Below are 144,179 nucleotides of genomic sequence, written 5' to 3' on the forward strand. Positions count from 1 at the left end.
GAAACCAGTTTACTTACTGTTTACCAGTTTATTATAGAAGGATATGATAAAGGATACAGATGAACAGCCAGAGGGAAGAGATACGTAGGGCAAGATATGTGGCAAGGGGCACTTCCCTGCCCTCTCTGAGTATACCACTCTCCCAGCACCTCCACGTGTTCACCAACCCGGAAGCTCTCTGAACCCTGTACTTTTGGGATTTTTACAGAGGCTTCATAATGTAAGCATGATCAATCATTCACTCCATTTCCAGTCCCTCTCCCTTCTCTAGGGAGTGGGGGGTGGGGCTGAAAATTCCAAGTTTCTAATCATGGCTTGGTGTTTCTGGTCACCAGCCCCCATCCAGGAGCCCACCAAGAGTCACCTCGTTAGAACAAAAGACATTGCTGTCATCCAGGAAATTCCAAAGCATTTAGGAACTCTGGGTCAGGAACAGGGGTCAAAGACCAAATATTAGAACAAAAGATATTCCTAGTGCTCTCATCACTTGGGAAATTACAAGGATTTCGGGAGCTCTGTGCCAGGAACCAGAGGCAGAGACCTATATATATATTCTCTATTATTTCACATGTACTTCAACATATTTCTCTGTACTCAATTTCCTGCAAATTGGCAGCTGGATGCAGAGGCCAGATCTGGTTAAGATTTGATCTCTTTAGCAAGACTACAGGTGGTGACATGTCTTCTCATCAGGGGGCACATGATGTCCGATTTGTCATTCTTTTTGTGATGTTAGCAGCTGAGATGCTCAATGCCTAGATCCATTCATTGGTGGCTGCAAAATGGTGATATTCAAATTCTAAAAATTCTCTTTCATTTATTAATTGTAATGCTTTTATAGAGATGTTTTCACTCATCTATTATTTGGTTACCAATGCTACAGTTCCTATGGGAAAGGCAGGATAAATGTTTTATTCTTTTTCCTTTATTTACCAGTTTTCAAGAAAATGGTTTCCTTCCCTATCATCCTCCAAAGATTACTACTTTATTAAAGATCACTGGCAATTTATTAATTTAAACCTATTAGAGGGGTTTCAATCAAATTGCAATTATTATCTTCTTGAAGCTCAAATTGTCTCATCTGTGGCTGGTGGGAGACTCCTGAAGCTGGCTCTCAGATCCTTTGGCCATGACCCTAGGAGACCTTAACAGCTTGCTCACCATCTGTTATGATGACAAGATTCCAGGGTCATCTTGTTTATTTCCAGTGCCGGGCCCAGAATCAGCCATTTCTCCAAGAAATGCTAGTTTATATTCGTGGGAAGTGGTATTTTAAGGCCATAATCTGGATGTCAAGGTTGCTCAATACTATTGGATTGATCATTGTTCTAGGCCTCTTTAGCAGACAGAGCTAGAAAGTACACTCACACACACATTATTTTTAAATAAACCATCTTATGAGATCATACTGATATTTCCAATTCAAATTCAGGAATATAGGTTGGTGGTTATTCACTTTTTTTTTTAAAGATTGGCTTGGAGTTAATATCTGTTGCCAATATTCCTCTTTTTCTTTTTTTTCTTCTCCCCAAAGCCCCCCAGTACATAGTTGTATATTCTGGTTGTAGGTCCTTCTAGTTGAGCTATATGAGACACTGCCTTAGCATGGTTTGATGAGCAGTGCTAGGGCTGCGCCCAGGATCTGAACCGGTGAAACCCTGGGCCGCTGAAGCGGAGCACATGAACTTAACTACTCAGCCGTGGGGCTGGCCCCCAGGTTGGTGGTTTTTTAATTAACCTCTTCTATATTGTAGTGTTACTGCACCAGGTTCGTTTTTGCCTGCCGCCCAGAAAGCCAAACACCAAGACAACGAGATTGCAGCAGAGAGAGAGTTTAATCACAAGGCAGCCATGTGAGGAAGCAAGAGCATGAGTCTCAAACCCGCTTCTCTGAAAATAGGGACCCAGGGACATTTATGGGGTAGGGAGCAAAGTGGTCTGAAATGTGGAGATGTGTTTGGAGCTGAGGAGAGATGGGGTAATTGATGATCTGTGCAAGCATAGTCAGACTCCATACCTCTTCACAGGATGCACGCTCACAAAATGGCAGTGTTAGCATGACCTGAGGGTGGAGTTTTTAGTCTCTTGACATCAAAAGGTCACCGATCACACATCCCGCAGGCCCAGTTGATGAGTTGGTGGTCTCAACCAGCCTGGAGTGGATAAAGGGGTTCTAATTCCTGAAGAACAGCTCAAACACCCATTACCATGGTGATCCAGGCTCCAGGGAGATGTTATCTATAGGAATCTAGAGGGAGTCAGATAGCATAGTGCCTAAACAGCACAGTTAATAATGGGTGGGTAAACAGCTGAAAGCTATAACCAGTAATTGCAAAAAGGAAAAAAAAACTTTAGTTCCTAGCTACTTAATCATCAATGGCTAACTGTTTGCCGGTTTCGGTAGCTGTATTTCCTTTCTTCCACACTAAAAATACAGATTCTCAAAAATAACAGGGGATGATGGAATTAAAATATCTCATAATTTTTCATTTACTTTATCCCACTGTGTTAGGGGTTCCCAAGACCACCTCACATTCAGTCACTTGCTAAAAGGACTCACAGGATTGAGTTGTACTCACAGCTAAGGTTTGCTACAGTGAAAGGATACATGATAGACTCAGCAAGGGAAAAAGACACGGAGTCTGAAGGATGCCATGCACAGGCTTCCTTATGCTGTCTCCCTTCCACAATTGGTCACTCGAGCTCATTGTTCTCTAGCAACAAAAATGCAGCAACACATGTGTGATGTTTCTGCTCAGTGAAACCATTAGAGACTCAGTGATCAAGGTTTTTATTGGGGGCTGGTCACTAGGCACTCTCTGCCTAACACATACCAAAATTCTAGACTCAGAAGGAAAAGCAGATGATCAGCATAAACCACACTGCTTGCACGAACAGTATGGGCACGGTGAGCCATCCTTATCAATTAAGGAATAGTGAGAACACCCTCCAGATGAAGTTCCCTGCCAAGGGCCAACCTTGCAAGAAGGCCTTTCAAAGGACAGCAGTCTCAGGCCTACTCGACAACCTCCTTCTAGATAGTCCACCCCTTGGCCCCTGGCCAAAGCAACAGTACAGCAAAATTATCAGTAGGGCTCCATGCAGCCAAGTGAGGCCATCCTGCAATATTGACCTCGGTTATACCCTCCAGGGGTCCTAGATTTCACCACTTAAAACAAATCTCATTAACCACAAAGATCTACCTTAGAAAGCCAGGTGGTGGGGCCAGCTCCGTGGCCAAGTGGTTAAGTTTGCACACTCTGCTTCCACGGCCCAGGGTTTTGCCGGTTTGGATCCTGGGTGCTGACCTAGCACCGCTCATCCAGCCATGCTATGGTGACATCCCACAGAGCAGAACCAGAAGGACCTACAACTAAAATATACAACTGTGCACGGGAGGGGCTTTGGGGAGAAGAAGGGAAAAAAGAAAGAAAGCCAGGTGGGTTCCTCCTTAAACTTCTGATCGGAAAGTGGAAGCTGACCTGAGAGCCTTCCAGACCGAGGCTGTGTGGGGATAGTCAGGGTGCACACATAGGAAGTGCAATCCCAGAGGGCATACGTGGCACCCTCTGGAAACAGAGTGTACAACTGTCAGGGCACCCGAGCAGGACAGACATGAGTCAGCCGGTATGGGTTAACAGGGCCCCCAGGGTGGCCTCCCTCCCGGGAGCCTCCCACCCAGTCCAATCCAAATAATTGACTTTAATCTTTGGTTTCAGAGACTGAGTGAAGGCAGCCGGTTTCCACGAGGTTTGCTTGCCCATGCCATGGTCATCCCTCTCATGAGTGTGGGCGGATCCGGAGGCACTCTGCGTGGGAAGTGAGGGGGTGGCGCCAGCCCTGCCGCCTAGTCAGAGCCGGTGCAATCTAGGCCCAGCAGTCGGTTTGAATTCAAGGTGCTCACAGCAGCTTGGAAACGAAGCACCACAGGGCATTTTTCTTCAGGACCAGCGGAAAGCTTCCAGGAACAGTTTAGAAAAACAAAGAGCGTTAATGCTCTCTTTACACACGCGCGCGCGCGCGCGCGCGCACACACACACACACACACCCCGCCGCCCGCCCCTCCCCGGGTTTTTCTTTGTTTCTCCGTGGTTACAACATCAGTGTGTCTCATTCAGTGATCATAACCTTACATTTCCCAATCATTTTACTTTCCTCCAGACCTTTTGTCTGGAAGGGTTGTGTGCAAGAAGGAAACATTTTCCCAGGAAAATATTTTTATACAATTTAACCAGAAAGACGCATCATGTTCAGGAATTGGTCAGGAAGAGTCCTGAACTTTCACATTTTTTCAAAATGAGTTTACATAACCTCCCACTCCTTTCGGCCTGATCACTTTCCCCGTGAGCAGCATAGGAAAAAAATCACTCCCTTTGCCGGGGGCTGCATTTAGTAATTAAGTGCCTTGCTAAGGTGTGGGTAGCAGGAGAAAGGTGAGGGGAGTAGAGTCAAGCTATCAGTTCATTGGCACGAACGGCAGGTAATCTGGAAAGTCGATCGAACACAGGAAGTCAACGGCAGTGAGCCGTCTCCTGAAGGGGGTCGGGAGTCGGATCTGTGGGGGGTAGGTGGAGGGGGTCACACTTCCTCTGATCTCCTCCCCAAGCTTGCAGCTTCCAACAGTCATCACAAGTTGGCCACACAGCCTCTGTATCAAAACTAGAGAGCCGATCAGCAGCTCAATTTCAGAGAATAAGCCCTTTCCTGTTGGCGTTTGTATGAGATTCAAACAGCATATTCCGTCAGCATCCGTGATATTTTCGTAGTTTATAGCCCCGCAGAGGCTGTCTTAAATAGGCAACCTTTCGAGAACGTGAGTTCTGTTCTGGGAGACGTGCTTTCAGTTGGGCACAGCTCACAGCAACGCTGAAACAGCTTGCGGAAGACGGCCTCGGGTTTCAGCTGAGAGTCAGGCCCGGGCCATCGAGATCTGTGAACCCAGGATTTTTTTTTTATAGGGTTTTTTTTTTTTTTTTAAAGATTGGCACCTGGGCTAACAACTGTTGCCAATCTTCCTTTTTTTTTTTTTTTAAGGATTGGCACCTAACAACTGTTGCCAATGTTTTTTTTTCCTGCTTTATCTCCCCAAACCCCCCCTGTACACAGTTGTATATCCTAGTTGCATATCCTTCCAGTTGTGGGATGTGGGACGCCGCCTCAACGTGGCCTAACCAGCGGTGCCATGTCCGCGCCCAGGATCTGAACCCTGGGCCGCCACAGTGGAGCACGTGAACTTAACTACTTGGCGACGGAGCCGGCCCCTGAACCCAGGATTTTTTTTAAAAGCCAGTGGCTTTTCTTCAGTAGCAGCAAAGCCGAGACAAGGAAGGGCCAGACAGCTCTGTTCCCAGTCCAAGTGACAATCAAGGCTTCCCTAAAAGCTCTTTTTATCTTGTTGATTTTAGAGTCCAGACAGACTCACTTAAAAAAAAATATGTATATGGGGCTCCAGGGCCAGGCATTCCATTTCAACAAGAGCACATTAGCAAAGGAAAAGCTGGGTTTCAAACCTCCAAAAGTGCATTTCTATCTGGAGATTGCCTCTCTTTTCGTGTTGTCTCCCTTTTTCCAGAGGCTCCAAGAGGCAAAAGTCATTTGTTATAGAGCCTTATTCTGTTCCCGCTACTCAAAAAGTTGAAATTGCATTCCGCCCACAGGCAGCAAAAAGCACGGAGCTAGGATCCGGGAGCGCTTTTTTTTCCTTTGCAGCTTTCCCTGTCAGGATGGTCCGTCTAGCACTGATGAAATGAAGCATCTGACGTTTTACATCAATCTTTACCATATGCCCAGATGCGATAGCCATAAAATACAAAGCTTTTTAAAAGATTCCCCTCTTTTTTCCTCAGATCCCTAGCTGTAAAATCAGCATTTACAGGGTTAACATCACTGCTGCCTGGAGATCCAGGTTGCAAAGTATGGAGGAGCTGCCTGGAGGCAGCTGCTAAGCTGAAAAAAGCTAGAGTGGCTTTTTGTTGGTGGTGTGGGTTTTTTTTTTTTAACCCATTTTCCCCCTCTGGTTTATCTAAAGCCGTGATCTAGCCCTGGGAACCAATTTAGCTGTTTTCCTTCCACTTGGAGGAGAGAGCAATGCAAAGTTAACTTTTTTGGTCCACCCAACACCCACCTTCAGGAATTTGAGGACCCTTTCCCCTCCTACCTGGAGGAGAGCGCAACTAGAAACTAATTTTTATTGTCTTTAGCTCATACAAGCTCATTTTAGGGGGATACATGGGCCCTTTCTCCTCCCACTTGGAGGAAATAACAAAAACCAAAGCCGTTGTCCGAGCCGCTCTTTCCCTCCCTTTAGAGTGGCCAAGAGCAGCCTGGGCTGCTTATGGTTGGACATAGCTTTTTCAAATTCCCGAGGGAGCTGTTGACTCTCACAAAAGATGGCAGTTCAGTTGCTATTTAGTACTGTAGGAAACTCCATAACCGCCCAGACACCAGGATTTTGTCATATATCAGTGAGTCAGCATGGTTCTGTCGAGTCATTTGCTGCAAGGACCCGTAGGACTCAGAATATAGTTGTATCCACAGCTAAGCTTTATAACAGCAAATAGATATGTAGTAGAATGAGCAGGGGAAAAACACACAGGAGGCTGCCAGGCACCAGCTTCCTTATGCTGTCTCCCTCCCATGAGCAGTCGCACGCACACAGATTCCTGTTCCCCCAGCAACAAAAAATGCAGCAATACATGTTTCTGCCCAGAGAAGCCCATTAGAGACTCAGTGCCCAAGGTTTTTTGGGGACTTAGTCAGTAGGCACCCTCTGCCAAGTCTGTACCAATATTCCAGACTCCCAGAAGGAAAGCAGATGTTTGACATAAACCACATTGTTTGCACAAACAGCCTAAGCACAGAGAGCCACGCTTATCAGTTAGGGAATGGTGGGAACATTCCTGAAATCCAAGTTCCCAGACTCCAGCCAAGGGCCAACCTTGTGAGTAGGCCTTTCGAAGGAGAGCAGTCTCCGGCCTGCTGTGTTGACTCCTTTCTGGGCACCTACATTTTCAGCCCCAGTGGAACAATACTAATACTATCAGCACTGACCTAATTACCGCAAAAAGTTTAAAAACGTGAAGAGATTCTCCTCATTCTCTCCCCATTTTTTTCATGGTTGTACTATATCTACATTACCTGAGCTATTACATGCTATCCATTTTAGCTGTTATTTACTCTTAGTTCTTAAAGTGACCACCATCAATCCTTATATCAATGACTCTCCAGTCCTTTTGGTTTTCCGAAGCTTCTTCTTTAATAGATTCCTTAAGAAGGACTTAAGAGGGAAATAGTCCTTGCATTCTTTTTTAAATTTTTTTTAATTCTTCTTTCTTCTCCCCCAAATCCCCCAGTACTTAGTTGTGTATTCTAGTTGTGGGTCCTTCCAGTTGTGGCATGTGGGATGCCACCTCAGCATGGCCTGAGGCTATGTCTGCGCCCAGGATCCGAACCAGCAAAACCCCGGGCTGCTGCAGCACAGCACGCGAACTCAATCACTCAGCCATGGGGCCAGCCCCAGTCCTTGCATTCTTGCATATTGATAACAGTGTGTCCACGTCCTTTATAGTTGAAAGATGGTTTTTCTTAGTATAAATTTCTTGGCTCACATATTCTTGCCTTGTGTATTTTAAATGTTACTCCACTTTATTCTGGCATAAAGGGTTGCTATCAAAGTCTAATGATGATCTAATTTTCTTACCCTTGTAAATCACTTGCTCTTTTTTTCTAGATGCTCAAAATATTTTTTTCTTTACCTTTAAAGTCCAGTAATTTGTGAGAATATGACTCAGTGGTGGTCATTCTGGGTGCATATTCTCAGGTACATGGTATACTCTTTCAAATACCTTTTCTATCCCTCCTACCCACTACTCCCCGAGACACCAACTACATGTATATTAAGCAGCTTGAACTTATCCCACAGCTGATACTCTATTCACTTTTCAGCCTTTTTTCTTTCCACATTTCAGTTTAGATAGTTTCTATCACTATGTCTTCAGGTTCACTAATCTTTTCTTCTGCAATGTCTAATCTGCTATTAATCCCATCTGTGCATTTTTCATTTCAGGTATTATGGTTTTCATCTCTAGAAGTTCTATTTGGGCCTTTTTTTATCTTCCATGTCTCTACTTAATATGCTTAACCAAAGGCTTGGACATTTGGAGCAGAGTTATAATGGCTATTTTCATGTTCTTCACTATTGATTCATAATCTGTGTCACTTCCAGGTCAATTTGAATGGATTTATTTTTCTCCAAATTATGTGTCATGTTTTCCTGGTTCATTGCATGCCTGGTTATTTTTTCCTGGATGATACACATTGTAAACTTCACCTTGCTTGGGGCTGGATATTTTTGTATTCTGATAAATATTGTTAAGCTTTATTCTGGGACACAGTTGATTCATCTGGGAACAGTTTGATTCTTTCAGGTCTTGTCTTCAAGCTTTATTAGGCAGGGCCAGAGCAGCATTTAGTCTAGGGCTAATTTTGCCCCCACCACTGGCCTTCTAAATACTCTACTTGACTCCCTGTAAATTATAAGGTTTTCCTCTCTATTTGGTGAGATCAGGAACTATTCCCAGCCCTATGTGAACGCCAAGGATTATTCCCTCCAATTCTTTCTGGTGGTTCTTTTACCGGCCTTGGGTAGTTTCCTCACATGCATGAGCTGCGGAGTAGTCATTCAAAGACTCAAGCAGGGCACTTCGCAGATCTCTGGAGCTCCTTCCGTCTCTGTACAGCCCTCTCCTCTCCAGTGCCCTGCCCTGTGAACTCTAGCTGCCTTGGTCTCCTTGGACTCCCAGGTCCATCTCCTTAACTCAGGGAGAGAACTGGACTTTGCCTGGATTCCTCCTCTCAGCGCTATGATTGGAAACTCCATCCGAGCTGAGGCATTTGTAGGGCTCACTTCCTCTGTTTCCCCTTTCTCGAGGATCACTGTTGTTCATTGCCTGATGTCCAAGGTCTTGAAGACCATTGTTTCATATATCTCATCATTATTTTAGTTGTTTCATGTGGGAGGGTAAATCTGGTCCCTGCTACTTCATCTTGACCAGAAACAGAAGGAAGTCTGGTGTGCTCTCTCAGTATGTAGTTTTAAGCTTTTTATTATTCCAGGAAGTTTTCTGGAATTATAGTTTTTAGTATTTGTTTTGTTCCCTTGGTCTGGTTTTCATTTTCAGGGACTCCTATGGCGTATGAACTGGATCTTCTTTTCTAACTTTGGTATTTGTCATTTGTTCTCAAATCTTTTTATTTCTTTTTTTTTTTAAGAAATATGTTCCTCTTTTTCGCCTTCTATTTCTCTTAAGCCATCATGTGTTATGTTTATTTGCTTTGTTTCCTTGTAGTTTAATCTTCTATTTTGAAATGATTTTTTCTTTCATTTCCAACTATTTCCTGAGATCTATCAAGTCATTTCTGAATTTTTCTAGTTCTTATTTATGTTATTCTTTCATTGTCTTGCATCATTTTCTTAATGTCTTTTAGCTTATTTGAAGTAGCTAGCTATAGCTTTGATCTGTTCTGTGAGCATGTATTTCTGGCATGTTTTCATTGTCTCTAAGGATGATGTTCTACTCCTTATTCTTTTATTCTTATAGCAACATTGCATGGGACTTGCCCTCTGTACATTTTTGTTGCTCTTCTTTATATGAAATCAGTCGTCCCTAACTTTTGGAAGGAGGTGGGGTTCAGGATATCTTCTCAAATGTCAGAGCTCCCTCTTCTGTTGTTTTTGCATAGTGCTAAAAATTATGGCAACTTGCTTCTGAGATTTTTTTGCCTCTATTCCCCCACTTTTATCTGAATATTCTCTTTCTTTACTGAGATAAACTGAATAAAAGAAATAAAAGAAATAAAAATAGGCTCCCTAAAAGAAATCCATGTTCTAGTCCCTGAAACCTGTGAATGTTACCATATGGCAATAAAAGGACTTTGCAGGTGTGATTAAGGATTTTGAGATGAGATGATTATGCTGGATTATCCAGGTGGGCCCTAACTGCAATGACAAGTGTCTTTATAAGAGGGAAACAAAGGGAGATCACACAAATAGAGGAAAAGAAGGCAGTGTGACTATGGAGGCAGGGATTGGAGCGATGTGGCCACAAGCCAAGAAGTGCCAGCAGCCAATAGAAGCTGGAAAAGGCAGGGAATGGATTCTCCCTTAAAGCTTCCAGAGAGAGCATGGCCCTGCCACCTCCTTGATCTTGGCCCAGTGATTCTGATGTTGGACTTCTGGCCTCCAGAACTGTGAGAGAATAAATATCTGTCATTTTAAGCCACCAAGTTTATGGGAATTTGTTACATCAGCAATAGGAAACTAATACAGAGTTTGGTACTGGAAGTGGGGTGTTGCTGTAACCAATATCTAAAATTGAGGAAGTGGCTTTGGAATAAGGTAATTGGATAACAGGTAGAGACTGGAAGAGTGTTGAGAATCATGACAGAAAAAGCCTAGATTGCCTAAAACAGCCTGTTGGTAGACACATAGATGCTGAAGATCCTGCTGGTGAGGGCTCAGAAGAAGTTAGGAACATAGTAGAAAAACCCTATTTTGTCTTAGAGAATACGTATATCATCATAAACAGAAGGTTGGTATAAATATGAACATTAAAGGTGATGCTTATGAGGGCTCAGAAGGAAATGTGGAACACGTTATTAGAAACTGGAGGAAAAGCAATTCTTGTTATATCTTGACAGGAAACTCATCTTATTATGTCCTACAGTTATGTGGAAAGTAGAATTTATAAACAATGAACTGGATATTTAGCTGAGGAGATTACAAAACAAAATGTTGAAAGTGAAACCTGGTTTTCTACTTGCTGCTTATAGTGAAACGTGAGAGGAAAGAGATAAACTGAGGGAAGAACTTCTAAAGAAAAATGAACCAGGACTTGATTTGGGAAATTCTCAGGCTGTCCAGATTGCAAAAAGTGCTAAAATTAGGAGATTCACTGTTAGGTAAGAGTGCTCTGGAAAGAAGACCAAGGGTGTGGCCAGATAATCTTTCGCAAGTACTGAAGAGATTAGGCATGTGATTCATGGATCCCCTCAACCTTCACAGCAGAAACCAGGAATAGGGGCCAGCCCCGTGGCCCAGTGGTTAAGTTTGCGCACTCTGCTGTGGCGGCCCAGGGTTCGGATCCTGGGCGTGGACATGGCACTGCTAGTCAGGCCACGTTGAGGCAGTGTCCCATATGCCACAACTAGAAGGACCTGCAACTAAGATATACAACTATGTACCGGGGGGATTTGGGAAGATAAAGCAGGAAAAAAAAAAAAAAGATTGGCTACAGTTGTTAGCTCAGGTGCCAATCTTTAAAAAAAAAAAAAAGAAACCAGGAATAGAAATCAGATTAATGAGGCAATATCTGTGGAGGATCCTCTTTTCTAATGATGTGAATTCCCGTGACATACACAGGAGGCCTGCAAGGTTTCTGAGAATGCTATACCAGCACAAATACTGACAGGTTGGACTGAAATGGACAGAAATGGTGAAATGAAGGAAGGCTATCAGATTCCTATAATTCTGTAGGCAGGAAACTGGGTTATAAAATTACTTGGCTTCAAACATTTGTTACCCTTCAAGAAAAAACAAGAATGACTCTAAGAGCGGAGTTTTGGGCCCACAGGGTGGATCCTCAAGCTACAAGGGATTATTATTCCCAGGTCGTGAAGCCTAATGTAATTTGCCCTGCTGGATTTCAAAATGGCTCAGTAACGATGACTTCTTTTTCTCTTCCATTTTCTCTTTTGGAATGGGAATGTATATAAATGTTATCCTATGCCTGTCCCTCCATTGTATTTTGGAACAGATAACTTGTTTTCTTGTTTCAAAAATCCACAGATAGAGAGGAGTCTTGCCCCAGGATGGCATACTCAGAGTCTCACTCATATCTGATTTACATGATGAAATCTGGGACTTCTGAGCTGATGATACTTAGATGAAATTTTGCACTTGAGTGGCTACTGTAATGTGTTGACACTTTTGAGGGTGTTAGGATAGGGTGGATGTATTTTGTGTGTTGGAGGGATGTCATTGTTTGGGGGCCAGAGGGTGGATTGTGGTAGGTTGTATAAAGTCTTCCCAAAAGATGCCCATGTGTTAACTCCTGGAACCTGTCAATGTTATCGTATTTGGCAAAAAAAGAACTTTGTAAATGTGATTAAGTTAAGGATCTTGAGACAGGGAAATTATCTTAGATTTTCCAGATGGGCCATAAATGCAATTACTGGTGTTTTTATCAGAAAGAGGCAGAGAGAGATGACATGACAGAAGAGAAGACAATGTCACCACAGAGGCAGAGATCGAAATGATGCAGCCACAAGCCTAGGAATGCCGGCAGCCTCTGGATGGAGTAGGGCCCTACTGATACCTTCATTTTGACCCAATGATACTGATTTCAAACTTCTTGCCTCCATAACTGTGGAAGACTAAATTTCTATTGTTTTAAGCCATCAAATTTGGGGTAATTTGTTACAGCAGCCCTAGGAAATGAACACATTTACTTTCTATTGTCCTAACCTGCTCAATCTTTATTTCAACCCCAGCAGATAGTCCTCAGTGTAAATCCCTGTCCTAGAAGAGAGCCCTAGTGGATTAGTGTATAGTAAAAGATTAACTCAGCAGGTTGTCCAAACCTTACACATTCCAAAGAAAGGTTTGGCCCTTGCCCAGCTCATGGGAGACAACTTCTAAGCCCTTGGATTATCCAGCCTGTCAAGAATATCTTTGTTTACCTGAGTCCATGAGCCAAGCCAGATAGTTTATGCTAAAACTGTGATTTATGGTGGGGGCCTTGGGCCATCAGCTTGAACTTCAGAGGGACTGGGTAATTAAGATCAGCCATGCCTATATGACTGACCCCAAGTAAAAACTCTGGACACGAAGGCTCTGGTGAGCTTCCCTGGTTGGCAATACTTCATGCATGTTACCCCACATTGTGAGAATTAAGCACTGGCCAGATGATTCCATTGGGAAAAAAGAACTGGAAACTTGCTCCTAGTCTCTCCCGGACTCTGCTCTATATGCTCTTTTCTATTGCTGATTTAAATCTCTATTCTTTTGTTGTAATAAACTGTAACCATGAGTATAACAGCTTTGCTAAGTTCTGTGAGTTCTTCTAGTGAATCATGGAATCTGAGGGTAGTCTTGGGGACCCCAAAGTATAGTCAGTCTTAAGAGTTCATAGGAATTAGGCTGCTCCAGCCCCTTCAGATCTTACAGCAGACCCCTTACGCTCATTTGTTACCGGATGGAGCAAAATGCCTCTCAGTTTTAGCTGCTGAATTCAAGTTGGCTTGCCATCCCTGTTGACTGTTCTGGCATCCTCCTGTTCTCAGGTTGGTCGAATACCCCTTACCTCCCGCTGCTTCCTCCTACACAGATAACTATACCATGCAGTTATTGAGGCTATTGGTGACTCGTCCTCACTCACATGTATTTTGAGATTCATGGATATTTCAGCTATCTATGGCTGTGTAAATTAACCACATCAAAACCTAGTGGCTTAAAATAGTACCCATTTCATTGCTCATGATTCTATGGGTCAGGAACTTGGGCAGGGCTCAGTGGGGATGGTTTGTTTCTTCTCCATATGATACCTGAAGCAGTTGGAATGGGATTGGAGGATCCAAGATGATTCCATCACATGAGTGGGACCGGGTGCTAGTTGTCAGCTGGGGCCTCATTTCTCATGCACATAGCCTGTTTTTTAAATGATGTCTCATCCTCCAGGGCCTCTGTCTTCAGAAGCACAGCATGGACTTTTTTACAGGGTGTCCAGCTTCCCCTCTCACTAAAGCAGAAGTTCAAGGCCTCTTAAGGCCTGGGTTCATAAGTCCAAGAATGCCATTTCTACCACATTTTATTGGTGAACCGGAACATAAAGCCAGCCCAGACACAAAGAGTGAAATGAAAAAATACACTCCACATCTTGATGGGAGGAGTGGCAAGCACATACAAGGACAGAAATATTTTTGGCAGCCATATTTGCAGAAAATCTACTATATTGGGGATTCTGTGTCCTCTAGTTTCACTGTGAATGTTGTCCATGGGTTTGGATTTTGCTATCTGGTTATTCTGTTTGTATGTTGGCATGAAGAGAGATTAAAAAACTGCTCTGCTGCTACCACGTTCCCAGCATCTCTTCTGATTTTTAAAAAATTATCTCAGAGGGCCGGCCCTGTGGCTGAGTGGTTAAGTTTGCACGCTCCGCTTCGGTGGCCCAGGGTTTCACCAGTTCAAATCCTGGATGCAGACATGGCGCCGCTCATCAAGCCACGCTGAGGCGGCATCTCACATGCCACAACTAGAGGGACCCACAACTAAAAAATACACAACTATGTACTGGGGGGCTTTGGGAGAAAAAGGAAAAAAATAAAATCTTTAGAAGAAAAGATTATCTCAGAAATGTTGAGTGAGGATAGAATGAAGAAGTAAAAACATTCTAAATGGTTCATTCTTCTGAGAAGTTAAGAAGTTAAGAGTCTGTGCGTGTGTGTGTTTAATTGACCAATAGAGAAAATTGAATCATGTTTAAAAGTAATGGAAGGATAATCACCCGCAGAATTGATAAGCGGCATCCGACTTCCAAATTAGTAAGAGAGGGAGGAGACTGAACAGAAGCTTGACAGAGACAGCAAACGTAAGGAAATTGAAAAGGAGTAAATAACAACAAAATGGAAAACGGAATACAGTCTGATGGAAGAAACAAAATCAGGCATATCACTAATAAATGGAATTGATTGGGTTCTCCTATAAAAGATTGTGACAGAGGGTTAAAAAACAAAAGTTATGTGTTGTTTACTAAAAGCACATTTGAAATAAAGAGGCAAAACTAAACGCTGTGTAAGGATACATCAGGTAAATGCAAGCAGAATGAAAGCAGGTCTAATGATATAATTATCAAGCTAAAATCCAAGGCCAAAAGCATTCAACAGATAAAAAAGAGACATCATGTAATAATAAAGCATATATCAGATGAAGACATAATAGGCATACATCTTTACACAAATAACACCAGCAAACATTCATAGAAATGTAATAAAACCTTAAAAGTATAATTCACAGGGTCTGGCCCCGTGGCCGAGTGGTTGGGTTTGTGCGCTCTGCTGCAGGTGGCCCAGTGTTTCGTTGGTTCGAATCCTGGGCGTGGACATGGCACTGCTCATCAAACCACGCTGAGGCAGCGTCCCACATGCCACAACTAGAAGGACCCACAACGAAGAATATACGACTATGTACCTGGGGGCTTTGGGGAGAAAAAGGAAAAAAAAAATAAAATCTTAAAAAAAAAAAAAAGTATAATTCATAGTGGGAGATTATATCTCTTTCAGGAAATGTATCAAATTAACAAAAATAATTAAAGGTAAAAAAAGATACAAAAATTATCAATAAGTTACATTTAACAGACATAAAAAGAACACTGTATCTTACAAGTAGACTACACCATCTCTACTCCTATGTCCTTGCAACATTAAGAAACATTCAACTGTCTAACTTAGTCTCAGAGAAATGATTGATACGTTTTTAAAATAGGGCTTTGGGGCCGGCCCCGTGGCCGAGTGGTTAAGTTCACGCGCTCTGCTGCAGCGGCCCAGGGTTTCGCTGGTTTGGATCCTGGGTGCGGACATGGCACTGCTCATCAAGCCATGCTGAGGCGGCGTCCCACATGCCACAACTAGAAGGACCCATCACTAAAAATACACAACTATGTACCGGGGGGCTTTGGGGAGAAAAAGGAAAAATAAAATCTTTAAAAAAAAAAAGATCCAATAAAAATAGAAATAAATTAAAATATTACCAAAATATCTTAACCAGTTGGAAATTGAGACACTTTCCTAAATAAATCAGGACTAAAGGGGTCTATGTTATATAAACACTACCGGTCTTTAGAGAAAGATGGAAATTTCTCAATTTATTTTGTAAAAGGATAATAACCTTAAAACCATAACTGAAATATATATCTCAAAAAAGAAGATAACTAGAAACAATCTTTCATGAATATGGATGAAAATTTCTAAATAAAATATCAGCATATCAAATCCAGATGTGTCTCAAGAAAAAAATACACCATAAGCATTAAGATGGTTCCAGGAGTGCTAGCATGGTTTAATATTTATAAGTCGATCAACATAATTCATTACACCAATACTTTAGGGAAGCTACACAATGCCATTAATTAATATTTTTAAAGTATATGGTACAATTCAGTAGTTGGTATATTAATTACAAAAACTCAAAATAGCAGTAGAAGGAAACTGCTTAAAATTGACAAAATCATTTTCTAAAAGTTGCCAGAAAACTTTATACTAAACGATAAAATGTTTAAAATAATTTCCATTAAAATTGGCGACAAAATAGGGATGCTGTCTACCACATTTATTACTCAACATTATTTTGAAGGCTCTATCTCAGTGTTGCCCAATACGACTTTCTGCAATAATGGAAATGTTTTACATTTAGCACTGTCCAATACCGCAGCCACTAGACATATGTGGCTACTGAGCACTTGAGATGTAGCTAGGCGACTGAGAAACTGAATTTTAAATTTGACTTAGTTTAAAGAAATTTAAATTTAAATAGCCACATAAGCTTAATGGCTACCGTGTTAGACAGCTAATACAACGGAAAAAGAAGAAACAATCACAGAAAATATCAGATAAAAGAGAGAATATTATCTATGTCTGATTTGATTGTACAACTAGAAAACCTAAGAGACTATGCTAAGAAGCTACCAGAATTGGTAGGTAGTTTTGATAAAGAGCTGGATACAAGATAAAATTATAAAAATAGGTACTTTCTTCCTATACCGGCAGTAAGCAGATGGGATTAGCAAAAATAAGTCTTAACAACAACAAAAAACATCATAAATATCTAAGAATAAATTTAACGAAAAAAAATGATGCGGATACTGTGCCCCATATATAAGGAGAAGACTATAAAATATTATTTCAGTATTTAATACAAGACAATCAAACAGACACACACCAAATCCCCAGGGACAAAGGCTTATTATAACAAAAAGCACAAACTCTCCCCAATCTATTCTATTAACATGACACAGTTCCAATCAGAATCACGATAGTTTTGTTTCGTTGGGGGTATCTTGGCAGGGGTAGTAGCATTCATTTTGAAACTTGATAAAATGATTTTAAACTTCAAAGAGTTCCTAGAAAAATAAATTTGCAAGAACAAAAATCCTTTGAAATCAGATTACTGAGACGCAATAGAGTTCAGATCAAGCGAAAGGTATTTGTGACCTTCTATGAGAGGAGTGGTATTTAATCCAGTGGATACCCGGCAGTGTGTTCCACAAACAGTGAAGGTTAAGAAATTCGCTTACTCTTTTGGCTTCTGGAAAATGGCTTACTGCAAAAACCCCCCTTCCGTTCATGACGTAGATAGGACTCACAGATGCCCTCCTTGTTTGCCTGTGACACAGACCCTCCAAGTTCCCACTCTTTGCCTCATAAACTCTGATTAATCAGGACAAAATTCTTGTTGGCCAAACTTTAGTCAGGCTTCTCTCTTTCCTACAGGCTCCTGGACTCTGCTTGCCCCCAAGCCTGAGCAAGCACAAAAAAATGTGGACCGTGCCTCCCTTCTCAGCTTGTCCTGGGAATTGGCTGACCGCAGTGGACACTTTCTTGTCAGACCCCACTGGTCATTCCCCTACTTGTGCAGCCTCTTCTCCACAGAGTCTCCTTATCTCCACTCGCCTCCTCCTTGCCCTATTTATAAAAGCAAAAGTCTTTTTCTGTGTGGTTGAGATGCGTGCAGATTTCTGAAACGGGAGCTTTCTCCCTATTGCAATGTCTTTCTTTCTAATCAGTCTCTCCCTGTCTACGTCCGGATTTGTTTTTATTTGACATAGCAAAAACAAAGCTTGACCCTGACCTCATACCATACACCAGATCAAACTCAACTAGATTAAAGGTTGACATAGAAAAAATTAAAACAATAAAAATGAAATAAATGTTAAGACTATCTTTTTAGGACTACCTGGAATGGGGAAGGGAGACTATGCAAGACAGGAAATACAAAAGCCAGAAAAGAAAGCTTAGGCATTTCTTTTTTACTTTTCTTTCTTTCTTTCTTTCTTTTTTTTTTTTGAGGAAGATTAGCCCTGAGCTAACATCTGCTGCCAACCCTCCTCTTTTTTCTGAGGAAGACTGGCCCTGAGCTAACATCCGTGCCTATCTTCCTCCACTTTATATGTGGGACGCCTACCATAGCATGGTGTGCCAAGCGGTGCCATGTCCGAACCCGGGATCCGAACCAGCGAACCCCGGGCCGCAGAGAAGCACATGTGAATTTGACCGCTGTGCCACTGGGCCAGCCCCTGCTTAGGCATTTCTGATGAGGGAATACATTTTTCTAATTACAGCTCAAAGGACACCGATAAAATGCAAAGAACAAAAAAAGTTGGGGGGAAAATACTGCAATGCAACTAACAAAAGGGTTAATATCCCTAATGTACAAAGAGCTTCTACAAATTGATAAGAGAAAGACAAATCACTCCAAAGAAAATTGGACAAACGATGCGAAGATTTGCAGAAGAGAAAATCTAAATGGTCAACCAGCAGAAAAAGATTCTCAGTTGCACAAGGAGTCAGGAAAATGCAAATTAAAGCAATTAAATACTACTGGCCCTCAGATTGGCACAAATTAAAGACAACATCAACCAACATCCAGCACTAGAGGCTTGTTTGTCTTAAGGAACTCATATTTTGCTGGTGGGAGTAGGAAATGTTACAACCATTTGGGGGAAGTGATTTGACTATATCTATTTAACAACAAAATATCCTTACCTGCATTTGATAATAAAATTTCAAAATATGGGAAGCAAAAATCGACTGGTGCCATGAAAACCTGATTTATTAACAATACAGTGGGAGACTCTCTTCTCTCAGTAACTTATTGGGCAAACAGAAGAACATCATCAGGGAGAATATATACATTGTAAACAGCCCAACTAACAAGTTTGAACCAATAAACACACATGCTAAACCCAACAACTGGAAAATACACAGTCTTTTCAATCAAGAAATGAAGCATTTTTGAAAACTGCATCTGCACTTGAGCCGTTAGGCAAGTGTCAACAAATTTCAAAGACTCAGCATCATTCAGACAACGTTCTCAGACCACAATGCACTTAGGTTAGAAATCAGTAACATCAGGGGCCAGCCCGGTGGCGCAGCGGTTAAGTTCGCACGTTCCGCTTCTTGGTTGCCTGGGGTTTGCCGGTTTGGATCCCGGCTGTGGACATGGCACTGCTTGGCACACCATGCTGTGGTAGGCGTCCCACATATAAAATAGAGGAAGACGGGCACGATGTTAGCTCAGGGCCAGGCTTCCTCAGCAAAAAGAGGAGGACTGGCAGATGTTAGCTCAGGGCTAATCTTCCTCAAAAAAAAAAAAAAATCACTAACATCAGATTAATTTTGTGTTTGGGGGAATGATAAATGGTGTCAGGAACTGTAAAATTTTCTATACTCCCTCTAAATTCCTTCTTTGAGTCATTAATTCTGAGAACAGGATGAGAGAGACTGAGAGGGGCCAAAGCGCAGACAGCTCCTTTGGGCAGCATTTCAACACCTGCGGGCCCAAGCTGCCCAAGCGTGCAGGTGGCGCTCGCCGCTTTTGTTTCCTCCCCCTATAAAACTCCCGGTGCTCCAGACACTGCCCTGGGCTGTTCTCCCCGACGCAGCAGCCCGGATAACGTACCTATCCCCTTGCCCTTTGAGTCTCAGAATTTTTGCAAGTTCGACAATGGACTTCTAAATAATTCTGAGTCAAAAGGGGAAAAAAGTTACAAATTAGCACTTGAAACTGACCACTAGTGAAAAGAAAACAAATCACAACTTGGATCTTTAGAAGAGAACTTTAGTCTTCATGCTTCTATAAGGAAACCAGGAAGGGTGATTACTCGATTTTTAAAAAATTGGATGCAATGCCCCACCACTGATGTCACAGACCCCCCAATTACTCCGTCCACAGATACTTGGTCCCTGGCGCGAAATCACCCCAGCTCCCCGCGCCCAGAAAGGTTAAACTCTCGCTGCGGGCGACTTCCGCTTCCTGGCCTAAATCTGACACGTACTATTCCCCCCGTGGCAACTACCCAGGGTCGGTGACAGCCGAGGAGCCGGGCGATGCCCTCAGCCGACGGGGGGACAGAGGCGCCGGCAGGTGGGCACGCAGCGGCGCCCCAGGCTCCGCCGACGCGAGCCGCCCGCCGCGACCGGGGGACGTCGGGCATCCCCGGGAAGTGGAGCCGGGGCGGGGGCCGGGGCGGGGGCGGGCCAATTTCTGGGCCCGCTGCTTGGAGGAGCCCTTCTAGCTAAGATGCGACGGAGGGGGGATCGTGCGACCAGTGCCGAGCCCCGGCTCCCTGGGGACACGGCCTGAGGGCGGGGCCCCCCAGCGCCGAGCTGGGGAAGCGCCCAGCCCGCGCCTGGGCTGTAGCGGGGAGAGGCGGCGGAGGCGGCAGAAGTTCGGGTGCCACAGTCTGGCCCGATCGGCTACTGGGAAGTCCCACAGGGGAACATCGGCCAGGGGATCGCCAGCTCTGCGGCAGAAATGACCACCTTTCCAAGATGGCGACTCCCGTAGAGACACTCCCAAGGGGACAGCCATGTTAGTTGCTTGACTAAGTCACTAAAGAAAATTTGAAAGCCCGCCTCTCCTCCGACACACACACACACGCTCGCACTAACACACCGTAAGTGCACCCTGTGTAATTGTGGGCGGACGGCCGCTTCCACGCTGACACCGGGCATGTGCAGGATGAAGTCCAGAAACGGAGGAGTCCCTCAGAGGCAGTTTCCAGACTTAGGGCTCCAGGACTGAATTTAACAAAAGCGGCGATTTAGGACCAGTGAAGCATTGACATAGTTATGAGGGTGTTAGGATATGGATTTCGTACTCAATGAGGGTACTCTGTAGGGTGAGTGATGGGGTTTCTCTGGGGTCACTTAGGAGGATGTGCGTAGGGTGAGCGCCAAGGCTTTGTGGCTGAGTGATGGGGTGGATGGGGAAAGTGCTAGGAAGATAGGGAGACGAGTGAGTATGGGAGGTCTGTAGGGTAAGTAGTGCAGAGCCTGTGAGGTGAGGGATGGGGGAACTGTGGGGTGCGCATTGCGGGGATCTTATGGGGTCAGTGATGAGAATCCTCGGAGGTCACTAATGGGGTGTTTGGGGTAAGTGATTGGATCTGTGGCCCAAGTGATGGGGGTCTGTAAGATGAATGATGGGGGTTCTGTGGGGTGAGTCACAGGAGCTTGGTGGGGTAAGTGTTGGGGGTCTGTAAGATGAACGATGGAGGTTCGGCAGGGTGAGTGATGAGGCTCTTTGGGGACAGTAAGGGGAGTCTGTGGAGTGAATGGTGGAGAGGCTGCTGGGTGAGTACTGGAGAGTCGATGAGTTAGTGAGGGATGACCACCGTGGGCGCGAGTGTTGCAGAGTCTATGAGGTGCATGATGGGATTGATTGGATGGATGGGCAAGGTGTCTGTAGTGTGAGTGATGGGTTCTTTGGAGTGAGTGATGCATTTGTTAGGACTAGTGATGGAGGGGCCTTTGGAATCAAATAAGCTGCTTCCTGGTGCCAGTGATAGGCAATCTTTAGCTCTGAGACGGAGTTGTTTCAAAAACCTCCTTTTGACTCCGTTGGTCCTCTCGTATCTTTGTTTTCTGTGTCGTTAATTTCTACCCTTGATTTCATTTTACTTCTTTTCTTTAGGGTTTTTCTTTTATGCTTCTTTTTTTCTTGAGGAAGATTGGCCCTTGGCTAATATCTGTGCCAATCTTCCTCTCTTTTATGTGGGATGCTGCCACAGCATGGCTTGACAAGCAGTGCTAGGTCCTCACCCGGGGTCTGAAGCTCCAAACCCAGGCACTGAAGTGGAGTGCTTGAACTTAACCACTAGGCAACCAGCCTGGGCCCCTTTTATTCTTATTTTTTAATTCCTAAATTGAATGCTTATCTCATTTAATATTCAATCATTTTCTTCTATAATATAAGCATTAAGTTTGTGAATTTTTCTCTAAGAACACTTTAGTTGCATGTCACAAGTTTTGATATTTGGTGTTTTCACTAGAGTTTACTTCTAATGTTTTCTAATTTCTCTTGTGGTTTATCTCTGATCCTTTAGTTATTTAGATGTGAGATTTCAGTTTCCCAAAAAGTTGAAATTTTTGTTACTGATTTCTAAATTACAGTCAGAGCCTGTGATCTGAGTGATTATTAGGTGCAGGAATGGATGCTCCTTAAAGTGGATGGTATGTATTCAACTTTAAGTTAAATTATTTTCCAAAACTTTTGTAAAATTGGAACTCCCACCAGCAACATATAAAAACACTCATTCCAAGATCCTCTCCCACACTGAATGTTGCTGCTTTTTAAATTTTCCCCATTCTGAGGGCCAAACACAACGGTATCTAGTTTACTTTGATGTACATTTTCCTGACAACTAGTGGTTGAACATCTTCTCATATTTATTGGCCACTGAAATGTATTTTCTAGAATTTTCATATCCTTTGCTCTTTTTTTCCTCTAGCTGGTTTGTCTCTCACTAATTTGTGAATATTAACCTTCTGTCATTTATTGTACTTTTTTCCTTTATCTCTCTTTATATCTTGATTTTTGAAAGGTGTCTTCACATGTAATTAAGAAAAAAATCATCTGATTAGATATAGCTGTCTTTTTCCTTTACAGGTTCTGCGTATCTTGTCTTGCCTAGTGAGTTCTCTCTGCTTTGTGCTTAAACAAATATATGCCTTAAATTTAATATTTTTATTGTTTGAATTTTTAAAGTTAAATTTTAATCCAACTGAAATTTATTTGGGTGTGTGGTGTGAGATGAGACCAAAATTTGTATTTTCCATTTGGATAGAAAAATTGCCAGCACCAATCATTAAATGAATACCTTTTACTACCTCAGTTAAATGCCATTTTTGTCACATAAATTCCCAAATGTATACTGTTCCATTTCTGAATTCAAATTCTCATGTGAATTCTAGTTGCTTGTTATAGTCTCTTAGTTTTCCTAGATCTAATATCATATCACATCCAGTTAGCAGTGGTACTCTCTCTGCCTTTCAAATACTTATTCTGATTACCTCATCTTCTCCCATTGCATTAGCTAGAGCTTTCGGAACAATGTTGACTGATATTTGATAGAGGGTATCCCTATCTTGTTGACAGCTTGAAAGTGAAAAGTGATCATTCATTCATTCAACAAACATTTATTGAGTACCATCCTCTTGCCAAATATTGGGTTTGAAATCCTGCACAGCCATTTACCAGCTACATGATCTTTTTTTTCTAACAACTTTATTGATATAATTTGCCTACCATAAACTTCACCCATTTAAAGCTTACAATTCAGTGGGTTTTGGTATATTCATAGAGTTGTACAATCACTACCACAATCTAATTTTAGAATATTTCATCACCCCAGAATGAAATGTGGTGCTCATTTCTCATTCCCACCACATACCCCCAGCTGCAGGCAACCACTCATTTTCTTTCTGTCTGTATAGATTTGCCTATCCTAGACGTCATATAAATGGAATCATACAATATGCGGTCTTTTGTGACTGGCTTCTTTCACTTAGCGTAATGTTTTCAAGATTCATCCACACTATACCACGTATCAGCATTTCATTCTGTTTTATTACTGAATAATACTCCCTTGTATGGATATATCACATTTTGTTTATCCATTCATCAGTTGATGGACATTTGGGCTGTTTCCACTTTTGGGCTGTGGTGAATAATGCTGCTGTGAACATTTGTATACGTTTTGTGTGGACATATGTTTTCATTTCTCTTGGGAGTGGAATTGCTGGATCATATGCTACCTCTGTGTTTAGCATTTTGAAGAACTGCCAAACTGTTTTTCAAAGTGGCTGCACCATTTTGCATCCCACCAGCAGTGTAAGAAAGTTGCAATTTGTCACATCCTCACCAACACTTGTTATTGTCTTTTTGATGCTAGCCATCCTACTTCGTGCGAAGTGGTATCTCATTGTAGCTTTGATTTCTGTTTCCCTAATGACTGCTGATGTTGAGCATCTTTTCATGTGCCATGGACTGAATGTTTACGGCCCCTCAAAATTCTTACATTGAAACCCTAATCCCCAATGTGACGGTATTAGAAGCTGAAGCCTTTGGAAGGTGATCAGGTCATGAGGGTGGAGCCCTCAGGAATGGGATTAGAATCCTTAGAAAAGAGACCCCAGAGAACCCTCTGCCCCCTTTTGCTGTGTGAGGACACAGCAAGAAGATGGCCATCAGTGAACCAGGAAGTGGGTTCTCACCAGACACCAAATCAGCTGGCACTTTGATCCTGGACCTCCCAGCCTCCAGAACTGTGAGAAATAAATGTTTGCTGTTTAAGCCACCCAGTCTATTACAGTTCATTATGGCAGCCAGAATGCACTAAGACAGTGTGCTTATTGCCCATTTGTATATCTTCTTTGGAGAAACATCTATTCAAATCCTTTGCCTTTTTTTTTTTTTTGGAGGAAGATTAGCCCTGAGCTAACATCTGCCACCAATCCTCTTTTTGCTGAGGAAGACTGGTGCTGAGCTAACATCTGAGCCCATCTTCCTCTATTTTCTTTATATGTGGGACACCTGCCACAGCATGGCTTGACAAGCAGTGCGTAGGTCCACACCTGTGATCCAAACCAGCAAATCCCAGGCTGCCGAAGCAGATCGTGCAAACTTAACCACTGCGCAACTGGGCTGGCCCCCCTTTACCTATTTTTTGATTGGGTTATTTGTCTTTGTATTATTGAGTGCTAAGCGTTCTTTATATATTCTGGATACAAGTCGCTTGTCAGATGTGTGATTTGCATATGTTTTCTCCCATTTTGTGGATGTGTTTTCACTTTCTTGGTGGTGACCTTGTCGCACAAAAGTTTTTAATTTTGATGAAGTCCATTTTATCTATGTTTTTCTTTTGTTGCTTATGCCTTTAATGTCATACATTTTTCTTTCTCTATTGAATTATATTGGAACTCTTATCTAAAATCAGTTGACCATAAATATACAGGTTTATTTCTGAACTCTCAATTCTATTTCATTCATCTATATGTGTACCCTTATGCCAGTACCACACTGTGTTGATTTGTGTAGCTTTCGTAGCAAGTTTTGAAATAGGAAAAGGTGTGTCCTCCAACTATGTTCTTATTCAGTGTTTTGGCTATTCTGGGTCCCTTGCATTTCCATATAAGTTTTAGGATCAGCTTGTTACCCTCTGCAGAAATGCCAGCTGAGATTTTGATAGGGATCGTGTTGGACCTGTACGTCATTTGGGGGAATATTGCCATTTTAATATTGAGTCTTCTGATCCAGGCATTTTTTTAACATAATGTTTTCTGGTGAGTTTCTGGTAGTCATTGTAATGTTTCAGTAGTTTTTTTATGTTCCCATGTTAATTTGTATTTTTATTAGGAATGACTCCTGAATTGTGTCAGATGCCTTTTGATGTTATTAGCCTTATGGGGTTATTCTCTTTAATTGGTTGTCGTAATGAATTGTATACACGGACCCATCTTTGCCTCCCTGGGATAATTCTATTTGGTCAAGGGAAATTTTCTTATGAGACACTGTTGCATTTGACTTAGTAATATTTTATTTTAAATTTTTGCCACAATAAGAAAACTGCTCATAGTTTTGTTTTTGTGCTATATTTAATGTGTTGGTATTAAGGTTATGCCAGTTTTTATTTTATTTATTTTTATTTATTTATTTTTTTATTGAGTTATTGATAGGTTACAATCTTGTGAAATCTCAGTTGTACATTAATGTTTGTCAGTCGTGTTGTAGGTGCACCACTTCACCCTTTGTGCCCACCCCCCACCCCACCTTTCCCCTGGTATCCACTAAACTGTTCTCTTAGTCCACATTTTTAAATTCCTCATATGAGTGGAGTCATACACAGATTATCCTTCTCTAGCTGGCTTATTTCACTTAACATCATTCCCTCAAGGTCCATGCATGTTATTGCAAATGGAATGATTTTGTTCTGTTTTGCAGCTGAGTAGTATTCCATTGTATATATATACCACATCTTCTTTATCCATTCGTCTGTTGATGGGCACTTAGGTTGCTTCCACATCTTGGCTATTGTAAATAATGCTGCAATGAACATTGTGGTGCATGGGACTTTTGGGATTGCTGACTTCAAGCTCTTTGGATAGATACCCAGTAGTGGGATGGCTGGATCGTATGGTAGTTCTATTTTTAATTTTTTGAGGAATCTCCATACTGTTTTCCATAGTGGCTGCACCAGTTTGCATTTCCACCAGCAGTGTATGAGGGCTCCTTTTTCTCCACAACCTCTCCAACATTTGTTACTATTAGTTTTAGATATTTTTGTCATTCTAATGGGTGTAAGGTGATATCTTAGTGTAGTTTTGATTTGCATTTCCCTGATGATCAGCGATGATGAGCATCTTTTCATGTGCCTATTGGCCATCTGTATATCTTCTTTGGTGAAATGTCTGTTCATGTCTCCAGCCCATTTTTTGATTGGGTTGTTTGATTTTTTGTTGTTGAGTTGTGAGAGTTCTTTATATATTATGGATATTAAGCCTTTGTCAGATACATGACTTGCAAATATTTTTTCCCAGTTAGTGGGTTGTTTTTTTGTTTCAATCCTGTTTTCATTTGCCTTGAAGAAGCTCTTTAGTCTGATGAAGTCCCATTTGTTTATTCTTTCTATTGTTTCCCTTCTCTGAGAAGGCATGGTGTCCGAAGAGATCCTTTTAATACTGATGTCAAAGAGTGTACTGCCTACGTTTTCTTCAAGAAGCCTTATGGTTTCAGGTCTCACCTTTAGGTCTTTGATCCATTTTGAGTTTATTTTGGTGAATGGTGAAAAAGAATGGCCAATTTTCATTCTTTTACATGTGGCTTTCCAGTTTTCCCAGCACCATTTGTTGAAAAGACTTTCTTTTCTCCATTGTATGCCCTCAGCTCCTTTGTCAAAGATAAGCTGTCCATAGATGTGTGGTTTTATTTCTGGGCTTTCAATTCTGTTCCATTGATCTGTGCACCTGTTTTTGTACCAGTACCATGCTGTTTTGATTACTGTAGCTTTGTAGTATGTTTTGAAGTCAGGGATTGTGATGCCTCCCGTTTTGTTCTTTTTTCTCAGGATTGCTTTAGAAATTTGGGGTCTTTTGTTGCCCCATATGAATTTTAGGATTCTTTGTTCTAATTCTGTAAAGAACGTCATTGGGATTCTGATTGGGATGGCGTTGAATCTGTAGATTGCTTTAGGTAGAAGGGACATTTTAACTATGTTTATTCTTCCAATCCATGTACATGGAATGTCTTTCCATCTCCTTATGTCGTCATCCATTTCTCTCAGAAAGGCCTTGTAATTGTCATTATATAGGTCCTTCACTTCCTTAGTTAAATTTACCCCAAGGTATTTTATTCTTTTTGTTGTGATTGTGAATGGTATTGTGTTCTTGAGTTCTTTTTCTGTTAGTTCGTTATTGGAGTATAGAAATGCTACTGATTTATGCAAATTGATTTTGTACCCTGCAACTTTGCTGTAGTTGTTGATTACTTCTAAGAGTTTTCCAATGGATTCTTTGGGGTTTTCTATATATAAGATCATGTCGTCTGCAAACAGCGAGAGTTTCACTTCTTCCCTCCCTATTTGGATTCTTTTTATTCCTTTTTCTTGCCTGATTGCTCTGGCCAGGATCTCCAGTACTATGTTAAATAAGAGTGGTGATAGAGGGCATCCTTATCTTGTTCCTGTTTTCAGCGGGATGGCGTTCAGTTTTTGCCCATTGAGTATGATGTTGGCTATGGGTTTGTCATATTTGGCCTTTATTATGTTGAGGTAGTTTCCTTCTATGCCCATTTTGTTCAGAGTTTTTATCATAAATGGCTGTTGGATCTCGTCAAATGCCTTCTCTGCATCTATTGAGATGATCATGTGGTTTTTATTCCTCAGTTTGTTGATGCGGTCTATCACATTGATTGATTTGCGGATGTTGAACCATCCCTGTGTCCCTGGTATGAATCCCACCTGATCATGATGCATGATCCTTTTGATGAATTGCTGAATTCTGGTTGCCAAAATTTTGTTTAGAATTTTTGCATCTATGTTCATCAGTGATATTGGCCTGTAGTTCTCTTTTTTTGTGTGGTGTCCTTGTCAGGTTTTGGTATCAGCGTGATGTTGGCCTCATAGAATGTGTTAGGAAGTGTTCCATCTTCCCTAATTTTTTGGAATAGCTTGAAAAGGATAGGTATTAAATCCTCTCTGAAAGTTTGGTAGAATTCCCCAGGAAAGCCATCTGGTCCTGGGGTTTTATTCTTTGGGATGTTTTTGATTGCTGTTTCAATCTCTTTCCTTGTGATGGGTCTGTTCAAATTGTCTGCCTCTTCTTGAGTGAGCTTTGGGAGATTGTAGGAGTCCAAGAATTTATCCATTTCCTCTAGGTTATCCATTCCGTTGGCATATAGTTTTTCGTAGTATTCTCTTATAATCCGTTGTATTTCTGCAGAGTCTGTTGTTATTTCTCCTCTTTCATTTCTGATTTTGTTTATTTGAGCTTTCTCCCTTTTTTTCTTTGTAAGTCTGGCTAATGGTTTCTCAGTTTTATTTATCTTCTCAAAAAACCAGCTCTTTGTTTCATTGATCCTTTCTACTGCCTTTTTCGTTTCAATAGTATTTATTTCTGATCTGATTTTTATTATTTCTCTCCTTCTGCTGACTTTGGGCTTTATTTGTTCTTTTTTCTCTAGTTCAGTTAGGTGTAGTTTAAGATTGCTGATTTGGGATTTTTCTTGTTTGTTAAGATGTGCCTGTATTGCGATGAATTTTCCTCTTAATACAGCTTTTGCTGTATCCCATATGAGTTGGTATGGCATGCTATCATTTTCATTTGTTTCCAGGTATTTTTTTATTTCTTCTTTAATTTCTTCAATGATCCATTGCTTGTTCAGTAGTGTGTTGTTTAGTCTCCACATCTTTGTGCCTTTCTCAGCTTTTTTCTTGTAATTAATTTCTAGCCTTATAGCATTATGATCGGAGAAGATGCTTGTTATTATTTCAATTTTTTAAAATTTGTAGAGGCTTGCCTTGTTTCCTAACATATGGTCTATCCTTGAGAATGTTCCATGTGCACTTGAGAAGAATGTGTATTCAGCTGTTTTAGGGTGAAGTGATCTACATATGTCTATTAAGTCCAATTGTTTTAGTTTTTCATTTAGCTCCACTATTTCCTTGTTGATTTTCTGTCTGGATGATCTGTCCATTGATGTGAGTGGGGTGTTGAGGTCCCCTACTATTATTGTGTTGTTTTTAACATCTTCCTTTAGGTCTGTTAATAGTTGCTTTATGAATCTTGGTGCTCCTGTGTTGGGTGCATAGATATTTATAAGCGTTATTTCTTCTTGATGAAGTGTCCCTTTGATCATTATATATTGTCCCTCTGTGTCTCTCTTTACCTGTCTTATTTTGAAATCCACTTTGTCTGATACGAGAATTGAAACACCTGCCTTTTTTTGCTTGCTATTAGCTTGAAGTATTGTCCTCCACCCCTTCACTCTGAGCCTGTGTTTGTCCTTGGGGCTGAAGTGTGTTTCCTGGAAGCAACAAATTGTTGGATCTTGTTCTTTAATCCATTTTGCCACTCTGTGTCTTTTTATTGGAGAGTTCAATCCATTTACATTGAGAGTGATTATTGATGCATGTGGACTTAATGCTGTCAATCTGTCGCTCATTATCTTGTTTTCCTGCATTTCTTTTCCTGTGTGCTTTAGCCTACCCTTTTAAGACTGCAATTTCTTATGCTGGGTTTCTTAGATTTTTCCTTATTTATGATTTGTGACTCTGTTCTGTATTTTATTTTAGTGTCTACCCTGAAGTTTGTATTTAGAATCTCGTGTATAATATAGTCTATTCTCTGGTGGTCTCTTACTTACTTGGCCAATACTGATTTAGACCCTTTGCTCTTCCTCTCCTAAATAATTATTTTCATTTCTTATTCCAACTCGTGTTATGAATTTGTAGTTAGAGTGATAAGATCGTCCTTGCTTTGGTGGTTTCCTTACCTTTATCCTAATGCTATAGTTGAATATTCGCTATCCTGTTCTGGTTCTATCCATCGGTCTCCCTAGTCTGTGGATTGTGACCCCTTTCTCCCTTTTTTCTTTTTTCAGGTATGAGAGCCTTGTTGAGGATTTCTTGTAGTGGAGGGCTTTTAGTTACAAATTCCCTTAACTTTTGTTTGTCTGGAAAAGATTTAATTTCTCCCTCATATCTGAAGGAAATTCTTGCGGGATAGAGTATTCTTGGCTGAAGATTTTTATCTTTTAAAGCTTTGAATATGTCACTCCATTCTCTCCTAGCTTGTAAGGTTTCTGTAGCGAAATCCGCTGAAAGTCTGATAGGAGCTCCTTTGTAGGTTATGCTCTTCTTTTTTCTTACTTCCCTGAGTATTCTTTCTTTATCTTTCCTTCTTACCAATTGTACTACTATGTGCCTTGCAGTAGGTCTTTTTACATTGACAAATCTAGGAGATCTGAAAGCTTCCTCTTCACACATTTCTCCATCAATCCCCAGATTTGGGAAGTTCTCTTCAATAATTTCGTTAAGCACACTTTCTGCTCCATTTTCCTTTTCCACGTTCTCAGGAATTCCTATGATCCTTAAGTTCTTACTCCTCATTGAATCCACTATCTCTCAGAGATTTTCCTCGTTTTTTTTAATTCTTAGTTCTCTTTCTTCCTCTGTCTGGAGCCACTCAGCCTGTCTATCTTCAATTATGTTAATTTGCTCTTCTATGGTGTCTACACAGGCATTCAGGGAATCTGTATTCTGTTTTATCTGGTCCATTGTGTTTTTCATCTCTAGTAATTCTGTTTGAATCTTTTTTATAATTTCAATCTCTTTTGTGAAGTAACTCCAGAACTCATTGGCTTGTTTCTCTATCTTTCTCTCTACCTCATTGAGTTTTTTGATTATAGGTGCTTAGTTTACCTAATTCCAAGTCCTCACGACTTAATTCTGTGTTTTTATTGTTTTCCTTCTGGTCTGGGGCTTTTATGAATTGCTGGAGGTAGAGGAGCGGTTTTTTCACATGGTGGTAGAATTTGGTTGCAGTTACAGCCTGCCACCACTAGATGGGGGTCGAGAACCGCATGTTATGAGCTCTCCGCCTTCGGGCAAGATGGCGGCGCCCAGTGGCTTTGCCGGGAGGGAGGGGCTTCTATTCTCGTACGCCGATCTGGACTCAGATCAGTTTTGTTCTCTGGTCTCCCCAGGACCTGGGTTTATGGGGTCCCCGTGCAGGGAAGCTTTCCCCCATCAGCAGGTTTCCACTGAACCAGCAGCAGGAGTCCTGGATGATCCCCCGGTCACGCGGCCCCTCCCCTGCTCCTTCCCGGACACGCGCAGCAGGGATCGCAGACTCTAGGGGAGGGAGCGACGTTCTCTCCTACCCATTCCAACGCCTCTGAGGCCTCAGCAAGATTTATGATCTCCGCCTTCTTGCTATTGTAGGTCTCTAACATGTTGGCATTAGATTTATTCGTTTTTCCACTCCTTTGGAGGGGAGAGAGTCCGGGGTCAGCTCACCCCACCATTTTGCTCCCTTCTTTTTTTTTCTTAGATTTTATTTTTTTCCTTTTTCTCCCCAAAGCCCCCCAGTACATAGTTGTATATTCTTAGTTGTGGGTCCTTCTAGTTGTGGCATGTGGGATGCTTCCTCAGCGTGGCTCGATGAGCCATGTCCGCGCCCAGGTTTTGAACCAACGAACCACTGGGTCGCCTGCAGCAGAGCTTGTGAACTTAACCACTCGGCCACGGGGCCGGCCTCTAGAGAGTATTTCTTAATTGCAAACTGGTTTGGGTAGTTTGATTATCTTTTTATTATGTATTTCTTTTTTTTGGTTGAGATATAGTTGTCATATAGCATTGTGTAAGTTTAGGGTGTACAACGTGTTGATTTGATACGTTTATATACTGCAGTATGATGACCACCATAGCATTAGCTGCCACCTCTATCATGTCACATCATTATCATTGCTTTTTTGTGGTGAGAACACTTAAGATCTAGTCCCTTAGCAATTTTGAATCTCTATTTCTGATTTTACAGGATTGTAGTCAGTATGGCCTGCCAAAACTAATTTTTAAGAAATATCCATATATTTTCTTTGAATCCAAGTTACACAATTAAAAGAATTTTTAACTGTGCCATGAGTCTAAGAGAAGAGTATGTTCACTGGACACAATAAAGTTAGATAGCTTAAATCTAGCTTATTGATGATATTTTTCAAATCCTCCTTACTTGTCTTTTTGGTCTACTTGACCCGTTATATTATAGAAGAGGTAAAATAAAATCTCCCACCATAATCATAACTTTTAAAAACTTTTTATTTTGCAATAATTATAGATTCATAGGAAGTTGCAAACATGGTACAGAGAGGTCCCATGCACCCTTCACCCAGTTCCCCCAATAGTTACATTTTATAAAATCGTAATGTGATATAAAAATTTGACGTTGGTACAATGCATGTGTATAATTCTTTGTCATTTTGTCGTGTGTGCAGATTTGCATAATGACTACCACAATCAAGATACAGAAATATTACCCCTTTGCAGTCTTTACACGCACCATCATTCCTAACCTCTGGTAACCAGTAATCTATTTTTCACCTCCATAATTTTGTCATTTCGAGAATGTTATATGAATGCAACCACACAGTATGTGACCTTTTGAAATTGTTTTTTTCACTCAGCATAATGTCCTTGAAAACTATGCAGATAGTTGCAAGTCACACTAGTTCGTTTCTTTTTCTCGCTGAGTAGTATTCCATATTATAGATGTAGTATAGTTTGTTGAACTGTTCGCATACTGAGGGACATTTGGGTTGTCTCTGGTTTGGGGCTATTACAAATAGAGCTGCTATGAACAATCCTCTACAGGTTTCTTGTACATATACCATTTCATTTCTCTGGAATGAATGCCCGGAAGTGAAATTGCTGAGTCATCTAGGGATTTGTTTCATTTTTAAAGAAACTGCCAAACTCTTTTCCAGAGTGGCTGTGCCACTTTACATTCCCACTGGCAACATACGAGAAATCCAGTTTCTGTGCATCTTCTCTAGATTTTGATATTGTCACCATTTTTTTTTAAATTTTAGCTGTTCTAATAGGTGTATAGTGATTATGTCATCATTGTCTGAATTTGCATTTCCCTAATGGCTAGTGACATTGAACATTTTTTTGATTTTTTAAATTGAAATATATATTGAGATAATTATAGAGTCACATTTGGTTGTAAAAAATAATACAAAGTGACCCCTGTGCACTTTGCCCAGTTTCCTCCAATGGTAACATTTTACAAAATTAAAGTATAACATGCTAACCAGAATTTTGACCTTGATACAATTCATTCATCTTATTCAGATTTCCTGTGTAAGTTTTATACAATTGTATCACCTGTGTAGCTCTGTGTATCCACCAACATAGTCAAAATACTGAGCAATTCCAACATCACAAGGATCCCTGGTATTGCCCTTTTATAACCACACCCATTTCCTTCCTGCCCCTACTAACCCTTGGAAACCACTAATCTGTCCTCCGTTTCTAAAGTTTTGCATTTCAAAAATGTTATATAGGGGTCAGCCCAAAGGCCTAGTGGTTAAATTTGGCGTGCTCTGCTTTGGTGGCCCAGGTTTGTTCCCGAGGGTGGACCCTACACCACTCCTTGTCGGCCATGCTGAGGCAGCTACCCACATACAAAATAGAGGAAGATTGGCACAGATGGTAGCTCAGGGTGAATCTTCCTGGCAGTGTAGGAGAGATCCAGTTTTTCTGCACCCTCACCAACATTTTGTGTTGTCGCTATTTTTTATTTTAGCCATTTTGGTAGATTTGTAATGAGAGCTCATTGTGGTTTTTATTTGCATTTCCCTGATGGCTAATAATATTGAACACACTTTCGTGTGCTTATTTGCCATCTGTTTATCCTCTTTGCATATTTTGCCTATTTTCTAAATTGAATTGTTTGGACTTTTTTACTGTTGAGTTTTGAGAGTTCTCTATATATTCTAGATACTAGTCGTTTGTCAGATATGTTGTTTGTAAATATTTTTCCCAGTCAGTAGCGTGTCTTTTTAGCATCTTCATCCTTTCCATCCTATGGTTTTTTTCAGGCTATTTCTGGATCCTCTATTCTGTTCCATTGATGTATGTGTCTATCCCTCTGCCAAAACCTCAGTCTTGATTACTGGTATCTACGCAGTAAGATTTCATATCTATTAGAGTGATTCTCCCACTTTATTCTTCTTTGTCAAAACTGATTTAGCCATTCTAGGGGCCATGCCTTTCTATATAAATTTTAGAATGTGCTTGTCTATGGATGGTGAACATATTCCCATGTGCTTATTTGCCCTCCGTGTATCATCTTTGGTGAAATGTCTCTTCATGTCTTTTGCTCATTTTTCTAATTGGATTGTTTGTTTCTTCAATGTTGAGTTTTGAGAGTTCTTTATATGTTATAGATACAAGTCTTTTGTCAGATAAGGGGTTTGCAAATATTTTCTCCCAGTCTCTGGCTTGTCATTTTATCCTCTTAGCAGTATCTTTTGCAGAGCTACAGTTTTTAATTTTGATAAAGTCAAACTGATCTATTTCTACTTTTATAAATCATGTTTTTGGTGTTATATCTAAGAACTCTTCGCTAAGCTCTAAGTCCTGATGATTTTCTTCTCTGTTGTCTTCAGTTTTATAGTTTTATATTTAAATCTATGATCTGGGGAGCTGGCCCCGTGGCTGAGTGGTTAAGTTCATGTGCTCCACTGCAGGCGGCCCAGTGTTTTGTTGGTTCAAATCCTGGGCATGGACACGGCACTGCTCATCAAGCCACGCTGAGGCAGCGTTCCACATGCCACAACTAGAAGGACCCACAATGAAGAATATACAATTATGTACTGGGGGGCTTTGGGGAGAAAAAGGGGAAAAAAATAAAATCTTTTAAAAAAATTAAAAATAAATAAATCTATGATCCATTTGGGGTTAATTTTTAATAACATATGACATTTAGCTTGAGATTCATTTTGTTTTTTGCTTCTGAATATCCGATTACTCCAGCACCATTTATTGAACAGACTATCCTTCAACCATTGAAGTGTCTTTGCACCTTTGTAAAAACAATTAGTTGGCTGTACTTGTGTGGGGCTATTTCTGGATCCTCTATTCTGTTCCGCTGATCTATGTGTCTATCCCTTCATCATTACCACATTGTCCTGATTCCTGAAGGTAAATAAAAAGTCTTGAAATCAAGTAGACTGATTCCTCCCACTTTATTCTTTGTTGGAATTGTTTTATCTATTCTAGTTCCTTTGTCTTTCCACATGAATTTTAGAATAATTTTGCCTATATCTACAAAGAATTCTTGCTGAGATTTTGATAGAAATTATATTGTCTGTATACCACTTGTGGAGAACTGATATTTCTACTCTGTTGAGGCTACCAAGCCATAAACACTATCTCTTTCCATTTATTTAGATCTTCATTGATTTCTTTCATCAACATTTTGTAGCTTACAACATACAAGTCCTGAATGTGTTTCATTACATTTACACCTAAACATTTCATTTTCTGAGTGATATAAAGTATTATATTTTTAATTTATTTCGTCATGTTCGTTTGTAGTATGTAAAAATACAACTGATTTTTGTGTGTTGTTCTTGTATCCTGTAACCTTGCCGAAGTCACTTATTACTTCTAGAAGTTTTTGTGTAGGTTCCTAGGGATTTTCTGTGTAGATCATCATGTCATCTGCAAATAGGGACAGTTTGATTTCTTCCTTTTCAATTTGTATGCCTTTTATTTTGTTGTCTTGCCTCATTGCACTGGCTAGAACTTTCATTACTATGTTGAATAAGAGTGGTGATAGTCGACATTCTTGCCTTGTTCCTGATCTTATGGGCAAACATTCTCCCCATCATATTAAGTATGATGTTATTTGCAGTTTTTTTGTAGAATTTTATCAAGTTGACAAAGTTTCCCCTTATTCCAAGTTTTCTGAGAGTTTTTATCGTGAATGGGTGTTGAATTTTGTCGAAACCTTTTTCTGCATCAATTGATAGGATCATGTGATTTTTCTTCTTTAGCCTGTTAATATGGTATAAGACATTCACTGATTTTCAAATACTGAACTAGTTTTGCATTCTTGGAATAAGCTCCACTTGGTCATGGTGTATAATTCTTTTTATATACATTGCTGAATTATATTTGCTAATATTTTGTTAAGAATTTTTGCATCTATGTTCATGAAGGATATTGGTCTATAGTTTTCTTTGTTTTGTACTCTTTTTTTGGTGAGATAATGGGATAATTTGTCAAGAAATATCCTATTTTCAAATACAAGTGATGACAAAACATGCAAATTTTGCTATGTAAACCACATATAAACCCAGCGGGAAAACATTACACATCAATAATGTTTTGGGGTTTTTTTTTGAGGAAGATTAGCCCTGAACTAATATCTGCCACCAGTCCTCCTCTTTTTGCTGAGGAAGACTGGCCCTGAACTAACATCCATGACCATCTTCCTCTATTTTATATGAGGGACACCTACCACAGCATGGCTTGATAAGTGGTGCATGGGTCCACGCCTGGGATCTGAACTGGCAAACCCCAGGCTGCTGAAGCAGAGCATGCAAACTTAACCACTACACCACCAGGCCAGCCCCAATAATGTATTTTTTATACTCTTTGTTTAGTTTTGGTATCAGGCTTTATGGGATGAGTTAGGAAGAATTCCATCTTCTATTTTCTGGAAGAGATAGTGTGAGATTGGTGTTGGCTCTTCTTGAAAAGTTTGTGGAAATCTCCAGTGAAACCACTTGGGCCTAGAGATTTCTATTTTGGGTGTTGTTTTTTAAATTGCAAATTCAATTTCTTAGTAGTTATGAGGCTATTTAACTGAACTATTTCATAGTAGAAGAGTTCTGATAGTTTGTACTTTTTGAGGAACTGGTCCATTTTATCTAAATTGTCACATTTATGTGTGTAGAGTTGTTCATTGTATTCCTTTATTATCCTTTTGATGTCTGCAGGGTCTGTTGTGATAGCCCCTGTTTCATTCCTGATATTAATCATTTGTGTATTCTCTGATTTTTACTTTGTCCATCTTACTAGATGTTTGTTTATTTTATTGTTCATTTTGGAGAGCCAGCCATTTGTTTCTTTGGGTTTTTAAATTGTTGTGTTTTCAGTTTCGTTGATTTCTGCTCCTACATTTATTATTTCCTTTCTTCTGCTGGCTTTGAGTTTATTTTGTTCTTCTTTTCTAGTTTCTTGAGATGAGAGTTTAGATTATTGATATGAGACTTTTTCTCTTTTCAAATGTAAACATTTATTGCTATAAATTTTCCTCACAGCACTGCTTTAGCTTGTGGAGCAGAGCATTGTACACCAGTTATCAATCCCAGGGGAGGACTCCAAACACTTCTGCCCACTGCATCTTAGTATCAGAGTTGCCAAGGGAAACATAACACAGTCAAGCACTGGAACAACACTTTACTCACATAGAGAAGAGACAGAGCAAGATCAGCATCAGTACTGTGCATTGGTCCCTCATGGGTAGCGAGGGTGGTCCCTCACCCCTCAGCAGCTACATGGCAAGTAAGCAAAGGAAAAGATGCTCAACTCCATTAGTTAACAAGGAAATACAAATTAAACTAACATACTACTCACACTCCTCTCATGCTGCAGTGGAAGGGCCTCGACCCCTTCCCCATTGAGTCTGAAATAGTGAAAGCTTGGGTGTGCCTGAGGGCCATTCATGTACAGGCTTCAGCAGAACAAAATAGCACACACTGAGGCTGAAATAGGGAAAGATAGTCCCACACAGGGCCATAAGCCCAACACAGGCTCTGTGGGCTCTTTATTTCTTGGTAAGGAAGTGTTCCAGGCCCAAGGCCCAATCTTACGTGGCCAAGTGGGAGTTGAAAGATTACATGTATGAGACTGCCTTTCCCAACATAGCTGTATCCCACAAATTTTGGTATGGTGTATTTTCATTTTCATTCAGTTCAGTGTATTTTTAAAATTTCCCTTGAGACTTCTTTCATCCTTGGATTATTTAGAAATGTTTTGTTTAGTTTAAAAGTGTTTGAGGATTTTCCTGTTACCTTTTTGTTATTGATTACTAGCTTGATCCCATTGTGGTCAGAAAACATACTATGTATGATTTCAATTCTTTGACATGTGTTGAGGTTTGTTATATGGTCTAGGATATGGTCTATATGGTATATGTTCCATAGGCACTTGAGAAAAATGTGTGTTCTGCTATTGTTGGGTGGAGCGTTCTATAAATGTCACTTAGATCCTGTTGGTTGATGGTATCCTTGAGTTCTTTTGTAACCTTGCTGATTTTCTGTCTAGTTGTTCTATCGGTTGTTGAAGGAGGGGTATTGAAGTCTCCAGCTATAATTGTGAATTTGTCTCTTTCTCCTTTTAGTTCTGTCAAATTTTTCTTCACATATTTTGCAATTCTGTTTCATAGCGTGTATACATTTAGGATTGCTATATCTTCTTGGTGGATTGACCCTTTTATCATTAGGTAATGTCCTGTCTGTCCCTGGTAATTTGGTTTATACCGAAGTCTACTCTATCCAGTATTAATAAATCCACTCCGGCTTCCCCTTTTTTTTAAGATTTTATTTTTTCCTTTTTCTCCCCAAAGCCCCCCAGTACATAGTTGTATATTCTTCATTGTGGGTCCTTCTAGTTGTGGCATGTGGGACGCTGCCTCAGCGTGGTTTGATGAGCAGTGCCATGTCCGCGCCCAGGATTCGATCCAACGAAACGCTGGGCCGCCTTCAGCGGAGCACATGAACTTAACCACTCGGCCACGGGGACAGCCCCTCTGCTTCCCTTTTTAATTAATGTTTGCATGAGATATCTTTTCTATCCTTTTACTTTCAACCTACATATATCATTATATTTGAAGTAAATTTCTTGTACATAGTGTGTAGTCGGGTCATGATTTTTTAAATGTAATCTGCCAATCTCTGTCTCTGTAATCTGTCTTACAATTGGTATAGTTACACATAATCTAATTATTTATGTGTTAAGGTTTAAGTCTGTCATATTTTGTGTTTTGTGTTTGTTCTCTCTATTTTTGTTTTTCTCCTTTCTTTTTCCTGCCTCTCTTGGGGTATTTGAACATTTTAAAGAATTCTTTTTGATTTATCTATAGTGTTTTCAAGGAGATCTCTTTATATAGTTTTTTTCTTATTGGATGTTCTATGCATCGTGTAATATATACATAAGCTATCAAAGTCTACTGGTATCATTTTACCACTTGCAGGGAAGTATGGGAACCTTACCTACCTTATGTCTCTTTATCATCCCCTATTTATGATATGGTTGTCTTAAATATTTCCTTTACATACACTGAGCACCACATTAGATGGTGTAATAATTTTTGCTTCAAGTGTCAAACATAATTTAGAAAAGTTAGGAGAAGGAAAATATATTATATTTACCTGTATTTTTGCTTTTTTCTTGTTCTTTCTTCCTTACTGATGTTCCAAGATTCCTCCTTTTATCATCTCCCTTCTGTTTAGAGAACTTCCTTTAGCCATTCTTTTATGGTAGATCTGCTGGCAACAAATTTTCTTCATTTTCCTTTATCTGAGAATGTCTTGACATCCCCTTCCTTCCTGAAGGATATTTTCTATGGATACAGGATTCTTTTCTTTCAGCACTTGGAAAATCTACCACTTCCTTCTGGTTTCTGATGAGAAATTTGCTGTCATTCAAATTGTTTTTCTTTTATGTATTTTATATATTTCTCTCCAGCTGCTTTCAAAATTTAAGAAAAATTTTTAATTGCATTTTCAGTCCCTGAGCTAACATCCGTTGCCAATCTTCCTCTTTTTTTCTTTTCTCCCCAAAGCCGCAGTACATAGTTGTATACCCTAGTTGTAAGTCCTCCTAGTTCTTCTATGTGGGACACCACCACAGCATGGCTTGATGAGTGGTGTGTAGGTCCATGCCCAGGATCCAAACCAGTGAACCCCGTGCCACCAAAGAACAGAGTGTGCAAACTTAACCACTAGGCCACTAGGCCAACCCCTCAAGATTTTTTTCTTTGTCTTTAGTTTTCAAAAGTTTGACCATGATGTGTCTTGGCATGGATTGTTGTTGTTGTTTTATCCTCTTTGAGTTTCATTCAGCTTGTTGAATCTCTAGGTTGATGTCTTTTGCCAAATTTGTGATATTTTCAACCATTATTTCTTCAAATACTTTTTTCAGCCCCACACTCTTCTCTCCTCTGGGACACTAAGGACTCGAAATGTCAAGTCTTTTGTTATAGTCTCACATGTCCCCCAGGCTCTGTTCATTTTTTTTAGGTTAATTTTCTCACTCTGTTGTTGTTCACATGTGTTTATTTCTATTCTGTCTTCAAGTACCCTGATGTTTTCTTTTTCTTTTTTTACTTTTTGTTAAGATTATGATAGTTTACAACCTTGTGAAATTTCAGTTGTACATTATTGTCTGTCAGTCCTGTTGTAGGTGCACCCCTTCACCCTTTGTGCCCACCCCCATCCCCCTCTCCCCTGGAAGCCACTAGTCTGTTCTCTTTGTCTACATGTTTAACTTCCACATATGAGTAGAGTCATACAGAGATTGTTTTTCTCTATCTGGCTTATTTCACTTAACGTAATACCCTCAAGGTCCATCCATGTTATTGCAAATGGAATGATTTTTTTTTTATGGCTGAGTAGTATTCCATTGTGTATATATACCATATCTTCTTTATCCAATCATCAGGTGATGGGCACTTAGGTTACTTCCATGTCTTGGCTATTGTAAATAATGCTGCAATGAACATAGGGGTGCATGGGACTTTTGGAATTGCTGATTTCAAGTTCTTTGAATAGATACCCAGTACACTGATTTTTTCTTTTGTTCTCTCCATTCTGTTGTTGAGCCCATCCATAGACCTTTTTGTTTCAGTTACTATATTTTTCAGTTCTAAAATTTCTAAAGTTGGTTCTTTACATCCACTGTTTCTTTGCTGAGATGTTCTGTTGTCTCATTTGTGTTAACTGTTTTTCATAATTGCTCAATGAAGCATTTTTATGAGGCTGCTCCAAAATCCTTGTCAGATAATTCCAACATCTGTGTTATCTCAATGTTGGCATTTGTTCATTGTCTTTTCTCATTTCAAGTTGACATTTTCCTTGTTCTTGGTATGATGCCTGAGTTTTTCTTATGTTCAGGACATTTTGGGTATTATATTATGAAGCTCTGGAACTTTTTTAACCCTCATGGTTTAAGAAGCCTCCTTTGACAGAGCTCCATTTGGTGAAGGGAGAAGTTGTCTCATTACTGCCAGTGGGGATGGAACTCCAGGTTTCCAGTTGGCCTCTTTTTGTGGGGGGCTTCTTGTTATTGCTCAGTGGTGGTGGGAGGTCAGGCTCCCTACTAGGCCTCTGCTGGTACCACCCTGGCTGGGAGGGGGATAGGCACCTCATCACTGCTTCCCATGTGATGTCCGTTGACACTGTTGGCAGAGATGCCTTACTGCCGAGCCTTGGTGAGAGCTCCAGTAGGCCTTCTCTGACATCACCCTATCAGGGAGCAGGAAGGGCACTTTGTTATCTCTGGAAGCCCAGACTTGTCACGTGGTCTCCACTGTCACTGAGGGATGGGGGAGGAAGAGGCAGTTGTTAGTGCCCAGCAAGGAAGAAAGATCCAACACCCTACTGGGCTTTCTCTGACATCTCCCCAACAGGAGGCAGGAGGCTGGGGGCCACCTTCTTACAGTCTGACAAAGGTGGAAGTCTAGGCTCTCCACTTGGCCTTGGCTGCCATTCATACCGGTGGGGCTGCAGTATTTTCTGTGGTGTTTAGCTGGAGTAGGTCCATCATTGTCTAAAAGCTTTCTGTCTTGCTAGATTGCCCCTTTCCTAGTCTTTTGGCTAGAGAGAGCAGACTTTTCTTGGGGCAGTTTTTGTCTGCGTCTATTGGCATTTCTGGGTTGCTGGCTTCTCCAGCACCAAGTCTGGGATATATGAGGCTAAAAGAATACCCAGAGAACTCACTGCCACGTCATTTTTTGGGTCTTAGGGTCCCTAGCCAATCTGCCTTCTTCACTCCACCTTTGAGTCTTCCTATGTTTCGTATATAATGTCCAGAGCTTTTAGTTGTATTTAGCAGGAAGAATATGTAAAATTATATCTCCTCCATCTCCAGAAGAGGAAGTTCCTGTAATTATGATTTTTAAGACTTTGTGTGGTTCCGTGCATTTCTGCTGATTTTATTTGTATGTGTTGAATGACCCTAGGGGTTTATGCAAGTTAGTTCTTCTTTATTTATTATATATTTTATTATTAAAAGAGGTCCCCCTTGTTTGTTAATCTCTTGAGCACTTTGGACCTTAATTTCCACCTCAATAATTGTGTTTCCATACGTGCTTCCATTTTCTTGCATTTGCCTTGTATATTGTATATTTAAAAAAATCTTTATTGAATTACAACCTAATACAGAAAAGTACACACATTATGCATGTTCAGCTTGATGATTTTTTGACAGACTGAGCAAACCTGTACAACCACCACCTAGATCAAGAAATAGACCACTATTAGCCCTCAAGAAGCCCCCTTTCTGTTCCTTTCCAATCACTAACCTCCTCCCGGGGGTACCGATATCCTGACTTTTAATAGCATAGATTAGTTATACATGTTTTTGAAATCTATATAAATGTAACCATACAGTATTCACTTATAGACCTTTCGGTCTGGCTTCTTTGGCCAACATAATGTTCGTGAGATGAGATTCGTGCATGCTGTGTGTAGTACTTTGTTCACTCTCTTTGCTGTATACTATATCCTTGTATACTATAGCACAACTTGTTTATCTATTGTAATGTTGATGGGCATTTTCATAATTTCCAGTTTTGAATAAAGCCACTATGAACATTATCGTTTCTGTCTTTCGGTAAACCTCTGTCTGCATTTTTCTTGGGTATAGACCTACGAGTGGAATAGCTGGGTCATAGGATATTGCCTATGTTCAGCTGTAATAGATACTCTCAAACAGCCTTCCAAAGCGTTTGTACTATTTTATGCTCCTAACAAACAATTTATGAGTTTCAGTTGTTTCACATCCCCACCAGCTCTTGGTTATTTTCTCCTTTTTCATTTTAGCCGTTTCTGGTGTTACAGAAGAATATCTTATTATAGTTTAATTATAGTTCCTTGCTAACTAATGAAGTTGAGCATCTTTTCCTGTGCTTATTTGCCGTTTGTATATCTTTGAGAAGTGCCTGTTCCTTTTGCTTTTTTTCTATTGCTCTTATTGATTTCTAGGAATTCTTGAGATATTCGAGAGATGAATTGTTTGTCAGATACAGGTGCTGCACTTAATCTCCCGCTGTGGGATGGCCTTTACACTCAATTTTGTCTTCTGATAAACAGAAGTCTTTAATTTTTCTTTTTTCAGGGGAGGATTCATCCTAAGCTAACATCTGTTGCCAATCTTCCTCTTTTTCTTTTTCCTCCCCAAAACCCCAGTACATAGCTGTATGTCCTAGTTGTAAGTCCTTCTAGTTCTTCTATGTGGGATGCCACCACAGCATGGCTACTGAAAGATGAGTGGTGTGGTTGCAGAACCCGGAAATGAACCCGGGCACCCTAAGTGGTGAGCACCAAACTTTAACCACTAAGCCATCAGGGCAGCTCCAGAAGTCCTTAATTTTAATGTAGTCCAAATTAATAATCTTTTACTCTACAAGATATCAAAACTTTATATGAGGCACATTAATTAAGACAGTGTAGTACTGGTCCAAGAATAGACAAATAGATCAATGGAAATAGAGAGTTCAAGAATGAACCCCCACACATATGGTCATGAGGTGACACGGCAGAGCAGTGGAGAAGGGGTAATCTTTTCCATAAGTGATGCTGGCTTATCTTGATATCCATATGGAAGAAATGAATCTTGACCCTAACACATGCCACACACCAATCCTTCTCAGGAAGACTGTAGATCTAAATGTGAAAGATAAAACAATAAAACTTTTAGAAAAAATCATTAAACATCTTTATGACCCTGAAGTAGGCAAAGATTTCCTTAAGACTTAATGAGTGCTGACCATAATGGAAAGAATGATAAATAACATGACATGTTTCTGTCCAATGCTTCATTTCACATCTTTGTCTCTTTTTTTTTGGATGTGTGACGACTATAGTTTGTTTTTTGACCCAGTCCTATAGTCTTTATCTTTTATAGCAGAATTCAGCTCATTCAATTTAGTTGAATTATAATATATTTAATTTCATGCCTCCTATTATTTTATGTTTACTATTTATTTTCCTTGGTTAATATCTCTTTACTTTATCTTTTCCTATTTTTGCTGATTTGGTCATGTTTCTCTTAATTCCCTTCTAGGTTCTTATTACCTTGGAATGCTGATAGTTCAGGATTTTGATTATTTTTTTTAAATATTTTATTTTACTTCATTTATTCCTTCTCTAACACTCTTCCCTTCTTTATACAGATCCAAGCTTTTGATTTATATAATTTTTACTTTGCCTGAAAGATTTCTTTTAACATTTCTCTTTTTTTGGTGAGGAAGATTGATGCTGAGCTAACATCTGTGCCAATATTCCTCTATTTTGTATATGGGATGCCCCCACAGCATGGCTTGATTAGCAGTGTATAGGTCCATGCCCGGGATCCCAACCCATGAACCCTGGGCTGCTGAAGCAGAGCGTGTGAACTTAACCACTATGCCACCAGGCCAGCCCCTTGATTATTTTTATCAATTTCTGCTAGTAGTTGCCTTCACCATTTTACAAATATGATTGCCTGTATTTTCTCAATTGCTGAATCCAAATAATATTGGCTCTAGTAATAGAGATGCTATATTTGCCTTCTCCTCATTTCACTCACTAGATTTTCCCAGAGTATTTTCAATTTTCCACTTAGTAATAATAATAATATTATTTTTTCCAAGCGCCCAATTGCATTATTTTTCTTTATTCAGATATAAATATATATCACTTGCAAAGATCATTTCTCAAAACTGCTTTCCTCTCATTTTGAGGTTTCCATAACTATTCAGTGTAGAATTGTTTAGACTGTTCTCTTGAGTATTCCCTCGAGATAGGAATATTGGCGTATTATGCTATAAATGCTTTTATGTCTAAAATTGTCTCTTTTGCTCTGAAAGAAGAATAGGGTTGAGCCCCAGCTTGGGTTTAAAATTCTTGGATCTCAGTCATTTCTCTCAATAGTTTGTAGATGTTTTCTTCTAATATGGCTCCCACTGTTGCAAATAAGAAGTCTAGTGCCATTGTGACTCCTTCCATTGTAAAGAACACGTTGTTTCTGCCTGGAAGTGTTTTAGGTTTTCTTATTATCCTTTAAATTAAATGCGAAACCAGATTTGGGATTGATTGGGTTCCTCTGGGAGTCAAGGATTGGGGCAGTTTCTGTGGGGGAGGATCAGTCAGTTAGGGTCCAATAGGATTAGATAACCCAGGGCCTATAGATGTCATTCATATTGGAGCAGTGAGTGACAGTCTTGGGGGATCCTTAGAGGAAAATAATTGGAGACATCTGTGGATAAGTGATTGGGACCTCTGTAGAAATTCTTGAGGTTTTGTAAGAATTGGAGATGTAAGTATCTGAAGTCACTGATTGTCGTGAGAGTTATTGATTGGGACACTGAGGTGGTGAATGATCAATTGCAAACCTGGGATCACAAGTCTCTGGGAGTCAGTTTTGGGGGTCTTATAGGAGTCATTGATTGGTACCTGTGGACATCCATAATGGCAGGACTGTGTGAGTTGGGATGTGATGGACCGGAAGGTCTATTATTGGGAGTCACTGATTCTATATATGGGCTGTGAGTTATGTGGTCTTATAGGAGGGCAGGTTTGGCCCACCAGGGGCATTGAGCAGACCAATGGCTGGTTTTCTTTTGAGGGTGTGTGGTGATTATTTGAGGAGCCTATGGAAACCAGTTGACAGCACCATTTGGGACACAGTTTTTGTCAAGTAGTGTTGGTTAGTGATTTCGAAGCCTGTGCAGACATGCTGGTTTTCAAGGGCCCAGATGGAATTGAGGGGAGGGGCAGATGAGTTTACTTTTTCATCTTTGGCAGAAGAGAGTGGACTGTATAAGTTGTCCAGAATGTACACTGAATTATACAGAAGATTGGTTTATGCACATGTGACAAGGTCACCCCTCAGCCAGAGCACTTTGAAGGCAGCAAGAAACAGAAATAATGTTTATTGTGACTCTGCCATAAATAGAACACCATATGGCACAATAGTTACAAAAATGCACTTTGGAGCCAGGCATACCTGAGTTTGAATCTCTGTCCTCCCCCCTAATCTGGGGATCTTGGGGAAAATTTCCTAGTATTTCTGAACAGCACTATCTGATGGCAAATGGGAATAATAATAATAGTAATACCTCGTTCACAAGATGAGTGTGAAAATTAAATGAGCCCCTAATAAAATATGCCTTGCACCACGTAATACTGGCAAGATTTAATATTAATGGCATGTGCTCTAGGTGCCAAGTGCGAGTGAGTGCTTTAGAAGCATCACTTCATTTAACTCTAACAATCCTAGGAGGTGGGTATTTTCATCCTCAATCTTAAGATGAGGAAACTCAGACGAAAGTGACTTCCCCAGATTCCAGCTAGAATGTAGAAGAGCTATTCTAACCCTCGTTCATTTTACACCAAATCTCATGAGCTTTTCCCATATTCTATGCTAATACTCGGTGTTGGTTTTACTGAACTTTTCTCTTCTGTAGTATCCAGCACAGAGAGCCAGCCCTTGGTGCTCCCAGGAAATGTTCGTGGAGTGAATGTGGAGTGACTGACCATGTGGACACTGTCTTTCCAGGGTTTCTTGGTGCCTCTGCGGAGTCCCTGGGCCAGACCCCATAGTGAAGGCTGCAGGATCTTCCTTCTGGCCCCAGCAGCTCTGGCTGAGTCCACAGGTGCCCGCCTGGCTTCAAGCTTCTGGGAAGAGCGGAGTTGTCAACAAGAGAGCCGGAGGGCTGAGGCCCGGTGGGAACATGCCAGCTAACCGGAGCTCTCCCCAGTGGTCCTCAGCCCTGGCTGCAGAGAAACATGGCAGCTTGTGTAAGGTGAGAAGGGAGAGGTCTCTGGGGGCAGGAGCTCATTCAGTGAGGAGATGACCCAGACCTGTCACCAAGGCCTCAGGGCAGGGCAGGTGGCTCACAGGGAGCAACATATTCCAGACAGGCTGCCCCTGAGACAGATCATCCTCCTGCTGAGTGAGCACCACGTGGCTGGTGTCCCACATCCAGAGCCCTGTGTGTTTCAGTGGAAAATGTGATGTGGCTGATGGAGGAAAGGTGGGATGGGAGGGTCAGCCCCACACCTGCGGGGGGGGGGGGGAGGCAGCTCCCTGCAGGGTGTTTGTGGGCACGGTTGGGGTGGGAGTGGCCATTGACTCTGGCCAGAGAGATGCTACCCACTGACTCCCAGCACGGACCCTGCACTCTCCATTGGCTCTTTGCAGACGCTCAGCCAATCCTCACCAGACCTCCTTTCCCCCTGCTCTCTGGGGATTTGCTGATTTCTCCTCTGTCTTGATCTAGGGCAGAAGAATCCTTTTCTTTGGAACTTAGAGGATGGCAGGGTAGTAGAGTGACCACAGTCTCTAGGGCCCTTCTAATTCTTCCTCCTCCTTTCGAAGATGAATAAAATGCCCTGAGAAGGGACATGACTTGCCCTGCCACCCAGATCGTGAGTGACAGCATTGGAGTGGAACCAGGTCTTCTGAATGTGTCCCCCACCCTCACCACACTACAGCCAAGACCAAGTTTCCCACTGAAAATTCCCCTCGAGATTCTGTAAACAGAGGAAGACGATGAGAGAGCCAGACCCTGCCCGACAGCTCCCTCCTTCTGACCTTCCTGTGGATGCTGTCACCTCTGGCGACAGGCTGATTGTCACAAGGACTCAGGGCCATGTGGTCATTAACATAATATTACACTTTTAAAAATTATTTTGATTTTTTTTAAAGATTTTATTTTTTTCCTTTTTCTCCCGGAAGTCCCCCAGCACATAGTTGTATATTCTTCGTTGTGGGTCCTTCTAGTTGTGGCATGTGGGACGCTGCCTCAGCATGGTCTGATGAGCAGTGCCATGTCCACGCTCAGGATCCGAACCGACGAAACACTGGGCCGCCTGCAGCGGAGCGCGCGAACTTAACCACTCGGCCACAGAGCCAGCCCCAAAATTATTTTGATTTTTATTATTTCATAATTTCATTATTTCACAATAAAATTTTAGAAAATGCAGATAAGCAAATAGAAGAGACTAAAGCATTACTTGTAATTCCAGCAGTACCCAAAGTTAACCATTGTTAACATTTAGCTATATTTCCTTCCTTTGAATGTGTGTGCGTGCATGTATGTGGGGCTATGAGTGTATGTACATATCATACATATATATATTATCTAGCTCAAGTTTAAAAATGGAATCACAGTATTTGGTTTTTTTCTTTTTTTCTTTTTCAGGGGAAGATTCGCTCTAAGCTAACATCTGTTGCCAAGCTTCCTCCTTTTTCTTCCGTTTTTGCCCCCCAAAGCCCCAGTACATAGTTGTGTATAGTTGTAGGTTCTTCTATGTGGGCCATCACCACAGCATGGCTACTGACAGACAAGTGGTATGATTCCATGCCCAGGAACCAAATCTGGGCTGAGAAAGCAGAGTGCACTGAACTTTAACTGCTAGGCCATCAGGGCTGGCTCAGTTATCTCCTTTTTAATTTGGCAATTTAACATAATTTTCTAGGCAATAAATATTTTTCTTCATACACACATGATGCATAGCATTGTATCCTGTGGATGAACTATAATTAATTTAACCAATCCATTATATGTACATTTAGGGGGTTTCAAGTTTTATGTTGTGATTAAAACTGCTCTGGTGAGGGGCTGGCCCCATGGCTGAGTGGTTAAGTTTGTGTGCTCCACTTCGGCAGCCCAGGGTTTCACCAGTTCAGATCCTGGGTGTGGACCTAGCACCGCTCATCAGGCCATGCTGAGGTGGTGTCCCACATAGAAGAATTAGAAGGACCTACAACTGAAATATACAACTATGTACTGGGGCTTTGGCGAGAAGAAGAAGAAAAAGAAAAAAAAAGATTGGCAACAGACGTTCGCTCAGGTGCCAATCTGAAAAGAAAACAAACAACTGCTGTGGTGGAATTCCTACACTTAAATCCTTTGGCCCAAGTCACTGAAATTCTATTTTGAGTCAACGGTCTAGGGGCATTGAATGGTTAATGAATTGCTGCCTAACAGCAGTGCACTTTCACTCTGGAAAATTGCCCTTGGTCTAGACTCTGCTCCATCATATCAGTCACAGACCCACAGGTTGGGGCCACGGCAATGTGGTCCTCCTCAGTCGTTTTGCACATGACCTCTTGCCTGGCCACTATGTGGGAATTTCTAGATGAATGATTCTGGGCGCTTCAAGGCACATTTCTGCACTCAAGTCTTCCTTCCCAACCATAGATCTCTGCCTACTTGCAAGAAGAGATGGAAATGGCCAAGACCCTGGTGAATTTTATTTATTCCTTTATTTATTGGTTAGGTTCTTGGTTTTTCGTTAAATGTCAAGGAGCAGGGAATGGGCAGAGGTACCAAAGAACCAATAAAAATGTCCCCAGGAGTGGGGAGCAGCCAGGTGGACCAGGAAATAGTGACTAAAGCTGGAAAACAGGCAGAGGGGTCAATAAGAGAAAGAGGGACAGGGAATAGTCACAGGGAACAGCTGGCGGGGCTATGGTGCACTTACTGGAAATGAAGGACAGCCAAGGGACCCAGGGGACAGGTGGGGAGCACAGTGGAACAAATAGAGGAAACGGGAAATACAAGCCAGTGGCCAGAGAGCAGCAGAGAGACCAAGAAACAGTGGTCAGGGCTGGAGAAGCGGTAATAGTGGGGAGCGAGGAAGAGCCAGAGAGTTGGAACACAACCAGAGGGACCTCGAAATAAGAGGCGGGACCAGGAGACAGAGGAGTCAGAGAGCAGCTAGAGGGAACAGGGACCATCCAGAAGGATAAGGAAACAGAAGACGGCCAAAACGGAAAAAGCAAAAAGGTTTGGTGTTGTGCAGGACAAGCAACTTCACGAGGCACTAGGGTTTGGAGGAGAATCTGAGGGGATGGGGAAAGGCAGAGGTCCCGGGAAACAAGAAAAGGGGAGAAATGGGAAAGATGAGCCTGAGAGCCGGCAACAGCCAGAGGAGGCGGGGCCCAGCTGCTGAGGCTGTGGAGGACTTAGCGGGGCAGGGAAGGGACGGACCCACAGCCCAGCTGGAGAGACAGAGGAGGGCCTCCGGGGCTGAGGAGTAGCCGAGGGCACCAGGGCCACATGGAACAGGAACAGTCGCTGAAGTCAGGGAAGAGCAAAGCTGTGCTGGACACTAGGTGTCCACTAGAGGTCCCAGGGACTAACCAGAGAACTAGGGAACAGCCAAGTGGGCATTAAAAGTGTGTCTGGTGTTGGATAGCAGCCTGACTGAGCAGGGAGCAGCCAGAGGGACTAGAGAAGAGCCAGGGTATCCATTCCTGAAGCTAGTTAGCAGCCAAAGGCCCCGTGCAGCGGGCACTGGGGTTAAGAGACAGTTGCAGAAGCCAGGGAGAGGCTGGGAACAGCCAGAGTTCCCTGGGATAGGGGGACATGGGTTTCCTGGGCTGTGGGACTAAAACAGGAAAAGTCCTGGGCAAACTGGGACGGTTGGTCACCCTGCCCAGGAAGCAACCAGTGGAACCCGCCAATAGACATGATGTAAGTGATGGAAAAGTGAAAGTACAGGATCCAGCTGTGGCAGAGAGCCCACAGAAGTAGTCTGCTTTGGTGGTCAAGAGCCTAGGCTAGGAGCCAGGTAGACCAGCGCTCCACAAAGTGTGGTCCGTGGACCAGACACAGGAGCCTCAGCTGAGAGCGTATTAGAAATGCGTGCCAGGACTGCCCAAGGGGCAGGGAAGAATTGGGACCAGAGAGCAGCCAGAGGACTCAAAGGGCAGTCAGTCTGTGTCAACTAGAAGGAACGAGAAAGGCTCAACAGGACCAAGGAACAGTGAGGTGGACGAGGGCACCATCAGAAGAACGGTGCCCCAGACTAAGGATCAGCTAGAGGGACAACAACTGTTGAAGGGAACACACGACAGGAGCACCAGAGATCAGTCAGGGAAGAAGAAACAGGAGGCATGGAACAGTTCGAGGGACCCAGGGACAATCAGAGGAAACAATAACAGGGCCATCAGAAAGAGACCAGGGAACACTCAGAAGGAACAAGAAACGTTTAGAGGGAACAGTAAACAGAGAGGGACCAGGAAGAGTCAGATGGGGACCATGTAGAGGGAACAAGGACCAGCAGAGGGAGCAGGAAGAAGCCAGGAGACAGGAGAGGGCAGGGTAGGCAGGGAAAGCCAGCGGGAGGAGCGCAGGGGCACAGTCGGAGGGAACAGGGACAGACAGAGGGATAGGGAGCAGCCAGAGGGAGCAGGAGAGACCAGGGCACACCCAGTCGAGGGGGGCCATGCAGACAGGCTGGGGATCTGGCCCCGGGTGAGGGCACAGTGAGCCAAGCACTCGCTGCACGCTTTCAGCCAGCCTAGGGTGTGCAAGGGCAAGATCAGATCACAGGAGGTGAAGCAGATGTGCTGGGGCAGGAGTGAGAGCAACTCTGAAGTGGGATCACTGAGCCCCAAGGCCACTGCAGAGTACGACACAGCAGATGGCCAGGGACAGAATGGGCCGCCCAGCACGCCTGAGGGTGAGAGCTCATAATGTGCTGGGACTGAGATGACCCTGACGGGAGATGTCGCTGTGTGTTCGCTGGAGAGCTGTGAGGAGCTGGAGTGGGGATCATCACTTAGGATGAGGAAGTCCTTATAGGGGTCCCGGTGGTAGTAGGGGACATGCCATCCTCCGGGGCAGAAATGGCCCAGAAATCAAACCTTTTCGTTTGTGGCAGGTGAGGCCGGAATCTGGGTGGGGGGTGGGGGGTGGGGGGTCCGTGTTAGCAACTTTGTACCTAAATCTCTAGCTCCAAAGTCCCCTCCAGCACCGCACAGATGCCCACCCAGCCAGGCGGCCAGGTGCCACAAAGCCTCCATTTTGTTGGGGAAAGGGATCAAAAAGGGGCATGCGTGGGCAGTGTACTTTGTATCTGTTAATGCTCATAAAGCCTGGCATGGTCGTTGTACACTTTCCCTGTGAATGTGGCCTTAGTGACTCCCAGGGAGGGAGAGACAGAGAGGGTGGTCTTTTGCCCACCAGCTTGGGCTGCCAGCTAACAGGTAGCAGCAGCACTTGTTAAAATGTTTAACAATGTCAGAATATTTTCATTCTTCTGTAAATAGCCACTCCTCCCCCGCCCCCTGCTGTTCTGTCCTGGGGTAACCAGCAAGAGAGGCAGGAGGATGGGCAGACAGAATGAGAGCTTCCCTCGAGTCTGACCCCAGGGCTCTCCCTGGATGACACCCTTGGGTGGTGAGGGGGGACAGGTCAGGTGTGTTGCCAGGGGCACAGGTGGAGGTCCTGCTCTCAGCAACCCTCGGGGCTGTGCTCAAGAGAGCTGGAGGGTGAAGTGCCAGGACGTGGCCCAGTGCTGGCGGATCTGCCCGGGGGCTGCTGGGGGTGGAGCCGGTACTGTGAGTTCCTGGCTTCCTCTGCGCCCCTGGACGCGGGGGACGGCCAGGGCCCCCAGAGGCCAAAGGGCCTTTTGATGAAGAAAGGTTCCTCATTGCCTCACAGTCGAATCCTCAGTTCTTTTCTTTGATACTTAGTGCATTTTCTGTCTTGTTTAGGAAATCCTCACCCATCCCAAGGCCTAAACGAATATTCACCTATATTTTCTACGAAGAGTTTGAAAACTTTGCTTCTTTTGAAACTTTTGAAATAATTTCAAAATTAAAGAGAAGTTAAAAGAATAGTGCAAAGAACTACATATGCCCTTCATCCAAAATCACCAATTGTTAACATTTTGCCAGATTTGCTCTCATTCTTTTCTCAATTTATGTATGTATGTATGTGTGTATGTGTATACACACAGATATATTTAAAACTTTACTTTCCGAACCATTTGAGAGTAATTTGCAGACGTAATTCTCCTTTACTCTTAAATACTTCGATGTGTATTTCTTTTTTTTTTTTCTTTGAGGAAGATTAGCCCTGAGCTAACATCTGCTGCCAATCCTCCTCTTTTTGCTGAGGAAGACTGGCACTGAGCTAACATCCATGCCCATCTTCCTCTACTTTTTATTATATGTGGGACACCTACCACAGCATGGCTTGCCAAGCCGTGCCATGTCCACACCTGGGATCCAAACCAGCGAACCCCGGGCCAGCGAAGCGGAAGGTGTGAACTTAACCACTGCGCCACCAGGCCTGCCCCGATGTGTATTTCTTTTTTTTTTTTTTAAGGATTTTATTTTTTTTTTCCTTTTTCTCCCCAAAGCCCCCTGGTACATAGTTGTATATTCTTTGTTGTGGGTCCTGCTAGTTGTGACATGTGGGACGCTGCCTCAGCATGGTTTGATGAACAGTGCCATGTGTGCGCCCAGGTTTTGCACTGACGAAACACTGGGCTGCCTGCAGCGGAGCACGCGAACTTAACCACTCGGCCACGGGGCCAGCCCCCCCGATATGTATTTCTTAAGAACAAGGACATTCTCTTACATAACTACACTACAATTTTCAAAATAAGAAATTTCACATTGCTATAGTACTATCTAATATACAATGTTATTTATTTAGTTATCTAATATACAATGTTTATTATTTAGTTACCTAATATACAATATGTAATATGCAGTTCCCCCAGTTGTCACAATGATATCCTTTATAGCATTTCTGCTGATCCAGGTTCCTGTGTTGCGTGTAGTTGTCACGTCCCTTTAGTCTTTAATCTGGAGAAACTGTTCCTTAGCCTTTCCTTGACTTTCATGGCACAGACCACTTGGAAGGCTCTCCCTCAGTTTGGGTTTGTTTCTTGCTTCCTATGAGGCAATCTAATTAAGCATTAGATTCAGGTCATTCATTTTTGTCAGGGACATCACAGAAATGATGCTCTGTTCTTCTCAGGGTCAGTAGGCATTCAATATCAATTTGTCCTTTATTGATAATATTAACTTTGATCACCTGGCTAAGATGTTATCTGTCAGGTACTGTAAAATTACTATCTTTCCCTTTGTAATTAATAACTATTTTGTGGGGAGACACTTTGAGACTATGTGGATATCCTATTTCTCATGCCCTTGTCCACTGATTTTGGCATCCAGTGACGACTCTTGCCTGTAACAATTAATTGCTGTGCTGTTTCTCTAATTCCGTCATTTCTTCTACATTTATGAGTTGGCATTTTACTGTAAGGAAAAACATTCCTCGCTCTAATGCTGAAAGGACTATGACATGCCAGGCACAATGAGCACACCTTGATTTGCCATTTGTCACTAATGGGAACTAGAGCTTCTTGGAGAAATGACTGACTCCAGGGTTAGAACAGAGAAAGTATGAAGTGATCCTGGAAAGGAACAAAGTGCTCACAAGATGGGGACATGTCAAAAGGACACAGGAGGGGCTGGCCCCATGGCTGAGTGGTTAAGTTCATGCCCTCTGCTTTGGCGGCCCAGGGTTTTGCTGGTTCAGATCCTGGGTGCGGACGTGGCACCGCTCATCAAGCCACACTGAGGCGGCGTCCCAAATGCCACAGCTAGAAGGACCCACAACTAGAATATACAACTATGTACTGGGGGGCTTTGGGGAGAAGAAGAAAAAAAAAAAAGAAGATTGGCAACAGATGTTAGCTCAGGTGCCAATCTTTAAAAAAGGGAAAAAAAGGACACAGGAGCCACCTTGAAGGAGCTCCCTCTGGCCAAATCCGGAACAATTTGAGTAGCAAAATAAATAACGATAGTAACAGATTGTTACCCACTGAATAAAGTAGGAAGTCACCGGTCCGTATGATAGGTAGGTAGGTATGTAGGCGGCAGATAGACAGGGAAGAAGTGAATGCTCCTTTTTAATAGCATCCTTTTTTGGTTTGTCCACTACTCCAGTCTTTCTGAGGATAATATTGTAGGTTGTTAAAACTTTTTATTTTGAAATAACTATAGATTTACAGGCAGTTGCAAAGATGGTACAGAGGGGTCTCATGTCACCCTTTACCCAGCTTCCCCCAGTGGTTACATCCCGCACGCTAGAGCCCAGTACATGGAGAGCCACATCAGACGATGTTATATGTCTTGCTTTGACCTTCAAACATAACGTAGAAAACTCAGGAGGAGAAGGAGAGTCTATTGTATTTACCTATATTTTTGCTCTTTCCATTTTTTCTTCTTTCCCGATGTTCCAAGATTCCTTCTTTTATCATCTCCTTTCTGTCTAGAGAACTTCCTTTAGTCATTCCTTTAGGATAGGCCTGCTGGCAACAAAGTTTTTCAGTTTTCCTTCATCTGAGAATAGCTTGATTGCCCCTTCATTTCTTCTTTCTTAATAACAGCTTTATTGAGATAGAATTCACACACCATACAATTTACCCATTTAAAGTGTACAATTCAATAGTTTTTTGTATATTTATGGATATGTGCAACCATCACCACAGTCAATTTTAGAACATTTTCATCACCCCAGAAAGAAACCCCACACCCTTTAAGCACCACATCCCCCCTCCCCACCGCCCTGCCCCCCCCCAACCGGAAGCAACCACTAACACACTGTCTGGACACTTCACATGAATGGAATCACCATATGTGGTCTTTGTGTTTGCCTTTTTTCACTCAGCATAATGTTTTCAAGGAGCTCCCTCCAGCTAAATCTGGGACAATTTGAGTAGCAAAATAAATAATGATAGTAATATATTATAACCCACTGAATAAAGTAGGAAGTCACCAGTCCGTATGACAGGTAGCCAGGTACATAGATAGGCAGATAGATAGCCATGTTGTGGCTTGCATCAGTATTTCATTTCTTTTTATGGCTGAATAATATTCCATTGTGCAGACATATTGCATTTTGTTTATCCATTGGTCAGCTGATGTACATTTGGGTTGTTGCCACCTTTGGGCTATTATGAGTAATGCTGCTATAAACATTTGTGTACACGTTTTTCTGTGGACATATCTTTTCATTGATCTTGATTATACATACATCCAGGAGTGGAATTGCTGGGTCAAATGGTAACTGCATGTTTAATTATTTAAGGAACTGCCAGGTTGTTTTCCAAAGCAGCCGCACTATTTTACATTCCCACCAGTACTGTATGACAGTTTCCAGTTTCTCCACGTCCTCACCAACACTTGTTATTATCTGACTTTTTGATTCTAGCCATCCTAGTGGGTGTGAGGTAGTATCTCATTGTAGATACTTCACTTTGATTTGCATTTCCCTGATAATTAACAATGTCAGGCATCTTTTCATGTATTTATTGGCCAGACCACTTCATTTCTTAAGGATAATTTTGCCATATATGGAATTCAGGGTTGATAGTTCTTTTCTTTCAGCACTTGAAAAATGTCGTGCCACTTCCTTCTCTTCCCCATGATTTCTGATGAGAAATCCACTGTCACTTTGTTTTTCTCCTATAGGTAAGGTGTCATTTCTCTCTTGCTAATTTCGAGATTTTTTTTCTTTGTCTTTAGTTTTCTCAAGTTTGATTATAATGTGCCTTGGTATAGATTTCTTTGGTTTGTCCTTTTGAGGTCTGCTCAGCTTCTTGTATCTCTAGGTTGATCTTTTCTGCCAAATTTGAGAAATTTCCAGCCATAATTTCTTCAAATACTTTTTCAGTCCCACACTTTCGTCTCTCCTTCTGGGACTCTGGTGACACGAATGCCAGAGTTATAGTCTCTATAACACGAATGTTATAGTCTCACAGGTCCCTGAGTCTCTGCTCATTTTTTTTTTCAATTTTCTTTCTGTTGTTCAAACTGGATCATTTCTACTTTTCTATCGTCAAGTTCTCTGATTCTTTCCTCTGTCCTCTCTATTCTGGGGTTGACCCCATCCATTGAGTTTTAAAATTTGGGTTATTGTATTTTTCAGTTCTAAAATTTCCATCTGGTTCTTCTTTAGATCTTCTATTTCTTTGCTGAGACTTTCTATTTTTGCATTTCTTTTAAATATATTGAAGCATTTTTATGGTGGCTGCTTTAAAATTCTTGTCAGATACTCCCAACATCGGTGTCATCTCGGTGTTGGTGTTTGTGGATTGTCTTCTCTCATTCCAGTTGAGATTTTCCTGCTTCTTTGCGTGATGCCTCATTTTCAATTATGTGCTGGATATTTGGGGAACTATGAGACTCTGGATGTTATTTAAATCTTGTGTTTAGCAGGCCTCCTCCAACACTGTTCTACTAGAAAGGAGACTCTCCTCCTTACTGCCAGGTGGAGGCGGAATTTCAGGCTCCCCGCTTGGCCTCCTTTGACACCCCAGAGGGGGATGAGCACCTTGTGGCTGCTGGGTCAGGGTGGAACTTCAGGCTCCCCACCAGACTGCCTCTGGCACCACGCTGGTGGGGAGGCAGAAGGGTACCTCCTGACTGGGTGGGGGTGGAAGTCCAAGATCCCCACATAGCTTAAACTGACACTGGAGGGGAGGGGCCTCATTCCCCCCAGGCAGGGATGAAAATCTAGGCCCACCCCTCAGCCTCTGCTGATGGGAACAGGGGTGAGGGCTACAGTTTTTTCTGCCATGCTTGGCTTAAGTAGGGCAGTAATTTAAAATTTTCTCTCTTGCTACGTCGCCCCTTTCCTGGTACTTTGGCTAGAAAGAGCAGGCTTTCTTGGGGCTGTTTTTGCTTGCACCAGTTGGCATTCTGGGTTGCCAGCTTCTCCAGCACCCGGTCTAAGATATATGGGGCAAAAGGAAAGCTTAGGGAAATCACTGCTCTCTCCTTCTTCAGGTTCCGAGGTCCCTAGCCAGTTCGCGTCCTTCTCTCCAGCTGATAGCGTTGTCTTCTCTTTGTTTTATATATAATATCCAGGGGTTTTAGCTATACTTAGCAGGAAAAATAAGAACTATGTCTATTCCATTTTGGTCCCATTGGTAATTTTTAACTTAAGTTTTTGAATAGGGAATACATTCACACGGTTCTCTCCCCGGCTCCCCAGATCTCCCTCGCCAGAAAACTAGTCTTGATTAGTTTGTGGGTGGGTAGGTGGGTGGGGCATATGCTTAGAGATTATGCAAATAAAGCAACTAAAAAAAATCCTTAATATTTTCCACAAAGATAGTAGATACTGTTATGTTGAACACTGATTTTTTTTAAAAATTACTATTTATTTTTAATTTTTTTGTCATGAACTCTTACACACATTTTGAATAATGCTGCCATAAATATTCTTGAACATGCCTCCTGTTACACATGTGCACATATTCCAGTTGGACGCCTTTCCATGAATGGAAGCACTGTGTCCTGGTGCATGCATGCTTCAACATCACCAGTTAAAGCAAAAATGCTTTCCAACATGGTGGTACCCACATACACCGCCATCAGCAATATGAGAGTTCTCATCGCACCATGTTCTCTTCAACACTTCGTATTGTCAGTCTTTTTCATTGAAGATGTTCTAGGGGCTGTGTAGTGGTATCTCATTGTGGTTTGAATTTGCATTCTCTGGTTTCTAAGGAGTGTAAGCCCTTACGTGTTTATTGACGCCTTGGATTTCCTCTGTTGTAAAATGCCTGTTCAAATCCTTTGCCCACTTTTCTAGTAGGTGGTCTCTTTTCTTCTTATTGATTTGTAAGAGTTCTTTACATCCTCTGGATGTGAGCCCTTTGTCAGTAATGTGTATTGCAGATATCTTCTATTCTGTGGCTTTCCTTTTTTCTCTTATAATGCTGTTTTTGAAATGAACAGAAGTTTTAAACTTTATTGCCGACAGACTTATCAATCTTTTTCTTGATAGTTAATATTTTTAGCATTCCATTTGAGAATTATTTTCCCTATCCAAGATCATCAAGATATTCGCCTATATTTTTTCTTTAATATCTTTTAAAGGCTTTATTGTTTTGCCTTTCTCCCCGTATGTTCTTCCAAATGCCTCTTAGCCCCCTTTGTGTCTTCCTATGTTGGGTGTCCAAGTCTTTAAGTTGTTTTATATTTTAGTCAATTCCGTATTGCCATTGCCTGGCACATAACCAATCTGTAAATGTATTGTATGTTGTTTCTGCATTAACTAGAGAACTTAAATAGAGCCTATGTTAACCCCCATTTTTTAAAAAAGAATGACTAAATAACTGACTGAATGAATGTAGTACACAATGGATGTCACGATCCTTCAATGAGTTTTTTTCTCTCACAAAATAAAATACAAAGCTGAGTACTGAGTGAAAATCCTACATGATACATTATGGTAAAAGTCATTAAAAACAACTTCCCATTTATCTTCCCTCTACCCCACAGTGCTGACCGTGTCACCTTGAACAGGATTGTGTTGTTACAGGTCTCAGTGTCTTTTGAGGATGTGACTGTGGACTTCAGCAGGGAGGAGTGGCAGCACTTGGACCCTGCTCAGAGACGACTGTACCGGGATGTGACACTGGAGAACTACAGCCACCTGTGCTCAGTGGGTAAGCACAGCCGCCCTATGCGTCTGCCAGGGGCCTCAGTGAGGTATTTCTGTCCTCAGCTGCCGAGTGCTCTGGCACGTCTGGAGTGTGCAATGGTGTCCTCCTTGCTTGGTCTGAGATTTTTCAGTCCCTTTTCAGCACTATGATTATTGCTCTCTTCCCAGTGAAATGTGATTACTTTTCTGAAGAGCAAATGGAAGTATCATTGAGAGGGCCCCGAAACCCAATTAGCTGGACCCAATCCTGTATCATGTCCTGTTAACAGGGTACCAAGTTCCGAAACCAGAGGTCATCTTCAAGTTGGAGCAAGGAGAGGGGCCATGGATGTTAGAGGGAGAAGCCCCACATCAGAGCTGTTCAGGTGAGTGAGTGTGACCTGGGAAGATGGAGAGGCTGATACCTCTGAAAGGCTCTGAAGATAACCTGTCTTGAAGGTTCTAAACTTTCGGAGTTAATTGGAGAGAGCTGACAGAAGCCCCTCAGATACCTAAATGCCATCTCCAAGTATGACCATTGCCACATCTATTGTCTTCTTTGCTTGGCTTTTTGGCAGGAGAGCTTTCTCTAATCTCTGCAGCCTGAATCACAACATAGCACCCCATCTTATCTAGGACCTTTTCATTCTTCCTACTCCTCTCCTGCATCCCTTATCTTAGATTCCTTGTACATTCTGGTATTTAAAATTTTCTTCCTTTTTATTCCATTCCCCATATCCACTCTTTATTCCTTTTTTATCCATTCTCTGTATCCAGTCCCATGGGCAACTGATCTAATGTGTTTGAACTTTGAATTTGTGTAGTATTCTCTTAGAGCCTGAAGTATTGGCTGTGAGTATGTATTTTTATTATATATAAATTATATCGTGCTACATGTCTTAATTTTGTTCCCTTTTTTCACACATCCCTAAAATCTGTCTATATTGTGGTGTGTTCATCTGGCTTCATTCCTTCAAATTGCTGCACAGCATTCCACAGCATGCTGGTACCACATCTAACTTAACCATTCACCCAGTGGTGGAACCCAGGGCTGTTCTTAACTCCCAGCTAATACAAACAACTCTACAGTAAATTTCTACATCAGTGTTCCCTTTTGGAGTGTGAGAATTTCTCAGGGATGTATGTAGAAGACAGGGCTTGCCAGATCATTGTGTATTCTCATCCTGACTTTGATGGAGCCCCACCATATTATCTTCAGCTTGGCTGCACTAATCTATACTCCCAGCAATAGTGCACAAGGGTTCTAGCTTTCCTAGAGTTTCTGCCAACAATTAGTAGTACCAAAGTTTCTCATTTTTTGCCCAACAATGGGTATAAAGTGATATCTCATTTTCTATTTTGCATTTCTCCAATACCTAATTTGAGCATTTAATTACTGACCTGTTGTGATCTCTTTAAATTTCCCTCCTATGAGTGACCTTATACATGTTACCCTTGTTTCACCGAGTTTCCTGTCTGTTTCTTACTGATTTGCATTCAATTTATTATTTACCCTTTTTTCCAGCCTTATCTCCATAAATTAGGTTGCCCTAGGGACCCTGTCTACTATTCACCAGTCTGTGCTTCATATACATGCAAGGATTCATCCATGCTGAAATTCTGATGACTCTGCTTTTGACATCTTAGTGTCTGTTTTTCACTGGTACTTTAGTACTAAATTTAGCTACTTGGAAAGTTGCCAGGAGATGTTTCTCTTGATCCTCTGTATAGTCATGCATCATTTAACAAGGGCAATACATTCTTTGAAATGTGTTGTTAGGCGATTTCGTCATTGTGCAAACATCATAAAGTGTACTGAAGAGGAACGAAATTTGCCACCCCAAAATGCCAAAATGTGTCTCCTTAACATGAGGATTATTTTAAGCTGATTATCTTTGAGGAACAAAAGACTCAGAAAGTTTTCCTTGTTACCTCTCCCTTAACTAACTAAAGAATTCAGATTAAAAAACCTGTCTCAGGATGCGAGCTATCACCTTAGCGTAGTAGGAACTAGGTGGTAGACAGGGAGAAACCTAGAAAAGCCTGTTGGTTGGGCTCCCTTCTGTGTCCTTCTGTTTCTTTGTGGCCACTTGTTTTCCAAAGGTTTGCTCCCTTTCATCTACCTGTGAATTGCCTTCCTTCCATTTAAAGTCCCTGACTGTCCCCACCCCCAGCATCTTCTTTTTGTCTTTAGCTGAGGATGGTATTTAAGGCGCGGGCTTCAGCCATTTTAGCGAGTTACTCAGTTTTCCTGGGTTTCTCCCATGTACACATGTTATTAAACTTTTGTTTCTTTTTCTCCTGTTACTCTGTCTCATGTCAGTTTAATGCTTAGACCAGCTGGAAGAACCTGGAAGGGTAGAGGAAAATTTCTTCCTCCTCTACGGTACTTACAAAAACCTAGATGGTATAGCCTACTGCACACCTAGGCAAGATGGTACTAATCTTAGGGGACCACCATCCTATATGCAGCCTGTCATTGACCATAACATTATGTGGCGCATGACTATACATCCGAAATTGGAATCATCACCTCACATATCAGAAACCTCATCTTCCAAATTTTGTCACATTCTGTCAGTGTTTCTTAATTTTTTTGGTCATTCTTTTAGTAATCACTCTACAGTTCCTACTGCTTTTCCATTTTTGCAAATATCATTTTCAGTTCTGAGTTCATCTTCTCAGTTCCCAGTAGTATCACCCAAAACCAGCTCCATATTCTTTTATGCCTGGATTGTGATTATTCTATTCCTGATTAGATTTGCTGATTCCATTCTTTTTATTAGTTCACTTTAAATGCTAATGACAGATTTCATTACCTAAACATTCCATTTATCTTGCCATGAGCTTTATGAAATAAACCTACAATTACTCCTCATTACCTAGTATGGGACAATCAAACTCTTCTTTCAAGGAGACAAACAACATGGCCACATATTTCCAGTTCAAACTCATATCTATATATATGCTATAACCTCTGCTCAACTCCATTTTTAATAATTCTATGAGGTTTATTTATATTAATAATCCATGAGTTTTGACAAACACACCCCAGTCATGTAACCACACCATAATCAAGATATAGAACAAAAAATTACCTCAAGCCCCTTTGTTGTCACTCTTTCCTACTTCCAGCCCCGGAAACTACTGATCTCTCTTCTGTCTCTATAGTTTTGCCTTTCCAGAATGTCATATAAATGGAATCATACAGTACAAAGCTTTTTGAGCCTGGCTTCTTTCACATAATGCATTCAAAACTCATTCATACTGTTGTGTGTTTCCATAGTTTGTTCTTTTTTATTGCTGAGTAGTATTCCACAGTGTGGATTTACCATAGTTTGTTTATCCATTCATGAGTTGGATGGTTTCCAGTTTGGTGATTATGAATAAAGGCACTGTAAACATCTGTTTACAGATTTGGTGTGATGATAAGATTTCACTTCTCTAAGGTAAATATCCAGGAGTGAGATTGCTGGGTTGTATGTTAAGTGTATGTTTAACTTTACTGGAAACCACCAAACTGTTTTCCAAGGTGGCTGTACCATTCTACGTTCTAACCAGCTATGTATGAGAGTTCCAGTTGATCTACATCCTCACCAGCACTTGGAATAGTCCATTTAAAAAAATTTTAGCCATTCTAATAGTTGGATAGTGGTATTTTACTGTAGTTTTAATTAGCATTTCCATAACGTTTAATATTTGACATCCATATATATCCATCTTCTTTGGTGGAGTGTTTGTACAAATCTTTTGCCCAGTTTTCTATAGAGAACTTTGTTTTCTTATTATTGAGTTTTGAAAGTTCTTTATGTATTCTGGACACAAGTTATTTATCAGATAAGTGTATTACAATTTTTTTCTTTTTATTTTCTTATCAGTGTCTCTCATGAGAAGTCTTAAATTTTAATAAAGTCCAATTTATCTTTTTTCTTCTTTTATGGAGTGCGCTTTTGGTGTTGTAGCTAAGAAATCTTTACCTAATCCAAGGTCACAAAATATTTAGGTTTTATATTTAGTTCTGTGATACATTTTGCATTAACTTTTGTATGTGATTTAAGGTATAGATCAAATTTAATTTTTTTTCACATGACTCTCCAGTCATTCCAGCATCATTTATTTTAAAAACTATCCTTTCTCAACTGAAGTGCTTTTGTACCTTTATTGAGAATCAGTTGTCATACGTGTGTGAGTCTCTTTCTGGACTCTTCATTCTGTTCCACTGATCTGTTCATCCATCTTTACACCATTCTCACACTGTCTTGATTGTAGCCTTGTAGTAAATTTAAAATCATGTAGTGTTAGTCCTCCAACTTTGTTCTTCTCTTTCAATTGTCTTGGCTATTCTAAGTCCTTTGTATATCCATATGAATTTTAAAATCAGTTTTTTAGCTTCTACAGAAGTGAATGTTGATTGGGATTACATTGAATCAGTTCGGCGAGAATTGATATCTTAACATTATTGAGTCTTTCAATTCATGAATAAGTAATTTACCTCTATTTATTTAGGTCTTCTTTAATTTCTTCCAGCGATGTTTTCTACCTTTCAGTGTATAGGTCTTGTGCATCTTTTGTCAGATTTATTCCTAAATATACCATATTGTACACTATTTTCCCCAGCTGTATTGAGATATAATTGACATATAACATATGTGAGTTTGAGGTGTACCACCTGTTGATTTGGAACATTTATGTGTTGCAAAATGATGCCCACCATGGCATCAGCTACCACCTACATCCTGTCACATAGTTACCATTTCTTTTTTGTGGTGAAAACATTTAAGATCTACTCTCTTAGTAGTATACTGTATCATTAACTAGAATTGCCATGCTGTACCTTAGATCCCCAGAACTTGTTCATCTTATAACTGGAAGTTTGTACACTCCTTTGACCAACATCTTTCCATTTCCCCCACTTCCAACCCTGGGTAACCACCACTCTACTCTGTTTCTTCAAGTTTGACTTTTTTAGATTCCACATACAAGTGATAATACCATACAGTATTTGTCTTTCTCTGACTTATTTCACTTAGCATAATGCCCTCAAGGTTCAGCCAAGTTGTGGCATGATGTCCTTCTTTCTCATGGCTGAATAATATTCCATTGTGTATATATACCACATCTTCTTTATCCATTTAACTTTAACAAACACTTAGGTTGTTCCCAAATCTGGGCTATTGTGAGTAATGTTGCTATGAACGTGGGAGTGCAGATATCGCTATGAGATCCTGATTTCCATTCCTTTGGATAAATACCCAGAAGTAGGATAGCTGGATCATATGGTATTTCCATTTTTAATCCTTTGAGGAACCTCCATACTGTTTTCCATAGTGGCTGTACCAGTTTACATTGCCACTAACAGTGCACAAAGGTTCTCTTTTCTCCACATCCTCATCAACTCTTGTTATCTCTTGTCTTTTTGATGATGGCCATTGTAACAGAGGTGAGGCAATATCTCATTGTGGTTTTGACTTGCATTTTCTGATGATTAGTGATGTCCAGAATGTTTTCATGTACCTGTTGACCACCTGTATGTTTTCTTTGGAAAACTATCTATTCAAGTCCTCTGTCCATTTTTTAATTGGTTTGTTTCTTTACTACTGAGATGTATAAGTTTTTTTGCTGAGGAAGATTCGTCCTGAGCTAACATGTGTTGCCAATCTTCCTATTTTTGTGTGTGAGCTGCCGCCACAACATGGCCACTGACAAGCAGTGTAGGTCTGTGCCCAGGAACCAAACCCCGGCCACTGAAGTGGAACATGCCGAACTTAACCACTAGGCCACTGGGGTTGGCCCTATAAGTTCTTTATATATTTTGGATATTAACTCCTTATCAGATATATGATTTCCAAATATCTTCTCCCACTCAGTAGGTTGCTTTTTCATTTTGTTGATTGTTCTTTTGCTGTGCATTTTTAACATTTTTCTTGGTGTCTACCATATTTGATAGTGTTCCCTGACTCTGACTCATTACTCTGTGCTCTGTCTATTCAGATGCTACATTTTCGCCTTATGATCAGATTTCACTGCTCCATGAAATGGCTCTTAATTACTCCCGCATATATGACTCTTTTCCTTTTTCTCATCCTCTATCCCCCAGGAACTCAGAGAAAAGCACAGAATTTTAGACTGTGTCATAACTGAGGCTCTTACCTCTACAATTTTAGAAAGTTCCCAGAATTAAGAGCCTGTTTCTTATGTATAACTTGGGATCTGATCAGGAGAGAGAAACTACATACTAATTTGAACAGGGAAAGTTTAACATAAGGAATTATTATCTATAATGAGATTGCAGTGACAAGAACTTGGCTAGTAATAGTGAAGAGAACTCTAAAGAATAACGGAATAGCAGGCTAAAGGAACAGCCAGTGCCTCTAGGGCTGTGATGGAGCACCCAAGGAAGAACCTGCCCTGCTTCCCAGGGATGGATCAAGACCTTGTTAGAGGGGCGCAGCCATGGCTCACAGCATTGCAGAAGAGTTGCTGTGGTGCTGCTTTGGTGAAACTTGCTGGAACTCTACCCTCTGGGATTCCAGAGAAAGCTGATCTTGGGGAAGTGTCTCATTGGAGGTATTCCGCTACAAATCACCTGAGAGGGGTGCCAGGGGAAACTTCTGGGTACTAGGTGCTGCTCGCTGCAATGCCCTGCAGGAGCCTGGAGCTGGAGAAGCTACTAGTGCTGCAGGAGCTGGGTGCTTGGGAAGCCATCTGCACTGCAGGAGCTGAGGTCTAGAGCAGTCATCCACACTGCAGAGCTGGGTGCCTGGGAAGCTGCATGTGGAGCTTCAGGAGGTACATCAGGAGCCAGATGTTTGTGAAGCCACCCACACTGCAGGAGCCTGGTGCTAGACAAACTGTCCTTGTTGGAGGAACCTGCTGAGTGAGCTCCCTAGAACTAAGAAGCAAAACCCCTTCCTTCTGCAGTGTTTCTCCATTGCCTCATACTGACAAGGCTTAACATTACCAGATGGCAAAGGAAAAGACATATTTAAAGAGACTCAGATCCATTTTTGAAGAGCAGGCAAGGAAGGATGAATTTGGAGTTGGGAAGCAATAAATTGATAACTGGGACATTTATTCTTCAGTTTTCTCAAGCAAATCATGGAAAATATTTAGTAAACTTAAATTTATTGAATTTGGGGAGATAGACAGAAGAGGAGATTTTGCTCTCTTCACAAGGATTTTTCTAGTGTTTGCTCAGAGGAATTCAAAGGACCATAGATTATATTTGGAAAGGGGAGACAACTGCATGAAATGTTAATAGTTTCAGCCTTTGTCTATTAATTCTTTCTAACACAAAATTGTGCCAAATTGAATATCAATATGAGTGGTATCATGCCTGCTTTATAAATTCGTAGCAGATATAATCTCCCTAAAAGTACACTGAAATTGGAGCTGATATCAAGGACAATACATTTTGAATATGCATAGAGGAGCAAAACAACAAGCTTAATATAAATGTATATCCTCTCTTATGTAAGAATTCTGAGGTGAATGGGTCCATTCAACAAGTCAACTCTGATCCTGATGGGTCATTCAGGGACTTTGTTCCAAGTCATTGCTCTCCCATCTCCTAGGGCATTGTTGTCAGCTGTATGGTTGATGTTGGGTCATTGTTGAGTCCACTGGGCAGGGGGACGGGGGAATAGAGGAGATTTAGCCCACTGTCTTAAGGCCTGGCCTAGAAGTGGCACAGATCACTTCTGCTCATACTTCATTGGTGAGGACAAAGTGAGGCTGGTAAATGTAATGCCCAGCTGCATTCTATTACTATAAAAGAAGAGGCAAATAGATTTTGGTGGATGGCTTGCAGTTTCTGCAATAGATGGCCTTTCTTTTCTTGGTTGATGCTGTGTAAAGTATATATTCCTGGGACAAAGGAAAACTTGCAGCTGGCTATAGAGCTGGAGCACAGATAGCTATGTACTGTTTGTCTTTGTCAGGATGGCTGATGTTGCAACAGTTTGTCCTGTAGATATAGAGGCATTAGAGTCTGAGGCATATAAATTTAATGTTGATGTTCATAATGGTTCAGAGGGAAAAGCAAGAGGAAGCAGAGAGATTAGTAAAGTTTTAAAGCTGATAACGCAATAAGGACATGCAATCGGAAATATTTCTTCACACCAGGCTTCCCCTTAACAGACTTCAGTTTCTTCTTCTGGTAACTCTACCACTATCCAGACCTCCTACATAGTGGATATGGATTCCCAGGGTTCAAATCCCATCTCTCTCACTTTTTTAGCTATTTGATCTTCAATAAGTTACATAACTTCTCTATGCTTCTATTTTCTCATCCGTGAAAAACGATTGATAATAGCAGCTACCTCTTAGGGTTTAACGAGGATTAAATGAGCTAATTTGTGCAAAGCACTTGGAACAGTGCCTGGTGCATCATAAATGGTATATAATTGTTTTGTATATATAAGTATTCTAGAAGGAATTTGTATTACTATTTTCATTATCGTCATATGGACTCTTCCATTTCCCTGTGTTCATCCTGTCTAACTACACGTACCCTCTGTCCTCTCCTAATTGTCCTTTGAGTCTTTTTTCTTTTTTCTTTTCAGATGATGATATTGGGCAAACCCAACAACAGAGAATTTCTGGAGAAGTTTCATTCCACTATGAGAAATTTGGTCAATCCATAGGAGACGATTCATTGTGTTCTATTTTAGAAGAATTGTGGCAAGATAATGACCAGCTAGAGAGATATCAAGAAAAACAAAATAACCCTATAAGTGATGTGAAAGTATTGATTAAGGAGAGGGGCTATGAACGTAAAAACATTGAAAAAATAATTCATGTGAGAACCAAGCTTGTCCCTTCAATTAAAAGGCTCCATAACTGTGACACATTTGGAAAGAGTTTGAAGCATACTTTAAACTTACATAATCATAATAAAAGCAATGCAACAAAGAACTTTGACAAGATTTTTGGAAATGGTAGCAATTTTGCCCATAGCTCTTCCTCTGCTAAGAATGAGCAAATTACAGGAGCAAATTCCTGTGAACAAAATCAATGTGAAAAACATATTGGCCACAATCAAATTCTCATCCACCATCAGAAAATTCCTACTGGGGAGAAACTTTATGTATGTACTGAATGTGTAAAGAGCTTCACTCAGAAGTCACATCTCTTTGAGCATCAGAAACTCCATGCTAGAGAAAAATCCCAGGAATGCATTGAAAGTGAGAACGTCTTCCTTCAGAAGCCACCAATTGATGTACCTCAGAGGGTTTATACAGGAGAGAAACCCTATATATGTACTCAGTGTGGGAAGGTCTTTACTCTCAAGTCAAACCTCATTACACACCAGAAAATTCATACTGGGCAGAAACCTTATAAATGCAGTGAATGCGGAAAAGCTTTTTTCCACAGATCATATCTCTTTAGACATATGAGAATTCATACAGGAGAAAAACCTTATGAATGCAGTGAATGTGGAAGAGGTTTCTCCCAGAATTCAGACCTCAATATACATCAGAAAACTCATACCGGAGAGAAACACTATGCATGCAGTGAATGTGGGAAAGCCTTCACAAGAAAATCAGCACTCAGGATGCATCAGAGAATTCACACAGGAGAGAAACCCTATGTATGCACCGAATGTGGGAAGGCCTTCATCCAGAAATCACATTTCAATACACATCAGAGAATTCATACTGGAGAAAAACCTTATGAATGCAGTGACTGTGGGAAATCATTCACTAAGAAGTCACAACTCCATGTGCATCAAAGAATTCACACAGGAGAAAAACCCTATATATGTACAGAATGTGGAAAGGTCTTCACTCATAGGACAAATCTCACTACACATCAGAAAACTCATACTGGAGAAAAACCCTATATGTGTGCTGAATGTGGGAAGGCTTTCAGTGATCAGTCAAACCTCATTAAACACCAGAAAACTCATACTGGAGAGAAACCCTATAAATGCAATGGCTGTGGAAAAGCCTTCATATGGAAGTCACGCCTCAAAATACATCAGAAATCTCATATTGGAGAGAGACACTACGAATGCAATGAATGTGGAAAAGCCTTTATCCAGAAATCAACACTGAGTGTACATCAGAGAATCCATACAGGAGAGAAACCCTATGTTTGTCCTGAATGTGGGAAGGCCTTCATCCAGAAATCACACTTCATTGCACATCATAGAATCCATACTGGAGAGAAGCCTTATGAATGCAGTGACTGTGGGAAATGCTTCACTAAGAAGTCACAACTCCGTGTGCATCAGAAAATTCACACGGGTGAGAAACCCAATATATGTGCTGAATGTGGAAAGGCATTCACTGACAGGTCAAATCTCATAACACATCAGAAAATCCATACTAGAGAGAAACCCTATAAATGCAGTGACTGCGGAAAAACCTTCACTTGGAAGTCACGCCTCACTATCCATCAGAAATCTCATACTGGAGAGAGACACTATGAATGCAGTAAATGTGGGAAAGCTTTCATCCAGAAAGCAACACTAAGTATGCATCAAATAATTCACACAGGAAAGAAACCCTATGCTTGTACAGAATGTCAGAAAGCCTTCAATGACAGGTCAAATCTCATTAAACACCAGAAAACTCATAGTGGAGAAAAACTCTATAAAGCCAGGGACTGAAAAAGCTTTCAGCTGGAAATCACAACTAGGTCTGCATCAGATGTCTCATAGTGGGGAAGAGGAGTGCCTGATGCTGCAATCACTGGCAGGGGGAAGCAAACATGACAGACTACAGCTTAAGTGAACAGAAGGCAAACAACGCCAAGTATCCTTCAGTCAATTGGAAATACAAGCACCCACATCACCACAGTTGATATGCAAGGACATGTGTAGGAAGATGCTTCGATAAAGCATTTGAGCAATAGTCCTCTTTGGTTTCATCATTCATACAGGGACTCAAATGGTAGAAATCGAGACCCCAGGAGATGACTTGTAATCTCCTATGTGTTACTTTTTGAATAAAGGACTTTCTTCGTACCCTGAGATGTAAAAGTACTCAATATTGGCAAAGGTTTTTCAAATTTCTAGGGTGGGCAGAAGAGTTTTAATGGTCCAAATACCTGCAGGGCACTGAAGTCAAGGCACAAATCTATTTGGGAATTCAGATCTGTGAGTAGAAACCAGAAGTTCTTGTGAGCATTGACATTTAAGACACGGAAAAGACTGCCATGAGAAACTGTTCTTTCTCTTCCCTCTGAGAAGTCACCATGGTATACTTTTTTTTAATGAAATATAATTTCTGACTTTATGCATTGGCCAATTAGGCATAACTGTAGCCTGTGTTACAGGAATGTAGTTATTAAACGTTACGGATACCTAAAGGTGGCAACTGTCCCCTCATTAAGTCCATGCTGTGGCAGCAGGTGATTCACACCTGAAAAATAGTATGCATGCCTTCCAACCTGTACCTATCATTTATTTATGTTAAATGCTATCATTTATTTATGTTAGCCACAGGCCATAGACTTCTCATCCCCTTAGTACCTGACCCTAAGACAATGGAACTGAGCCACAGCACTCTGGACTTCCAGTCTCGTCCACTGAAGCCTCTGCTTTCTTTGGGATTCCTGTTTGAAAAAGAAAGGTTGAGAAATTGGGTTTCAATACATGAAATTGTGATTTTGTTTTTCTTCCAATTTGGTTAAGATATATTCGTTTTCTGCACACATGTGTTTTGTGTAGAATGCTATGAGGTAAAGTCATGTTGCATTGTAGTTGGTTAGTCTAAGATATAATTATAGTTTATTATAGGTGAATAACTGGAAGACTTCTCCAGAAAGAGCACTACTTATTTTTTAAGCACTGATATATAGACACTTTCTCATTTTCCCTTAAATGTTTTTTACAATAATCATAAGAAAAGGGGTTTTCTTTGAAGCATGCAAATTTATTTTATTTTTAAACCTTTTAATTAAAGTGTAATGCATACAGAAAATGCATATATCATAAGCATAGAGTTCAATGAATTCTAATAAACTGAACATAGATCAAGAAATAGAACGTGACCAGCACCCCAGAAGCACTCCCTGTGCTCATTTCTAGGCCTTACCATCCTCCCAGCCCCCCAAGGGCAAACACTCTCCCAACTTCTACCAGCATCGGTTAGTTTTGTCTGTTTGGAATTTTATATAAATTGAGTCAAACAATTGTATTTCATGTTTTGGTAATATACTCTTTATTGTCTATCTTCTTTCATTCACATTATGAATGGGCGATTCATCCATGTTGTTGAATGTAGTTGTAGATAGTTCATTCTCGTTGTCATGTTATACTGCATTGTGTAAATATGCTACAATATATTTATCCATTCTACTGGTGATGGACATGTGGGTTGTTTGCAGCTTGGGGCTACTAGGAATAGTGCTGCTATAAATATTTTAGTACCTATCTATTGGTGAACATATTTATGAATTTCTATTAGGTATTTACCTAGGAGTTGAACTGCCAGGTCATAGGGTATCCATATGCTCAGCTTTAGTTTATAAAACTAGTTTTCCAAAATGGCTGTACCAATGTATACTCCCACAAGCACAGTATACGAGTTCTAGTTGCTCCACATCTTTGGCAACACTTGGTATTTTCCATCTTTTTTACTTTAGCCATTATAGTTGGTGTATAGTGATATCTTAGTGTGGTTTTAATTTGTATTTCTTTGCCCTCCAATCCCACTGTAGTATCTCCCCAACACATTTTACTGATATCTGAAATCAGAGACCCAGGTATGGTCCTCACGTGGCTGCCTCATTTTACATCCTACCAGCAATAGTAAGCAATTAGTAACTTAAATCTTCCCACACAAGAAATGCCCAAAGCCAGATAGTTTAACTGGTTAATTGCATTAAACAGTGACAGGGAAAATAATATCAGCACTCCACAAAATCTTTTAGAAAATAGAGGAGGAAGGAACACTCTTCAACTCTATAAAGCCAGTCTTACTCAGATACTTAAGGCATGCAAACACAGCACAAGAGAAGAAACCTATAGATCAACACTCCTCATGAATATAGACATAAAAACCTTCAACAAAATATTAGCAAACTTAATCCAGCAACATATAAAGAGATTATACATCATGACTAAGTCGGGTTTATTCCAGTGATGCAAGGTTGCTCCAACATTCAAAACTCAGTCAAGGTAATCTACCATATTAACAGGCTAAAGAAGAAAAATCACATGATCTACAAATTCAATACAACTTTCCAGCAGGCTTTCTTCTCCAGAAATTGATAAGCTAATCTTAAAATTTATATAGAAATAGAAAAGACCAAGAATAGCAAAAAGGAATTTGCCAAAGAAGAATCAAGTGGGAGGACATTCAAAATTATTATAAAACTACAGTAATCAAGACTGTATGGTACTGGCATGGGAATAGAGACATAGATCAATGGGACAGAATAGAGAGTCCAAGAATAAACCCTCATACTCATAGTAAACATATTTTTTTGCAAAAATGTGAAGGCAATTCAATGGAGAAAGAAGTCTTTTCAACATTTAGTGCAAGGATAATTGGATATCCCACATGCAAAAAGATGAATTTAAATCTTATTTCACACCATAATAAAAACTCAAAATGGAACAGAGACATAAATGTAAAAGCTGAAATTATAGAAGTTTTTTTTCAATAAAGCTTTATTTTTTTTTAAGATTTTATTTTTTCCTTTTTCTCCCCAAAGCCCCCCAGTACATAGTTGTATATTCTTCATTGTGGGTCCTTCTAGTTGTGGCATGTGGGACGCTGCCTCAGCGTGGTTGGATGAGCAGTGCCATGTGCGCGCCCAGGATTCGAACCAACGAAACACTGGGCCACCTCCAGCGGAGCATGCGAACTTAACCACTCCGCCATGGGGCCAGCCCCTGAAATTATAAAAGTTTTAGCAGAAAACATAGGAGAAAATCTCTGTGACCTTGTATTAGGCAAGGAACTCTTCGATAGGACACCAAGAGCATGATCTATAAAGAAAAAAATGATAAATTCGAATTCATCAAAACCAAAAAGGTTTGTGCTGCAAAAAACACCATTAGGAAAAGAAAAGACAAAACACAGGCTGGGAGAAAACATTTGTAAATCATATATCCGGTAAAGGACTTGTATCCAGACTATATAAAGAACTCTTACAACTCAATAAAAACAAGACAAACAACCCAGTTTAAAATGGGCAAAAGATTTGAAGAGACATTTCACCAAAGAAGATACACAAATAAGCACGTGAAGAGATGCCCAACGTCATTAGTCCTTAGAGAAATTCTAATTAAAACACAATGAAATACCACTTTACATGCACTAAAATGGCTACAATAAAAAAAAACAATTCTAACAAATGTTGGCCAGGATTTGGAGAATCAGGAACTTTCATACATTTCTGGTGTGAACACATTAAAATGGTATAGCCAATTTGGAAAAGCTTGGCAGTTTCTTAAAAGTTGATTATAAATTTACCATAGGAGCCAGCAATGCCACTCTTATTATCTACCCAAAAGATATGTAACGTGTTCACACAAATACTTGCACTTGAATATTCTAACAGCATGATTCCTATGAGGCAAAAAGTAGAGACACTCAAAATGTCCATCAACTGGCAAATAGATAAACAAAACGTGGTATATTGCTAAGCGAAAGAAGTGTGACACAAAAGATCTAATATTGTATTTGTACATTGTATTTATATGAAATGCCCAGAAAAGTCAAATCTATAGCGATCCATAGATTAGTGGTTGTCTGGGGTGAGAATGTGAATGATCACTAACTGTAAATTAGTGCAAGGAATCTTATTGGGGTGACATACATGTTCTAGAACCTGATTGTGGTGATGGTTGCACAACTAGGTAAATTTAATAAAGGTCATCGAGGTGATCCTTACTTCCATTCCCGTTTAAACATCTGGATCCCCTGCCCTAACATCTCCTGCCACCTCTAGCTAAAATGAAGTGTTGTCTTGGAGCCTGTTGTACACTTAGGAATAAACTTTTGTTTAAAAAAAGTCATTGAACTGTAAAATTTAAATAAGGAATGTAAATTGTACCTCAATAAAGTTTCTTTTTCAGAGTTGTTTTGGCCATCCTAGGCCCTTTACTCTTCCATATGAATTGTAGAATAAATCTGTCCATTTCAATAAAAAAAAAAGCTGCTGTGATTTTTATTGAGATTAGTTCTAATCTATAGATCAATTTGGGAAGAATTGAAATCTTAACAATATTGAGTTTTCTGACCCATAAATAAGGTATATCGCTCTATCTTTTTAAGTATTTAATTTCTCTCAGCAATATTTTGTAGTTTTCAGTGTACAGGTCTTTCACATCTGACAAATTATTCCCTAAGCATTTCATATTTTTGATGCCATTTTACTTGGTGTTATTACTATAAGTTATAAGACTTGGTGTCTTATTTCTACTTTATTGGGTGGTATTGGGTTTTAATTTCAATTTCTTATTGTTAGTTACTAGTATATAGAAAATCAGTTGATGTTTGTATGTTAATCTTGTGCAGAAGTTAGAGGGGACAGTCCCCACACAAGACTGCCTTCACTTCTGACACCAATTGCAAGTTCAACGGTCTCCAAGACCACGCTCAGTTTTAATAATTCACTAGATGGACTCACTGAACCCACTGAAAGCTCTTATACTCACAGTTACATTTGATTACAGCAAAAGGATAGAGATCAAAATCAGCCAAGGGAAGAAGCACATAGGGCAGAGTCCAGGAAAGTAACAAATGCAGAGCTTCCAGTTGTCCTCTCCCCATGGAATCAAGACAGCGTTGCTCTTGTGGCATTGATGTGTGACAATAGCATGGAGTGCTGCCCACCAGGGAAACGCACCCGAGCCTTGGTGTCCAGAACCTTCAGGGGGGCTCCACCATGTAGGCACAGGTGACTGCTCACATGGCTGATCTCAGTTTCCAATCCTCGGGAGGCCGAGCCTCATGACCCAAAGCCCCCACATTTCATCATGTTGTTGATGATGTGGCTCTGAGCCCCTACCCTAAATCACATAGTTACTATCTGAATGGCACAAGGCCCCCAGGTAAACAAAGACATTTCCATCAAGCATGACAGTCCAAAGGGCTCAGATTACCTCCAAGAAGCTGAAGGCAAAGGCCGGACTTCTCTCTGGGTAAGGTTAAAGTATTTACTACACAGGCCACCCTGGCCTTTGGGCGAAGGGTCTTTCACAGCAAAATGTATTTGTCTTGGCATCTACTCTTAGTACAGCATTTATATGACATACAGTAATAGTAAAAAACAAATCCACCCTATAAAGCCATTATACACTTTTCATATTTTGATACTAATTTGATTACTCTTCCCGTTTGAGCTACCTCTATTTGTACCTTATGATAAACTTGTGCAGAACTATTTAGCATAGACGTTAGCTGAAGCTTAGCTAAATCCACCTCTTCCTCAAGCCAGTAATTTTCCATCAGTGTTATGTCCTGAAGAGTCTTTAACTCAATTTCCTGATCTATCTGACCATCGATATAAATATAATCTTAGCAGCAATGCCAGTGTTACACCATATCGTAGTATGATAGTAATGTAACCCACATACAACACCATACCTATAGTCAGCAATAATGTACTGTACATTGAAAATTTTGTTAAGAGGATAGATCTCCTGTTGTGTTCTTTCCAAAATAAAACAAAATACTCAAAAGAAACTAGCACATTAGTAGAGTCCCACTCAGTCATCGACAATTGGTCCGGTTCATCTCCCAAAGCAATACAACTCAGGTTTGCAGGCTTCCATTTGACCTTGTCAGGTTCCAAAAGTAGGAGTAGTCTTGGCAACATGTGGCTTCATTCTTTCAGGCATCTGGTATAACTGGGTTAGGAGACAATATCATCTCTTGCTCTGAGCTTCTCAGGGCACCGAGGTAACGGATTTCCCTTGTTGCGGAACCTGCTCATTCTTTTACTCTCAGTCACTATTCCTCCTCCTCTCCATTTATCGGTGAATTTGACCCAAACTTTTCCATCTTTGGAAGGGATAATAGGTTCTGCCACTGTGCTGGTCCAGATTGTCAGCAGCAATACTAGTGTAGCACATGCTTCCCCTTCAGTCCGCTCCCATTCATAGAGGGTATCATTACATAGGCATAGAACTAGTGGGCTAGCTCAGCTAGCAGGTAACACAGCTGCATTCACTGTCAACACCAATTTTTCCAGATGAGGTGAAGGCACAATCTATCGCATTAGGTCCTTAGAAATTCTGACATAAATGTTTAAAATTACAGTTAAAGTTTCTTGCTTAGGGATCATCCCTGCTTCCAGCACTTGCAGTTGCAGCCCTGGTCCTGGGACCCCTGAATCAGGTAGGGAAAAAAAGAAAGTTGAGGTGATGTGGGGGGAAACCATGCAGTCATACCAGCATCCTCTCCCACTTCCTCTTTCCCGGATCCTTCTGAACTGTGAAGGAATCTATCTGTTAGAGACCCTTCCTTGGCTTCCCGCCGTGTTGAGTGTGAGCACACACTTATGAAGGCCTAAGTCAGCCCTTCATGCCTTTATCTCCTTGAGTTTCAGACAACAAATGTTTCGATTGCCTGTTCTAATTCTCTATCAAACCACTACTCGGAGGCTATCTCTTTGCCCATTGTTGGACATTATGGGTTGTGATGGACTGAATTGTGCCTCCCCAAAATTTATATGTTGAAGTCCTAACCCTCAATGTGATTGTATTTGGAGATAAGTCCTTTAAGGAGGTAATTGAAGTTAAATGAGGGGGCTGGCCCCGTGGCCGAGTGGTTAAGTTCACACACTCTGCTGCAGCGGCCCAGGGTTTCACCGGTTCAGATCCTGGCTGTGGACATGGCACCGCTCATCAAGCCATGCTGAGGCGGCATGCCACATGCCACAACTAGAAGGAGCCACAACTAAAAATACACAACTATGCACTGGGGGGCTTTGGGAGTAAAAGGAAAAATAAAATCTTAAAAAGAAAAAAAAGAACTTTACACCCAGCAAAACCATCTTTTAAAAATGAAGGAAGAGGGGCCAGCCTGGTGGCACAGTGGTTAAGTCCGCACGATCTGCTCCAGCGGCCCAGGGTTCGCCGGTTCAGATCCCAGGTGTGGGCACGGCACCGCTTGTCAAGCCATGCTGTGGTAGGCGTCCCACATAGAAAGTAGAGGAAGACGGGCATGGATGTTAGCTCAGGGCCAGTCTTCCTCAGCAAAAAGAGGAGGATTGGTGGCAGATGTTAGCTCAGGGCTAATCTGCCTCAAAAAAAAAAAGAAGTAAGAATAAAAAACAATAAAATCTAAAAAATTGGGGCTGGCCCGTAGCCAAGTGGTTAAGTTCCCACACTCCACTTCGGTGGCCTAGGGTTTTGCCGGTTCAGATCCTGGGTGCAAACATGGCATCACTCATCAGGCCATGCTGAGGTGGTGTCCCACATGCCACAACTAGAAGGACCCATAACTAAAATATACAGTTTTGTACTGGGGGGCTTTTGGGGATAAGGAAAAATAAAAAATAAAAATAAAATCTAAAAACGAAGGAAGAATAAACACATTCCCAGATAAACACTCAGCTTCTTGAATCTGTAGACCTTTCTTTTACCAAATTTAGGAAGTTTTCAGCAATTATTTCTTGGAGTAGTTCTTCAGTCATGCCTTATTTCTCCTCTCTTCTAGGACTCCGATGACATGAACATTAAATATTTCGTTATAGTCCCACAAACCTCTGAAGATCCATTCATTTTTTAAATTTGATTCTCTCTCTGCTGTTCAGACTGGGTAATTTCTCTCCTGTCTTCCAACTCACTGATTCCTTCATCTGTTCCCCCGACGAGCTCATTTTTTGAGTTTTTTATTTTGGTTATCGTATTTTTCAGTTCTAAATTTCCATTTGGTTTTTATTTATATCTTCTATATCCTTTCTATTTCCTTGCTGAGATTCTATTTTGTCATTTGTTTCAAATGTGTTCATAATTACTCATTGAAACTTTGTTTTGGCTGCTTTAAAATCTTTGTCAGATAATTCTAACATCTCAGTCATTTTAGTGTTCACACGTATTGATTGTCTTTTTTCATTCAGTATGATATCTTCCTGGTTCTTGGTATAAGTGATTTTCTTTTTTTTTTTTTTTTTTTGAGGAAGATTAGCCCTGAGCTAACTACTGCCAATCCTCCTCTTTGTGCTGAGGAAGACTGGCCCTGAGCTAACATCCATGCCCATCTTCCTCTACTTTTATACGTGGGATGCCTACTACAGCATGGCTTTTGCCAAGTGGTACCATGTCCGCACCCGGGATCCAAACTGGTGAACCCCGGGCCACTGAGAAGCGGAACATGCGCACTTAACTGCTGAGCCACCGGACCACCCCAACAAGTGATTTTCAATTGAAAGCTGAACATTTTAGATATTATGTTATGAGACTCTGGGTCTTTTTTAAGCTGGCTTTTTCTGACACCTCTCCAGCAGGAAAAAGGAGTGGAGGGTGCCAGTTTGCTGATGCCGGGTATGGGGGAAACTCTAGTTAACTCTAGTTTCCCTGCTCAGCCTCTGTTGATAAAACAGGGGGGAAGCTCCTTGCTCCTGTTGGGCAGGCCTGAGAAGTCCACCCCCGAGTAGGGCTTCACTGTGATTTCCCTGGCCGGAAGGGGTGGCAGTGCGTCCTTACTGCTCTCTACATGGCCTCCAATGATGCCACACTGCAAGGAGAGGGAGGGGTGCCTTGATACTGCCATGTGAGAGAGGAAGTCCAGGCTCTCTAGATGGTCTCCACTGACGCCACATAGGAGAGGGCTTATCACCACCCAGTGGGGACAAAAGTCCTGGTTCCATAATCATTTTTTTTTTTTTTTGCCAAGGTGGCAGAGGTTTGGCATGATTTTTTACAGCCTGTTGAGGGCGAAAATATAAACTCTTCACTTGGCATTTCTTGGTGTGGGTAGGAGTTGGGCCTTATTTTTTTCCACACTGTTTGGATGAAATAAAGCAACTATTTTCTTTCTTTTTTTTTTTTTTTTGAGGAAGATTAGCCCTGAGCTAACTACTGCCAATCCTCCTCTTTTTGCTGAGGAAGACTGGCCCTGAGCTAACATCCGTGCCCATCTTCCTCTCCTTTATATGTGGGACGCGTACCACAGCATGGCTTGTCAAGCAGTGCCATGTCCACACCCGGGATCCGAACTGGCGAAACCGTGGGCCACCGAAGCAGAGTGCACTAACTTAACCACTCGGCCATGGGGCTGGCTCCATCAGAGCATCTTATGTTTGTTTTATAAATATCATTTCCAGGGGTTTTTGCTGTACTTAGTGGGAGGAATAGGGAAAAGTGCATCTACTCCATTGTCCCAGAAGTATAAGTCCTGTATTTGGGTCTTTTAAAATATTTTCCATGTTTCTACTAACATTCTGAGCATGTGGAATACATTTATAATAACTTTTAAAATATCCTTGTCTGCTAATTCTGTGTCAGTTCTGGGTGGGTTGATTGCTTGATTATTCCCACCATGTATCCTGCTTTCCTACCTCTTTGCAAGCCCGGTAACATTTGATTGAATGCCAGGCACTGTGAATTTTACTTTGTTGGGTACTGTATATTTATGCATTTCTAGAAATCATCTTGAGTTTTGTTCTGGGACACAGCTAAGTTACTTGGAAACAGTTTGATCCTTACAGGTCTTGCTTATATAATTTTTAGGTGTATCTGGAGTAGTACTTAGCCTAAGGCTAATTAGTCCCCACTACGGAGGCAATAGCTTCTTGAATTCTCTATCCAATGCCCTATTTTTCCAGTCTGCCTGGTGAGAACAGGCCCTATTCCCAGCCCTGCGTGAGCATCAGACATCATTTCTTCTTACCGTTTCAGATGGTTCTCTCCCTAGCGTCAGTTAGCTTCCTCACACGTGTGCTGATCGGTACTCTGTTGAATACTTGAGGATCCTAGGCAGATCACTTGATCTTCTTCTCTCTGAGCAGTTTTCTCCACTCTGGTGGTGTGTCCCATGAATTCTAGCTGCCTTTTCTCCTCAGACTCTCAGTTCCATTTCACCTCAGGAACTCACCAGTCTCTCCCTCACTTCCCCCTCTCTGTGCAGTGCCCTTGAAATTCTCTCAAGGAAGGTTGCTGGACCAGCCATAGGGCTCACCTCATTTGTTTGGCTTTTCTCAGGGTCACTGTTCTTCATTGCCTGATATCTAGTGTCCTGAATACCTTTTTTTTCATGTATTTTGTCTGTTTCTTTTGTTTGTTGCAGGCATGAGGGTAAATCCAGTCCCTGTAACTCCATCTTGGCTGGAAGAAGTCATAGGCAGAAATTTATAAATACAGAGATTTGTCAGTGGAGGTCATCAATAAGAGATATATTCAAGTTGGTGAGATTTTATGAATGACAAGTATTGTAACCTGGGTTTGAGACAAGTATGCCAATAAACCTGTATCTGTGAGTGGGAAACTTGCACTTATTAAGTGCTCATGAGTGTGGGATATATTGAGAAGTATCTAAGAAAGGGGAGATGTGTCAACGTAGGCTGTCAATGAGAGAGATTCTCCAGTAGGTGAAAATGTTTGAGAAGGTTTAACTGGCATTTTCAATCATGAAATTTGCAAATTGGGTTGTCAATGCCCTTGGTGAGTATTTAAGAATAAAGAGATTTGTCACCACTGATCATCAATGGAGTTATACCCGAGGAATGGGGAGGTATTTATGAATATAGATCCTGGTAAATGTAGAGCCACCAATCAGGGATACAGTGATAGGTGTATATGAATGGGGAGATATACAAGATGTATTGCCAATGGGGTATATGTCAACAAGGGTATTTATGATGGGTATATTTGTAAAATGAGCTGGGCAGTAGGACATATGCCAATAGGCAGGTGTTTAAAAAATAAGGCAATTTGTCATCAAAGGTCATAAATGGGTTATACCATCAGGTGGCGATTTAAGACTACAGAGATTTTTTCAATGGGCAAGCAACAATGAAGTATGTATTGTGGAGGTTATTTATAAAATGAGCGATTTTTCAACAGGGGTTATAAACAAGAGATATGCCAAGGGATGTTTATGAATAAGATTTTTCAATGGCAAACATCTATGGGAGATAAACCAATAGTTTTTATTTCTCAGTGGGGAGATTTGTCAAAAGGGGTCATGAATGGAAATATTTTAATGGATATTTTTGAATGGGGTGATTTTTTTCCCCCAACACCTTAAGGAATGAAAGATTTGCCAATGGGTAGGCATTTATGAAAGGGGAAATTTGCCAAAGGAGATCATCAAGGGAGATATGCCAGCGGGATATTTATGAATAAGGAGAAAAAAAGTGCAAAAGTGTTTGCAGTAAGCAGAATCCTAAGAGAGACCCCCAATCTCCCTCTCGCCCTCATATAAACTCCTCCCCTTGAATGTGGGTGGAACCTATGAACATGATGAGATATAACTCCGTGATTATATTACATTATATAGCAAAAGGGATCTTTTAATGCAAATGAAATTAACTTTACTAATCAGTTGACTTTAAAGTAGGGAGAATTATCCAGGTGAGCCTAATCTCATTAAGCACATGAGCCCTTCAAAAATGCAGTTTTCGCCTGCTGGTGGCAGAAGAGGATGTCGGAGAAACTGGAAGCATGAGAAGCACTTGATTTTGCAGATGAAGAGGCTCTCATGGTGAGGCATGCAATTGGCCTCTAGGACAGAGAGCAACCAGTGGCTGACCACCAGCCAAGACAATGGAACCTCAGTACTAGAACTGCAAGGCATTGACTTCTGCCAGTAACCTGATTACGACTGGAAAGGAGTCTTCCTGAGCCTCCAGGTAAGAGCCCAGAGCAGCCCACGCTTCGCCTTTGGCCTTGTGAGACCATCAAGCAGAGCACCCAGACAAGCTCACTCGGACTCCGACCCACAGAACTGTGAGGTGCTGAGTGCAGGTTGTGTCAGGCTGCCAAGTTTGTTACACAGCAGTAGAAAATTAGTACAATATTTGCCATTTGGGTATTTGTGAAAGAGGGGATCTGCCACACCGAGAGGGGACTTCTCAAGGGAATTATTATACCGAGGGCTTGGGGATTTGTCATCTGTAGTCTTGGCAACAGTAGAGATTTATAAATGTGGGTGTTCGTCCACAGTGAGGACTGAATCATGGAGAACTGGGATGGGTTGACCAGTGTCCTCCAAAAGGAAACACTGAAGTCCTAAGCCCCAGAACCTCAGAATATGGCCTCACTTGGAGACAGGAACAGGAGCATGACCACCTAGGGGCATGGCTGTCCTCAGAAGTCTTTGAAGAGTTGGCATTTGTCGGTGGGGGAATCTGCACATTAGAAATGAGTGTATGAGCATCATCAGAAGAAGAAAAACATTATAAGTGAGCAGGTTAAATATTGGTAATGTCTTTGGGAGAGACTGCCAAAATCAGGAGTTAAACTAAAGGTGCCAGGGTGCTTAAAATTATTACTACTAATATTATACATTTTTCCAATATTGTAATTTATCATTCATAATGAAACATTATTTGCAATATTGTAAACAATCATCACTAAGATTTATCACTAAGTGATAAATTAAATCATATTTACCATTACTACAAAAAACAGTAACACACTTACAGAGAGCTATGTGCCTAGCACTGTTTTAAGCACTTTACACATATGACTTCATTTAATATTCACACTGTCCCTATGAGTTAGGCATTATTTTCATCCCCATTTCACAGATGTAGAAATTGAGGCATAAAGAGGTAACATGATTTCCCCAAGGACACACAGCTAGGACGAGGAAAAGGCAGGAATTTTTTTTCTCAAAATTGTAAGCATGCACTAATTAAATTATTTTTCTTTAAAAAATATCACGAGGACTCAAATTTAGAAATACTGACCTAGTTAAAATCTTTTTTATTTTTAATACATTTTTAAAACTTTATTGAGATGTAATTCACATACAATAAAATTTACCCATTTAACATGACAATTAATTTTAGTATATTCACAGAGTTGTGCAACCATGACAATAGAATTTTAGAATATTTTCATCACTTTGAAAGAAACTCTGTACCCATTAGCAGTCGCTCTCCATTTCTCCCACCTCCCTCCACCCTAGCCCTAGACAAACACTAATCTACTTTCAGTATCCATAGTTTTGCCAATGGTGGACAATTCATATAAATGGAATCATACAATACATGGTCTTTTGTGACTGGCTTTTCTCAAGTAACACGTTTTCAAAGTTCACCCATGTCGTAAGATGCATCAGTACATTCTTCCTTTTTCTTACTGAATATTATTCCCTTGTATAGATACGCCACATTTTGATTATCCATTCATCAGTTGATGGGCATTTTGGGTTGTTTCCACTTTTTGGCTACTATGAATAATGTTGCTGTGAATATCTGTGTATATGCTTTTGTATGGACATACGTTTTCATTTCTCTTGAGCAGACACCCAAGAGTGAAATTCCTGGATCTTATGGTAACTCTATGTTTAATATTTTGAGAAACTTCCAAGCTGTTTTCTAAAACAGCTACACCATTTTACATCCCACCACTAATAGGAGACAGGTCCAATTTTTCCACATCCTGGCCAACACTTGTTATTGTTATCTTTTATATTCTAGCCAGACTAGTGGATGTGAAGTGGTATCTCATTATGGTTTTTTTTAAAGATTTTATTTTTTTCCTTTTTCTCCCCAAAGCCCCCCGGGACATAGTTGTATATTCTTCGTTGTGGGTCCTTCTAGTTGTGGCATGTGGGACGCTGCCTCAGCGTGGTTTGATGAGCAGTGCCATGTCCACGCCCAGGATTCGAACCAACGAAACACTGGGCCGCCTGCAGCAGAGCACGTGAACTTAACCGCTCAGCCACGGGGCCAGCCCCATCATTATGATTTTAATTTCCCTTTCTCTGATGCCTCATGATGTTGAGCAGCTTTTCATGTGCTTAGGCCATTTGTATATCTCATTTGGAGAAATGTCTATCAGATCCTTTGCCCATTTTTAAGTTCGGTTATTTATTTATGCTTTTATTATTAAGTTGTAAGAGTTTTTTATATTTTGTGGACACAAATCCCTTATCAGATATATGATTTGCAAATATTTTCTCCCATTCTGTGGGTTGACTTTTTACTTTTTTTTTTTGGGAGATCAGCCCTGAGCTAACATCTGCTGCCAATCCTCCTCTTTTTGCTGAGGAAGACTGGCCCTGAGCTAACATCCCTGCCCATCTTCCTCTACTTTATATGTGGGACGCCTGCCACAGCATGGCTTGACAAGCGGTGCCATGTCCGCACCCGGGTTCTGAACCGGCGAACCCCGGCCGCCCAAGCGGAATGTACTCACTTAACCACTGTGCCACCGGGCCAGCCCCAACTTTTTACTTTCTCGATGGTATCCTTTGCGGCACAAAAGTTTTTAATTTTGATGAAGTCCAATTTATCTCCTTTTTGTTTTATAGTGTGTGTTTTTGGTGTTGTATCTAAGAAACCATTAAGGGGCAGGATTTGAAAACAGATTTGGCTCTAGCATTCACGCTCTTAACCGCTACACTATACTGCCTGTCTAGAAATCAGATCACTGTTAGTAATATTATACATAAAGTTACTGTTAGGAGAGATTCATGTGTTTCGACCTGAAAAAATACCCAAGGAGCAAATACCCCCGTTAATCATCCTCCAACCCTAGCACAGACCTCGGAAGGATTCTGGGTAGGGACTGCGAGGCCCGTTTTTAGGGAGAAGTACTGAGGCTCCGTGACGGAAGGGCCGGCCCCCAGGCTCCCCAGTGAGCTGGACCCCATGCTGCACGCCTCACAGGGCTGGCACCCCCGTGTGCTCCCTCTCAGCCATCAAGTCTCTCCCAAGCAGAGATTCACACACAGACACATGGAATGCTGGGGCAGTGGGCAAGGGGTAACTCACTTTATTCACTTTACTCACTTGAATGGGAGGAAATGTAGTGACTCCAGGACTACAGATATCCTGCCAGGAGCCACACCAGGGCTCTGAAGTAGGCAGCTTCTCTGTAGGGTCTCCTTCCCCATGGCAGCCACAACTAAAGTGATCTGCCCGGAAGGTGCTCCGTCTGCAGCCTGTGACTCCTGCTTGCTCTTTAATGCCCCAGACACAGCCAGTGTATATGACAGTCGTTGGTGTTGAGAAACAGTTGGAGAAACAAGAAAACAGGCAGTAGGAAGTGTGGACGTACTCAGGATTGAGGTAACAACTGAGAGGGTAAGGCAACCTGTTCCAGGTATTGGGGAACAGCTAGAAGCAGCAGGAAAAGCCTGTGGTGCCAGAAAATAGGCCCGGGCTGAGAAAACACCCCAGGACCCTATCCTCTAATGAGGCCCAGGCATTATGCTGAGGCTCACAAAGTCAGCACACTGTGCGGAGGTCCACCAGCGGGGACAGTGGTCACAGGCATGCAGGTAGTGAATGGCCTGATGCTGCGGTGGAGACGGAACCACTTCAGCAGGGCTAATGGCTAATCAGCAGTGATAAAAGGTTACTGTGGGGTCAGCAGACATGGGGCTGACTTTTTCTGAAGACCAAGATACTGTACTCGTGACTGAGATTAGCAGACACAGCGATGACACTTAACAGAATCAGCAGTAGATATTGTGACTGAGAAACGTGAGGCCAGGACTCTAAACCAGTGGCAGGTAGTCAGCAGTCACAGTGTTGAGGCTAACCTAGTTAGCAGACACAGTGATGGGCTCTAACGCAGGGTCCATGGGCACTGTCCTGGGGCATCACCGCATTCACTCTACTAGTAGCTAATGGGGGGTAAACAGGCACAGTGATGAGGGTTAATGCAGGGTCAGCAACACTGTGATTGGGACTTATGAGGATCAAAGACACTGTGCTCATGGCTAATGGGTGGTCAGCAAGGTGAGGCTAGTGTGGAATCAGCAGATAGTGTGCTAGAAGCTCACGGAGGTTAATCTCTGCTCTTGTGGCTGGAGGATCAAGATGGTAGCTACACTAGGGTCAGCAAATACATTGATGGGGCCTCATGGGTGTGGAAGAAACTGTACTGCTGGCTAACGGAGGATCAACAGACACTGTGATGGGGGCTAACGTGGGGTCAGCAGACTACTTAGGCCTCAAGCAGTCAAAGACACAATGCTAGTGGTTAAAGATGGGGGCAGGGGGTGGGGGACTCACTATGCTGAGTCTAAAGGAGGGCAAAAAGATGTGACACTGAGTTATTGGAGGATCATCAGTCACTAAGCCAGCTAAAGGGGTGAAAAGGCACCATGCAGTGAGCAAATGGGGGCCAGCAAAAATTGCAATGGCTGCTGAAAGGGGTGGTGAGACGTGATGCTATGAGCAAATGGGAGCGAGGGTTGGCAGACTCTGCTGGAGCAAAAAGTTGGGATAAAACAAGATGTTGTAAGCTAATGGTAGGTCAGCAGACATTGTGCTCTGGGCTAAAGGGGGTGACAAGAACCGTTGTAAGCTAATGGGGTATTAGTAGACACTGTGCTGACACGTCAGGGGGTAAAAGCTACTGTCGTGGTGGCTAATGGAGAATCAGGAGGGATGTGCTTAGGCTGTGGGGAGTCAAATACACACAGCAGTGTTGGCCAGTGGGGGATACCACATAAGTGATGGTAGCTAAGGGAGGGCCAGCACAACCCACCATGGGGCCTCAGCCAAAGCTATTTTCATGGAGCAAGATCATTTCCAAAGCCTTGGGAAGACAAAGTCTCCCCCTGCCAGTGTCTTTCATCTGATCTAGTGGTCAGGATTCCTGGTTTTCTCCCAGGCAGCCCACACCACTCCCGGTGTGACAACAGGGAACTTTTTATCGCTGCTTTTAAATTTTAATTAGATATAATTTACATACAATAAAATGCACAAACCTTAAGCTTACTCATTTGATGACGATTGTATAGACCCATTAACACACACTCCAATCAAGATGCAGAAGAGCTCCATCACCCCAGGAAGTTCCGCCCACCCCTCGGGAGTTAATTCCCACCCTAGAGGCAACCAAGGATCTGCTTTCTGTAGCTATAGATTACTTTTATTCCTCTTTGACACTTTCCATAATAATAATAATCTTAAAACATCAAATTTAATGTTTTAAACAGATGAGCTGAAGATTGGAAGAGCTGAGAAGATGGCATCTTGATAAATTTAATACTTAGTAAATGAGAGTGAGGGCATGCTGTATACAAAATGCAGACAGTGTATGCTGCATCTGATGATTAATTCAAATATCCTGGGTCATCACAATCATAATGGAACACTCAGGAAAAAAATCAAAAAAGGTATTTAATTTAACATCAATTTACCTATGGCATAGTGCTACCAAATACTAAAGGTAAAGGATTCGCTTTTGCTTATCAAAAAAGGTGCAATAGAAAACATTCTCAGACACAGTTGAGAGCTTTGCCACTAACAGACCTCCACTAAAGGGGATTTTTCAGGCAAAGAAGAACATAGTCCCAGAGGGGAGGCAGAAAGGAATGAAGAGCAACCAAGGTGGTGAATATGTGGATAAAACGAAATGAATATATAAAACAAAAATGTTTTCAGGGGAGATACTTGTGTGTGTGTATACACACATACATATATTACGTATAAATATATATATAAACCCCCATAATGCATCATTATATTTTGAAATATATATGCATATACATGTATATGAGCAAAGTTTCTATTAAAAGATTAACTTTCAAAGACAATTTCTTGGCAAAAACCATAAAATACTATTGAAGGCCAAAAAAGATGAGTTAAAAAATAAAAAGGCAAACCACATTCATGGATGGAAAGGCTCAAGGCCATTTTATGCCTTTCAGATTGGCAACAATTTAAAAGACTGATAAGAAGTCCTGGTGAATATGGGAAAATGTAAACTTTGTCTCAAACTGCTCATGAGAGTATAAATTAGCACAATTTAAAAGGAAAAAAAACTCAATATTTAGTCAAGTTCAAAAACTTCTGTATCAATCAGAACCCAGCTAGGAGAAAGGAAACATACCAGTTATTTCAACAGGGAACTTATTATAAAGAATTTTTAACTAGTTATGAAGTTACTAACCACGTAACTGAAAAGACAGAGAAGATTAAAATTATCACGGAGGTAGCAACTGCAGAAGGGTAACAGGGGAAGAAACCGGAATTACTAAAAATTAGAAGGCTGGAGGAGGGGTCGCCTGCGGCTGGGACTCACGCCTCTAAGGAAGCGGCCCAGTCGGCTGCTGCTAGCGTCTCTGAGAGGGCGGGGCACCATCAGGCTGTGAGTGCTGGAAAACTGCACACCAGACTAAGCTGCTGCTCCAGGAGGAGCTGCGGCTGCCCGAGCGAGGAAGCGATGCTGGCCTGACACTCGGATAAAGAGGGAGCTCACAGGAAGGAAAAAAGGAGCAAGCCCCTTCTTCCTTCCAGGCTCACAGGTGATATTTAGTACCTCTTATTGGCGAGGCCCAACACGGAGCTGCTGGCAAGACGGACACACGTTTCGTAGAGTCACAGCCCCAGCATGACCAAGCACAGTAAAGAAGGGTGGTTTGGGAGCTTGGGCACAACAGCGTAATAACTGGCACACTGCCTACACCCTGTGGCCCGTCAGTTCCACTTCTAGATTTAGACACTCAACACAGAAACAGTACAAAGGTCTCTCGCTAAGGAAATGGAGAGAGAAATGAATAAACCAGACATATCTAGCCACATGGATAGATCTTAGAAAGGTCATATTTCATGAAGAAAGCAAGCTGAGGAAGTTTAAACATAGTATGATACCATACATGTAAACTTTTTAAAAGCAATATAGTATTATATATTGCGGAATTCACACCTTTCAAAACCAAACTCAGGGTACATTAAAATTCTAAATGTTGAAAGGAAAACCTTAACTTTAGGAGAAAGTACAGGAGAATATCATCACTTTGAAATTGATAATATTAAAACATAAAACCTCAGCAGATTAATTTTGTTAATTTAATTAACAAAATTAAAGAACCAGCCACAGTCTGAGAGAAGATATTTGCAACACACACGACTAGAAAAGGATTTTTATATTTTCATATGTTAAAAAAAACAACAAAAACACAACATTTAAACCAAGAAGTAAAAAATAAACAGCCTATTAGAAAACAATGAGCAAGGGATATGAACAGTCAATGCGCAGAAGAAAAACCCAAAGGGCCAATCAACAGGTAAGATGCTCAACCTCACCTCTAATTAGGGAGTCCCAAATGAAATGAAAACAACAATGAGCTATCCCCCAAAGGAGCAGGACATATTTCCATATCCATGTAGGAGCCAGATTGTTACAGGTGCACTCTGTGCCCTGGTGATAGATGGCCCAAAGGGCTTGACCCAATGGTGAGAGGAGTCTTCACGGGGAAGCTTTCTCCAGAGTACAAGGCAACGGCCGGCCTGTGTGAGTTCTCTGGTGTTCTGTGAGGTGTGCTTTCCGGCAAAAGGCTTTCCCACATTCTTGACATTCAAAGGGTCTCTCTCCTGTGTGAATTCGCTGATGTTCAATGAGGCGTACTTTCACATAGAAGGCATTTCCACATTCACTACATTCATAAGGTTTCTCTCCCGTGTGAGTCTTCTGGTGTTGACAAAGGGATTTCTTCATACTGAAGATTTTTCCACATTCACTACATTCATAGGGCTTCTCTCCTGAATGCATTCTCTGATGTTCAATGAGGCGTGCTTTGACATAAAAGGCATTACCACATTTATTACACTCATAAGGTTTCTCTCCTGTGTGAATTCGCTGGTGTATCCCAAGAGATGAGTGCACCCGGAACGATTTCCCACATTCGTTACACTGATAGGGTTTTTCACCTGTGTGAGTTCTCTGATGATTATTGAGAGTCATCTTCATTCTGAAGAATTTCCCACATTCGTCACATTTATAGGGTTTCTCGCCTGTGTGAATTCTTTGATGTTGATTTAGGGATTTCTTCGCACGGAAGTTTTTCCCACAGTCACCACATTCATAGGGCTTCTCCCCTGTGTGAGTTCTCTGGTGTTGGGTAAGGGATGTCTTAACGCGAAATGTTTTCCTACATTCACTGCATTCATAGGGTTTCTCCCCTGTGTGAGTTCTCTGATGAATCGTGAGGGTTGCCTTCTCAGAAAAGGTTTTCCCACATTCAGTACATTCATAGGGTCTCTCCCCTGTGTGTGTTCTCCAATGCAGAATGAGTTGTGACTTCCTGCCAAAAGATTTCCCACACTCATTACATTCAAAGGGCTTCTCCCCCGTGTGAGTTTTCTGATGAGCAATGAGGTATGATCTTGCACTAAAGGTTTTCACACATTCACCACATTTATAGGGTCTCTCCCCCGTGTGTATTCTCAGATGTTCAATAAGGTTTGATTTCCTGCAGTACGTTTTCCCACATTCATGACATTCAAAGTTTTTATTTCCTGTGTGTGTTCTTTTATGTCCAACAAAGCCAATCTTCTTGTAGAAGACTTTCCCATATCCATCATAGTCAATAGTTTGATCCAAAGTTGGAATCTTCTGATGTCGAAGGTCATTATCATGCCTGAGGGCATTATCCCCAACAGAACTGTTTCCACATAGCAGCGAGAGAGATCCTTTCAAAACAAATCAGACCATATCGCTCATTCACTCAAAACCCAACAATGGCTTCCTTTGTCACATATAAAATTAAAGTGCTTCACATAACCTCTAAAACTCTACATAATTTGGCCCTTAGCTCACTCTCTGATATCACCTGTGAACACTCTCATCACCCACCCTTAGGCCACATCGGCCTCTTTGCTATTACTAGGATATATCATTCAGACTAGGCTTGGCACATATTGTTCTCTCCGCCCAGAATACTCAGAATCTACATGGCTCCATCCCTCTCACTTCACTGATGCTGGTGCACTAATGTTAACCTCACAGTCCTCCCTGACCACATTCCGTAACAGCACACGCCCCTTCATTGTCTATCCTTCTTATCTTGTACTGATTTTCTTTTCACCACCAAACATTATGTATTTGTTTGTTTGTAGTCTTTTTCCTCCATTAGACTGCAAGCTCCAGGAGAACAGAGATATTAGTTTATTCACTGCTGGATCCCCACACCTAGAACGTGACCAGCATACAGTCGACACTCATTTTAGATTTGGCAGATCACTAAATGAATGCATGCCTGACAACAGAAGGCATGCAAGGCAATGGAGGGAGGGTAGGCAACTGAGAATACCTAGCTAAGAATAAATGTCTAAGATGAGGCAGGCACAGATAGATAAGAGTGACAAATAACTCCAAAAATCAAGATAAATGGGAGAGAGAGCATTTAAGTGGAAGCACGATATTGGCATGTGTGACTTAGGCATCTGAAGCATGCAGACCTTCTGTCCTCTGGTCATTTTCAAAGAGCAAGGGCCTCTAAAAAGAGATTCCTGGAAAACACTGCCCAAAGTGGCCTCACCTGAATTCCTGGGCTCTTATTTCCCCTGTTTTCCATACGTCTAGTTCTTGCTCACTCACCTGGGTAACCATGGCCTGAGGAGTCCTCCTCTAATATCCACAGCTCTTCTCCTCGCTCCAACTTGAAGATCATCTCTGGTTTGGCCACGCAGAGGCCTGTTAATGGGAAATGGCACAGGACGTGGGCCAAGTTGTCTGAGCTTTAGGGCCTCTGATGGAGGAGGAAGGTGCATCTTCATGAGCTGCACAAGGAAGGGGCCCATTTAAACCTTTCATTGGGGGAAGTGAGAACACACACACCTTTCCTAGAGCCCCAAACTGATCAATCATCTCTGACCCTTGAATCTAAAACTAAAGTATCATTAAACTCTACAAAGGCTGCACGCCTTACAGCAGCCAAGAAAGGAAACACACGCTACCAGGAGCTACGTGGACAACAGTCCTCACCCACAGATGCCAGGTTGCTGTAATTCTCCAGCATCACATCCTTGTGCATGGTCCTCTGAGCAGGGTCCAGTCTGTGCCACTCCTGTCGGGTAAAATCCACAGCCACGTCCTCGAATGACACAGATCCCTGTAACAACAATCTGCAACGATCAGAATGGGATGCACAGAAAAGACGTGTAGGAACTAACTCTCTGTTGCCCACAGCTGCAAAGGGCAAGGAATGACAGGTACTGCCAAGGCTACTTGGTTATTTAAGCAATCAAAGTTTGTTGATAAAGGGAGACAGAACAAGGAGCAGGGATAAAGGGGAACAACAAATCGGTACTTACAACATCCACACCACAATCAGCCGGGGAAGTCCCAATAGCTTGTATGGCGGGTGGGAGTGCCGATTGTCTAGGTCTGAGGCAAAGCGTCCTTTCCTCAGTGAGACTTCCAATGACTCTATGCCTGTGACTCTCTTTCATCCTAAGGTCTCTCTGGGTTCTGACTCAGGGTTTTAGACATTTGGATATGTGGAGTTATTTCTTCTTGTTCCCACGGATGGGGTGTTTTTATTTTTTTTGTTCCCACAGATGGGATGTTTTTAAAGTCCTGTCAGGTGCCCGTCAGGGTGGCCAGCCCAGACAAGGAACATGATGCAGGACATATTCTTTGTAACTTGTGCCTTAGAGTCAAGGCCGAAGTGGCCATCTTTGGCCCTGAGCCCAGACACATTCTTTTGTGTGGGGCCCAGGCCCAGTGTCCTTGGAAGGTGGGGGGGGGGGGGTCAATGAACTCTGTACGTTATGGGCCCTGACATTTCCACCAATCCACAGGACACTAGGCGAACTGAAAGCCCCTGTTTTAAACACATACACAACTAACATCTAAGGAACAGAAGACAGACTATTATAATGAGTAAAAGGGCATCCTTAAAATAATTGTTCCACCCTGTAGGGAGCCATGAGAAGAGACCAGGGGAATAATTGATACTATGTATTTGATCTTGTAAATCTTTAATAATATCATCTAAATATAAAGTACGATCTGTAACATTAAAACAACACATGCCAGAAATTTTGGTACAAGGTAACTTATGCAGCAAAAATAAATAATCTAAAGCAGCTTGGCGAATTAAAGCATTTTTTTGTAACTCTTGCAATTCTAAAGAAATGGCTGACGGCATGGGTGGTGTCATTGATTACTGAGGTTGGGCACATGCTAAATGTTCTACAGTTCTGTGTAACTCAACAACTAAACCAGGTACGAGTAATAGCAAAGCAGCCAAGGCAGCTACTGCGGTTACAGGTAATGGATTCACGCTAGAATCACAATGAGCACTTAAACCACGAGCGGGACGGAGCTTTACAGCTGGGTGTTCCGCAATTAAAGGTGCAATTTGTCCTACACTACAAGCTTTAGGGGCCGGCGACATTAGGGGACTAATAGTATCCCCACATAACTAATACTAGCCAAGGGGTAAGGCAAGGGGTAAGGTAAGGGTTTTTACTCTTTGTGAATAATGACAATAGGTAGGTATGTAGGAGCAATTAAAACATAGACAATCCATAGCAAGGGTACCTGTTAATGGGATGTAGAAGTGTTTTAAAGCCTTTGTATCACTCATTGGTTGCCAAGTGAGGTGAGCAGTTCCAGCTATATTCTTAAAATTAGTGTAAGTTCTTCTAAAGCCGAGTAAGTTTGCCTGTAGAAGTCTATTGGGGGTATCACCATCTCTTAAACACAAAGCAGTCTTATTTACTACCTCGTTAGTTAAATGTAACCATAACTTTTTAGTCTCTAAAGCACTGGTAGGATTAGGAATAACACTAACATATACACTGACCTTTAAGTAAACGTTATCAGGGGTACCTTTTTGATATTTTGCACAAGTATACATACCTCCGCTCTGGAGGGTGGCTGACAATAATTGTATACTAAAATTATAATTACTTCGCATAGTTAAATTTTTATAACGGGTTTGTCTAATATGTTTTTGATCAAAGATTAAATGTCCATTTAGAGTCCATGACAGGTCCGACGGGATGCGCGCAGTTGGTCCAACAATGCGGTGTCAGCTGCTGACCCGCTGTTACATTTGGCGGGGCTTCCACCATCATGGAGCAATCTCTAGCAGTTGTTATAGTCTGGATCTTCTACCAAATGAACAGCTATTTCCATTTACGGAGAGAAAGAAAAGTTTTGGGAACATAATATATGGTGGCATCATTAGGGTACATTAGGGCCACTGTGGCGGAGGGGCCCTGTGCTATTACCTCCGCGGCCTGCGGCTCTGAATGGGGAGGCTTGCGAACCCATACTTTTATTCCTGGTTTCTGTCTGGAATTTGTGGAGCCAAAGCCTTGAGCTCCCCTTGCAGTGACCATTGTTGGTCCTGTACTTTCAGCAATTAGGTGATGCGGTAATGGTAAGAGCAACAATTGACTAATACGGTCATATTTAGTTACCTTGAAAGGTTCTAAATCAGAATTATATAATAGAAATTTGATTTCTCCTTGGTAATCTGGGTCAATTACTCCCCCCAGTACCTGTATTCTTTTCAAGGCCCATCCAGAGCATGCAACTAATAAACCAAAAGTATTGGTGGAAATATTAAACCAATTCTTGTAGGAATTATATGTTGTTTTCCCGGGAAAATTATACATTCAATAGTACTGGTTAAATCTATACCTGCAGCTTCCTCAGTAGCTCGATAAGGAACAGATGCTGAGGGAGGTATTTTCCGGTACTGCAGAGGGGTATTTGAAAGTATATTTTTCTTTCTATCCTTTGCTATGGCGGCTGTAATTCCCAACATTCTTCGTTGGGGAGTGGTGTTTCCTAAGGGACGGTTATTAAGAACTTTGGTGGCCCCTCCAAATCATCCATCCATTTAGTTAGGGGCCCTAGGCGTTTTAATTGGGTTTTTAACAGACCATTCATTCTTTCAATAAGACCAGCAGCTTGTGGATAATAAGGGATATGATATATCCACTCAATATGGTGTGCTTTAGCAAAACACTGAACTTACTTACCTGTAAAGTGGGCAGATTATCACTTTGGATCTGCTGAGGAGTGCCAAAATAGAGTTGTATAATTCCCAAAGTTTTAATAGTTGTCTGTTGGGTAGCCCGCCTATGTGGGTGGGCCACCAAAAACCCAGAAAATGTATCTACTACAGTACAAACATAAATCTTTCTATAATGTGAGGGCAAAAGTCTAATATACTCTATTTGCCATATTTGTGCAGGATAAAGCCCACGCTTGATTTGCCCCATTGTGGGATGGGGAATTGCTCGCCTATTCAAAATTTGGCAAGTAGGGCATTGATTTGAGGCTCTCTGGAGCTGATCACGAGTTACAGGTAACCCAGGCTACTGTGCCCACCTGGAAGCAGTTTTGGCTCCCAAGTGACTGCTTTTCTGGTGAACCCATCGGGCTAGTTCCAAAGAAGCAGCTGTAACCACTGATGCGGTCTTAGCCAGACGATCCGCGTGCTGATTATATAGGTGTTCTGTAGAGGTAGGCAACACATGAGCATCAACATGGAACACAGTAATAATCATTGAGGAACTCCATAGCCAGATGTCTTGCCATAATGGCTTTCCCCAAATTTCTCGGTTACCAAGCATCCATTCATGTTTAGCCCATTCTGGCATCCAAACTGCTAACCCATTAGCTACTGACCATGAGTCAGTGTATAAATAACACTGTCCTCCTAGCTCTTGTTTGATAGCCTGGTAAACTGCATACAATTCTGCATACTGGCTACTGATTCCTTTCCCCTGGGTCCCCAAGGTTTTTTGAGACATAGGGTTATAGGCGACCGCCTTCCAGCAATGGGCTCCAGCTATCACCCGGGCTGAGCCATCTGTGAAGCAAGCATGCTGCTGTTGTCCTGCCGTTAGCTGCTGAAAAGGCAGTCCCCACCTACGGGGGATTCTTGCTCCTGGGGGTTCTCTTTATTCATTTCTAAAGAACCTGGAAGTGTGGGATCAAATACTTGTTCATGCAACAATGCTTGCCCTTTGGGCCCTGGCTTCATTCTGTCCTGAATATACCATTTCCATTTAATTATACTGGCTTCTTGAGCATGTCCAATTCGGGGAGACACAGGTGTCCCCTGTACCCAGGTTAAAATAGGTATTGGGGACATAGTATAACCTCATGCCCCACACTTAAAGCCTCACTTTCTAAGAGAGCCTAATAACATGATAATAACTGTTATTCAAAGGGAGTGTAATTCCCAGCAGCCTCTGGGAGCTTTCGAGCCCAAAACCCGAGAGGCACCTTCTTCCCATCCTGTTTTTGCCAAGTGCTGCAATTTGCATATCCATCTGCTGCATGAACCTGCAACTCAATTGGCCCACCCCTTACAGGCCACAGGTCCAGGGCTGTTTGTATAGCCTGTCTAGCATTTTCAAAAGCATTTTTCTCTGGTTCACCCCACTGAAACTGATACTTTTTCCGAGTGGCTCAATATAAGGGGGCCAGGATTTGATTTAAATGTGGAATGTGTTGCTGCCAGAATCCAAACAAGCCAATAAATTTTTGTGCCTCCTTTTTATTTCGAGGAGGGGCAAAACTCAAAATCTTTTCTTTTGCTTTTGGCAAGATTTCTCGTTGTCCTTTATTCGAAATTATGCCTAAGAATGTGACAGTTTGTGCTGGCTCCTGGATTTTGGTGGGATTTATTTTTCATCCTTCCTCCTGTAAGGTTTCTTTCTTTCTTTTCTTTTTTTTTTTTTTTTGAGGAAGATTAGCCCTGAGCTAACTACTACCAGTCCTCCTCTTTTTTTTGCTGAGGAAGCCTGGCCCTGAGCTAAGATCTGTGCCCATCTTCCTCTACTTTATACGTGGGATGCCTACCACAGCATGGCTTGCCAAGTGGTGCCATGTCCGCACCCGGGATCCGAACTGGCGAACCCCGGGCTGCCTAGAAGCGGAAGGTGCGCAATTAACCACTGTGCCACCGGGCCGGCCCGCCTCCTGTAAGGTTTCTAAAACTGCTTGTAAAGCACAATTTACCTCTTCCTGATTTAATCCCTGAATTAAGATGTCATCAATATAATGGACTAGCTGTGTACTTAAATCTATTGAGGTGTGGGACAATGTTTCCGCCCCCTGCCTATGACAGATAGTGGGGCTGTGTATATATCCCTGAGGCAACCTGGGGAAAGTATATTGTCCTCCCAGCCAGGTGAAAGCAAATTGGGATTGAACTGTTTTAACAATGGGTATAGAAAAGAAAGCATTAGCCAAATCAATCACAGCATACCAAACACCAGGATGTCTTTGTATTTGTTCTATTAAGGTGACCACGTCAGGCACGGCAGCAGTTAAGGGAGGAGTCACCTTGTTTGGTTCTCGATAATCTACTGTCATGCGCCAAGAGCCATCACTCTTTTTGACAGGCCAGATGGGATTATTCCATTCTGTAGTTATAGGTATTAATACTTGGGCATCTAAATATTCCTATATAGTGTCTGAAATTCCTTGTTGCCCCCCTGGGATCTTATACTGTTTCATTTGTACAAGTGAAGTGGCTGGGGGCAACTCCACCTCATGTTTAATACATCCAATAATAAGAGAACGGGCAGAATACGTTAAAGAGTGTATCCCAAACTGATCTCGTCCGTCTGTCAACTGCAATGTTAATCCTTTCAGAATATCAATGCCGATTATATATTCAGAAATAGGAACTATCATTACCAAATAAGTTCGTTTAGGGGGTTGCCCTATTTGCATGGTCAAATGTGTGGCTACTACAGAAATTTCTTTTCCTCCTAGACCTGTAATAAGAAATTTTTGACCTCTCAATTTTGTAGGATTGCCATAGATAAGAGTGGCCTCTGCCCCCACATCCACCAATGTTCGAGTTACTGTTGTTGAGCCATTCTTCCAGAAAATTGTTAGAGCTACATGGGGACGAGCGTCCGTTTTAATAGCAGCCCTAACCTCTGTACAGAGGTTTGGCCCTCATGTCAGGCTAACAAATCAACAAAAAGAGGATCAGCCGGTGCCGCTGGAGGAGCTGGGGGGGGCCACCTGTTCCCCACTTGGGGGCTTTCCCTTTTCCTCTGTAAGCATTCCTCCTGAAGCCTTCCTTGCATGTAATCCTTTTTCCTTAAACAAAGGCCACAAATCCCTAGTTTCTGCCCCATCAATCTTCTCTTTAGCAACCCCTGCCTGTAGAAGGGCTGAAAACATCCTTCTGGGAAATCCTTTGCCTTTTTTTTGGAGGAAGATTAACCCTTAGCTAACTACTGCCAATCCTCCTGTTTTTGCTGAGGAAGACTGGCCCTGAGCTAACATCCGTGCCCATCTTCCTCTACTTTATACGTGGGACGCCTACCACAGCATGGCTTGCCAAATGGTGCCATGTCCGCACCCGGGATCCAAACCGGTGAACCCCGGGCCGCTGAGAAGTGGAACGTGGGAATTTAACCACTGCACCACGGAGCTGCCCTGAAATCCTTTTCTTTTGCTTTTGTAAATCCTCACGGCATTTACCAGCTTCCCTAGTGGTATTCCATTCCCCCAGACCTCCCAGCTGTGAGATCTTTATATCACCTCTGAGATAGGGGTGTCAGTCTCATTAAACAGTAATGTCACAATGACCTGCCTATAGGCAGGTGGGGCTGTCTTAATTATGCGCTTACAGATTTGGACGCTGAGAAGCATATTTGCCAATGCATCCGCCACTCCCAGGAAAACAGCCCATTTCATTGCTTCTTCCCTGATTCGTTGACAACAATCTTTCAAAGTATACTAAGGCCGATCGGCATTTGGCCACGTGTCATCAGTAGGATATTTGTCCTGGGCCCCTCGAACGGCAAGGGCCAGCAGAGTAGTGCCATCACCACCTTGAGCATTGTGGGTCCTTACACTCCGGTCTCTAAAGCCACTACGCACTGTAGGCTCAGTAGAGACAGTAACAAATTTATAGGCATCTCCTGAATCCAGTTGTATTCCACCTGCCCCCATATCATATAACCTAACTAGCCAGGACAATAGAGGCTCGCCGGGGTGTTGGGTAGCCCGTGCGAGGATAGCTGAAATTTCCTGCCGGGTAAAGTCTTCCACTACGTCCTGCTGCACTTCCTGATTTCCCTGCTGCTCTAAGCGGCGCCGCCGCAGCGGCCTGGCAGGGACAGTCTTAGCTGGCAAGGCCTCCTCATCTGAGGAGGGATTTTCATCATCGTCCCAGATGTCACCATCCCAAGTGTCTGGGTCCCAGTTAGGGCCGGCCGATGCAATTGCCATATGAACCTTTTTTATGTTCACCTGTCCTCGGCGGCGGCGGTATTTATATTTTGCCACACGCGCAGCCGCCTTTTGAGCAACATGTTGGTAGGTCCTAGCCTCATCTCCCAACACATAATTCTGGCACTGCACCATAGCCAGCCGAGACTGGCAATCAGACAGTTCCCTCTCTAACAACACCTCTCCTTTAGTATGCGATCCCCGTCTTCTATGGCCCTACGGTAAGCATGTAACAAACACCATCCTCTTCTAGCCAAGAAGGCAACATCATCTTTTCCTTTTACTGTCTGCAATGCATTCACCACATGAATAGGCTCCCACATAGGGAGCTTATTATTCCATGCCTCATACAAGCCTGATCTACGACTCCATTCCTCGGCCAATGCAGAAAACTGAGGGTGCTGCCATCCCGGGACCTCAATAGGAGCTTCAGTGGTCTTTGATTTCTTAAACAAGAAGCCCATAAATGCGGATCCTGCTCACAGCGCCAAAATTGTTGCCCACAGCGGCAAAGGGCAAGGAATGACAGGTACCGCCAAGGCTATTCGGTTGTTTAAGAAATCAAAGTTTATTGGGGCTGGCCCGTGGCCGAGTGGTTAAGTTCGCGCACTCCGCTGCAGGCAGCCCAGTGTTTCGTTGGTTCGGATCCTGGGCGCGGACATGGCACTGCTCATCAGACCACGCTGAGGCAGCGTCCCACATGCCACAACTAGAGGGACCCACAACGAAGAATATACAACTATGTACGGGGGGCTCTGGGGAGAAAAAGGAAAAAATAAAAAAATCTTTAAAAAAAAAAGAAATCAAAGTTTATTGATAAAGGGAAACAGAACAAGGAGCAGGGATAAAGGGGAACAACAAATCGGTACTTACAACATCCACACCACAATCAGCCGGGGAAGTCCCAATAGCTTGTATGGCGGCTGGGAGTGCCGATTGTCTAGGTCTGAGGCAAAGCGTCCTTTCCTCAGTGAGGCTTCCAATTATTCTATGCCTGTGACTCTCTTTCATCCTAAGGTTTTTCTGGGTTCCGACTTAGGGTTTTAGACATTTGGATATTTTGAATTATTTCTTCTTGTTCCCACGGATGGGGTGTTTTAATTTTTTTTGTTTCCACAGAGGGGGTGTTTTTAAAGTCCTGTCAGGTGCCCGTCAGGGTGGCCAGCCCAGACAAGGAACATGGCACAGGATATATTTTTTGTAACTTGTGCCTTAGAGTCAAGGCCGAAGTGGCCATCTTTGGCCCTGAGCCCAGACGCATTCCTTTGTGTGGGGCCCAGGCCCAGTGTCCTTGGAAGGTGGGGGGGGGGTCAATGAACTCTGTATACTCTCTCAAGAGAGCATCACTAAGAGGTGACTAGAAAAAGCTACCCCAGACACTTGACTCCGTGTCTTGCTTGATATTATATTTTGTGGGGGGGAAACTCAGAATAGCCCTGCTACTGCGTTAATTTATCAAGTCATGAAGAAAAGACTACTGACTACTGAGTTAACGCTATATGCCTGGACCTGTCCCCATTGCCGGGGAAACGAAAAGGAATCCGATGGAGTGTCTGCTCCTAAGGAGCTCCTACCCCACTACGGAGACTTGTACAGGAACACATGCCTGCAGTGAGGGGTCACAGGAGCTACGCTGGACAAAGGCACAGGGTGCAATGGGCTTTCCCAAGGGAGGGAACAAGATTCCACTTTGTGTTATCAGACTGAACTTCACCTGAGGAGGTAGAGCTTTGAAGCCTTAAACGAGAACATCATTTCCCTCGAATATGGGGCAACAGCATAAGGAAAGGCAGGAAGACATGAAACACACACGGTGATTTACGGAACTACATTTCAGCAAAGTATGACAAGAAAATAGTGCTTCGGACTGTGATGACATAAAGGGCTATAGAGACATTTAGGGGCCAGACAGGGGAGCGATCTTCATCTTCTTTTTTCTATAGATCATCAGTCTCCAGAATACTTGACTTCTTACACAACCAGAATATTTTCTGACCTTTCCACAATACATTTATATTTATAAATTATACAGAAGTACCGTCAAGTGGAAGAAAGGGAGAGAATATTACTCCAGGATAATGGCATGAGCAGCTGATAGAGGCTGGTGCCACATGTTGAAATTAGCAAAACAGGAGACACAATGGGTTGGCAGAAGGGGAAACTGAGACAGATCTTGGACCTGAGCTGGAGTGTTTATGGCACATTCTGACAGAGACACCCAGTTGGCAGGTGGATATGATTGTGGAGCTCAGGAGAGAAGGCTAGGCTAGACCAAGCTGGGAGGCAACAGCACTTCAATACTAGCTCAAATCCCCAGAATAAACTGGACGGCTAAGAGAGAACACAGAGCTTGGGAGAAGCGCCAAGCACAGAGTCAGCAGGGACACCAATGTGACATGCAGACTGAAGGAGGGCCCCTATGGGACAGAGAAAATGGGAGCAATCTTTTTTTTTTTTCCTCATACAGTCCTGCCCCAAAGTGCCCCAGTGCCAAAACCGCAACCATGCAGCAGCAGGCGCCTCAAACCCTACAGAAGAGGAGCCATTTTCTTTGGCCAGGGGCACAGTGGTCTGAAGAGTGTGAGAAGAATCGCCATTGCGCCTCTTTTCTAACCTCCTACCACTTGGCCCTGAGGGCAAACCTAGTTGCAGAGAGTGAGTGCCAGAGTGGAGAAACTAAAGCCCCAACTGTCCAGCCAGAGGACCAGGACGGGGAGCCCTGGAGCAGGAGTGTGAGGGAGACTGCCCTAATAATGTAGCTTCGACATACATGAAGCAAAACGGGAAGAGCTGAAAATAGAAACGGGCAAATCAGCAATTATGGCTGCTGGCTTTCAACACCTCTTTTAGTAATAAAATCAGCGAGAAATAGAGAAACTGAACACCACCAATCAACCAACTGACTGCGCAGGACATTCCACTCAAAAATAGAGAGATTAACAGTTTCTTCAAGTACACATGGAATATTCAGTAAGCTAGACCATATCCTGGATCACAAAAGAAACCTCAAAACAATCAAAGGGCCACCCACTGGGTACCAAGAAAAATTGACCTGGAATAATCAACTGAGATATATCCTAATAAAACTACTAGAATTTAAAGACAAGGGGAAAAAATCCTCAGGGCCTCCAGGCAAAAAGATGAAATAACTTACAAGGCAAGAGAATTAGATTGGCCTATGGAAAACAGTACAGAGATTTCTCAAAAAATTAAAAACAGAAACACCATATGATCCAGCTATTCCACTTCTGGGTATTTATCTAAAGATTATGAAAACACTAATTTGAAAAGATATATGCACCCCTATGTTCATAACAGCATTATTCAGAACAGCCAAGACTTGGAAGCAACCCAAGTGGCCATCAATGGATGAATACATAAAGAAGATGTGGTTTATATACGCAATGGAATACTACTCAGCCATAAAAAAGACAAAATTGTGCCATTTGCAACAACATAGATGGACCTTGAGGGTATTATGCTAAGCAAAATAAGTCAGACCAAGAAAGGCAAATACTGTATGATTTGACTCATAGGTGAAAGATAAACAAACACATAGATACAGAGAACAGATTGGTGGTCACCAGAGGGGAAAGGGGTGGGGAGAGGGCAAAAGGGGTAAAGGGGCATGTGTGTATGGTGATGGATAAAAACCAGACTTTTGGTGGTGAATATGATGCACTCTATACGGAAGCTGAAATATAACAATGTATACCTGAAATTTACAAAATGTTATAAACTCCTGTGACCTCAGTAAAATAATAAAAAATAAGTAAAATTTTAAGATAAAAAATGTAAAAAGAGAATTAGATTGGCATCAATTTCTCAAAAACATACAAAACAAAGCAATAGTAGAATAATATTTTCAAGAAAGTACAAACAAAGGAAGTTATATCCGGCCAAGATATCCTTCAAGCATCAAGGCCATTAGAAAAACAGTTTTGAATGTGCCAGAACACTTGTGCTCTTCCTAAAGAATTTAATAGAGCTGCACTAACCAATATGGTAGCCACTAGCCACATATGGCTATTTAAATTTAAATTTTGATTAATTAAAATGGAATAAAATAGAAAATCAGTTCCTCAGGCACTCTCGGCACATTTCCAGCGCTCAACATCCCCATGTGGCTAGTTACAGTTCTGGACAGCAAAGACACAGAACATTCCCATCATTGCAGGAAGTTCTACTGGACAGCATTCCACTAAATGATGAGCTTCAGCCAATCGAAAACAGCGAATGGGAAAATTTTGGCAAAAGGACTGACAGTGAGCATTTCATATATTTAATTGTAAAGCTAAGACTAAAACAAGGCTGGGGTCACGGGTTAAAGGATAATGTACAAACATTAGGTGTTTTGAAAAAAGTAGAAAAACTACAACTGAAAAATTGGAGGAAAAGAGAAAAAGGGGAAAGCTGAATAAGATCACTGACTGCTGGATAAGTAAGCAGTGAGAGACAAGGTAGATGGTAAAAGATTAATAAAAACAGTATGGAGGTTCCTCAAAAAATTAAAAATACAACTACCACATGATCCAGCAATTCCGCTTCCAGGTATCTATCCAAAGGAAATGAAATCCCCATCCTGAAGAGCTATCTGCACTCCCGCGTTCACTATATTCACAACAGTCACAATATGGAAACAGCCTCAGTGTCTGTCAACAGATGAATGGGAAAAAGATGTGATATATACATACAATGGAATACTTCCTCAGTCATGAGAAAGAAGGAAATCCTGCCATTTGCGACGACGACGCAGATGAACCTGGAAGACATTATGCTAAGTGAAATAAGTCAGAGAAAGACACTCTGATCTCATTTATACGTGGGATCTAAGAAAAAAAAGTCGAACTCATAAAAGCAGAGAGTAGAATGGTGGTTTCCAGGAGTATGGGGGAAATGGGGACATATTGGTCAGAGTACAAAATTACAGTCACGTAGAATGAATAAGTTTAGACATCTAATGTACAGGCATGATGACTATACTTAATAATACTGTATTGAACAAGGGAAATATGCTAAGAGAATAGATTTCAGGTACACTGATCACACAAAAAAATAGTAACTATGATGTGAGGAGATGATATGTTAATAAGCTTGACTGTAGTAATCATTTCACTATGTATATGTATATCAAATCATCATGTTGTACACCTTAAATATATACAATTTTTATAAATAAATAGTAAATAAAAAGAAAGAAAGAAAAAAGAGTTGACTAAAGGTACTATAAAAAGTATTAACACAAAGGCAACCACGAGCATAAAAATATGTCTTCCTAATTACCAACAAAAATTCAGAAGAAACACTCAATAGGGAAAGATAGTAAATATAACAAATACACAGAGTAATTACAACATAAGGTAAAGTATGAGAGAATTGAGACCAAACATATTTATATTATTTACATTAACAAACAGTAATACGAATAAATGTGAATAGGTTTACCCACCTATTAAAAGAAAAAGGTTTTCACTTTGCCTCATAAAGCAAAACCCAACACAATGCTCTATACAAGAGACATGCTTAACAGTCTTTCAAAAGGCTAAAATTAAAGAGATGGACAACGATTTAGCGAATGAAAACAATATAAAAGCAGAGATTGAAATCCTGATACCAGACAAAGAAGAATTTCGAAAGCAATTATATGAGACAAAGTAGGATACTTTGTAACGTTGAAAGCCCTGTCCACAATGAAGCCATAACAATAAAGCCTATGCACAAAGTAACACAGCAAAGCCTCTATAAACCAAGAACTACAGGAATGTAGGAAGAAACAGGAACACTCTCCAACGGGAGACTTGTAACATTCCACTCACAGAATGAGACAGATTAAGTGGACAAAAACAACTACCATACAGATCACACAGAACATACTTTTTCTCAAGCACACGTGGAACATTCTCAAAAACTGATCACATACTGAGGCACAAAGAAAACAATCTCAGTAGGTTCCTTAAAATAGGAATATTACAAACAACGCTGATCACAATCAATAAAGAAACTTAAGAAGTAGAAATTAACAAGCTGATTCTAAAATTCATACGGAAATAAAAAGGACGTAGAATAGACAAAGCGACTTTGAAAAAGAAGAAAAAAGTTTGAGGACTTACATTATCTCATTTCAAGACTTATAAAGCTACGGTTCACAGCACAGTGCTGTATTTTTGTAAAGATATAGATGAGACAAAATAGAGCTTAGAAATAGACCCACTAATATATGGTTAATTAATGCCTGACAAAGGTGTCAAGGATATTGAGTGGAGAAAGGATATTCTTCTCAACAAATGGCTCTGGAACAAGTGGATAGTCATATCCAAAAAAACTTCAGAGTTCCTGAAGGATATTTACTGGACTGTTAAGACTGATTATCTCCAGAAGGTGAGATTATGAGGAAGTTTCCAATTAAAATTTTTACACTTTACCTTGACTAAATGATCATTTAGTGTCTGTTAGCTTTCTCCATTGTAAAGTAACCAATTTTCCCTATGTAATTAAGGAGTTATCTGCGGGGACACATCTTGAGACTATGTAAATATTTTGTTCCTCATCAAACTTTCATCTAATAGCTTTGGCATCCATCAATGATTTTTGCTTGACTCAATTATTACTACAACAGTTGCAAAAATGGTTATTTTTCTAACTCTATCATTCTTTCCACATTATTAATTGGCATTAAACCTTAAGGAAGAGCTTTCTCTTCCCCCTCGTTCAGTCATTTATTATCAGTATGGACTCATGGTTTATCTTGGTCCCCAGCCAGGCTCAACATCCAGCTGGGCACCCAGGGCCATATGCACATGTGTGGGTAAAATGGCAAGGAGGCAGAGAAGGAACTTTTCTGGGACTCTTTGTTTTTTTGGTTTTTTTTTTTAAAGATTTTATTGTTTTCCTTTTTCTCCCCAAAGCCCCCCAGTACATAGTTGTATATTCTTCGTTGTGGGTCCTTCTAGTTGTGGCATGTGGGATGCCGCCTCAGCGTGGTTTGATGAGCAGTGCCATGTCCGTGCCCAGGATTCGAACCAACGAAATACTGGGCTGCCTGCTGCGGAGCGAAAGAACTTAACCACTTGGCCACGGGGCCAGCCCCTCTGGGACTCTTTTAAACAAAAAAATAATGCACTGTGATTCCAAAATCTGTCAGTGAAGCCCTAACAGGGGCCACAGTTTGATTAGGAGGACATAGGGAGGGGCGCGACAGTTGATGGAATTAAGGTGAAAGTTTGGAAGAAAATGGGAATGTCTGAATGGACTTTATATGACATGGCTGTATCTTCTTCATCTAGATGTATTCCTGAGATGGGTATTCTGTCTGACTAGGAACACTTCTCCTATCTAATATTGTAGAAGAGAAGGAATGTAAGTTCACCCTTTGGCCAGTATTAATTGCCCATGATAAATGAGAATCTTTAGAACTGCCAGAGCCCATACAAGTTGCTATTTTGAAGCAGCATAGAATAGGTAGTGGACAGAAAGACATCACCACTTTAATTAATGACACGTTAGAAGCTGGAGTGCTGGTCCAATAAATTCTCTTAGCTACCCCTGTATGGCTCATGAAAAAGGTGGATGGCTCAGGGGAACACCAGCAGACCATCATGGCTTAAATAAATTAGAATTGCTGATAACATCGGTATTTCCCGATACGGTTTCAACGGTGGAAAAATACAGGAAGCTAAAGGAGACTGGTTCTCAGTGACTGACCCTACAAATGTTTTTTTCTCTACCTCAATATAGGAAAAGAGGCAACCGCAGTTTGCTTTCACATGGGAAGGATCCTAATTTCCATTTACTGTCCTGCCACAGCGTTATTTGAATTCACCAGCTGTCATAATTCAACTGTCATAATTTGGTGAGAAAGGATTTGGACTTGATGCAAGTTTCAAGCATAATAATACACTACAGGGATGAAATCATGATAATATCAGAAATGGAACAGCAAACTAGGACTGGCTTAAATGCAACAGTGACACACACGATCAACAGAGGCTAGTTGATAAATCCAACAAAACTCTAAGGGCCCACTCAAATGGTGAAATTCTTAGGAATACCCTGGGCAGCAGTCAGCCATGGCATTCCAGGGACAACAAGAAACGAATTGCTGTTCCCTACCCCCGCTACTAAGCAAGAAACCGAGCAACGGCTCAGGTCACGTGGATTTTGTGGAATGCATGTTCCACATCTGCAAATATTGCTAGCTCCTCTACATAAAACTACCCCAAAGAAGGCTGTATTTGAATAAGGGCCTGAAAAAAAGTAAATTATGTCTGAATTGCAAAAAGTCGTAGCTCTCTTGATGCCTTTGGGCCCTTATGATCCACACTCAGACACGATTTTGGAAGTATCTGCAGCTTGTACAAGTGTTGCAGCTAGCACAGGGAGCCTAGTAGGCTCATGAACAAAATGACCGTGGTGACAGGGATGGAGGTTATGCACGGGCTCAGCAACATGGACGTCCACTCACCAAGGCTGACCTGGCTACAGCCACAGCAGAGTGCCCAATTTGCCAGTAGCAGACACTGAGTCCCTAATGTGGCACCATTCCCCGGGGTGATCAGCCAGCTATCTGGTGGCAGGTTGATTACACTGGACTGCTGTCCTCACGGAAGGGGCAGCACATTGTTCTTACTGGAATAGACAGTTACTCTGGATATGAACCTGCCTTTCCGCATGCAATGCTTCTGCCCAAACTGCTGTCTGTAGCCTTACAGAATGCCTTATCCACCATCGTGGCGTCCACAGGGCATTGCTTCTGATCCAGGAACTCACTGCACAGCCAGTGAAGTGCAGCAATGGGTCCGTGCTCAGGGAATTCACTTGTCTTACCATGTTCCGCTCCAGCCTGAAGCAGCTGGCTTGAGAGAACGGTGGAAGGGCCTTCCGAAGACTCAGTTTCAGTGCCAGCCAGGTGGTAACACCTTGCAGGGCTGGGGCAATGTCCTCCAGGAGGCTGTACAGCCTCTGAATCAGCATCTAATATATGGTGCTATTTCTCTCATAGACAGGAGTCACGGGTCTAGAACTCAAGGGCTGGAAATGGGAATGGCACCATTCACTATTACCCCTAATGATCAACTAGCAAGAATTTTCCTTCCCATCCCTGTGCTGTTATGCTCTGCTGGTGTAGAGTTCCAAAGGGAGAAACGCTTCCACCAGGAGACACGACAGTGATTCCACTGAACTGGAACCTAAGACTGCTACGCAGCCACTTTAGGCTCCTCAGGCCTCTGAATCAACAGGCAAGGAAGGCAGTTACAGTGTTGGCTGGGGTGATGGATGCTGACTACCAAGGGGAAATTGGGTTGCTGCTACATAATAGAGGTAAGGAAGTATATGCCTGGAATACAGAAGGTCCCTTAAGGCATACTATCATGCTTTGTGATTAAAGTCAATGGAAAACTACAATAACATAATTCAGGCAAAACTATTAATAGGGGCCGGCCCGGTGGCACAGTGGTTAAGTTCACACGTTCTGCTTGGCGGATCCAGGTTTGCTGGTTCGGATCCCAGGTGTGGACATGGCACCGCTCGGCAAGCCATGTTGTGGCAGGCGTCCCACATATAAAGTAGAGGAAGACGGGCACAGATGTTAGCTCAGGGCCAGTCTTCCTCAGCAAAAAGAGGAGGATTGGTAGCAGATGTTAGCTCAGGGTTAATCTTCCTCAAAAAAAATTTAAAAAAATAAAAATTAAAAAAAAACACCTATTAATAGCCCAGACTGCAGCAATTAAGGTTTGGGTCACCTCACTCGGTAAAGAACCATGACCAGCTAAGGCGCTTCCTGAGGGCAAAGGGAATATAGAATGGGGAATAGAAAGTACTTATAAACACAGGCTACGACCACGTCGCCAGTTACAGAAATGAGGGTTAACATTTTTACGAGCATTTCTTCCTTATTTTGTTATGGGTGTATGTGTGTGTGTGTGTACAAGAAATATTTTTGTTTTGTTCCCTCTCTTATCCTCTTATATCTAACATAAAATCTACTAATAACAGTTAGCTTTACAGTATTTAAGTTGCAGTCTATCAAGGAGCAGAGGGAGCATCACTCAGTGGCTTCGCACCCTCCTCTCAGGAAAGAGTTCGCCCGTTTTCAGCGGTACACACAATACTTGTACCATGTTGGGCTGAAGTACGACCTTGTCATTGTCTTTATTTGGAGATTAAGTATGGTTTAAGGAGATGAGTGTGGGTGTCAAGTTGACAAGGATGGACTGTGATGGTCAGTTTTATACACCAAGTGGGCTAGCTATAGTCCCCACTTACTCGATCAAACACTAATCAAGATGTCGCTGTGAAGGTATTCTGTGGATGTGATTACCATCTACCATTAGTTGACTTTAGTAAAGGAGATTATCCTCGATAATCTGAGTGGGTCTCGTCCAATCAGTTGAAAGGCCTTAAGAGCCAAACTGGGGTTTCCCTGAGGAAGAAGAAATTCCGCCTGTGGATGGCAGCATTGGCTCCTGCCAGAGTTTCCGGCCTGCCCTTGCTGACCACCTACCCCATGGATTTTGGCCCTGCCTAGCCAGCTCGCACAATCAATCCAATTCCTTGTACTAAATCTCTTAATGTAGATACACAAATCTAGCCTCTCCTGGCTCTATTTCTCTGGTAGAACCCTGATGATACAGAGGATCCAGTCGGGCCTTTAATCCAATGACAAGTGTCCTTATAAGACACAGACGAGGAGAAAACAAATACAATGGAGAGGGTCACGTAAAAACAGAGGCAGAGATTGTAGTGAGGTAGCCGCAAGCCAAGAAATGCCTGGAACCACGAAAAGCTGGAAGAAGCAACGAAGGAGTCTCCCCTGGAGCCTAGAGGGGGCATGGCTTTGCCAACACCTTGATTTCAGACTTCTAGTCTCCACAACTGTGAGAGGATAAATTTTTGTTGTTATAAGCCAAGTTTATGGTCATTAGTATGGCAGACCTAGGAAACTAACACAAATTTTTGTTACTGGGAAGTGGGGTACTGCTGCAACAAATACCTAAAAATGTGGAAGTGGCTTTGGCCTGGGATAATGTGTAGAGGCTGGCAGAATTTGAAGGCATGTGATAGAAAAAGCCTACATGATCTTGAAGAGACTAGTGGAAGAAATATAGACGTTAAAGGCACTGCCGGAGAGGGCTCAGAAGTATGTGAGGAAGACAGATGAGGAAGCTTATCACCTTAGAGACTACGCATATCACCATGAACAGAATGTTAACAGAAACATAAACAGTAAAGGTGCTTATGGTGAGGTTTCAGACGAAAATGAGGAACATGTCATTGGAAACTGGAGGAAAGACTCTCCTTGTTATATAGTGGCAGAAAACTTGGTAGAATTGTGTTTACAATTGTACGGAAAGTAGCACTTGTAAGGAATGAATTTGGATATTTAGCTGAGAGATTTTCCAGCAAAGTGGAGTGGTCCCTCCTTAACCACGGGGGATACATTCCAAGACCCCCGTGGATGCCTGAAACCGTGGATAGTCCCAGACCCTATCGATACTATGTTTGTTCCTACACATATAAATTTATCATAAAGTTTAATTTATAAATTAGGCACAGTAAGAGATTAACAACAATAACTAATAACAAAATAGAACAATAGATGTTAGCAACCTCAGTGTATGATTTCTTTCGGTTCCTTATTAAGTTGAAAACTTTCACTTTTTCACTTAAAGGAAGCACTTCATAGCTTCTCTGGCATATTTGATCGCCAGTATCACTACTCTTACACTTCAAGACCCATTATTAAGTAAAATAAGGGTTACCTGAACACAAGCACTGCGATTCTGTGACAGTCGATCTGATAACCAAGACGGCTATTAAGTAACAAACAGGTGAATAGCACATACAGCATGGACACTCTGGACAATGGGATGGTTAACGTCCCAGGTGGGAAGGCGTGAGAGTTCATCATGCTACTCAGAAGAGTGCACAATTTAAAACTTATGAGTTGTTTATTTCTGGAGTTTTCCATTTAATATTTTTGGATTGTGGTGGACTGCGGATAACTGAAAGCACAGAAAGCGAAACCGCAGATATGGAGGGACAACTGCATTGAAGGTGTGGCCTGGTTTTGTCTTGCTGCTTATAGTAAAAGGTGAGACAAAAGAAATATACGGAATAAGAAACTATTAAGCAAAAAATAACCAACACTTGATGGTTTGGTATATTCTCTGCCTATCCATGTTTTCCTGAACAGATTAGGTATGTGACTCATAGATCCATTGAACTATCTCAGCAGAATCCAGGAATAGAGATGGGATTATCCAGTAGAAATCTGTGAGGTCCCTCTTGTCTAGTGGAGACATACACAGGAGAGACACAAGGCTTTTGAGAATGTTACATGCGTAAAAACACTGCCAGCTTAACCTGGAAGGGACAGATACAGGGCAAAATGAAAGAAGGCTGTCAGACTTCCAAAATTTTACAGGTAGGAAATGGGCTGATGAACTACCTAGCTATAAATATGTGCTACCCTGCAAGAATAAGGAAGAATGACTTCAAGGGCAGAGTCTCAGGTGCAGTCAGAGAGTGGAGGTGTGGACCCAGAGGCAGAGGCCAATGGAGCCTCTGTAGGCAGTGCAGGGGCTGAAATTGTTGCCACAAGCCCAAAGGGCAGAACATTAAGCCACAGAGGATTATCTCCAAGCCTTGAAACCTAATGGAACTGCGCTGCTGGATTTCAAACTCGCTTGGGACCAGTGACCCTTTATTCCTTTCAATTTCTCCCTTTTGGAATGGGGATGTCTATCTTATGCCTATCCCACCATTGTATCTTAGAAGCAGATAACTTGTTTTCTAGTTTCACAGATGCACAGATTGAGAGGAATTGTGCCCCAGGATGAATTATACCCAGAGTCTCACCCTACTCATACCTGATTTAGGTGATTTAAATAATAAGACCTGGGACTTTTTGAGCTGATGATACTTGATGAGATTTTGGACTTAGAGTTGGCGCTATAATGGGTTAAGACTTTCGGGGATGCTGGGATGTGGTGAATGTATTTTGCATATGGGATGCATGTGAATTTTGGGACCAGAGGATGGACTGTACTGGGCTAAATGGTGGCCCCCCAAAAATAGGCCCACATGCTAACATCCAGACTCTGTGAATGTTACCTTATTTGGGACAAGGATCTTTGCAGATGTAGTTAAGGATCCTGAGTTGAGATCATCCTGGATTACCTGGGTGGACCCTAAATCCAATGACAAGTGTCCTTATAACAGACAGAAGAGAAGGGAGTGATGCTGTGGTTCCAGGGCACCATTCAGGTCACCATCACATTGGCCAAGAGGAGCAGCATGGTCTTCATGGTGTTCGTGGCGGGTGATGATGAGCAGTCTACACATGGCTGCAAGTTGGGAAGATGAGAAAGTGACAGAAGCATCCTCAAACAGTTCTGTTGCTGTTAAAATCAATACCAAAGGTGCACTCACTAACAGTTGAAACATCAGTTGCAAAGGAGCCAATTAGAAAGTTTAGTCTCTGTTTCATCCCTCATTTGAACCCAATAACACTTTTGAAAACTCTCATTTCAGATTTTGTGATACACCACCCACCTCTCCTGATACAAAGTCATACACTTAAACAGGACAAGAAAGTTCAAGCCATGTCACTCCCTCTCAGGAGCCTAGTCCATGTTCAAATCGGAGACCTACCCAGAAGCTCACTGTCACAGTGAAAAAACTAACCAAAACATTTGAAGAAAGGAAAGAAAAGTCAAAGAACAAAGATTAAGAAGGAAATTGAGGAGCAAAACTAGAAAAGAAATGTTGGATATTAAAAGAAAACAAGAAGAGTCAACAAACAGAATGTAAGAGCAAAGAAACAGAAAGAAGATAGGGCAGCTCAACGCCACAGCAAACAGCAGATTTGCATTGGACCACGCAGGGAGTGCTGTCTTTACATGACAAAGGCAAAAGCAGAAGCTGCCAAAGCTGTCGCTGTGCTGAAAACAGGCCAAAGTGGAATTCAAGAGGGAATCTCATGCAAGAGGAAGAAACACTACTGCAATAATTCAATTCTGTCTTCCTGCTGGTTCTTCCTTTATAAATCAGTTCCCTCCGGACACACCTCCAGAAAAAGCATGCATTTTATGGCACAGTTTACTGCACAGAAAGACCAACTACATCCATAGTACTCCTCCAGTGGAGACAACTGGGCACTGCTGGGGACAGTACTTTATCCACGCCCTGTCATCTGGATATTGGTTAGCAATTTCTTATTTAGTAATGTTCCTCCTGTACGGACTGCTTTGATCACATCATCACCAAAACACTCAAATTGCGCACCACCTAGCAACTCAGAAAAAAAGAGAACCAACCAGAAAAGAGTGCCTGAAAAGCATGGGGAAGACTTCAAAAGGGAAGGGAGATAGATTAAGGACTCAAGATGATGGTGAAGATGAAAACACTTGGAATGCAAATTCTATTCAACAGATGTAGTGAGACTAGTACAATGTGCGCGATAATCATTGTTTCTCTTACGATTTAATTCAACTAAAATTCTACTGGAGAAGTAGGACTGCTTTATGTTTTCCAACTAGTCTATATTTAAAGTGTCTCTTTACTCCTGCTTAGTGAGTGAGTTAAACTGTCTAAGTCAGAAAAGTCAAGAGTAAAATTAACTGGTTGCGAAGTCCCTACATATGGTAACCAACTGCTAGAAGCCTAGAGAATCTACCTTCCATCAGTTTGCTTATGCAGACCTTCAGGTACCCCCTGCCCTTATCCCTCCACTCTCACAGGGCATGTTTTGTTCAGAGGTATTTTGCTCTAAAACTCTTAAGCCCACACGAAGTAACTGGTACATCACTGAGTAACATGCCTCGGTCAGATGCATTTTAATTAACCAATCAGATAATAACTTATGTTTAGGCTTTCTCTAATCACTCATCAACTGCAAGCAAAATCTTGTAGTTTTTAATCCTACTCAAACACTGAATGAAAAATCTTTTCAAAAGAAAAATAGCCCCAGGAGACCTGTGATAGCATTTATGACAAGGATATAATTGAAGACACTGTTTCCATCATCCACATGAAGATCTATCAAAAGATTTCTTGACCCTCAAGTACCAGGAAGTCTTTACTAGAGAGGAAAGACTGATTTCTCCGTGGCGGCATTGTAATTCACGTATCTGATTGCACTTCTTACTCTGGTATGTCTTCCCAGAATATGCGAGATAAATCTAGGCTTCAAAGTTTTTAGCTGTGTAGGATTGTTGACCAGCATGCCTACATTCTAAGACTTGTATTGGTATTTTCTTCTTTTTACTTCCTTTTATTCTAATATTTATCTATTTTTACTTAGAAGCTTCCTAAAAATCACATGAAAACAAAAGCAACAAGTAGATAAACGAACAAATACAAACTGACTGGGGATGTGAGCATTTCCAACTCTTCTTTGGAAGATCTGGAAGGAAGAGTTGGGGAGGGGTTGAGTACTACACAACAAGGAAAAAGTTGCCATGCACGGCCCCAAATCATCAGCCTCCAAATAATGGTACCATGTAGAGGATGAAGGGGAAGATTTTTCACTGTCTTCGCTGAATTCCTTACAATTTAGTGATCCCTCTCCTGTGACACAAAAATTCAATTTCTAGAAAAATATCTCATAATCATGGTTGTGCATAAAGAGAGAAATTGAGGAATTTCACCACCAAATTGTCGATTATAATGAAAACCTACTGCCATTACAAATGTTCAAAGGAGGAGGCCGGCCCAGTAGCACAGCAGTTAAGTTTGCACGTTCTGCTTCTCGGCGCCCCGGGGTTCAGCGGTTCAGATCCCGGGTGCGGACGTGGCACCACTTGGCAAGCCACACTGTGGTAGGCGTCCCACATATAAAGTATAGGAAGATGGGCACGGATGTTAGCTCAGGGCCAGTCTTCCTCAGCAAAAACAGGAGGATTGGCAGTAGTTAGCTCAGGGCTAATCTTCCTCAAAAAAAAAAAACACACACACACAAATGTTCAAAGGATAGAATGCTATGTAACCATTAAAATTATATAGAAAATCATTTCTAGACATGGAAAAATATTTATGTAACATCCTCAATGCTGCTTCTTCTTTTTTTGTTTTTTAGAAAAGGCAACCATTCTTATCAGTTTTACTTTGTGGGAGATCAGAATTGGCTACCCCAAAATGTGTCTCTTTGGCTTGATTATTTTTAAGGACAAGAGACTCTGAAAGAAACTTTGACCTTCCCCCTAACCACCTGAAAGAATTTAAGATAGAAGGCTTGTCCCCAGAACAGACCATCACCATAGACAACTCTGGGTATCGGTAGACTGGGAGAGTCCTTGCTAAGCCCACTCTTTTTTTCGTTATTTGTGTGTGTGTGTGTGTGTGTGTGTGTGTGTGTGTGTAAGGAAGATTGGCCCTGAGTTAACATCTGTGCCAATCTTCCTCTATTTTATGTGGGCCACCGCCACAGCATGGCTTGACAAGTGGTGCTAGGTCTGTGCCTGGGACCCGAAACTGTGAACCCCCGGCCACCAAAGCGGAGCATGTGAACTTAACCACTACACCACCAGGTTGGCCCTAAGCCCATTCTTATAAGTTCTGTCTACCAAACATTTGCTTTTTCATTTCCCTGAGAATTGCCTTGCTCCCCTTTGAAGTCCCAGACCACTACCCCCAACATCATCCTTTGTCTTTAGCCAAAGATGGTATTTAAGGTGGCGGGATTCAGCCATTCTGGCAAGTTACTCAGGTCTCCTGGGTTTCTCCCACGTATATGTGTTAGAAAGCTTTGTTTGACTTTCTCCTGTTACTGTGTCTCATGTCAATTTCATTCTTAGACCAGCTAGAAGGACTTAAAGGGTAGAGGAATTGCCTTCCTCCCCTAAAACTTTATCCTCTCATTATTTTTTATATTATAGGATCAACCAAGAAAGTAATTATGTTAATGTAATTATGACTCCTCCACCAAAAAAGATACGTAAGTATAATACCACAGAAGTAAAAATTCTGTAACTTTAATCTGAATTGGAAATAAGCTCTGTAGTTTTTTCTCACCCAAGAAAAAGCAGGCTGCCTTCTGCTTCTGGGAAAATAGAGTAAATATAATTTTCCCTATTCCTCCTGCTAAGTACAACTAAAACCCTGTACACTATACATAAAACAAGGAAGAGAAGCCTCTGCCAGGTGGAGAGAAGGCAGGCCAGCAAGGGACCTCGGAACCTGAGGAACAGCAACAGTGATTCCCTTGAGTTTTCTTTTTACCTCATACACCCCAGAGCAGGTGTCAGAGAAGCTGGCAACCCCAAAATGCCAATGGGCGCAGACAAAAACAGCTCCAAATAAGCCTACTTCCTTTAGTCAAAGGATCAGGAAAGGGACAACCTAGCAAGACAGAAAACTTTTAATAAGAATCACTTTATCCCAGCCAAGCGCCACTTAAGAAAATGTGGGTCCCAACTCCATCCCGTGAGCAAAAGCCAAGTGGGGAGCATACACAGCCACTCTTGTCCGGCTGCAACAAGGTGCTACACCCCCTGCAACACTGGGGTGGTAGCAGAAAAGACCCCGCGGGGAGCTAAGGTTCCTCCCTCTGGGCAGTAATGAGTCCTCTCTCTCAGTGCCATCAGTGGAGAAACCACGAGGAGCCTGGACTTCCACTCCAAACCAGCAGTAACGAGGCATCCTTCTTCTGTCCTGCTGGAGCGAGTGTCAGAGAAGGCCTAGCGGAGAATCAGAACTTCCCCCAGTCACTTCAAATACAGCAAGATAGGCAGGTCGAAGGTAAAAGTATGGAAAAAGATGCCGTGAAAACATTAACCAAAAGAAAGCAACAGTATTGTCAATTATACCTCAAGAAAGCTGGAAAAAAGAAAGCAGAAGTAGCTATGTTAATATCAGATAAAGTAGACTTCAGAGAAAAAAATTACCAGAGACAGAGAGGGACATATAATGACAAAAAAGTCAATCCATCAAGAAAGACAAAGCAATCCTAAATGTGCATGCCGCAAACACAGAAGCCAAAGATGATAAAACCAAAAGGAGAAATCGATAAATTATAGTTGTAAACTTCAATACCCCCTCCCTCAACGATTCACAGAACAACTAAGAAGGAAATGAGCAAGAATCCTGAAGAATTCAACAACACAAGACCCAACAGGGTTGAAGCGACAGTTAGAGTAAACACCACCCAACAACGCAGAACACACATTCCTCTCAAGTGTCCATGGAACACACACCACAAACAAACCTCAATCATTTTATAAGAATTGAAATCATAAAGGTGTTTTCTCTGACCACGCTGGAAGCAAACCAGAAATCAATAACAGAAAGATAACAGGAAAATCCCCAAACACTCAGAAACTAAACAACACCCTTCTAAATAATCCATAGTTCAAAGAGGAAGTCTCAGAGGAAATAAAAAAAGACAATGAACTGAATGAAAATGAAATTACAACATTTACACTTTGTGGAACACATCTAAAGCAGTGCTGAGAGGAAAATATACAGCACGAAATGCACACCTTTGAGAAAGGAAAGTCTCAAATCAAAAATCTAAGGTCCAGGGGCTGGCCCGGTGGCATACTAGTTAAGTTCATGCACTCCGCTTCCACAAGCAGAGGTTTGCAGGTTCGGTTCCCAGGCACGGACCTAGCACCGCTTATCAAGCCACACTGTGGCGGCATCCCACATAAAATAGAGGAAGAATGGCACAGATGTTAGCTCAGCGACAATCTTCCTCAAGCAAGAGGAAGAAAAGGAGGCAGATTGGCAACAGATGCTGGCTCAGGGTCAATCTTCCTCACAAAAAAACAAAACAGAACAAAAACAAGAAAACCCTGAGGCCCCACCCTCAAAAACCTAGAAAAAAAGACCACATTGGGGATATGTTGTTTAAGGGTACAAACCGGGAACTGGTAGATAAGTAAGTCCTGGAGATCTAATGCACAGCATAGTGATTACAGCCAACAATACTGTATTATAAACTTCAAAAGTGCTAAGAGACTAGATCGTAATTGTTCCCACCACAAAAAGAAATGACAACTATGTGACATAATAGAAGTATTAGCCAAAGCTACACTGGTCATCATATTGCAATATATAAATGTATCAAACCAACACGTTGTACACCTTAAATTTATACAGCTATATGTCAATTATATTTCAATTTTTTAAAAAAAGGATCATAAAAAATCCAGAGCAAGCAGAAGGAAAGAAATAATAGAAAAGAGCAGAATTAATGAAGTTGAAAACAGAAAAACAATAGAGAAAAATCAACGAAACAAAACACTGATTCTTTGAAAACATCAATAAAATTGATCAACTTTCAGTAAAACTGACGAAAACATTGAGAAGACACAAATTACCAATATCAGGAATGAAAAAGAATATCACTACAGAGCCTGAAGACATCAAAAGGATAATGAAGACAATATTATAAACAATTCTACACATATAAATTTGATAACTTAGATGAAATGGACCAATTCCTCAAAAAATACAAACTACCACAAATCACTCCATATGAAATAATTTGAATAGCCCTATAATTATTAAGGAAATTTAATCCATAATTTAAAACTCACCGAAAAAACGAAATCTCTGGCCAAGACGTTTTCCCTAGAGAACTTTACCAAACTTTTAAAAAAGAATTAACACCAATTACATAATCTCTTAGAGGAACTAGAAGAGGAGGTAACGTCCTAATTCATTCTATGAAGCTAGGATTTCCCTGTGATAGGCTGAAAGGGGGCCCCTAAAAGATATCCACATCCTAATCTTTGGAACCTATAAATATCATCTTATACGGCAAAAACAAAAGGGTCTTTCAGATGTAATTAAGGATCTGGAGATAAGGAGAGTATCCTGGATTACCCAGGCAGGTCCTAAATGCAATCACATGTATCCTAATGAGGGGGAGGCAAAAGAAGGTTTGACGCACATACAGAAGGCAGTGATGCAAAGACAGAGCCGAGAGACACTTGAAGATGCTGGCCATGAAGTATAGAGCGATGCAGCCACGAGCTAAGGAGTAGCTCCAGCCCCAGGAGCTCAAAAAGGCAAGGAAGAGATTCTCCCTGAGAGCCTCTAGGGGGAGCACAGCCCTGCCAACACCTTGATTGTAGCCTAGTGATACTGATTGTTGACGTCCGGCCTCCAGAACTGCGAGAGAATAAATCTCTGTTGCTTTAAGCCACCCAATTTGCGGTAATTTGTTGCAGCAGCCACGTAAAACTAATACATCCCTGATTATAAAATTAGAAAAATACAGTACAAAAGAGAAAACTACATGTCAATATCACCCATAAATATAAAGGCAAAAGTGCTCGACAAAATATTAGCAAACATAATTCAGCAATATATTAAAAGAATTATACACCATGAACAACTGGGGCTTATTCCAGGAATGCAAGACAGGTTAAATACTCAAAAAGCAATCCACGCATGGGGCTGGCCCCGTGGCCGAGTGGTTAAGTTTGCGCGCTCCGCTGCAGGCGGCCCAGTGTTTCGTTGGTTCGAATCCTGGGCGCAGACATGGCACTGCTCATCAGACCACGCTGAGGCAGCATCCCACATGCCACAACTAGAAGGACCCACAACGAAAAATACAACTATGTACCTGGGGGCTTTGGGGAGAAAAAGGAGAAAAATAAAATCTTTAAAAAAAAAAAAAAAAGTAATCCATGCAATCCACCATATTAACAGGATTTAAAAAATCCAATCATATCAACCAACGTCGAAAAAGCATTTGACAAAATCCAACACTGATTCCTGCAGGAAACTGAATAGAAATACGAATAGAGGAACTTCCTCAACTTGAGAAAGAGCATCTGAAACAAAACAACAGCTAACCTTATACTTAAGGGGAAAGACTCAAGAGCAAGAGCAAGACAAGGGTGTCCATTCTCCCAACTCTGATTCAACACAGTGCCGGAAGGTCTAACCAGTGCAAAAGGGCAAGAACTGGAAACGAAAGGCATACAGAAGAAAAAGAAAAGAAAACTGTCCCTATTTACAGATGACGTGATTGTCTATGTAGAAAACAACAAGGAATCTACCAAAAAACTCCCCAAACTAAGAATTGAGTTCAGCAGGGTCACACAAAACAAGATAAACATATGAAAACCAATTGTATTTCTATATGTTAGCAATGAAAACGTGGACTCCAAAATAAAAAATATGAAACCATTTATAATCACTCGGAAATATGAAATACTTAAGTATAAATCTAACAAAACATGTAAAAAACTTCTGAGTTAAAAGCTACAACACACTAGCACTCTTGAGAAAGAAGACCAAAACTGGAAGCATCAGGCTCTTTGATTTTAAACTGTATTACAAAGCTATAGTAATCAAAATAGTATGGGGTATTGGCATAAAAATAGACACATAGATCAATGGAACAGAATAGAGAGCCCTGAAATAAACCCACACATATATGGTCAATGTATGACAAAGGAACCAAGAATATACAATGGGGAAAGGTCAGTCTCTTCATAAACACTCTTGGGAAAACTGGACAGCCATACACACAAAATGAAATCAGACCAGTATCTTACACCACACACAAAAATTAACTCCAAAATGGGAGGTTGTGGAGAAGAAGGAACCCTCATACACTGCTGGTGGAAATGCAAACTGGTGCAGCCATTATGGAAAACAGTATGGAGATTTCTCAAAAAATTAAAAATAGAACTACCATGTGACCCAGCCATCGCACTACTGGGTATCTATCCAAAGAACTTGAAATCAGCAATTCCAAAAGTCCCATGCACCCCTATGTTCATTGCAGCATTATTTACAATAGCCAAGACGTGGAACCAACCTAAGTGCCCATCAAGTGATGATTGGATAAAGAAGATATGGTGTGTACATATACAATGGAATACTACTCAGCCATAAAAAAGAACAAAATCGTCCCATTCACAACAACATGGATGGACCTTAAGGGAATTATGTTAAGTGAAATAAGCCAGATAGAGAAGGACAATCTCTGTATGACTCCACTCATATGTGGAAGTTAAACATGCGGACAAAGAGAACAGATTAGTGGCTACCAGGGGAAAGGTGGGGTGGGGGGTGGGCACAAAGGGTGAAGGGGTGCACCTGCAACACGACTGACAAACAATAATGTACAACAGAAATTTCACAAGGTTGTAAACTATCATAATCTCAATAAAAAGTTTAAAAAAATTAACTCCAAAATGGATTAAAGACTTGAATGTAAGACTTGAAAACATAAAACTTCTGGAAGAAAACATATGTGGTAAGTTCCTTGACATTGGCCTTGGTGATGATTTTTCAGATCTGATTCTAAAAGCAAAGGCAACAAAAGCAAAAATAAACAGGTGGGACTACATCAAACTCAAAAGCTTCTGCACAGCAAAGGAAACCATCAACAAAATGAAAGGCAACATAACAATTGGGAGAACATATTTGCAAACCATATATCTGATAAGGTGTTAATATACAAAATATATAAAGAATTCATACAACTCAATAGCAAAAAAAACCCAACTTGATTAAAAAATGGGCAGAGGATCTGAATAGACACTTTTCCAAAGAAGACATACAGATGGCCAACAGGCACATGAAAAGGTGCTCAGCATCACTAATAGTCAGGGAAATGCAAATCCAAACCACAATGAGATCACCTCACACCTGTTAGAATGGCTATCGTCAAAAAGACAAGAAATAAGTATTGGCGAGGATGTGGAGAAAAGGGAACCCTCGTGCACTGTTGGTGGGAATGTTGGTGCAGCCACCAAGACAACAGTATGGACGTTCCTGAGAAAATTAAAAACAGAACTACCATATGATCCAGCAATTCCACTTCTGGGTATTTATCTGAAAAAAAAAGAAAACACTAATTCAAAAAGATATACTCACCCCTATGTGCAGTGCAGCTTTATTTACAACAGCCAAGACGTGGAAGCAACCTAAGCGTCCATCGATGGATGAACGGATAAAGAAAATGTGATACACACATACACACACATACACAAACACACACACACACACAGAGGATTATCATTCAGCCATAAAAAAGGAAATCTTGACATATGTGACAACATGGATGGGCCTTGAGAGCATTATGCTAAGTGAAATAAGTCAGATAGAGAAAGACAAACACTGTATGATCTCACTTATATGTGGAATCTAAAAAGAAAACCAAACTCATAGATACAGAGAACAAATTGATGGTTGCCAGAGGTGAGGGGGGAAATGGGCGAAAGGGGTCAAAAGGTACAAACTTTCAGTCATAAAATAGGTAAGTCCTGGGGATGTAATGTACAGCATGGTGACTATAGTTAATAATACCGTATTGCTATTTTAAAGTTGCTAACAGGGTAAATCTTAAAAGTTCTCATCCCAAGAAAAAATTCTGTAACTATGTATGGTGCTGGATGTTAACTAGACTACTGTGGTGATCATTTTGCAATATATACAAATATCAAATCACTATGCTGTACATCTGAAACTAATATAATGTTATATGTCAATTATACCTCAATTAAAAAATACTATGACATATTGATGAAAGAAATTAAAGATCTAAGTAAATGGAAAGACATATTATGTTTATGGATTGTAAGACTGAACATAGCAAAGATGTCAATTAGCCCCAAATTGGTATTCAAGGCTGATACAATTCTTATCAAAATCCCAGGAAGGTTTTTTTGATTATTCTAAAATTTATACTGAAACGCAACGGAACTAAAATAGCTAAAACAAGTTTGACAAAGAATAATGTGCGAGAAATCAATCTACCCGATTTCAAGCTGTATTATATAGCTACAGTAATCGACACTGCATGCAGGGATAGACCCACAGATCAATGGAACAGAAAAGAGAACCCAAACAGAAATAGACGCAGAAAAATATACCCAACCGATTTTTAACAAAGATGCAAAAGCAATCCAATAGGGAAAAGACAGCATTTTAGACAAAAACTTAGGAGAAGATCTTTGGGATCAAAGACTAGGGCAAGAGCTCTTAGACTTGACGCCCAAAGTACAGTGATAAATTGAACTTCATCAAAATTAAAATGGTTTGCTCTGTGAAAAATACCGTTAAAAAGATGAAAAGGAAAACTAGACTGGGGAAAATATGTGCAAGCCGTGTATCTGACAAAAGACTTGTAACTAGAATATATAAAGTACTATCAAAACGCAACAGTGAAAAAACAAACACTGCAATTAGAATACGAGAGAAAGACATGAAGACACATTCCACCTAAAGGACATACAGAAAGACACTCAACATCACCAGCCATTAGAGAAATGCAAATGAAAACCACAATGAAACATCACTACATCTATCTGAATGAACAAAATAAAAGAGTGACAATGCCAAATGTTGGCAGTATGTGAAAAAACTAGATTGTTCATACATTGCAGGTGGGAATGTAAAATGGTCTAACCATTCTGAAAGAGAGTTTGGCAGTTCCTTTTAAAATTTAAGAAGCACTTAGCATATAATCCAGCAATTGCACTCAAGTGCATTTTTATACAAAAGAAATGAAAATTTATGGTCACACAAAAACTGTACACAGATGGTCTTAGCAGCTTTATTCATAATAGCCCAAAACTGGAAACAACCAAGAGGGCCTTCAACCAGAGCATGGTTTAACAAAAATAGTGGTACATCCATACCAGGATAAATATCAAAAAATCTACACCTAGGCATATCAAACTGCAGAAAGCCAACAAAAATAAAAGCACAAAATCTTGAAAGAAGCCAGAGGGAAAAACACCTCACCTATAGAGGAACGAGAGTAAGAATTACATCAAACTTCTCAACAGAAACCACACAAGCATAAAGAGAGTAGAGTGAAAATATTTAAAGTCTTGAAAGAAAAAAACCAACAACATAGAATTGTGCATCCAGCAAAATCATGCTTCAAAAGTAAAGGAGAGTGGGGCCAGCCCCGTGGCCAAGTGGTTAAGTTCGAGCGCTCTGCTTTGGTGGCCCAGGGTTTCGCCGGTTCGGATCCTGCATGCAGACATGGCACCACTCGTCAGGCCGCGCTGAGGCGGCGTCCCACATGCCACAACTAGAAGGACCCACAACTAAAAATACACAACTGTGTAGCGGGGGGCTTTGGGAGAAAAAGGAAAAATAAAATCTTAAAAAAAAAAAAAAAAAGAAAGACCCACAACTGAAAATATGCAACTGTGTACCGGGGGGCTTTGGGGAGAAAAAGGAAAAATAAAATCTTCAAAAAAAAAAGTAAAGGAGAAATAGACCTTCCCAAACAAACAAAAGCTGAGGGAATTTGTCGCCAGTAGACCTGCTGTGCAAGAATGTTAAAAGAAGTTCTTTTGAGAAGGAAAATGATATAGGTCAGAAACTCAGACCTACATAAAGAAAAAGAAGAGGGGCTGGCCTGGTGGTGCAGTGGTTAAGTTCACACATTCCGCTTTGGTGGCCTGGGGTTCACCAGTTCGAATCCCGGGTGCAGACAGGGCATCGCTTGGCATGCCATGCTGTGGTAGGCGTCCCACATATAAAGTGGAGGAAGATGGGCACGGATATTAGCTCAGGGCCAGTCTTCCTCAGCAAAAAGAGGAGGGCTGGCAGCAGATGTTAGCTCAGGCCTAATCTTCCTCAAAAAAAAAAAGGAAAAGAAAGAAAAGAAGAATGTCAGAGAAGGAATAAATGAAGGTAAAATAAAATCTTTATTTTTCTTATTGCCTGATGTATACATAACTGTTCAAAGTAATCACAGCAACACTGTTTTGAGTGATCGTAGCATATGAATAAGAAAAAGGAATGGCAGCAATGTTATTCAGGATGAGAGAGAGGAACTGGGAATACTCTGTTATAAGGCCCCTGCACTACCTCTGAAGCAGTGTAGTATTTGAAAATAGTCTCAGATTAGTTGTAAATGTATACCGTAAACTCTAGGGTGTTAAACATTAATTAGACTGATGCGCCTTAGGCTGATGGGGCTTTAACGCCTTCGTAGCCTATGTAGGTGGCAAATGGCTTCGCCCTTTCAGGCATCATGTCTTGCTGAGTCTCTTTCAAGGTGCTAGTGTAACACGGGATTTGCCTCAGTGCATAACCCATTTAGGCATTCCTTTACCCTCGGCTGCTATTCCTCGTTCTCTCCATCTATACTCAAACTTTTCCACCTTTGGAAGGGACATTCGGTTTGGCCACTGTGCTGGTCTAGATCACAAGCAGCAATACTAGGCTAGCAAGTGTCTCCACCTCAGTCCACAGAGCAGGGTTACACAGGTACTGATAAGCAAGTTTCACATGTTGGGGTATATGGAGTGACTATTCCGGTTTAAACCTGATTCGGCCTGGACTAAAGAAGCTTGACTTATGACCTGTCAACATACACTGTACATCTGCTCTAACCATTAAAGTAAAGAATGCGTTAAACATTATCTCAAAGTAAAAGAATGTACTCTTTGAAGATAAGGGTGCACGCTTCTTCCCTATGAGGCCAGTACCGCCAGCACCCAGGGGCCAGGACTCCTGAAGGTAAGTTTCCTTTCCCGGGACATCAGGGTCATGGTGACCTGTTAATCTGCAACTGAATACCTCTTTGAAACTTTTTTCTTTTTAACGATTTTTTTTTCCTTTTTGTCTCCAAAGCCCCCCAGTGCATAGTTGTGTATTTTTTTTTTTTTTAGTTGTGGCATGTGGGATGCTGCCTCAGCATGGCCTGATGAGTGGTGCCATGTCCACGCCCAGGATTCAAACCGGTGGAACCCTGGGCCACCGAAGTAAAGCTCTCAAACTTAACCATTCGGCCACCGGGCCAGCCCCCCATCTCTTTGAAACTTTGATGAATATGTATCCTGGGCGTGTCTGATGTATGTTCTTTGTTCTAAAAAGGTGTAAGACTGTACCGAAAACCATGCTTCTCCAGAACACTTTCTTCCTTTGTGGAGACCACCTTTCCAGATGATAGTCCTCAACCTGGCCCAAGTAAAACTCACCTTCTCTCTCTTATCTATAGAATGATTATTGGTTATTTGCCTCAACGGTACAGAACAAGTGGGCTCTTTTACCACTAGGCAGTACAGCTGCATTCACGGGTAGTCCCAATTTGCCACATGCGTGAAGGCACAACCTACTCCTAAATTAGGCCCTAGGAATTCTGACACAAAGATTTTAAACTATTGTCACAGTTTCTCGCTTAGGAATCATCCCTGCCTCTAGCGCTTGTAGTTGCAGATCTGGCCCTGCTACCACGGGGAGGAAAAAGGAACGTTGAGGTGATGTGGGGAAGAAAGAAAAAAGGACAGTCATCATGGTAGCATCCAGCCACCTTGGGAAGAATTGCATAGTTGAACCAGCACCTTCCGCCATCCCCTCTTGCCCAGATCCACCAAAAACCAGAATCTATTTAGTGGGGACACTCTCTTGGTCCCCCTTATGTTGAGTGTGAACACACACTTCTGAAGGTGTGTAAACCAGACCTTCATGCCTTTATCTGTCTCCCCCTGCTAGCGGGGAGCAGAATTTGCCACCCCAAAATACGTCTCTTTGCCATAAGGATTATTTTAAGATGGTTATTTTTAAGAAACAGTAAATACAGGAGAAGCTCAGAAAACTGAGTCGAAGTTACCCTTTTGTAAGAGATATTTCCATTTGTAAGGGAAATTTCCATTTGTAAGGGTGTCTTCCTCTCTGGACCAGGAAATGGGGGAGGACTCAGTCTCCGAAAACTCTTATCAATGGGGAAGGCTTAAATTTGCATGACAACCTTACCCTTGTTTACCCTGCCTTCCAGGTACCCAACCTCTCAGAACTGGCTCCCCACCCCCAACACAAGATCTTTGTTTTTACCTGAAGATGGTATTGTAAGGTATTTTGGAGAATTACTCAGTTTTCCTGGGTCTTTCCCAACTTCTGTTTGCTTTTCTCCTGTTAACCTGTCTTATACCAATTTAATTATTAGACTAGCCAAAGAATCTCAAGGAAAGAAGGGAAAATTTTTCCATCTCTACACCCCATTTTAGAAAGCCAATATTTCAATTGCCCTTTCCAGTTCTCTATCAAATCATTACTCTAAGGATGACAGCACATTCCCTGGCCTGAAGAAATGTGATTAGGCGGCCCACACTCGCATACTATCTTCTGGCCCAGTTCTTTTATAGAATTCTGAGCACTTGCGTCTACCACCAGGTAAGCAAAGTCTAGTCCAAAGGCAGTGTCTATTCCTGTCAGGATCCATTTGTAGCCCCCTGGGGCTTCTGGCATCAGTCTGACTTCCAGCTATGTTCTGGGCCTTCCCCCTGGGGAATCCGCCACATGGCCACGTGCAGTCCCTGTCTCTTTTATTGGCAAACAGAGCAGTTCTAATTGGCATTTTGTGCCTCAGGAAGTACAGTAGGAATACGTTTAGATTCTCGCCCATTCGATGGACCCAGAAGGCCACCTTAAGCGAGCACACTTCAATCAATCTTTATCTTGATTAAACTGCTGGATTACCGCCCCAGACAATTGAGAGTGAGGCTCTGATGGTAATCTTCGCCTTTCAGCTTCTTTCTTTCCTGCTTTTTTGTTCTCCCCAAATCCCCCCAGCACATAGTTGTGTATTTTTAGTTGTGGGTCCTTCTAGTTGTGGCATGTGGGACGCCGTGCTAGCAGGGCCGGATGAGCGGTGCCATGTCCGCGCCCGGCATCCGAACCTGTGAAACCCTGGGCCGCCAAAAGGGAGCGCGCAAACCCAGCCACTCGGCCACGGGCTGGCCCCCCCATTTCTTAATAACCACCTAAAAATTTCCACCCTGCTGGAGGACTTGCCTCTTCCCTCTCTCTATCCCCATTTCCTTGTTAATTAACTTAATGCTTTTAATTAGCATCTGTAAGACCCGTAAAGGAAAGCTGAGACAGCAAGTTCGGCGAGGCTTCCCAGGTTGTTGCTTGATTTTGCAGCAATAAGGTTACATGGGGTGTCCTCACAAAAGGGACCCCCTTAATCACAGCATTTCCACGACCTGGGTAATGGGCATATTCGGCGAGTGAATATTCTGATTACCATAAAGCCAGTCCCATATGGCTTGTATATGAAGCTTATCATCTGCTTCATCTGGGGTGTTCCACTGGGGCGTTCCCCTCTAAGGGGGCATCGGACGGTCTCCCTACTCAGAGTAAACCCACTTTAACGTGGCTTTTATCCAGTCCACCGGGCTGGCGGGTCCCTTGTGAATAATTTCCTGCGTGTCTAGATCATGTCTAGTCATCTGTGATTGTTCAACAGTGAGCTGTGGGTCCTGCATCGACCCAAACATATCCTTACATTCTGCAACATCCAAAACCAAAGCTACTGCTCCTAAATTAGTCATTTCACAATAGAGTGTAGCAAAGTTTCTTCAGAAAGCTGACCGTATCAATCTACAAAATGAGACAACTCCTTCACACTCTACCCGCTGGGTTTGGAAGTTTCTAGCTTTTGCCCTCCCCCCACACTGACTACCATCTCGGCGACCAGATGTCTTAGAGGTACTCTCTGTTGTTTTGCACAACTTCTCCCTTTGGGGGCGGCTTGGAGGCTAGAGGCCAAAGATCAGACTGACCAAACTCTGAGCTTGGTCTAGCATCAAGGTCTGACCCAGCACTCTCTTTTATTTCCATTTTAGCTATTACAGATAACAATAACCAAGGTATATTAATCATATTTTATTTTCTGTATATTATGATGTTTTGACATCTTAAAAACCTTTCTGGAGGCCGGCCCCGTGGCCGAGTGCTTAAGTTTGAGTGCTCCGCTCCGGCGGCCCAGGGCTTCGCTGGTCGGGATTCTGGGCGCGGACACAGCACGGCGAGGTGGCGTCCCACACAGCACAGTCAGAGGCACAGACAACTAGAATATACAACTATGTACTAGGGGGCTTTGGGGAGAAGAAAAAAAAAATGTTGGCCACAGTTGTTAGCTCAGGTGCCAATCTTAAAAAAAAAAAAAAAACTTTTCTGGCTGGGGAGATACTGCCCCTCCCAGGGTAGCCAATTCTTAGAGATAGCAAAGGGCCGAGCCGGCAGCATGTCTTTGATATGCAAATTACCCAATACAGATCCACACCTCCCCTATCTGGCCCCAGAGGCAATATTCCTCTTCCTTAATCATCCTAGGGCCAGGTGCCAAACTACATGTTTCCATGAGTCAGGGCTGTCCTAGCAAATCCCACATTTTCTGACAAGAAATGCTGTATCATGCCAACAATAAGCAATTCTTCAGTTCCATGATACCAACTGGGTATCCTACAATTCAATCCTATTCTGACACTAATAAGTGATTATAGCAAGGTTGCAGAATACAAGGTTAATACACAAAAGTCAATTGCCTTCCTGTATAGGTATTAATCACAGCATCTATCACAACCTGGGTAATGGGCATATTCAGCAGGTGAATGTCCTGATTATCATGAAGCCAGCCTCATATATACCTATAGAAGAAAGCAATTGTTCAACTGGAATTTGAAATTAAAAACACAATACCACTTACATTAGCACCAAAGCAATGAAATACTTAGGCATAAATGTAACAAAATATGTACAAGAGCTCCACGAGGAAAATCAAATGAAAATCCACATGAAAGAAATCAAGTATCTAAATAAATGGAGAGATATTCCATGTTTCATGGATAGGAAGACCCAATATTGTCAAGATGTCAATTCTCTTCCACTTGATCTATAGACTCAACACAATCCTAATAAAATTTCCAGCAAATTATTTTGTAGATGTCAACACACTGACTCTAAAGTTTATATGCAAAAGCAAAAGAATCAGAATAGCCAACACAGCACCAAAGAAGAACCAAGTTGGAGGACTGACACTAACCAACTTTAAGACTTACTATAAAGCTAGAATACTCAAGACAGCAAAGCTCCCTGATTTCAAATGATGTTACAAAGCTATAGTAATCAAAACTGTATGCTACTGACATAACAACAGACACATATATCAATGGAACAGAATAGAGAGCCCTGAAATAAACCCACGCATATATGGCCAATTAATGTATGACAAAGGAGCCAAGAATATATGATGGGGAAAGGTCCGGCTCTTCAATAAACACTGTTGGGAAAACTGGACAGACACACGCAAAAAATGAAACCAAACCACTATCTTATGTCATAAACAAAAATTAACTCCAAAATGGATTAAAGACTTGACTGTAAGCCCTGAAACCATAAAACTCCTAGAGAGAAACACAGACAGTGAGCTCCTTGACTCTGGTCTTGGTGACAAGTTTTTGGATCTGACTCCAAAAGCAAAGACAATAAAAGCAAAAATAAACAAGTGGGACTTTATCAAACTAAAAAGCTTCTGCACAGCAAAGGAAATCATCAACAAAATGAAGAGGCAACCTACGGAATGGGAGAACATATTTGCAAACGATATAGCTGATAAGGGGTTAACATACAAAATATATAAAGAATTCATAGAACTCAATAGCAAAAAAACAATTCAATTAAAAAATGGGCAGAGGATCTGAATAGGTATTTTTCCAAAGACATACGGATGGCCAACAGGTACATGAAAAGGTGCTCAGTATCACTAATCATCAGGGAAATGCAAATCAAAACCACAATGAGATATCACCTCACATCTGTTAGAATGGCTATCATCAAAAAGACAAGAGGGCCGCCCCGTGGCCAAGTGGTTGAGTTCACACGCTCTGCTCTGGCAGCCCAGGGTTTTGCCAGTTCGAATCCTGGGCGTGGACATGGCACCACTCATCAGGCCATGCTGAGGCGGCATCCCACATGCCACAAAAAGAAGGACCTACAACTAAAAATACACAACTATGTACTGGGGGGCTTTGGGAGAAAAAGGAAAAATAAAATCTTAAAAAAAAAAAGACAAGAAATAACAAGTGTTGGTGAGGATATGGAGAAAAGGGAACCCTTGTGCACTGGTGGTGGGAATGTCAGCTGGTGCAGCCACCATAGACAACAGTATGGAGATTCCTCAGAAAACTAAAAACAGAACTGCCATATGATGCAGCAATTCCACTTCTGGGTATTTATCGGAAGAAAATGAAAACACTAGCTCAAAAAGATATATGCACCCCCGTGTTTGCTGCCACATCACTTACAATAGCTAAGATATGGAAACAACCTAAGTGTCCATTGACAGATGGATGGATGAAGAAAATGTGGTACATATGTACAATGGAATATTATTCAGCCATAAAAAAGAATGAAATCTTGCCATTTGCAACAACATGGATGGGTCTTGAGGGCATTATGCTAAGTGAAATAAGTCAGATAGAGAAAGACAAATACTATATCATCTCACTTATATGTGGAATCTAAAAAAAACAAAACCAAAACCAAAAACACCAGGGGCCAGCCCAGTGGCATAGTAGTTAAGTTCACATGCTCCACTTTGGCGGCCCAGGGTTCACTGGTTTGGATCCTGGGCACAGACCTACACAGTGCTCATCAAGCCATGCTGTGGTGGCATCCCACATAGAAGAACTAGGACATACAACTGTGTACTGGGGCTTTGGGGAGGAAAAAAAAGAGGAAGATTGGCAACAGATGTTAGCTTAGGGCCAATCTTCCTCACCAAAAAGTATACTTTCAATAAATAAATAAAAACCAAGTTCATAGATACAGAGAAGTGGAGTTGCTGGATCATATGGTAGTTCTGTTTTTAATTTTCTGAGGAACCTCCATACTGTTGTGGTTGCCAGAGGTGGGGAGGGAGCAAAATGGGTGAAGGGAATCAAAAAGTACAAACTTCCGGAGCAGTGTGAAGAAGAGGCAAGAGCGACCCCCGGGCCGACTAAAGCCCGCGCGCCGCTGCATCCCCCGCGTCCAGCGCCAACGTCCCGCCGCCGTCATCACCATGCCCAAGAGAAAGGCTGAAGGGGATGCTAAAGGAGATAAAGCCAAGGTGAAGGACGAACCACAGAGAGGATCTGCAAGGTTATCTGCTAAACCTGCTCCTCCAAAGCCAGAGCCCAAGCCTAAAAAGGCCCCTGCAAAGAAGGGAGAGAAGATACCCAAAGGGAAAAAGGGGAAGGCTGACGCTGGCAAGGATGGGAACAACCCTGCAGGAAGTGGAGATGCCAAAACAGACCAGGCACAGAAAGCTGAAGGTGCTGGAGATGCCAAGCAGAAGTGTGTGCACTTCTGATAACTGTGTACTTCTGGTGACTGTACAGTTTGAAATATTACTTTTTATCAAGTTTTATAAAAATGCAGAATTTTGTTTTACTTCTTTTTTAAGCTATGTTGTTAGCACACAGAACACTTCATTGTTGTTTTTCGGGGAAGGGCATATGTCACTAATAGAATGTCTCCGAAGCTGGATTGACATGGGGAAAAAAACGTCTTTCCCTTCTAGTTTTGAGAGACCTTCCTTTTGCTTCCCAGGAGGAGAGATCTCTTGATGTTGACGCACATGCGCCACCTCGGCACAAACGCCTGGTGGTGTGGAAAAACTAAAATTCGTTTGTATGTGTTCTTCACCCTCTGCCTTCAGCATAGACCTGACTCCCTTAAACCAAGAGACCTCTTGAGTCCTGACCCCAAAAAATTGGTTACTAGTATGTCAGGCAATCTGGACTTGCCAGTGTCACCATTGAGATGGCACCCCTCAAAAGAGCAGCAGTTCCCTTTTTTAGACTGTGGATCTTCAGATTGATAATTCTGCCATTTTCATTTCACTTCCTGAAAGTCGGGGTCGGCTTGTGAAAAGTTGTTAAACATCATGCTAAATGTGAAACGTCAACCCTCACTCTAAACTTGCCCTGTTGAGAGCATCACAAGAAGACTTCGTTGGGTTTTATAGTGGCTTTCTGATTTGGGTAGTCCATTGAAGAAGGGAGTTTGAAAGTTGTTGAATACTGTTACCAATTGTCTGCCATGTCCTGCCTGAAATACCATGATTGTTTATGAAAAGTATCTTTAATAAAGCTGGATACAGTTTGAAAAAAAAAGTACAAACTTCCAGCTATAAAATAAGTAAGCCATGGGGATGTAATGTACAGCATGGTGACTGTAGTTAACAATACTGTATTACATATTTGAAAGTTGTTAGAGTAAATCTTAAAAGTTCTCATCATAAGAAAAAAATATTCTGTAACTCCGTATGGTGACAGGTGTTAACCAGACTTACTGTGGTGATCATTTTGCAATATGTACAAATATCGAATCGTTACATTGCACACCTGAAACTAACATAATGTTGTGAGTCAATTATAGTTAAAAAAAAAAAAAAAGACAGCATGGTATTGTGAAAGAACAGACAAATACATCAATGGAACAAATAGAGAGCCAGGAAATAGACCCACACAAATATAGTCAACTGATCTTTGACAAAGGAGCAAAGGCAACTCAATGGAGAAGGACAGCATTTTCAACAAATGGTGCTGCAACAATTAGACACCATATGCCAAAAAAAGAAGAATCTAGAAACAGTCCTTATGCCTTTCACAAAAATTAACTCTACATGGATCCTAGATCTATATGCAAAATACAAAACTATAAAACTTCTACAAGACTAACAGGAGAAAACTCGAAGAGACTTTGGGTTTGGCAGTGCTTTTAAATACAACACCAAAAGTATGATTCATGAAAGAAAAACTGACATGTTGGATTTTATTAAAAATTTAACAGTTCTGCCCTGTGAAACATACTCTTAAGAGAATAAAGAGACAAGCCACAGAATGGGAGCAAATATTTGCAAAACACATAGCTGACAAAGAACTCTTAAAATTCAACAATAAGAAAACAAACAACCCAATTAAAAAATGGGCAAAATGGGGCTGGCCCCGGGGCTGAGTGGTTAAGTTTGCATGCTCTGCTTCAGTGGCCCAGGGTTTCGGCAGCTTGGATCCTGGGCACGGACCTAGCACCGCTCACCAAGCCATGCTGAGGCGGCATCCCACATAGCAGAACCAGAAGGACCTACAACTAGAATATACAACCATGTACTGTGGGGCTTTGGGGAGAAGAAGAAGAAAAAATAGATTCGCAACAGATCTTAGCTTAGGTGCCAATCTTAAAAACAAAATAAAATGGGCAAAAGATCTGAATAGACACTTGACCAAAGAAGATATACAGAAGGCAAATAAGCATGTAAAAACTATGTTCAACATCATTTTTCGTTACGGAATTGCAAATTAAAACAACATTGAGATACCACTACACACCTATTAGAATGGTAAAAATCCAGAAAACTTGGGGCTGGCCCAGTGGTGCAGCAGTTAAGTGCGCACTTTCTGCTTTGGCAGCCCAGGGTTCGCCAGTTCAGATCCCGGGTGCAGACATGGCACTGCTTGGCAAGCCATGCTGTGGCAGGAGTCCCACATATAAAGTGGAGGAAGATGGGCACAGATGTTAGCTCAGGGCCAGTCTGGCTCAGCAAAAAGAGGAGGCAGGGCTAATCTTCCTCAAAAAAGAAAAAATTAAAAATCCAAAAAACTGACAATACCAAATGCTGACAAGGATGTGGCGCAACAAGAATGTTCATTCATTGCTGCTGAGAATGCAAAATGATGAAAAACTTGGGAAAACAGTTTGGCAGTTTCTTACAAAGCTAAATAGTCTTGCCATATGACCCAGCAATTACACTCCTAGTTATCCACCCAAATGAACTGAAAACATACGTCGACACAAAAACCTCTATATAAATGTTTATAGCAGCTTTATTCATAATCGCCAAAAACTGGGAGCAACCAAGAAGTCCTTCAATAGGTGAATGGATAAGCAAACTGTGGTGCATCCAGACAATGGACTATTATTCAGTGATAAAAAGAAATGAGCTATCAAGCCAGGAAAAGACATGGAAGAACCTTAAATGCAAACTTCTATGTGAAAGAAGACGATCTGAAAAGGCGACGGACTGATTCATTCTAACTATATGACATTTTAGAAAAGGCGAAACTATAGAGACTAAAAAAATCAGCAGTTGCCAGAGGCTCAGGCAGAGGGAGAGGAAGGACGACCAGCTGAAGCACAGATGAAACTGTTCTGTATGAAACAGTAATGGTGGACATATGTCACTACAGATTTGTCAAAATTCATAAAATGTGCAACACAAAGAATGAAGCTTACTGTAAACTGTAGACTATAATTAATAATAATGTATTAATATTGGTTAATTGTAATAAATGTACCACACTAACACAAGATTTTTTTTTTGAGGAAGATTAGCCCTGAGCTAACATCTGCTGCCAATCCTCCTCTTTTTTGCTGAGGAAGACTGGCCCTGAGCTAACATCCATGCCCATCTTCCTCTACTTTATATGTGGGACGCCTACCACAGCATGGCTTGCCAAGCAGTGCCATGTCCACACCCAGGATCGGAACCAGCAAACCCGGGCCGCTGAATTGGAACGTGCGCACTTAACCACTGTGCCACCAGGCCAGCCCCTGCAAGATATTAATAATAGGGAAAACTATGTGCCAGGGGGTGGGGGGCAGGTTAGAACGGTATATGCAACTGTAAGTGCTATTTTCTCAATTATTCTGTAAATCTAAAGCTGTACTAAAAAATTAAGTCAATTAATTATTTTAAATGCACCTAGCATACAATCCAGCAATTGCACTCTTGTGCATTCATCCCATACAAAAACCCTACACAAAGAATCATAGCATCTTTATTCATAAGAGCCAAAAGTGGAAACAATCAAGATACCCTTCAGCTAGGGGCTGGTTAAGCAAACTGTGGTACATCCATATCGTGGAAGAGAATTCAGCAATAAAAAGGAGCAAACTATTTATACACGCAACAATCTGGATGAATGTCCAGAGACATTTAAAAAGCCAGTCCAAAAGGTTACATACTATATGGTTCCATTTATATAACATTCTTTTTTTTTTTAAAGATTGGCACCTAACAGCTGTTGCCAATCTTTTTTTTTTTCCCTGCTTTTTCTCCCCAAACCCCCCAGTAGGTAGTCGTATATTTTAGTTGTGGGTCCTTCTAGTTGTGGCATGTGGGATGCCGCCTCAGCATGGCTTGATGAGTGGTGCCGTGTCTGCGCCCAGGACCTGAACTGGTGAAACCCTGGGCCGCCGAAGCAGAGCGTGCGAATTTAACCACTTGGCCACCAGGCCGGCCCCATATACAACATTCTTGAAATGACAAAATTACAGAATTGGAGCACAGATTAGCGGTTGCCAGGGGTTAAGGAGGGAGTGTGGGAGGAGGGAAGTGGTTGTGGCTATTAAAGGGCAATATGAGGGATCCTGGTGGTGATAAAAATGTTCTGTATGTCAATATCCTGGTTGTGATGTTGTACCAAGGTTTTGCAAGACGTTACCATTCGGTTCAGGAACTGGGTAAATGGTACACTGCATTTGAATCTACAAGCATCTCAAAATTAAAATTTATCTTAAAAAAAGGAAAAGAAAATGAAAACATAGTCTCCTCCTTACCTCAAATGATCTGCCAGGCTGTGCTGGAAGCAGGCCAGGGAAGCCCTGGGGTGATCGCCCATTGGCTGGCATGTTCACTTGGGTCTCAGAGCCGGAGGGGCGTCTGTAGGTGGGCTGCAGTCAGAATGAATGGAAGATCTTGCAGCCTCCACTAAGGGAAAGCTCACCAGCTCCACAGACGCCAAGAAATCCTAAAAGGACAGTATCCACGTCATCAGTGTCATTCTACATTCACGCCACAAAGTTCAGCAACCCCAACTCTGAATATTAGTCAGGGTGGATTTCGGAAACAATCATGATATTTGGAGTCAAATCAATGAACTCAGAGTCCTTTATTCGTGAGCGGCTCCACACCTTACCCAGCCAGCCCATCCCTCAGTTCCAGGTTCAAGGCAGACCTGGGTTTGGCGGGAGGGTAGAACTGGGGCAGTGGACAGTGCTGAAGCCCCATGGGGTGCCAGGGGAAGGACTTGTCCGCAGGGACCTGGTGGGTGACTGTGGAGGCAAGAAACCTGGAAACCTGGTAGTCTGAATGAAAGGGATCTCTTCTGCCCTATTTATTTTGCCATTTTGGGGTGGAAAAAGCCTCTGAAATTCTTCTACAAGGAAGCTCTCGGCCTCTTCTTTCCACAAGTTGGTTCAACATTAATAATACTATTTATTAAATCAACAAATGGGGGAGGGGGGAACATGCTGCTATTAACTTAAACCAAAAAAGCATTTGACACAATTCAGCAGCCATTGCTAAGAAAAACTCAAACTAAAATTAGAGAGGCAAATCACTTAAATATCACAAAAATCATTTACAAAACATAGCCCTGAAATACTATGCTAAAAAGTAAAATGATGTAGATATTGCCATTAAAATTAGCAACAGGATACGGATGTCCGACACAACTCAAAATTGTTTGCCTGGCTCTAGCTCACATTGTAGAAGATGAATCAATCAGAATAAATATTGCGTGCCGGCCTGGTGGCGCAGCGGTTAAGTTCACAGGTTCCGCTTCACAGCCTGGGGTTCACCGGTTCGGATCCCAGGTGTGGACATGGCACCGCTTGCAAGCTATGCTGTGGTAGGCGTCACACGTATAAAGTAGAGGAAGGTGGGCACAGATGTTAGTTCGCGGCCACTCTTCCTCAGCAAAAAAGAGGAGGATTGGCAGCAGATGTTAGCTCAGCACTAATCTTTCTCAAAAAAAAAAAAGAATAAATATTGCAAAGAACTGAAAATGTAGTTTTCTTTGCCAATGATGTGATTTTACACCTGGAAAACCTAACAGACTCTACTAGAACTCATAGGACAGGGGGCCAGCCCGGTGGTGCAGCGGTTAAGTTCACACGTTCTGCTTCGGCGGCCCGCCTTCACTGGTTCAGATCCCAGGTGCGGACATGGCACCGCTTGGCAAGCCATGCTGTGGCAGGCATCCCATGTATAAAGTAGAGGAAGATGGGCACGGATGTTAGCTCAGGGCCAGTCTTCCTCAGCAAAAGAGGAGGATTGGCAGCAGATGTTAGCTCAGGGCTAATCTTCCTCCAAAAGATGCAATAAGGAATCTAAACGTGACTACCGCGGAAGCCCCCATCCCTGGCCCACAGAGATTGTCATTCACTAGATTCTTTAATTCTCCACCAACTGACCCCACAAGCTGACAATTTACCATTCCCAAAAGCCAACAAAGCCATCATCTCAAAATCACCTTAGTGACTGTCACGCCATAAACCCTCGTGCATTCCCTTTAGCGCCGCGCGCCAACAAGACTTAAATGGCCTCTGAGGGCCACTTCCGTTTCCTGTCCTCGCCCCTGACACTGCCCCTTCTGGGGCTGTTGGTTTCGCACACGATCCTAAGGGCTGTGAGCCGGTGGTCTACTCACTCTGAACCAGATGCAGCTCTGGACCGGCAGAGACTTTGTCTACGAGTGGCGTTGCCGGGCGAGGAACATGGCTGCGCCCAGACTTTCCTCCATGAGGGCCGCCATCTTGGCATCCTTTCCGTACAGTGGGCTGTTCCACAGAAGGCGGGGCGAGGGGCATTGTTCGCGGGTAGGAACCTTCCGAGGGGATGCTTCTGGGAGGAGCTGGTCTTTGGAAGTGGGTTCTATAGATCTGTGCAAAGTTTATAGAAGCAGAGGTGCCAACCCCCATCCCCGGCGGGAGGGAGGATGTGTTCGGATCTTCAAGGGAGATACCACTGGGAAGCGGGGGGAAAGTCAGGATTACAGTGTCCTCCCGGGAGATGTCACTAGGATTAAAAGAGAAGTTAGGATGGTACAGTCCCCCTCCTGGCCCATTCCACTGGGCAAGAGAGGGCAGGAATCAGGGTGGTACAATCCTCTCCTTGGAGATACCACGGGGAAGAGGGGAGAAAAGTCAGGATAATGTGGCTTCCCTCCTGGGCAATACCACTGGAGAAGAGGGGGAAGAGTCAGGGTGGTCCAGTTTCCCCTGGATGTGCTGGAATTGGTGTGGAGGGGACTTGAATCCCTCTGAATCTCCGTTATCCCACTAGAATGATAGTAGCTAGGAATAAAAATAATAATAGCCTTTGATATGGACAACTAATGTTTTTCAGCAAATTGTCAATAGAAAAAGTATTTAGAAAACGTTATAAGCATGCTTTCAATGAAAATGCATTCCAAGACACACCCCCAACTCCTACTGTCAACCAGGTTGCCGCTGCTCAGCCTGTCTTATAAGGAAATTCAGGAGCTGCCACTGCCACTTGGGAGAATAGAGAGAATTCTGGGTGTTCTTCACCTCTGAACTCCTACACATTCTTCAGAACCTCGTCCAAGTAGACCCTCCTGCAGGAAGCTTTCTCTGACAAGAGGTAGAGGACTCTTTTCTCTGCTGAAGGTGTTTCAAACCCAGCAGGTAGACCCCGACTGAGCTTGAGTGTGGATTGCTGGTTACCCTAAGGACATTCAGATTCACTCTCTGGACTTTAGCTCAACAATCTGGAGAGTTAGAGTGTTAGCCTCTCAGAGTGTCCCATTTTCTGTGTCTCCCCTGCCATATTTGTGAATTGAATGGAAGATGGAATGGCAAATGTGAGAACATTACTGTAACATACACACTTTACAGAAATTTCCAAAACTTATAATCATGACTTCTGGTCAACATCTCAAATCCTGGACTCTGCTAGCTTCCACCACCAATGCCTCCTGGACTGATCTCGAACCTGGGCCCTTCTTAACTCTACCAACACCTATGTTGCACTCTTCTGATCTGGATTCATGTCCTCTATTAATGATTCCACTATCAATGTCCCTGTATTTGACCCTGAATCCAAGCTGCCGCTAACTCTTCCACCATATGTGCCCTTCTTTATAGATTGAGAGACTAGGCGTAAGTTAATTTTCCACTATCAATGCCTCTCTAGTCTAGATCTCAACTATTGGACCCTGGTTAACTTTTCTACCTTCAATGTCCTTTTGATTAGACCTCCGAAACAGACTTCTGTTACAGATGCTTGGGTTCAAATTCAAACCAGAGGGGAAATTACGTTTGTAGAGTAACAGAAGCTGAAGTTCAAGAACTAGACCTGAAGACCATTCATGGTGGAAGATTGCTTACAGGCCTGGGCTTACAGCCCTTAAAACAAGATGGCGATTTCTGGCAAAATCATGAACAGAGGTTTTTAGATCAAATCAGGGAGATTGATGATGGAAAAGTTAATATTTTCTTGGGATATAGACATGAAATAGTTCATGGAGGCCCAGGATTCAAGGTCAGAAGTAATGGTTTGTCACTTCAGAGATTCAATTATAAAAGACCGTTGCTTTCATCTTGTGTTCTCTCTCTCTCCTTCATATCACTCACTCCAGGAGAAGCAAGCTGCTGTGTCATAATGACACCCAGACAGCCTTTGAGGAGAACTGAGGCCTCTAGCTCACAGCCATATGAATGAGCCAGCCGGGAAGTGAAACCTCCAGCCTCAGCTGACGGCAGCCCCCGTTGACAACTTAAAGACAACATCAGGGGAGACCCTGAGACAGAACCACTCAGCCAAGCCACTCCCAAATTCCTGCCCTCACAGACACTGTGAAGTAATAAGGTTTTGTTGTTTCAAGCTTCTCTGTTCAAGGCTAACTTGTTATGCAGCAATAGCTAACTAATTCAGGCATTTGAAGTTTGGGGATTTTGTTCATCATGGATTTTGGCATTAATTTTGACTTTTGAAAATATTGCACTAAAATGTTGTTTATCTCGATTCCCGAGTTTTGGGGCCCCCTTAACTTTTGCACTTCGAGGTGAGTGCCTCCCTTGCCTCACCCTAGTCCCAGCCCTGCTGAGAAAGCTTGTTCTCTAAAATCATAGGCTGGCAGAAACTTTGCAATTTGAAATTATATCCTGAGAATAAAACGTGTCACTCTTGCCTGGAAGATCCAAGTCACTTTAACACAGAAAAGCAGCCTCGATTTCCAACCCCGGTTCAGAGCTTCAAGTAAGGGGCATCTGGAGTGAAGATGTCACATCTATTTTTACTCCAGTGTTTCTAAGTAAAAAGGACCCTGGATCCAATTCGTTCGCAGTTCAGACTTGATGCTGACACTTGTACACAACAACTTGCTTTGCTTTGGCCTGATCAAAACACCGCTTCCTGGAGCTGACCCGGTGGGGCAGCAGTTAAGTTCGGATGCTGCACTTCCGCAGCTCGGAATCTGCTGGTTCGGATCCCGGGTGTGGACCTACACACCGCTCACCAAGCCATGCAGTGGTGGGTGTCCCACATGTAAAACAGAGGAAGATGGGCACAGATGTTAGCTCAGGGCTAATCTTCCTCGAAAAGAAAAAATAAACAAATAAACTTTGTCACTATTGCTTTAAAAAAAAAAAAACACTGCTTCCTTTAAATTTTAACTAAACTCCACTCTTCCCCAAAACCCTATAGTAATCCCATTTCCTCCTTTGTTTAGTGAGACTGGGGTGACCAACCATCCCAGTTTGCCCAGAACTGAGGGGTTTACTGGGACAAGGAACATTCAGTGCTAAAATCAGGAAATTCCCAGGCAAACTGGAACAACTGGGCCACCCTAGGTGAGATCCTCCACTGTTTCTGTGATGTGTGTTCTCCTCTGTCGCAGCAAGTTAATATCCAGGCAGGGAACATCCCCTTTCTGCCATTTTTGTGTTCCTGTGGCTGGACTAATAATAAAATTCGCACAAGACCAGATTAACAGGAGAAAACCCCAATTTAATACATACATTTCTTTCTCTCTTTCTTTCTTTTTTTGAGGAAGATTAGCCCTGAGCTAACATCTGCTGCCAATCGTCCTCTTTTTGCTGAGGAAGCCTGGCTCTGAGCTAACATCCATGCCCATCTTCCTCCACTTTATATGTGGGATGCCTCCCACAGCATGGCTTGCCAAGCGGTGCCATGTCAGCATCCGGGATCCGAATCGGCGACCCCCGGGCTGCCGAAGTGGAACGTGCGCACTTAACTGCTGCACCACTGGGCCGGCCTCTCTTTTTTTTTTTTTTTAGAGATTGGAACCTGAGCTAACAACTGTTGCCAATCTTTTTTTTTTTTGTTTTCCTGCTTTTTCTCCCCAAATCTCCTAGTACATAGTTGTATATTTTAGTTGCAGGTCCTTCTCGTTGTGGCATGTGGGACACTCCCTCAGTGTGGCCTGATGAGCGGTGCCATGTTCACGCCCAGGATTCGAACCGGTGAAACCCTGGGCTGCCAAAGTGGAGTGTGCAAACTTAACCACTCGGCCACGGGCTGGCCCCTAACACATACATTTCTTTTTTTTTTTTTTTTTTTTTTTGGAGGAAGACTAGCCCTGAGCTAACTGCTGCCAATCCTCTTCTTTTTGCTGAGGAAGACTGGCCCTGAGCTAACATTTGTGCCCATCTTCCTCTACTCTATACGTGGGACGCCTACCACAGCATGGCTTGCCACGTGGTGCCATGTCCACACCCGGGATCCAAACCAGTGAACCCTGGGCCACCAAAGCAGAATGTGCTCACTTAACCACTGTGCCACCAGGCCGGCCCCCATACATTTCTAATCATAAAGAAATGATGCTCAGAGAGTGTACAAAGCAGGCAGTATATATCTTTTGCACAAAAAGAAACGATAAATTTGTGAGGCATGACAGGACAAAGAAACTTAGGTTTGGGGTATGTAATTAGTAAGGAATGTAAGCAGAGTTTAGGCTCGAGGTAGCAAATTAGCAAGGTTTATTTCTCCTGGGTTCTCCGCCCAGAATCCCCAGCTCTGGAGAGAAGGATATGGGGAGAGCACCTTCCTCACAGGAGATGTGTTTCCTGCTTTCAGGGGTAACAGAGACGGGAGGGTCAGAAAGCCCTTTTTGTTTCTCAAGTAACTTTCACTCAAAGCAATGAATATGCTATTATGGGATATTTTGGAGTGGCCTGCCCTGGGCGCCAACATTAACAAACCCACTTCTGTGGGACTATGGATGTGACCCTGGTGGGCTTTATCAGATGGGCTTTATTAAGGTCCTTAACGTCGGAAGGGTTCACAGAAGTCGAGATTGAGATCAGTCCTAGTATACACAGATGGTGGAAAGATTCACAGGCTTGGGTTCAAGCTCCAGATCAGAGGGGCATTGCCGGAGGAATAGTTAATGGAAGGCAGAATGCTGAACCGTGCCAGAAAAGGATTGATGCTGGAAGAGTTATGGGAGCTCCAGATTAGAGGTCAGACTAGAGCAATGCTGATAGGGTTAGAAATTAGTCCAGAGGTGATGGAAATGTTCACAGGGGCCTGGATTTTCGGTTTTGACAAGAGAGTCATTATTGGTGGATTAGATAACAAATGACCAAGTTTGAGGGCCAAAAAGATGAGCAGCGGTGGTGGAAGAGTTAATAGAAGCCAGCACTTCGAGCTCTCCCTCTAGACCAAGTCTGAGGAGTTGTAGATAGATGGTGCAGCTGGCCAATGGCTGTGTATGAGAGGTGGGATCTGGTTTCTAGTGGCCAATGGGATAAAGCAGCGGCCTGTTACTGGGGAGAAGCCCCTGTTGCTATGTGCAGAGTGAGAGGCAGGTCTAGCCTGAATTGCTACAGACAAATAATTAGCCAATGACTGCAGGAGAAGTTGGGCTTTAGCCTCTTCAGCCTATGGTAAACTGTTACGAGGTAGTAACCGCCATGCCACGTGAAATGAGGCGGCCAAAGTGGCACCTGA

At 41.9% G+C, this 144,179-nt stretch overlaps 3 protein-coding genes and 1 pseudogene across 5 annotated transcripts; 3 read left to right on the forward strand and 1 right to left on the reverse strand.

The window, feature by feature from the left end:
• Nucleotides 1-20,040: 20,040 nt before the first annotated feature.
• ZNF41 (zinc finger protein 41) lies at nucleotides 20,041-70,508 on the forward strand. The gene is given in 6 exon segments (XM_070502738.1): nucleotides 20,041-20,194; nucleotides 46,944-47,190; nucleotides 59,536-59,662; nucleotides 59,928-60,023; nucleotides 68,202-70,248; nucleotides 70,250-70,508. Coding segments are annotated over 5 exon segments (2,469 nt in total). The 5' UTR covers nucleotides 20,041-20,194; nucleotides 46,944-47,118; the 3' UTR covers nucleotides 70,377-70,508.
• Nucleotides 70,509-89,595: 19,087 nt separating this feature from the next.
• On the reverse strand, nucleotides 89,596-139,022 carry ZNF157 (zinc finger protein 157). 3 transcript variants are annotated; one of them, XM_044763423.2, is made up of 5 exons: nucleotides 138,892-139,022; nucleotides 137,018-137,208; nucleotides 92,447-92,573; nucleotides 92,060-92,155; nucleotides 89,596-91,152 (listed from the first exon to the last, which is right to left on the reverse strand). In XM_044763423.2, exons 2-5 carry the CDS (start codon nucleotides 137,087-137,089, stop codon nucleotides 89,930-89,932), a joined length of 1,518 nt encoding a protein of 505 aa, XP_044619358.1. In that variant the 5' UTR covers nucleotides 137,090-137,208; nucleotides 138,892-139,022; the 3' UTR covers nucleotides 89,596-89,929. The 3 variants fall into 3 exon arrangements, with proteins under 3 accessions (XP_044619358.1, XP_014723105.2, XP_044619359.1); XM_014867619.3 differs by lacking the exon at nucleotides 138,892-139,022 and adding an exon at nucleotides 138,715-138,848; XM_044763424.2 differs by lacking the exons at nucleotides 137,018-137,208; nucleotides 138,892-139,022 and having other exon boundaries at nucleotides 92,060-92,241; nucleotides 92,447-92,575.
• On the forward strand, nucleotides 102,199-114,133 carry LOC139042761 (UBX domain-containing protein 4 pseudogene; annotated as a pseudogene).
• LOC106848000 (non-histone chromosomal protein HMG-17) lies at nucleotides 132,376-132,837 on the forward strand. The gene has a single exon (XM_014867620.3). The coding sequence runs from the start codon at nucleotides 132,477-132,479 to the stop codon at nucleotides 132,765-132,767; it is 291 nt and encodes a 96-aa protein (XP_014723106.1). The 5' UTR covers nucleotides 132,376-132,476; the 3' UTR covers nucleotides 132,768-132,837.
• Nucleotides 139,023-144,179: the final 5,157 nt, after the last annotated feature.

The sequence above is a fragment of the Equus asinus genome, chromosome X (genome assembly GCF_041296235.1).
Source record: "Equus asinus isolate D_3611 breed Donkey chromosome X, EquAss-T2T_v2, whole genome shotgun sequence".
Taxonomy (NCBI): domain Eukaryota; kingdom Metazoa; phylum Chordata; class Mammalia; order Perissodactyla; family Equidae; genus Equus; species Equus asinus.

What these genes read in the sequence shown, in the direction of transcription:
- LOC106848000 (XM_014867620.3), top strand. Translation starts at nt 132,477, where the DNA reads ATGCCCAAGAGAAAGGCTGAAGGGGATGCTAAAGGAGATAAAGCCAAG.
- ZNF157 (XM_044763423.2), bottom strand. Translation starts at nt 137,089, where the DNA reads ATGCCAGCCAATGGGCGATCACCCCAGGGCTTCCCTGGCCTGCTTCCA. An exon ending in AGCCTGGCAGATCATTTGAG is followed by an intron (nt 92,574 to 137,017) that starts GTAAGGAGGAGA and finishes TTGTTGTTACAG; the next exon opens with GGATCTGTGTCATTCGAGGA. An exon ending in CTCAGGCCATGGTTACCCAG is followed by an intron (nt 91,153 to 92,059) that starts GTGAGTGAGCAA and finishes TTGTTTTGAAAG; the next exon opens with GATCTCTCTCGCTGCTATGT.